Here is a 144,179-nt window from a genome sequence, read left to right as displayed (position 1 = left end):
GGAAACGGCAGGCGGGAGCAGCAGGCTAGAGCGGCAGGCTAGAGCGTCAGGGACGAACGCAAATCCCGGGTGGCAGGCGAGATGTATCCAGATGGGAGAACCCCACAGATGCCCAGGCAGGCAGGGTGAGCAGGGCTACAGCGTAGCGAAAACTCGAAGCAGCAGCAGTGGGGCAGGGCAGCCACAGCTCGGCCTCCAGCAGGGCAGGGAAAGCGGCTCTTGGGGTCTCGGCGCCGTCTCCAGCAGGAAGAGAAGAACGGCCAAAAAGAAAGAAACAGCAGCTCCTTTCTCTGCAGCTTCTCTCTCCGGACGCTCAGAGCGAACTGAACTCACACCCAGGTGTAGACAAAAGGAGTAGCCAGGCCTGCCCCACTCCTTTTTTTTGTCTTTCTTAAGTACAGCTATTTGTCCCCTAGCAACATGCATATGGGAGAAAATTCCTTTAACAGAAAAAAAACCCTAAGACTAAACTAAAACCCCAACACTCCCACAGAAACATAGTTCAAAGCTGGGTGCCTGACCCCGAGCCCTGAGCTCCAGTTGGGCTTCAAAGGGAAGCCTGCTAAGAAGGTGGATCTGGAGACACAAGGTGCTCCCTACCCCTGGGAGACAGGGTCCCTGTGCTTCAGCTGGGGACCAACCCCTCAGCCTTTGCTCAAAGCTGGATGTTGTGATGACTCAAATGAGCATTTCTGCCTGCGGTCTAGCAGGAGCTGCACACTGTGCTCTCTGTGTGTCCTAGCTGAGGAAGCGTTTTCCATAACATACGGAGCTCCAATCTATGTTTATAACAGGGCATGTCACTTCAGAGTACAGCACTTCCCCCCATGTCAAAGAGAAAACAACCACCCAGAAGATACAGTGCTTCTCAGAGCTATCTCAGAACCAAATGGTTTTCTTCCCAGTGAAATGAAAATGCAGTATGATTAGGACTGCCAGCCTGAACACAGAGCTCCATGCAAAATTCATACAATTTGGGTTTCCTGGGTCCCTTTCTTCCTTCTCACCTAGGCACCTTGTACGAAAGCATTAAAGCACAGTCAGCAGCAGCCAGGTGGTCCAGTCCCTTCACCAGGAATATCCCTTCATCCTGCAGAGCTTGGAAAGTGATGGATGGCCCTCTCTGGAGGCAGCAGGACACTCTGCAAGCAGGCATTTGCTCTGAGCTCTGCCTGGCCAGATATTTGCAGTTCTCTGGTACCCTCAAAAAGACACTGGCTCCCCTCTCACACCACTGCTCACATTCGTGGTGTCTCTGCAGGCACTTATCAAGCTGTGCTATCCCTCCATGGGCTCAGCCTGGGAAGAGTTTCCATCTATACTGGCAGGAGTCCTTGGGAGTTCTGCTTTCTGCTGTCCCTCCTCTGCACCTCCCTGAGGTTATGCTGGCAGTTCCACATGGCCCTGAGAGCACCCACTCCCCCAAATCACCTTTTCCTGGCTGAAAAGAACACCCTCCTGCCCTTGGAGGGGTGCCAGTAGCTTCCCATCTCCAGCCACAGCCTGGGATCACCTCCATCTGCAGCAGCTTTGGTGTGAATCCAAACCGGGTAAAGTGCTCTTGCTTTTATCAGGAGAAAGCTCTGGTGCTTCCCTCTGACATAAAAGATGATGGTTGGGGCTCTTCTGGAGTCACAGATGATCCTAACTACAGTTACAGCTCCTATTTTAGTGAACTGAACTTTGGTTCTCCACATAAATTCTCCTCAGGTTCAACCTTGATGTTCATATTCTGTGAGGAAACATCACTTGTCTCTGTCCTACCTAAAAATAGATGTAAAGGGGTAAGGATTGGAGCAGGATCCTCTCAGTGCTGCAAGGACAAGAGGCAACAGGCACAAAGTGAAATGTATGAAATTACACCTAAACATAATAATAACTTGTTTGTTGTGCAAGTGGATGGACAAGGCAGCAGGCTGTCACGAGAGGCTGTGAACTATCCAACCCTGGAGAAATTCAAGCACCGCCTGGACAGTCTTGGGCAAGCTGCTCCAGCTGGTCCAGCTTTGTGGAGGGCTGGATTAGACACCTCCAGAAACAACTGAAGAGATCCCCAGCCTCAACTGTCCTGTGATCTATTCACCTCAGCCAAAAGCATAATTGTAAGTTTATTGACAGGAGTTGCCAACACCTTTCTGTAGCATGTGGACATGCTTCCCCAGCCTTTTGGGAAAAAGCTTGGCTCTCCAAGGAGGCACCATAACTGTGCCCCTTTCCCTGACCCTTAAGCAAAGTCTTCCCTAAACAGAAATTGAGGTCATAGTTTAATTTTTTTTCTTTTTTTTTTCATAAAGTAATATCCCAATCATTTTTTTATTTCCTGCATGTGACAGAAGGCAGAAATCAGGGAGGATGAAAGCCAAACATGGGAGAACTGGGAAGCAGTGTCAGAGCCACTGAGTTACCTCGGGGTTGCTGTCAAATCCATTATTATTCGTTACAGTAATCTCTTGCAGACTAATGGACATGTGTCCTATTAGTCCTGCAGTCACCATGGGTAAAATAAAAAACTTTGGACAGTTCTAGGAAGGGTCTCAGTTTCAAGCCAATTTTATATCACAGCATATTTTTGGTCACTGCTGCTCACTTGGGTCCTCCTCAGAGCTGCTGTTATGGGAACAGAATTTCTTCCTTAAAGATGACCATCTCTTGTTGACTACAGCTCATGCTCTGGGTGATAAAACTGCAGGGCGTTGTATCAGAGTCAGGGTGGAATCCAGACCTGAGCCCTGGTAAATTGAATGGGGCCAGAGCTTCCTAAGTAGCTGTTCAAACAAAAAAATATATTTGGGAAATTTTATTCACGACTACATTCAATCATGTTGCAATATTGGACACTATTTGCTGGTGCTAACTTTTTTTTTTTCTTAGAAAATAATATTTTAGAAAAAACCATGTCATTGTTCTGCAAAGCTTGCTGACCTTGTGCTAATTAGCCACACTTTTAGGCACACAGCATAACCTCATGCTAAGCTAAACAATGAGCAGCCTATAAATAAAAAAGAGCTACTGCTAAATTTCACATGTTTGGCTTTAAACTCAAAGACTTCCATGGGGGTAGGAGGTTGCTTCACTCTATATTTATCTCTTTAAAATTAACAGAAAGGAAAAAATAGGCCCTTTTGGCCTCGGACTGAAACATAAGGTCAGGATGACAAGTGGCACGGGCAGGGCTGGGGGAGTCTGGCAGCTTGACCATCACCATGGATGTGCTGGCAGTGCCCTGGGCTCGACACGCTGCATCCAGCAGGAAATTATATTCCCCTCGTGTCCTGAGTCACTCCCCTGTAAATCCTGAGATTTTACACCCATGACATGTTAAAAAAAAAAAAATTAAAAATAGTATGTCAGTCTTTCCTGCCAGTTCCTACACGCAATTGCTAATAACATCAGGGGAAAAATACTTGCCATTTGTTTCCAGAAGCCCTGGGGAACGGAGACGTGAAACCTGGGAGTGGCTCAGAGGCTTTCCTAGAAAATGGCCCTTGTCACACAGCCAGATATTCCGTGGATCCCAGGAGCTGCTGCTGGTGAAGGGATGAGGCATCCCCTCAGCCCTGAGCTGTGTCAGGGTGTCTGTTCTGGCCTCTCTCTGCAGGCACCACTGCTGTACTTGGCCACGATGAAGGCTGTCTTTGGGCTGAAGGGAACAGAGACCCTTAGGCTCTCTTGGTGTCTCTGCTCTCTTCTGCTCTTCCTGTGGCCCTGCTTGGCTCTAGCCAGGCTGAGGATGAACCATCTCCATAGGGAAGCTGGCACAGAACCTGCCAAAACATAGGGCTGCTGAGCTGAGCCTACCCTGAGCTGGAGGACAGGTGGTGGCTCAGATGCCATCCCAAGGCAATGCTTTATCCTGGATTTCTAAGTTATGAACCTAGACCTCCACAAATGGCTATTTTTGTCTCTCTAATGGGGTGGGGAGGCCCTGGCACAGGTTGCCCAGGGAAGCTGTGGCTGCCCCATCCCTGGAAGTGTCCGCAGCCAGGCTGGACGGGGCTTGGAGAAACCTGGGATAGTGGAAGGTGTCCCTGCTCATGGCAGGGGTGGGATGGGCTTTAAGGTCTCTTCCAACCCAAACCATTCCATGATTTTATGACTTTTGGACACTGAAGTGTCCCAAATTCTAGAGCAACTGACAGAAATTATTAGAAAGTAGATTCTGTTTTGATAAACCTGATTTTGGTGTTAAAATAATTCTTCACGTGTAAACTTTGACTCAACCTCAGTTGCAAATCCAAGGTGGCAGGCCATAAGGGTCACTGGTAAAACAGGGAAAGAGAGGATGGACATGGAGGAATCTTTGACACTAGTTACAAACACAAGTGAAGGCAAACATAGAAGACAATGACTTCGACAATCTCATCCCTGAGAGGAGCCAGGGAGCAGCAGGGACCCTGAACACGTCTCACATCCCTTGATGGAAAGTTGCATGATGGGATTTTTCCAGAAGCATCCCAGGTATTCCTGCCTGCAGGAACCTGTGGTCATCCTGCTCTGCCTGCAGCCATGTGAGGGCCATGAGAGCTCGGCCATGAGCCATTGGTCAGGTCCTCTCACCTGCTGAGCTCAGCAGCACCACAGCAAGGGGGAAGCTCAGAACACTGAGGATTAACTGACAAACAAGAAGCATCAACTGCATTCTTTGATCACCCATGGCAAATTTTAATTGCTGAAGATACAGTCACACAACTCGCATCTGTCCCAAGGACTGAGAAACTTGAGGACACTGCTTTTTTGTCCCTTTCTGTTGCTCATCAAGGAGTGCTTGCTACACTGGGCAGATATACAACACCATTGCAGTGCCTCAGGCACCCAGCTCCAGTGGAAAAACCCAAGAAATTCATACCCGTGTCATGCCAAGCTCCATCAGCCTGTAAATAGCAGTGATGGCCCTGAAGCGCTGGGGGGAATGGGGAATAAATATTCCTTCCCCTGGGTACTACTGGGCTGAAATGCATCATCCAAAGGCCCTGCTGCAGGGCGAGATTCCCCCATGGGGCTGCAGATGAGGATGCTTATTGGCATTTGGAAGGAATTTGTTCCACCACTGGAAACTTTTGTGGCCAAAGCAGTTAGAGGGGGAAAAGCCAGTTAAACTTTGGCCTTTTTCTATGGAGGGTAAACTTAGAAACATGACTTAGATGCATAATTTAGAAAACCAAGATAAAAGTCAAGCCAGCTGCTTACCCTACAGCTTTTTTAAAGATTATTGCTTACCAGGCTTAGCCACAGGGACTAAGTGCATGTTTGGAGTGCAGACTTTTCTGGCTGAGCCATGAAACCCACCAAGTATAATTTTTGACCATGTAATTCATCCTCCCTGAACAGACTCAAAACCTAGTGAAGCAGGAAGGAATAGGATGTGAATTGCAAAGCATCTTTGTGCACACAGGCTTTGGTGACCAGTGATACCCGTGTTATGGTGTGATGAGATTTGCCAAGGGGTTTTCTGATGAGAGAATATCAGAGGATGATAAAGTTGAAAGCCTTGACACACCAGAGGAGCTGTGTTTGTGTATGGACAGCGAAAATAAGTTTGCCATTTATTTTGTCTTGGTCTAAACTAAACCAAAATTAATGCCATGGTCTCATCTCACCCTTGATTGGCTTCTAGTTAACAGCTCTGAATAATTCAGGAGAAAGCCCCTCTCCTGCCAATTACTGCTGAAGCCAGCACCTCCAGCCTTTTCAGTGTGCACAGCCCCAGCTCTTCGCTCCTCTGGCAGACACTGCCTATCCTGTGCAGGGGGACACTGCTGTGTAAAAATGAGATTTCTGTCTGCTGCATTGGTTAGACACTTCCATGTGATAAAGGAAAAAGGGAAAATCCCGCTATTCTTCATCATGCTAGGAATAAACTGTTGGTTAGTGCTATGTGTAGCTTTAATAAATTCATTGCTGCAGTTAAAAATCTCTCCTACTGAATGAGGTTGTGGTTAACAAGACAAATTATAAAAATCTGTGCATTTCCACAGATGCAAATCACTAATAGGACACTCTCCTGCTCCATGCTGCTCCTTGAGCACTTCTTGTGACAAAGAAGTTTTCTGCAAACAGAGTTGCAAGACCATATTGAGATGTACTGAAATATCCTCAGTCACATTTTGTACTGGTGCCTCACAACAGTCAGGTTTTTCAGCCATTTCACCCTGCTCTCACACACTGTCCCAGCTTCCAATAAGAAAATTTTGGATCACGGGCTTTTTTCAGACTTCTGTAGGCATTGAGAAATTTATCTCCCCAGGGTTCTGGTCACTGTAAATTATTTGTTCTCTTTCTAATGTTAAAAACTTTGTTGTGATTTCACTGTCCCAGACAGACATCATGGAAAAAATGGTGCGTGTCCCTGATGCCATCTCTTAATGGATTAAAACAGACTTGGAGGTACAAGGTAAGAGCAGAAGGTGGTGAATTGGATCATGCACCAGTTCTGTTGGTTTCCATTTGTACCCCTTGAGCAGAAGCCTGTGTCCCTTTCACAGCACAAGAAACTTGAAATGCCAAGATCTTGAAATGACTGTTTTAACATCTCTCCACAGTGATCTGCACAAATCCAGGCAGTCAGAGCTGCTGGCAGGCAGGTACCACCTGCTTCCCTCACTGGGACTCAAGGGCACCCCAGCTGGGATATGGGGAAGCCAGGGAAGGATTTCTGCCAAGCCGTTTGCCAACTGGTTGGCCCCTAGCACCTTCTTGTGCCTGGAGTTGTTGCTGCAGAGGGGCAGGACCTTGCACTTCTTGTTGAAGTTTGTGTGGCTCCTGCCAACCCATTTCTCCAGGCTGTTGAGGTGCCCATGGATGGCAGCACATCCATTTGGGTCCATGAGCCATTCCTCCCAGTTTTGTGTCACCTGCAAACTTGCTGAGGGCTCTCTGCCCCATCATACATCACTCAGGTCATTAAGGCAGAGGTCTGGGCAGCAAAATTAAGGATTTCAGCCTTCTTGGTGGTCCAGCTTGGTTCTGATGAGCTCAGGGTGGGATTTCTGGATACAGGCAGGAGCTCAGCTTCCTTTTCAAAAGCCTGAACACTTGCAAACATCAGTGTTAAACTGGGGCTATTAGATTTGCAAGTACAAGCACTTCAGAAGTGCCAGCATTAAAGTTTCATATCCAACTTAAATCAGTTCTCTCAGCTGTTTTTCACTGGCTCACAGACACTTTTCCCCGGAGCAGACAGAGCTCAGGAATGTGTGGTTAATGCGTGGTTTGACATGACACTGCCTTGCACTGCAGAAGTGGGTAATGGGCCCAAAAGCTCCTATCACCATCTAGTCAAGGACTTCCTCTGGACCATAGTTTCTTGTCCCCAAGTGGTGCCAGGATGACTCTTTGTGGGGCCAGGCTGTTAGATCAGTTGTGGACATTACGTGGTTTAAAAACGCCTAACAAGGAAGAAACAGCTTACTGTGTTGACTTGGCATTAAGTGCTCCTCTAAAGATTAAAGCAAGGATTCCACTCAAAAACTGGATGAACTTGCAAGGGAACTGAAGCTGAAATAAAGTTGTGATAAGCCATGCCCTTGTCTAACTTTTGAGTGACTTTTTTTGGAGCTACTAATGAAAATAAGTCCAATGGCCTGTGACTCACTCTCAGTGGCTCCTCTTCATTTAGGGACTAGTTAGTAACAGACCGACGTAAGGAGCAGCCAGCATGTGTCATTCCCAGACACTTCATCTCCATGGAGATCTCCTGCTGATACCTTGTTTGCAGTGGGATCAATGACCTGGCAGTTCACCTTTAGGCTCCATGGGAAAGTAATAGCAGGAGGAAGCGTGAGGAGGTCTGCTTTTGTCAGGGAGGCTCTGGCAGATTGTCAAACTGGCAGCTTCCATGGGCAGGTGAGGAGAAGGCGCTTAGCCTGGTTTCCTGTGGAAATGAGGCTGTAACCATCAGACAGTGATCAGCTTAACCCAAGGGAGTGAGCAGGCTGCAGTAAAGAGCTTAAAAAAAAATAAAGTCCGCTAAACCTCGTAAGAATAGGGAAGCACATAGAGAAAAGTGATGTTATTGGTGCTGGCACAGAGGGAAAGACAGGGAGAACTTTCCTTCTAGACATTGCCTTCAGCAGATGCTGCTGGCCATGGATGTACTTACCAGCTAATCCACGGGAATGAAGCTCCAGGGAACGGCTTGTGCAGTCCTCTGGCTGGGTGACACTGAAGGAAGAGAAGAGAGACATATTTTCTGTGGTTGTCATGGGTGACATGAGAGAGGAACTGATGGAAGGAAAGATCCAGGAGAGGAGGAGAGCAGAACTGAAGCTGTTTTGAAGAGAGCAGAGCTCTATGATTGTGTGTTGTAGGAGGTTTGCTGGAGCTGGGGCTATAGCAGTGCAAGAGGTACAGCAATGTGTGACTGTCTGCAAGAAACCAGGCTACATGAATTCTTTTTTATCATTTTGATAGTTCCCACAGTAACTTTTGTGCCATGGATTAATGTTTTTGCAGAGAAAAGGATCAGAAAGCTGGGCGAGTTGTTCATGGGTCTTCCTGCATCAGCAGAAATACATCTCACATTCAGCCATACTTGGCAAACCAAGATGTGTTTAGCCTGTAGCTAAAAATGTTTATAATTTGTTTTAATATTTGTAATTTGTCCCTGAAAACTGCACTGAGTATGTCATCATGCTGGAAAGTGTTCAGCTGGTGTCAGCTGAAGTAAGGGAGGTGGGCAATTATCTCGCAAGGAGTCTGTGCATTCAGGTATTAAAACACCCACCACTGCTGCAGTCTGGTCCATGTGAAAGGCTCAGCTGGTTTGCGGTCTATTTTTACAACTCCTTGGGGTCAAGTCATCTCTGCAAAAGAGGATTTAATGAGAAGGACTGACCCGTCCTGCTCCTCCTGCTATTTGACAATGACATTTTACACAGCTTGTCTTCTGCTCGGAAGAAAAACCATTCATCAGGCCCACTTTGTATAATGGGTATTTCCATGAGATGGCCATGGCACTCCTGGGGGTTTCAAAGGCCTCCCACGGAGAAGGATTTGCCTGGCACTTGTGTTCCCTGACTAACCAGCCCTGTCCCATAAGGTCACGGCATCAGTGCAACCAAGCCATTAGCCACCCTTCTCCACCTCAGGAGCCTGTGGCAGGAGGGGAGAGCAGAAACATTTCTCCCAGCAAAACATGTCCAACCCAGCAAGTTCACCAGGGAACGGTTTGCCAGCAGCTGGGTTTGTGGCAGCTCCTCAGGATCCCCACCAGACAACTCTCTCTGAAACCCAGTTATCCAAAATCCTGGGAGAAATGAGAACATGCAGGTACTGTGAGTCTGACTTCACCAGTGCACTAAGCCTTGGTCTGAGGGCTCCGTGGCTCCTCTTGTGGCCTAGCACTTTGCAGCCATCACAGAAAAATGATGGGGAGAAACAGGTTGTAATTCCAGCAAGTCCATGAACTTCTCCAGTCAACTACAGGTAGGAGTGTCTTTGACTCAAAGCTCCAAGCATTTGCAGGTGTCGCTCCTTCTTCTACCAGGAGGAAGAAATGTTCTTGCTAAAAATGGGGGCTGGGGTGGGGTACGTAGAATCACAAAAATCTTAGAGTCATTTAGGTTGGAAAAGACCTCTGGGCCCATCGAATCTGGCAGCTGCCCCAGCACTACCACGGCCACAACTAAAACATGTCCACAAGTGCCACATCCACATGGCTTTGAAATCTTTCCGGGGATGGGGACTCAATCACTGCCCTGGGCAGACGGTACCAGTGCTTGACAACCTTTTGGACGAAGAAAATTTTCCAATATCCACCCTAAAACTTCCCTGGTGTAACATGAAGCTATTTTCTCTTGTCCTATTGCCTATTACTTGGGAGAAGAGACCAACACCCCCAAATCTGCCCCTAATCACCTTCTAGCCTCTCAGGACATTTGCATTTGTACCTCAGATTCATCTTGAGTTAAAAGGAGAATGCCCAGCACAAACCTTCAAACAGCTTGGCCTGGGGGTATGTGTTCTTCTTGCATCAAACACTGAGCTGCATTTTCCTGCAGCTGTGACTGGTGCCATCAGATTGTGGTGGCAGCTCTCCATTTCTAATAGTTAATTTTTCTTTATGAGATCAATCCCTTTATGCCATTACTGCAGAGAGCAATGATCAGAATATTTAAAATATTAGACTGCAGCTTTTCCGTAATGGCCAAGAAAAAGTAAATCTGGAATACCAGAAGATAATGGCAAGGTGGTTGGATGTTAGGATCTTTTTGTGGTAGGCAGAGTTCATATTCCTGGCCATGATTTGGTTTATATTAGGCAGAGAATTTGAAGTTTTATTATAAAATTTGAAGGACTTTTGGTTCTGAAAGATGAAAAGTTTCTTCTAATTACTACTAACTCAAGTTTCTACTAACTACCCTGAGAAAAGATATTCTCCCCATTTTGTGTTCCCTGCCCAAGCAGACAAATCTGAAGTTACCTCTGTGACTGCTTGTGGCAGCAGATTGCAGCTCAAAAGCAACACTCATCCAGGGAGATGCACCTGAATGTTTTCATTCTCTTTGGTACTATGTTTGCATTGCAAAATCATCCAGTCTCATCTATTTATGGTTTATGGCTTAATATGGCCCAGGTTTATATTGTCTGAGCAATTACCAGGATTTGCTCTGTGAAGCAGAGTAGTTCTGGGCAGACATTTTAGTTTCCATCAGCTGTCATATCCTGGGAAGATAATTAAACACTCTTCATTTTCCATTTTAAATGGTATACAAAAGCTGGACATTAAACCCAGAGAGCTTTCCAAAAGGGAACATGTGGGTAGCTTCAAACTTTCCTTTGGCACCCAGCCACCAGCGAAGGTCAGCCCAAGTTCACCATTTCCCATTGTGTAAGGCTATTTGTTTAGCATTTCTTTTGTCTGAAGTGGCCTTGTCAAATGAGATCTCCACATAATTTTCATTTGGCCCTTCACTCACATCTGAGCTGTCACTCCCATGGAAGCAGTTTGACTTCGAGCTTAACAGAAATGTAGGCATAAGTAGACAAAGCTTGAAGAAATTGACATAATTTTCCAGCTTAATCCCTGAAAAAAGGGAGTAGGCAGCCTCAGAATCTCATGGTGTAAAAATTCAAAGATACTTTCAAGGACCAAGGTTCAATAACTTGGTTCACTCTGCCACTGTAGACAGGCTGGCCCCCAAATTTCATTCTCTGTATTTTGACTAGATTAAGAAAATAACCCTCACATTGTTTTGAGTGAGGGACACATCCTTCTTCACATCCTGTCCTGCATGGCATTGCAGAGCAGGCCTGAAAGCTTCCCCTCCTCCAGCGTGAGGCCACCCCACGTTGTAGGTGCACGTCATCCCTGGTGCCCTTAGGGTCCCTCTGACACGGTGCCTCCATGTGTTTGCTCTCTGTGATGCAAGGACATTCCCCCTAAAAAATTAATGTAATCTCCTGGCAGGTCTGTGTTCCAGGATTTATCTGGTGACTGGAACTGCAGTCGCTGTTGCCATTCTAATTAATCCTCCTCGGCTGCAGTTGCATTCCAAGATTTCCAGCTGGGCATGTACCTGCTCGTGTACCTGCTCACCCAGCTGATATTGAGCCAGAATGGTGGCATTTTCTCTTATTTTAAATCTAAATTAAACACAATATGGAAAGGGATGTTGCTGAGCACTTTTAAACTTCTAATTACAGGTGATATCACTGAACACTGTACAGATCCACCTCTACTGGTATTTGATATGCAAATGAAAAAGACCATGTTGCTGTTGGCACAGAACCACATGGGCTGGGAAGGGCCTCCAGAGGACCTCTACTCACTCCCTCCTCCTCATCAGTGCAGGTACAGTGAGTTGTTTAGAACTGTGTCCAGTTAAATTTTGGATATCTCCAAAGATGGAGCTTTTAGAGCCTCTCTGGGCAACTGATGCCAGTTTTTCTCTACCCTCATGGCAGAAAATTCTTTTCTTCTATAGAGCTGGAATTTTAATCTGATGTGTACAACAAAAGGAAAAAGCATCATCTCTAGCTGAATATAGATGCTACACTCATTTCTTGTGTGGTTTGTGAACCCCTCAAAATTTCTGCTTCCTCCTTAGCATTTTCCCACTGCTAACAAAATTACATTTCTCTAATCATCTCCATTGTCCCTATGCCCCATTTGTGTCCTGGACACTGCCAAGATTGTGTCTCATTTCAATTTCTTGATGGCCTTGCTCAAAGGCCAGTTGCCATTGTATGGAAGTCCAGTATATTTAAAATAATCAATTACGGAAAATGATACAGTTCCAGCTGCCTTCCAGAAGGCTCCTTTGGCAGGAGTTAAACACTGCAGCAGGAGCACACACAGGGCTGTCTTCTCACAGCTCAATGCATAGAACATAAATTGATGCATGGGATGTAAACACGCCCAGTGGGATCCCCTGCCAGCCCTACACTACACCCTGAAAGCTCTGCCCTCCCAGGGCCATGTCCTGCTGCTGGCCCTGGCTAGTCACTGCCATTCCCATTTGCTCATGTCCCTGGAAAGGAGGGGGACATGACTTCAGTGGGTGCCGTGTGAGCTGGGAGTGACAGAGCACACTCTGCACATCACGGCACATCCCATCACCCGTGTGTCTGTCACCTGGAGACACAGAGCTCCTCCTTAGAGGGACCGTGCTGGTCCAGCACACATCCCATCACCTGTGTATGCATCACCTGTAGACACTGAGCTCCTCCTTTGAGGGACCATGCAGGTCCAACACCCTAGCTCTGGACTGCAGGATGAAAGGGAGCTCTGGATCGGAGCGATGCCTTCCCTTTGTGTCTCCCTGTGCTCCCAAGGCTTTGATTTTTCCTGACTGTGATCACCAGAGTGGCACTCGCTGTCTCACATGGCACTGCAGGAACACCTTCCTGATGCCCCATCTAATCTGCTGCCCACTTCCAGCAGAGCACATGTCCCGTGTCAGCAGAGATGGGTGTGCCCCAAAGGAAAGCCATCTGAACTGATAGGAGATGAGTAACTCAATGTGATCATAAGAATTAACAACACTAAACACATCTTCGAGAGGCTCTGGGCAAGGTCCTGATCATCACAGACATTCCATGAGCTGCTCTTTGCCACAATATTGCTGTCTTTGATATCCTTAGAGAACAGAAAGTAATGCAAGTTAGTCATATTTTTGCTTTACAACAAGGATACTTCAGCCTCTTGCCTCTTCTCATATCACTCTCTGGGTGATACATATCTAGCTATACAGTATAAATCAGAAAATTACTATCTTTGGCACCTATAATTGGAAAGGTTCTTCCTCTAACAAAATGAGACAATTCTGAAATGGTGCTCCATGAGGTTAAAGAGCTGCTGTTTCTACTTTTCTGCAGTGGGAGACACTGGGAAATTTTTAAATGAACAGATATTTCAAATTTGAGATTTAAATCAGGAATACATGTTATTTCAATGAGATTTTCAAAAGACTTTGTTTTAGTTACTCATGATGTTGTGGAAGAGCTTTGAACAATCCCTTCCCCACTCCAAATCCCAATGGCACCTTCCAAAAATGATGCGGAGCAACAAGCAGGATTCAGACTTCAAAAATATGAAAATATCTGAAATTGTCATTGAAAATGAAAGGTTTTATTCTTCACTTTTAAAATGGGGAAAATAAAATATGATGCTAAAGCAAATCTTTAACATAGCACATTTTTCATTTAACAAGAAAAAACAGGCAATAATTTCCATCCCAGTGGAAGAAGTGCAGCTCTTCGCATGGTGTTCTCAAGCAGACTCCCTCTGTGTTAACATGCACCACAAGCTGTAGCTATTTTAATGCTTTTTAGCTTCAGCATTCCTACATGTCATTGAAAGCATCCGGCTTTCCACGAAACAAATCTGTACTTTAATGAGGTAGCTGTCTAGAATACATATTCCTTCCCATGCTATCAGATAGGAAGTTTGGAACTGGAACAATAAAATACACATAAACTGGACCAAAGATGAACATCCTGTGTCCATGGTACAAGGCTCTACTGCCTATGTCCAACGCGGCAAACTGTTCCTTCTATTTCCACAGTTGTTTTATTGTTCTTTGCTTTTTTTTCAGGGCTGAGCATAAAATCCAGTCACTTCCCTGGTTTTCTATCTATGTGACTTTGCCTCTTAAGAAGAGATGTTAATGAATATGATTAAGCTGGCATACCCTTAAGTAACATTAAGCTACTTTAAATATATTCCCCCTAATATACCAGCTGTTTTCTGTGAAGAAAAGATTCCCTTCAAGAGATTTCCTTCTAGAGAAGAAATATCCTCTCATTTGCCCCAAAGGAGTTTACTCCTTTACCTTTATAGTTAGACTATGTGTATTTTGAATTTGTCTACTGTTCTCCTGCTCTGAACCTTCACCACACTTCCTTCTCAGATCAGAGTTGATGGCTGGGTCTTCTTTCACTCAACTTCCCACAAGGTCATAACTCTGGTGTGGTTTTGCTCTCAGAAAGCAAAAATCCCACCTAGAGTTTCAGGGAGGTGCCATTGCCATTGCAGACTACCAGTTGTATTTTCCCTTCAAACCTCAGATGATCTTTCTGTGCATAAGCTGAGCTTCAGAACATGAAATTACTAACAAATGGGAATTTTGCACACCCAACTGGGCATTTTCTTATCTTCCTGGTAAGGAATTGCTGCAGCATTGGATGAAAAAGCAATAGCTGGTGGGTCCCTTGGGAGCCCACCTCTCCACGTGTGTGATTCTGTAGAGGTTTCCCCAGACTGTCACCAGAGAAACTCCTGGTTCTGTATGGAAATGCAGTAGGACAACCAGTGAGGGCTGAGGACTGAATCCACAGGGTTTTTATTTTGAAAACTAATGGCTTTCCAGTTATTAAGCTAATTCTCATCTCCCTTACTTCATTCCTGGCCATGCAGCAGCTGAAACATCTTCCTCAGTTTTCACTGACTTCTCATTCCTTCCGTGGCTCACTCCTGTGGGATTGTGCCTGTCTGGAGAGCAGAGCTCCTGCCCTATCCTCACAGGGAGGCTGCTGCCTTCAGCTTTTCTCCTGATGCAAAGTGACTGTGTCCTTCTGGGGGGTCATCCATGCTTATGCTTCCATGCATCCAGCTCCAGGGCCTTAGGAGATGCTAAAAAAACCCTTTCCCCAGACAGCACAGCTTGGCTGGGCTGGGCCAAACACGAGTTGGGCTCCACTGACTGCAAGCAGAGCCAAGGCAAAGCTTTCTAGTGTGGCTGTTAAAATTAGGCAATGAGATCACTGCCTGCACTGTCCCTCTGACTGTCCATCACATGCCCAGCACTCATCCCAGGGTGGCTGTTCAGCTTTGGTCACTGCAAAGAGGTGGGAATTACACCTCAGCTCACTGCAGGAAAGGACAGGATTTTGTCATGATCTGGTCAAAAATGTATTTTAACTGCCTGTAAACCTAGGGCAGGGTGCTTCTAGCAATGACTCAGGATAAAAGTGGCATTGTGGCCCTAAGAACTAAAGGAACTTAATTGTATTAAAATATTCAATTTTGGTGACAGACTTCACATCAACCCAACAGGTGGTTTAGTAATAGAATCATTGAATATCCCCAGCTGGAAGGGACCCATAGGGATCAGAGACTCCAACCCCTGGCCCTGCACAGACACCCCAACAATCCCACCCTGTGCATCCCTGGGAGCATTGTCCAAATGCTCCTGGAATTCTGGCAGCCTTGGGGCCGTGCCCATTCCCTGGGGAGCCTGGTCAGTGCCCGACCAGTGAGAGACTGCAAACACACCAGGACATTAACAATATCATTCAAGCCATTGAACGCTGCAGCAATAAAGCCAGTTCAATGTGTAATTTTATGAAGAGATTCTCTCTTCAGGTCTCAAAATGTGCATGTCTCTGCCAGTTCTTCTCTTCTTTGCAAATGAAATTTTTATCTTCGCATCAATTTCTCCCACCATCAGATTTCAAAGAAGGATGTTCAGTTATCTAAACACTGAAGCTGGTTTGGGCGATTGCCAGCTTCGAAGGCATCGTGTTCACTATCCACTGAACTGCTTTGAAGGATGCCTTTCCTCTAAAATACTACATCCTTTAGAGGTACATTTTATTTATATTTTATCGGGTCTTTATTTCTAGAAGTTTCTTTAACCTCCCAGTGGCATCCAGAGGAAATGTCACGGCAGGGATGAGGTAAGTGAAAACCAACTATTAGAAGGGAAGGGTTATTTTTGCTAGTGAAATCAGCAAATGCTTCTGTCAGGAAGCTGTGGATTCCAGGAAGGATAGTTGCTTCACAGCAAACAGGAATACTGTTTCCTCAGACAGCACGTTTTAATCCCTGGGCAGTGGTCACCAGAGATGCCAGGGGACAATAACGGGTAGTGCTCAGGACACTTCTGGTCTGGCCCAGAGGAGATGCAGCATCCTGGGGACATGGGAGGCAAGACTTCCTCATTTTCCCTTTTAGCTGAAGATAAAGAAGCAACAGCACATTGCAGCACCAAGGTGTGCACAAACAGGAGCTCCAGAAACACAGGCAGCCACCTCACAACACGGACACAACCAGAAGTACATCTATTGCAAGGTTGGCAAGGGAACTCTTCAAGCCAATCTACCAACCTTCCCTGCAAACCTCGCCCTGCAAATGAGCCATAGCTGCTTTCCAGACTCAGCTGCCTGAGGTGCCCTGTCTCGAGGATGTACATTTGCCTCACGTTCTGCCCTCTGAGACTCAGAAGAGCTGCTGTGAAAGTATCTCTGCTCACATTCTGTAGCCCACGTGGAAACAGGAGCTGTCAGAACTGTCTGCAGGGAAAACATGCCTGCTCACATTTCACCGGGCTTTACTCATTCCTGTTGAGTCACTGCTCCTTTGGGAACTGCTCTGCACCAACGTGTTTGCTCTGTCAGCAGCTGAAAGGAAGGCACAGGTAGGTTCCTCTGGCGCTGGGTGATCCAAGCCTGGAGTTTTACTCACACAGCACAATATTTCTTCATTAAGAGCACTGTGAAATCCTGATGCCAGTGAGATAACAGTTGCTGAACTAACTCACTGCTGACAGGGAATTTTCATCCTTTCCCTAAGACACATTTTTTTCCTTATTTTAGGCATACTTTTTTCACTATGTTGTTCATTATGATGTCTTTCATGACATCAGTGTGGATATTATCTAAAGAACTGAGTAGGAACATCAGATGATGCAGAGGTCAAAGTGTGTTTTGGTGGTTCAATACGAAGTTTGGAGTTAATAGTTGAAATCACCTTCTTGGGAACTGTTTGCCTGGGAAATATTTGACAAGTGAAAAACTACCACAGATGATTTATAGACTTGGTCCAGTGTAGATTAACTTTATGAAATTCATATGAATAATTTGTTTCTGTAATTTTAGATTTCACCTAAATCTCTGCCACTATGCAAAATACCTGAATGATAAAAATGCTCAGGAGCATGACAGAGGACTATTTTGCCATCACTTTTAAAGATAAAAAATATTAAAATATGTGAAGTAACATGATCTTAAGCCCAGTAACATACAACAGAAAATGGCAATGGTTACTAGCTAGAAGCAGAGAATTTTCAGTAGTAAAATAACAACTTTTTTCTTGTGAGTCTGTCTAGCAACCTCTGCTGTGAACAGAACTATTGATCCAGGGAGGTGTTTTGCTCAGAGGCTGGAATTCAGCCTCCCTGTGTGCAGGCAGCTCTGCTCCAAGCCTGCTGCCCAGCAGGGCTCCAGCCAAGTGGAGATGACCTTGCAGTTCATGGTCTCTGTGTTTTCTGACAGATAAACCCAGGCCCAGCCCAGGCACTGATTTCCCTTTCAGCTGCACATGTACAGGGGCTTTCTTCTGTATCATTTCAAAAATCCAGTTCCTCTCTCTCACATTGATCCAGATTTCAGGCCAGCTTTCACTTGCCTTTCAACCTTCTTATCATCTGCTGCTGAGTCATCTCCCGTGTTTCCTGTAGTCTGGATTAATTCCTTCTTTGGCAGATGGGATTTCCACTCCCACTCTTCCTTCACAGACTCCTCAAGAAAGTCATCTTGCTTTTCTGCCTCAGCTTTTCCATCTCTAACATGGGAATCAGGACACTTGCCTTCCTTGGACCAATTTTGAGAACAAATCCACTTCTGTCTACAGAATACTGTGATGACTGCCACTGAAAACTGCATAATCAGTGTAATCCATAGTGTGCTTTCACAAGGGTATCCATGAATAAAGAAATGCATTGTATCCCTCTTCCCAGCTAACTGCACCCTAGGAATGGAGAATTACAGTCACATCAAAATTATAGGACAGATGCTGAAGGACAAGTATCAACTGTACCACAGACAGAGGCAGTGTGGCAGGAAAAGGGTAAAAATTGAGGTCTCCACATGGAGCTGAGAATTTGTGAAGCTCAACCTGAGCCCATAGAGAAGGAAGAGGACGAGAAGATGCTAAATGGACCAAGCACAGACAGCTGGTTTCTGAGACAGAAGCAACAGTGATGGAGAATAAAGCTTGGAAGCGCTTTTAGCACCTCATTCAGGAACCAACCTGAGATTTTAGTAGACAGCCCTGTAAGTGCCCTTCCTCCACAGCCCTGGTCACACTATGGTGGCAGAAAACAATCTCCTGAGGAAATCTACAGAGCTGTAGAGTGCTGAAGTTAATGAAAACATCATCCAGCTCTCCATCTGGTACTTGGACTGTGCCAATATTGACCAAATCACTGATGGTGTTAAATAGACTCCCTTTCATTTGAAATGCAAACAGGTAAATATTAGTGCTACCTCTAATAAGACTTGGAGAATGCACACACCAACCCCTGCTCATTACCCTTAGGCATGGCCTGGAGGGTACAGAGCAATGGAGAGGATGCGCTCTGTCCCAGCTAACTTAGACCCAACTGGAAGAAAGCTAAAAGCAGAAAGAGCTCCCAGCTTATGCTGGACACAAGCTTGTGCATTGGAAATGATACCAGAATGTCCTGTATTCATGTTTCATCTGTATTTTCTGAGCTCAGAGTGAGTTCTGAACAGCTCTCCCTGCAGTGATGGGTATTGCAGGATGGATGTGCCTGAGGAACCTCCCCTTCCCTCCCTGTGGTGAATGGGACCAAAGGACACCTGAACTCCTTTGGCTTCCAGGGATGCTTTAATTTATTTTCACCAAACCAAAGAGGGCACAGCCCTGCACACTCTCTGTATACATTCTTTGCTATAGTATGGACTCCTTCTTTGGAGAGTAAATAAAATATTTACAGTCTATAAATCAAGGAAAATTTTTTCTCTTTCAGCAGCAGATTGACTTCCCTGGCCTGCTGCAGGGCAAATTGAGTGCCAGTCTCCAGCTCATCTCGTAGCCTACAATACTTATATATTTTTAGAGAATCTTGGAAAAGATTTTGTGATTTACATACAATCATACGATTTTTTTTGCCAGAGAGGATACTGAGGGCTTCTCCTACAATACAAATTATATTCTGTAGCTATTGTTATGAGAGTCTTTTGTAAAACAGCTTTGTAGGTTGCAGACTTTCTTTTGTTTGCTTCCTTTACATCTGCTGTGTTTTATGGGCTCTGCACCACTCACATTTCTGAATCATTTGCATTATTCCTCGTACCCTTTTGGCTGAGAGGAGCGCTGGGTTTTACACAGCACTCTACTAGCAGGACATGCATGTTGAAACAAATCATAATGCTTGGGATTTGTATCATCAAAGTGCTCTTCAAATACAGCCAAATACAGCTTTGCACCATTGGGGTGAGGAACCAAGAAGAGTTTACTCCTGTTTCACTGGAACACGAGTGAGTGAAGTGACGTTGTGTCCCCATGAACCCAGAACATGCCCAGGTGGGACATCAGTGCTGGCCCCCACCAGGCCGAAGGAAGAGCAGGTTCCTTTTATTTTGGAAATGGTTAGTCACAATCAAAGGAGCCCTAATGCTATTTTAAACCATAGAAACACTACCTTTGGTGTGTTTCCATGCAGTCTCAGAAGTTATTGGGCTGATTTTCTCCCTGTCCAACACCACGGAGTTGGGCGAGGCTGAACTTCCTCCAGTGCTTCTTTGGTTGTACACACAAATGCATAACGAGATTATGTGTAGTGTGCAGACTCCTGTCTGGTCAAGTATAGAAAATATAGATAACACTTAGATTTGGAATAAGATTAATGGGGGCAACTGTTTTCCAAAAGGAAGTATAGGAGCGCAGGTGGTTGCAGAGATGAGTCGAGTAGTCTCGTTCCCCAGTTACAGGGATGTGTGTTAGGACATTTAGGAGCCTGATTTGGTCCTCATTGAAAGGAAAGCAGAAAAACAGTCACCCTCTGCTTTTTGATAACTAGGATGTGCTCAATCTCTTAGTTACTCTGTTTTTTCCTTCATTTAACTGCTTCGCCACCAGCTAAAGTCACAAGCGTGGGCATCTGCTAAAGAGTACAAATAGGTAAGGCTTTTTCCTCCACCTTCTGCCCATGAAGTGAACTAAGGAAATGTGAGATCCTGCTCACCCAGACACCTCAAAGCCTGACATGGAGTAGACCAGCCTAGGGAAGGTGTTTGAGGACAGACCGACATCCACTGAGACACCAAATGCTGCAGCAACTGCTGACAGATGCCTTCAGACCCCCCGTTTTCACCCAGTCCTTACATTTCAGATTTAATCAGGCTTTTCACACCGTTCAAACACATCTGAGGAAAGGAGTTGCAGAGATGCACAAGGAACCCCCATGAGAGGTTTTGAACAAAGCTGATGGGAGAGTGTTCTTCCATTTGTGAAAGGCTTTGCTGGATGGACATTGGGTACTGAGAACTGCCTTCCCCTTTTTGGTCGCGAGCAGAAGTCACAAATAGCACGAGCTGTAGGTTCAGGTTTGCCCCACACCTTTGCAGTGCCAACAGCAGGTCACAGGGGCGAGCACAGCCCCAAGGCCACCTAGGGAGGAAATAACACTTTGCGTTTCCTTACCATAGTTGTGCAAAGGTGGGAAATCTTCCTTTACCATTGCATAAATGATGAAAATCAAGGGTTTTTAGAAGCCAGATGAAGTGTTCCACCTCTGAACATTAACAGAGGCTTGTTTAAGGATCTTTAAAGTGTTTTCTTCCAATCTGGTTCAATCCAACTTTTTTTTAGCATCGCACCTGGGCCTCTGAGTCACAGCGAGCTCCAGAGACTGGCAGTTCTTTCCCTATCCAAAAAGCACAAACACAGACAGAGATGCAAAAGAAACAACAAACCAGTAACAGATGTTTGCATGGTCTCAGGCGTAGCATACCATAAAAAATGGCACTGCCACTGGTCCTTGGAGGTAGGTTAATATCTAGTTTGGCTAACAGTTTCGTCAGACTTCCAGGGCAAGAGTAACCTTAGGGGGTATGTCTCCATATTTGTTGAAGCCTGGAGCACCCCATCCCACCAGCAGCAGCCTGCAGATGCCATTGGAGCTGACGCAGAAAGGTTGCAGCTTTCCTTTCTTCTCCTGTAGCGCTGTCAGTAAGACTTTCAACTCTTACCCCACCCAAAAAAAGCTGCATTATCTGTATGTTTAGCTGGATCACCTGGGTGGGTATTAATACACAGTCATGTGCCCAACTCCTGCCTCTGCTGTGGCTCAGCGATTTAGGGAAGATGTTAGTGACCCTCAGCTGGTTTTGTAAAAACTGTGATGGTCTATCACAGGCTCAGACCGTGGAGGAAATGTCTCTCTCTTTTTTTCCTAAGGTCAGATTCTCTTCCAGCCCCCATGGTCACTGGTGACAGACATTCTTCTGGATATCCATTGTCTTTTTGCCATGAAAAGCACTATTTGACCCACAGGCAGACTCACATCTCTCCTCCTTGCAGAGGTTTGTTTTCTGATGGAGGTGACAGGAGACAGCCATCCTACTCAATCCATTTGGGACCCTGCACAGGGATAAGGAACACCAGTAGATTTTCTGTGTGGTTCTTCAGAGACAGGTTGTACCAAAGCAGACTCAGGGAGAGTTGGGCAAGACGTTCAACCTTCTCCACATCATCCTGTGGACCTGTTCTGGTTTCCCCTCACCTCTCCTTGTTGTTCAGCAACTGAAGAAGCTAGTGAGAAGGCCCCACTTCACAGAGGTCTTTGGACTTTAAAAAAAGAAATATAGTTGAATTTTGCAATAACAAATAACACAGAACTGCATTTTGCTACTGCCCTTCACTTGTTTGAGAGTGGCCAGAATGTTTTCATACCATTTTTATCCATCAGCCTCTCCACAGCCTCTCACTGGGATGTATAAATTTTTGAACAGGACATTGAATCTGAATTTCTAGGTCCATAATAGTCTCCATCGTCCAGACATTATGATGGAAAGTGCATTTTTTCATTCTGCTTAAACATGCATGAATAATACCCAAACAATGTGTGGTATTTTAACACGTTTCAATGGAAACACTAATTCTGACTTGTCCCCAAACCAACTTAACTTACCTGGAGTGAACTCCTAAGTGATTTACAACTTGTAATCACCTTGAGTGTTTACTATGACTTTGTGGAAGACTTGCCTTTTAATGCCTCCTATTGCCATCTCTCTCTGTGTCTAATCTACAGAGATGATTAAGATGAAACTGCTGGCAATACCTTCCCTGCCTTTTTGCAAGGAACATCCTTCTTTCTACTAACATTTTGCTTCTTCCTTCCAGAAAGAACCTTTTAAGCAGCCTAGGGAGCAAGGGGGTTTGTTCTGATAATGAACTGAAACCCCTTTTTTCAGTAGTTACTGCTGAAGTGGGAGCATTTCCACAGATGTGCAAGTTGAAAATGACAAGGAGGAAGGACAGATAGACACTAAAAACATAGGAGAGCAAGAAAGGCAATATTCTTGACATGTTTATTGAGAGGAAGCTCCCAAAAATGATGAGGAAATTATTGTCCTCCTCAACACCATCAATTGCCCCCAAGGGTGGATTCACCTTACATGGCTTAGACAACAGGATGTAGGTGCCTGTGCTCGTTCCAGCTATCCCAGCAAAACACAAGCCTCTGGAAGGTCATTCACTTCATTTCAACACAAACCGACCTTTGGAGGTCCTTATTTCCCTTCTCTGACTCTAAAGGTATCCATGGAGTACTTGCTGTAGCACAGACATCTATCTGACTCTGAGATGTCAGGAGAAGGCAGGCAAATCCTAACCCATGGCTCTGCATCATCAGCTATATGTAAAAGCTACAATGAAAATGCATTTGTGATTAATCACGTATCCTTACAAGTTGTGAAATTCCATGTAATAGTTCCCTTATGAATGATAACACACACTTCCTGTCAGCTTAATGTTTTCTGTAAAGGTGCACAGCAACAATTGCTCCAGAAGAGCTCAGTGTTTTGGACCAAGTTACAGTTTCTAAGGGAATTATAACTTTGCCTTGATTTGAATGCAATTAAATTCTCTGCCATAATAGCAGCATAATGACAAGAATACTTTTTCTTTATTTCCTTGGCTTGGAAGTTAAAGGGAATAACACACATTGGTGCAGAAGGAAAGAGACCTTCAATTCCATACAGACAGCAGTATTCCCAAGTCAGTGTGTTCTCCTTTCTGGTATGAAAAGGGATGCAGGAAAACCCAATTATATATTTCTTTTTAATGCCCACTTCCAGTGCATGAAAAGCAGGAAGTTGTGCCAGCAGTTAGATCATGGATGCCTAGCCATGGCTTCTAGCTTTTCTTCTCAGCCCACTCTGGGCTTCAGGCTACTTATTGAATCCCTGTTCGCCTGCCTGAGTTGTTGAGACCTGAGACTTGATCTGATAAAAGCTGTGTACAGGTTTAAGTTTGCACAGTCCCTTGCTGTGATGTTGATAAATGCCCTGGGTAGAGCACAAATGATGACTTCACCCATGCCAGTTCTACTGCTCGAAGCCATCCTTCAACTATGAATTTAGAATGTTGTTTGTTGTTTGTTTGTTTGTGGGGTTTTTTTTGTGCATAAAATACATGAAAAAAATCCCCAAATTCTTCATTACTGTTATAGTCACCAGTTTTTGCTTTATGTTCTTGCAAGCAGTGTTTTTATGGGCTCCTGAAAGACTGATTTGCATAAAATTTAACAGTGTTTATCTCCGAATGTAGGAGATACAAGTGAGATCTTATCACAACAAGTAAACTGCTGGCCCCCTGCCAAGGAACCATTACATGGCCACTCTTATCTCCTATCACACCAACCCAACCCTTCCCCAAATCCCTGTGTGAAGGATGGCTGCCCAGTAACCCTTCCCATTGGAGCCAAGGCCTTAGCAGGTTCCCTTGAGGCATTTGCCACAGGAGCACATCCCCATGGATGTACTCTGTGATCACCAGCAGCCTGTAGGGGTTGGTAGTGCAGAGCCAAAAGTAGTGCTGCACAGAGGGTTTCTGGGTGGGACAGGTTCTCTTTTGTCACTTAAAACTCGAACTTAAAACTAGGCTTTAACTTAAAACTGTGTGTATTCTGAGGGAGGTGAGGAGTGGGAGTGGTTCTGTGCTTCACAAACACCTGTGCCAGAGAAGAAATCACCAGTGAGCAGCGTCCCTCCCAAAAGGAGATGCCCACCTTTCCCCAGGAGGAGGTAGAACTGCTCACACAAGTGTTCTCTGTATAATTTAGTGTCAGAATGACTGTGTTAAAGCATAAGAGGCTCAAAGAGAAAGTCGTGCAACCCTACCTGGTACTGAGAAACAAATGTGCAGCCTAGAAGAAAATGTTCTTGGCTTTTTTGGTGCTAACTAAGTAACGAGCGTAACTCAGCCTGCGCTTTGGATCCAATTCTGCACCTTGAAAGCCAGAGGAACCTGCTGCTGATGACCTGAACAGGACCACAGTACCCAATCGTCATTTGCCACTCCTTCCCTGGGTTTTCAGACCATATATTGCCTGTTTAGAGAAGAGGCAGAATAAAGGGGGGAGGGGTTCTGGTGAACTGGACCTTCAGGCACACAATAAAAGTCAATCTTGGGAGTTGGATTTGATGATCCTTGTGGGCCCCTTCCAACTCAGGGTATTGTATGATTCTGTGATTCCGTGATCTTCACTGATTTATCTTATCATAGCACAGGCATACGGCCTATGATTCCAGTCCCAGCACGAAGCATACTTCAGGCTAAAACCCCACTGTACTAACTTTGACAGTACCTGTTCTGCATCCAAATGTTGAACAGCTGACAATTGAAGTTCCTGCTTATTCTTTCCTCTCTCAGACCTTGCCTGAAATTAACAGACAGTTTTGCTAAACTGTTAATCTGGAATTAGGATTGGATGCTCTGCCACGGATCTTTTCTTCTTGTTTATACAGCTTCCCAAATGCGGGTGGCTTAATGGAGGGCTTATCTAACTATTTTGTCTTATCTTCCCTAACTGCAAGCTCAGGTATAAAGAGAATAATTGAATAATAATTGAATCTGCAGAGTAAATAAACCAACACTGCACAAAGAACTGGGATCAGTAAAGATTGCCTGAAAATTCCCAGGTGTATCTGTAGGTTTCTCCTGCAGCTGGGCTTGCTATGTGTCCTGGGGTTTTAATGTAGGCCCTGTTCTATGATGATGAAGTTGTGAAACAGAGAACTCAGGAGAATTATGCAGCATTAAGTGACACAGAATAATCTTTGACTCTTTCTAAATATTTCATTCTCCTTTTCGCCCTCTGAACAGGTGTAGTGCAGGGTGAGGTGAATGGGAGCAGTTCATACTTCTGAGGGCATTATTTATTCCGAGATAATTATTTATTGGTTAAAATGCATTCTCTCTTATATGCCCAGAATTTGCAATCCATGTTTTTCTTTATTGCAGATTAACATCCATTTCCATTTTAATAATGATGGTGAATGCAATGAGCAGGGCCAGATGTGCAAAACAAACATTCACTAATTTGTAGTCGTTTAAACATGTAAAGCTAGTCTTTGATGTTAAAACACCATTAAAAAGGAACTGGGAAGTTCACACGTCTGTTCCTGTGTTGCTTGTCAAGCAGCAGAACAGCTCAAAGAGCAGCTTGTTGGTTTGCAGCATCAAACCCACCTCAACAATTTTGGCATCCTGTAAAAAACGTTGGTACCTGACATCTTCAAATTTTATAGGACATGGAAAATCCATGGGAAGAAACTGCATCTGCAGGGCTCGTGCCTTTCTGTGCCCTCTCTTCTTTCTCCAGCAGCATCAGCAATGTGGTCCATGCGAGCCTGACTTCAATTCTCCAGCAGTCCTTGGGGATGGAAGAATGGCTTCATCACCCTGGCAGTCAGAGTCCACGCACAGCGACCATATTTTCCAGCCCTGGGGATTATGTTTACAAAAATCTTTGAATATCAGCACAGTTAGGAAATCATTCAGTGTTTTGGGATAACAATCCTTAAAGGGAAAATGAATTTGTCATTGTGGTGTTTACTTTAGCCAGGATCAAGGTGATAGCAATTAATCAAAATCCTTAAACTGGCAGCAGCTTGTGCAGCATTTTAGTTCTCCTTCTGAACTCCTGTTAATTGAGAAAAATGTGCAGCAATTTCACTTATTTTTCTATAAGGCAAGCCATGACTGTTCTCATTTCTCCCATTTCTGAAGTGAAGAGCTTCATTAAAATATCAGGAAATCATCAGTGCCTTTCAGAAAATAAAACAGGGTAACTTAGGCATTTGAAACAGTCTTCAGCCTGAAACACAGTTGTGCTGAGAGCAGCTACCTGATTCAAGTAATGGTCTATTTTTTACCCATAACAAGTAGGACACAGGTACAATACAAATACTTTTGGCATTGACAAGCGAATTGCATTTCCATTTTTAGGGGAAGACAGACAGATCCTCATTAGCACTGCTGTATTGATATAACTCAGGCAACATGCGAGGCATGCACACACTGATTACACTACAGTACTGTGATGAAAGCCAATTTTTTTTCCCCATAAATAGGCCAAATTGGTGTTTCTACACCAGTGGTTTACCTGCTATCTTAAGAGGCTTGTTCTTTTCTTTTGGCACAGAGGTGGAGCTGCTTTCAAAAGAAAACAACCAGGTACAAGCCACTGACTTTCCATATTCAATTATATCATCTTTCCTCTTTCCAAGAATTTTGAGGGGCTTATTATTATAAAAATAATGATAGTATTGTCTTTGCAAATATTTGTCTCTGGCTACTTTTAGTCCATGACTCTCCCAGATCCAAGTCAATTCATTCCCGCAGCAGGAGGAGAACTGAAGCAGGAAAGCCAATTTCTGTTCTCATGTACAAAAAAGTCAGGATGAAATTTGTCCTCTTCTTGCAGGAACAACCCCCAGTACTTGGTTTTGATATTAAACCCATAATTTATTCTTGGGTAATGAACTAATACCTGCTTTAAGCATCACTAGGCAGGGACAGAGCACCAGGCACAGCTGATGGGCGCTACTCTTAGTACCAAATATGTCCTAGATATCAGAAATTGTTTACACTGTTTATAATTTCTCAGCTTCTAAAAATAACTCTCCAGTATGCACTGTCTCATCACAGAAATGAGAAAAACAAACACCAGAAATCAGGGAAATAGCTATTTTCTGCTTTTAGACATATCGTTGACTACATGAGAGTGGCAGACAAAGACTCCATCAACAAATTTATGCATAAGGAAATAGATTTTCATGTAAATAATTATTATGAATGTTAACTAGCTGCACACATCACAAGGAAAACATTAGGGAGGTTTGTTTGGGGAGGCTAAACAAAATATGTTTGCTTCGTGCTGTTCTTTTATGGTCATTTTTATTGGAAGCACAGTTTATAGAGGCATAGCAATCATATGTGTTTCACTGTAAAAGCACCACATTTCTCTGGAAACAGTAGCAGGCTCTCTGCAGAAAAAACAAAGTTGGCCAAACTTCATCGTTATCAACCTAGAGTTGAAAATATTCCCTCTTTTGGAATGTCTCTTGATGTTGTTTATGTGCACCTTTATGACAGTGATTTCCAGTGCAGCGAAAAATAATTAATTGCTAGAAAGTTGAAGGTAGAAATGACTTCAAATGGGATATTGCCAAAGATTTGGCAAACAAACTGTTAGCTATTTCAACATTTTCATCATGGTGAAGGAAAAATGTCCTCAGATGAAAACTTATCTGCCTGGATTTTTGGATGATACTAAAACTCTAAGTGATGAAAAGGATGTAAGCTTGCTGGAGTCTTTCTAGTTCACATGGTAGCATTTCCTGGCAGGAACAGTCTGAGACAGCTTTTATAACCCAATCTTCAAAGAGGCCTCACCTCTATCTCCAGTTTTTCAGTTGTTTTCATTAAAAACTCTGCCTCTGTAAACAGAAAAACATGGGTTTCTAGCGAAAATTTGGGCGCATGGTGCCATAGAGCTGATAGGCATTTCATTTGTGGGAAAACAACTTCCATGCTAAGGAGGAGAAGCACTCTGCTGTCCCCCTGCTGAGTAGGACAAGGACACCTAAGTCAGAAGGGCCTGTGTTTGAGATCCACAGAAATATCTCAAAGGCAGGTGCCAAGAGGTTGGCACCAGACTATTTTCGGTGGTGCCCAGTGACAGGACAAGGAGCAATGGACAAAAACTGAAACACGAGAAGTTTAACAACAGGGAACCATGGAATAGCCAGAGTTGGAAGGACCCACATGGTCATCAAGTCCAGCTCCTGGTCCCGCACAGACACCCCAACAATCCCACCCTGTGCATCTCTGGGACCGGTGTTCAAACGCTCCTGGAGCTCTGGCAGCCTCGGGGCCGTGCCCATTCCCTGGAGAGCCTGGGCAGTGCCCAGCACCCTCTTGGGGAAGAACCTTTCCCTGATTTCCAGCCTGACCCTCCCTGACACAGTTCCAGCCATTCCCTGGGTCCTGTCCCTGGTCACAGAGAGCAGAGATTAGAGCTGCTCCTCCACTTCCATGGGGAATAACTTCTTTCTGTGGGGGGAGGCAGAGCTCTGGAACAGCTGCCCAGGGAGGGTGTGGAGTCTCCAACGCTGAAATATCCCAAACTCACCTGCAAGTGTCCCTGTGTCACCTGCTCCGGGTGACCCTGCCTTGGTGAGGGGTTGGACTGGATCATCTCCAGAAGTCCCCCTTAACCCCATCGATTCCATGAGTCTGTATTTGTGCATCTGTGACCTCACCGGGAGCCTGCTGCTTTCCCGCTCATGGCCTCTGGCCTACGGCGCCGGGCTCCGTGTGCGGGATGAGAGGTGCCCGTACCCCCGCACCCCGGCTCCTCCCCCGCGGTGACGGCCCCGCGCCCGCCCCGCCCCGCCCCGCCCGCCCGCTCCCCGAGAGGCCGCTCGGCTCCGCTCTCCTTTGCTCAGCTGCGCTCTCCTTTGCTCAGCTCCGCTCCCCGCCGCCGCACACCGCCCGGGAGCCGCCGTTGCCTGCGCCCGCCGCCTGCTCCGGCCCGGGGGAGCCGCTCCGAGCAGGGCTGCCGAGGTGAGCGCCCGGGGCCGGGGCAGCGTAGGCCGGGGACCGGGGCAAGCTCCCCCATCCTCCGCGGGGCCGCTCCCGCCGCCGCTTCCTCGCTCCCCTCTCCATTCCCTTATTTCTCGTATTCCGACCCCCCCCCCCCCCCCCCCCCCCCGCCTCCCGCCCTCCGCCGCCGCCTCCGGCCGATGTTTTATTCATGGCCCGGCGGGCTTTGTGCGGAGCGGGCTCGCCGGGAGCGCCAGACCCGCGGCGGCGGCGGGGAAATGGCTGCGGGTGGGCGGCTCGGAACCCCCCCGGCCCGGCAGCGCCGGGGCCATCGCGCCCGGGGGGCTCGGCTGCGGCTCCGCGGCCGGGGCGGGAACGAACCCTGCGAGCGGCTCTCCGCAGGTTTTTATATGTATAGCTGTATGTCGATATCTGTATCTATTTATCTATGTTCTTTTTTGATGTTCGGCAGCAGCGTATTGCAACACCGACCGCCCGTGCGCCGGGCGGCACTTACACCATCACCGAGTTAACTGTAGATGTCAGACTGTGCATACTCTGGGGTGATGTCAGATTGGTAATAACGCGCAGAAATGGGAATTCGGTGTGGGCAGACCGTGATGGAGACGGCACAGAGACCCAGCTGGCGCGGACAGACCCGGCGGAGCTGCTCTTTTCCCCGGTGCAGGGCCTGCTGTGGGGGCAGTGCCCCGGCGCGGGCGGAGCGTGGGGGCACTGCGATAATTAGCATTATTTGTGGGTAGCTGCGGACTCGGAGGAGCAGATATTTGTGCCTGGAGCAGAGATACTTGGCTGGTTTTGCCTTACAAAGGTATTCAGGCGTGTGTTGGTTAGAGAGTCGGCTGATGCCTGTCTTGTCTGCAAGTTGTGCCATAAGGCAGCCTCCTCCGGTATCATCAGTCCAGAGGAGGAATTCTGTTGTGTGCTGTGGAAAGCTGGCTGTGATCAATAGGCAGTGTCATGTTAGCTCCCGATACTGCCTCTTGATTTCTCCCAAGCTGATCATGGACCAGTGAACTAAAGCTGAGAGATGCTGAAACATGTCCCTCAACTTACTCAGTTCCCCCTTCGCCTGCCCTTCACTTTCCCTATCACCTGGTTCATTGGATTTCAGTGGAAAAATTCTGGTTCTGAGCCTGTTCAGAGAAATCCGTGTGTTTTGGTTTTCCTTGTCTAACTTGCGTGTTTGATAATAGCTGAAAGGCTGAAGATCCCCGTGCACAGGGTCTGGGGGTATTTGCCCTTCTGTACAAGTGAAGTGAACCGATACTGTTTGATGTTGTTTAACCTTGTATTATCTTAGGCATCATATGATGAGGCAGCTTGATTTGTTTAAGGCTTCATGATGATGCAATGCAGTAATAATTATAAATCTTCTCATTGTCTGAAGAATCTTTAAATACTACTCTGTCTTGGGAGGTACTTCATGCATGTTTATTCCCAAGAGGCGCAGGCATGGATGAGCAGGGTTTGATATTAATCATCTTCATTTTGGGGTGGGAGGGTGGGAGCAGTTTGGCACAGGTGCTTTAAGTTGTAATTTACGGGTGTGATGTCATGTGCTAGATAAGCTTTCATAGGATCTGCCATGTAAATTATGGCCTTTGTTTATATACGTGCAATTACTTGTTTTGAAAATCCGTGCTGTATAGTTTGCTCGCTAGCCTGCGCCAGAGATGTGAATAAGATCCAGCAGAATGTGCTTCAGTTGCGCAATGGAGCTCAGTGGTTGAAAACATTTTGCTTTGCTTTGTGCTTGCAGCCTGCTCCAGGTGCGAAGGTGCTCCGTGGCATCTGCACACTGCGATGTGTGTGGTGGTTGGCTGTGAAAGCAGTGGCCAGGTGCTTTGTTTATTTTCTTCTTTCTCCATGATCTAGTATGTTCTGTTTTTCAGAAGAAGCAGGGTGCTGAAATGACTGATTTCAACTAATGTGTGCCGGAGAGACCAGCTTGGTTATTTCAGAATGCTGTGGTTTGTTATGCAATCAGATTAACAAAGATTAAAATGATCATTCAGCTTTGGGTAAATATGATCGATAGGACAGCGTGGATTAGGGTGGCTGTTTACATTGGGCAGATCTGCTGCAGTTGGTGTGTTGCAAATATTGGATGGAAACAGAATGAGTGGACACAGTAATGCACTAAATAAATTTTTAGTAATCTCTTTGGGATTATGATGTACTTACTATCGATTGTCTGTGCTCCAAGAGCTTCTGCAGTGCCTTAGGTGCTGCCTGCATGCATGGGCAAATTTACTTTCAGCTTCATTTAGTTGACAGTCCAAGGCCTCGTCGAACTTCTTTGTGTACAGCTGGTGTACACCTGGGGTGCGGTGCGGGCTCTGGGCTACTGCAGTCCAGGGGTTGGGTCAAGTGAGATGACCAATGCTCAACCGGAATCTTCCTAAATTAAACAAAAAGTACAATTCCAGCCACATTTGCTGAAGCTGGCAGCTCCTCAACTGGTCCATTATTAGTTGGCCATTTCCTGTTGTCTTGGAGGCAGCGTTGCTGCAGGAGATGTTTTCAAGGCTTGTCTCCCTGAATCTGCTCAGCGAGGAGGTGATGACGAGCAGGCCGCACCTCAAAGATTGTCGCAGGCATCGCTGTGCTGGAGGTGAGACCCTGCCAGGAGAGACAGCAGCTGAGAGGGGAAGGGGCAAGCTGGGATGCGGAGGAAGTATCCAGAGCGTGGGGAGGAGAGGGAGGTGTTGGTCAGCATGGACTTCTCTGTGTGTTTTCAGTGCCTTGCTGGGACCCCCGTCTGCAGCTGCACTGTGGTGGGCTCATCTGGGCTCTGCTGCTATAGTAGTGCATCTGAAAATACAGGATGTGATGGCATCCAGGGTTTGGGGGAAAGGAGGAATAACCAACTCCTGCAGTCAGTTTTCCAGAGGCCTTCGCATTGGTGTGGAGCCTGAGCCCTTCCAATCATCTTCTCATTTAGGGAAAGGTAAGGGACCCTCAAGGATGCTGCTTTTCCATCCTCTCGCAGGGAATGGAACAGGACTACATTTTGAATACGTGTTCAAAAATACTCTGGAAAGAGCTTATTATTATTGTTATTTATTTTCTTGATGGCTGTGTTTAATTCTCTATAAGCAGACATGTGATTGCAAAGGGATTTCACAGGCACTTGCAAATGTCTGTCACTGTGCTACTGGCTGCTCTCTGTGCTGTGTAACATCTGTGATAAATGTGTACATAAGCACATTTTGGGTACACTGGAATCTAAAGAGGTACTTTGGGGAATAGGTAATCTTATTAAGGCTGTGTTGTTGTAGGATGTTCAGAAGAGACAGTGTGGAATCAGTAATGTTAAGACTATTTCTTTTACTGTTGCAAGTTTACTTCAGCTCTGATTTATTAACAGGTTGGTTTCTTGTCATCTTCAATCTTGTGAATGAAGTAAGAGCAGTTATTCTGTGTCAGACTAGAGGTCTGTCTAGCTCGGTAGCTCTTCTGATGGGACCACTTCCAGGTGCATGGGAAAACTGGAACAGCGACGTTCTCCTCCTTATAAACCCTTGTAGCAGTCACTGCTCTAGGAGACCTTTGGGCTGGCAGTTCCAGGGAGGCTTATGTGTTTAATAGCTTCTGATGGATTGTCTTCTCTAAAAAAAGTCTTAATTAGTTTTTCAAAACTTCATGTTGTTAGCGTTCACAACCTCCTGTCCTGGTGAACTTCTGGTATAATTGTCCAGTCTGAAAAGGATTCTTTTTTTTTCATTTTACAGTTTGCCATTTGAAGTGCTTGTGATTTTATCTGAATTCTGGAAGAATATATTTCTTTCTAGATTTTCACACAGAAATTAACGATATGTGGGGATGCTTAGAAGGTATGTCAAGAAAACTGCTTTATATTTGCAGTGAGGTATAATCCCAGCCCCGTTTACAGTCACCTTTCATGCATAGGTACCATTATGGCTGTCATATTTAGGTGACTGCATGCAAAAAAATGTTCAAATAGAAGAAGTGATTTCTGCAGCTGTACATCCTGGACCTAGACTGGGGTAAGTCTTGATTCAGAACCACTCAGATGACAAAAGAGTTGCTGCAAGCCAAGGAATAACTTCAGCAATGCTGCTGGAAGATTTACCAAAGTAAATCTTTCAAGGCATCTGGTGTAACATTTTAGGGGATGTGGAAGGATGCGGAGAACGGAATTTAAAAGTTGTATTAAAGAGCCTGAAGTTAAGTAATACAGATTCCAATAAGTGCAGCATGATGCAGAAAAAGCGGTGACTCAGTCCCTGAACTGTTCTATAGGTTGGCTTCTACCATGCCATCCTTGACCATTTCAGGAATAGATGGGTGGTAATGAAGTTGTGGTTGAAATTCCACTTTTCTTTTTGTGGCAGGGGAGCAGGATCCTTTGGCTGTGAATTGACCTACAGTATTTGCTTTTGTGCTGGTGGTTCAGGAGTCTGGGTTGCAGGAGCCCTCTGGGTCACAGAGTTCTGGATGCTGGTGGTAAAGTTGTGTTTGGTTTATTAAAAGAAGCTCTTCAAAGGTTGGCAATTTATTATTAGAATCATACAATCAAAGAGTATCCTGAGCTGGAAGGGACCTGTCAGGATCCCCTGGCCCTGCAAAGGACACTGCAACAATCCCAGCCTGTGCATCCCTGAGAGCGTTGTCCAAATGCTCCTGGAGCTCTGGCAGCCTTGGGAATGTGCTCATTCCACGGGGAACCTGGTCAGTGCCCTTACTGTGGCAGCCTCCTATATCCTGTTGATAAAAAAGGGTGGAATTTTCATGTTTTTAAAGCAAATAGAAATTCTTTGTCTTGTCATTTCTACTGTTATTTCACCCTTAAGCTTGTAAATTTATGATTAAACTGGGTGGGATTTCAGCCTGATTGCTTACGGGTGGAATAATAGTAGAGACTGACCAGACAAAGATTTTCTTTTTGTTTTAAAAATAGAGAGGCTTACATAACGATGCTGTACAGAACAACAGTATATGTGTATGGATAAAGATCTCTGTAACAGTGTTAATCCGACAGCATCCCTTGCCTGCGTGTCTGCTGTTGCTTGTTTCAAAGGAAGGTAATTCTGGAGTGAAAAGATGGCAGTGCCAAGTGATTTAACTGGAGTATTGATCCAGTCCTGAGCAGATTTTAGGCAGCGCTCTGGGTTAGAAATTTGGAGAAACACATTTTCAAACCATTGTAAGCTCCTAATTTGTTATCTGAATAAGAGAAAGCTATTCTTTCTCTTTTTTTGTGGAGCACTGTCTGTCTCCTGGTGTTTTGAGTTGTTTGCTGAGATTCATGTCTTAATGTGTGGCATGTGCTTAGGAAACCTGAGGCCCATTTTTGGAGAATAAAAAAAACCAAACTAGTGAACATGTCCGAAAGCATCACGATGGGATCCGAGGCTTTCCTCTTGCTATGAAAGTGGCCTCCGTTTGTTCTCCTTCTGTCTCTGTATCTCTAACAGAAAAGCATAGACTTTTTCCGTCAAGTTTGGGAAAAGATAAAGAGCAAGTTCACTTGAAATATATATTTAATAGGGAAAATTTTCCAGGATCTATATATACAGGTGGGCATTTTCCCAAAAGTATGCTAGGTGTTGAGGCCGTAAAAATATTGCTGCTAACCAAAATTCCAGCCCTGAATGTATCTATAAATACCCTAGCCTCACCCTTTTGGCTCTGTGAAATGATAAGTAGCTGGAATCATTTCATACATCAGGACATAAAAGGACCTTGGTGAACTTGTGCTTTTATAATAAACAAGGAAAAGTTTGTCCAGGTTGCCCAGTTTATCCACACAAAGACAGCTCTTTGCTTGGGGAGGGGGAGGGCCTTACCTCTTAGACTTTCCTCCTTAGGATTTTTATCTCATCTTGTCCCAAGATTTTATTCATAAAAGCAAAACAAATTTAATGTTTATGTGTGTTAGGCTGACAGAGCTCTGCATTTTGGAGTCGTGGCTAATTAGATTTGTGGAGCCTGTGCAATTTTGGATATTGGGCAGGGAGATTGTTTTTGCAGGAAGACACAGAGGAAGGAACACAGTGCTCGTATTCCCTTTCTTACAGTGGCAGCAGCATTTTCCAGGCCCTGTGTGGGTTCGTGATGTTGGTGTGCTGTTCCTGGGGAAGCAGGCTTGTTGAAGTTCACCTTTGTGTTTGGAGAATTCCTTTTAAATTGCTATTCAGTAAAGCCCTGAGTATCAGATATTTGCACATCTCCAGTGGAAAACAGTCTGAGGGAAGAATTGGCTCGTAAACCAAAACAAATGCTGTCTTTCTAAGGGCTGGTAATGGGCTGTAAGCCCATTTCTGCTTCAGCTTTGAGGGATGACTAAGATGTTTCTCTGTTCTGGCAATACCCACTTTGGATCCTGCTGCTTAATTTTGTCTGCATGCCTGCTCACCCCAGCTGCATCTTGAAGGGAGCACAGCTGATGTGCAGTAAGTGCACCGACAGAGTGTGCAGGAGCTGGTCTTTTGTTGCCGATGGATGTGCCCAGCTCCAGGGCGTTCTCTGAGCTGGGGTGTTTCAGGCTGTGGTTCGGCTGCTGAGCATGGCCAGCCATGTGATGCTGAAGGACAGGCTGCTGCTCCTCTCCTCCCAGCACAGCCGTGCCTCTTACGTGCATGCAGTAGGCTGTGGTGTGGTGGATGCCCAGAGGCTCAGCTTTCCCTTCCGAGCCTTTATTTTTGCAGGAATCTGAAATAGCAGAGCTGAAGCTGCTGAATAAGCCTGACTGAATCCAGGGGAGCAGATCTGGCTCTCCCCTTTGCCTGCCACAGAAACGTGGAGAGGAGAAATTCCTGCGAGTACTTCAGGGAATTGTTTGATTAGTGGGTGAAAGGAAAGCCAGACAGGGTTTTCTAATCCCGTCTCTATTTTACCACTCAAAGGTCTAAAGGATATAATTGTTTTTTCTTATGATTTATGTTTTTGAATTACTCCCTAGTTTTCAGGTGTGGGAGTCTATCAGCCAGTGCTACGGAAATGAAAATCAAAACCTCGCGATGAACAAGTTCCTGAGATGATCTCCGTTTAAGAAAATAGTAAGAGGGAGCTGTATTCGTTCTGCTTTGGTCATGTTGGATAAGGTGTATCTTTGAGATTAAAAAGTCCTGATGCTCATGGGAGGAGGGGAATGCTTCTTTCTTTTGTCTCCAGTGTTGCAGCAGAGATGCGAATTAACCACCAAACAAATTGGATTTGGGCAAGTTTGCCTTTGCTAGGGCAGTGAAAATGTTTTGTTTGGGAGAGCTGCACAAATTACACCTGCAGGCATTCATACAGAGATAAATCGCCCCCTGGCTGCCCCAAATCTTCCTGCTCAGTCCACAGAAATATGCCAGGGAAGCTTTGGGAATGGCAAGAGTCAGTGAGCATGTTCTGGAGCAGGTTGTGTACAGGCACAGCCCTGAGCAAAGATGTCACAGCAAGGAATGACTGTGATCCCAGCACAGAGAGGCTCCGCCAGTGGGACGGGCATGTCAGGGTGAGCAGCTCGGAATGTGGGGCTGCTCTGCTGTTCTTCCCCAGTGAGCTGGATTTTCTTGTAACTACCATTCTGCATCTTCGGCATTTTGGCAAGAGAAAGACTGTTTTCTGAAAAATCAAACATTAAAACATGGAATAAGAGGCCTCAGGTTTAGTAACAGCGTTTAGGAGAATAATAAATGCTCAGCCTTGTGAAGCTGCATTTAGTTGTACATTTATTTGGGGATTTTTTACAAGCATAATGGAAAATTATGCACTCGACTGTTCTCAGGGTTGCCGTGGGATTCAGGGGACCTAATTTCCCTAAGACTATGAAAATCCCAGGCTTTACCGTGTAATTTTTGTTGCCTTTACACTCCTGTGCTAGTCTCTGAGCCTTCTTTCATCCACAGCAAATGCTTGGGTGCTGCAACAGGAATAGTTTAAAAGCCAATGATTTGAGAGAAAAAGAGCTGGAGCTTCTTAGATGTCTGGGGACTGGATGAAGTAGGATTAATCTGGCATTAAGTCAGAAATTTGAGAGAAGCTCGGTCAAGTGACTGGCTGGAGAGAGGGGGGATTCATGAAGTCAAAGTCATTTCTTCAGCCAAAGGGGGATCAGGCTGACATATTTCTGACGGGGTGTTTTGCCTGGCCTCTCCCACAGACTCTGGGTAGCTGTCACATACTTTCTCTGCAATTGCTTGGCATTCTGAGAGCTCATGCCTTAAAAAAAAGACTAGGAGTGAGCAGCTTTCCAGAAGGTCATTGGAAATTTAATGCTACAGTGTAATGAGGTTTGTGAGTTACCTGTAACGCAAATAACAGTGCTGACGAGTTGCTTTTCAATTATTAATTCTTGTACAGTAAGTTGTTGGCCATTAAGATCGGTTGTCTATGCAAAGTGGTTCCATAAAATGCAAATTATTAGTTTCTATGTGGGTCAGAAAACATTGCATACTTGGTGCAACTCTTCTAGTTAAATAGACTCCTTTGCTAAGCAAATAATTTAAGCACTGGTTACCCTCAGCATTGTCAAAAACATACATGAGTTCTTGCTGAGTGTAAATAAAAGGGTTTCAGCTTTGAATGATGACTGCAGGATTTGGCTTAAAAGCTATTTTTGGGCCACAGGCACAGCCCAAAGCCGGGGGATGTACGTGGCTCCGCTCCTGGAATGGCGTCAGGATGGAGGATGACTAAGTCACTCCTGCAACTTCCTCATTGCTCCAGAAAGGTGGTGATTTATTGCAGCTCTGTGTCAGCAGTAAATCGCCGTCCACTCGCGCTGATTCAGCCACCCAATGTAGCTGGGAGTTAGGGATGTGCCCCAGGTCCCTCCCAGCTCCTTCCCACCCAGCAGCTGCCGAGGGTGGAAACAGGGCCATCGCCCTTCCTGCCCCGTGTCTGAGCGCCAGCCAGCCCACGGATCCTGTCCTTATGGATACATGGGATCGGGATGGCGTTCCTGCCGAGTCAGGGAAGATTGGCAAAGCCTCAGGGCTCTGGGCTTCTGAAGGTGCTGAGGTTGAAGCAATAGCAAATGTGGCAGAATCAGCACAGTGATGTTGCTGCTCGGTGAAAAATTGGTCCAAACCGTTCCAGGCCCTGCCCTGGCGTTCCTTTGTAGGCAGAACAGGTTAGGCAGCAGGACAGGACTGGAGAGACTACACGAAACAAGGGGGAGTTCACTGAAGGTGTTCATTAAGTGTGATGAGTCGAGGGTTCTTGTTTCTCTGGGGTTTACAGTGCCTTCTGTGCACGAGGACGGATTTCTTTGCTCCCATTTTGATGAGTAAGGCTCGCAGTTGTTTTACTGCTGCCTTTTGCCTCCTGCCCACCCTCCAAAAGAAAGCCCAAGGTGCAAACCCCCACCAGTCTATAAAGACCTGATTTTGAAATAAAACACTTCATTTCAGGTACGGGAATGATCTGGCTGTGATGGAGACTGATGGCAGTGCCTCCTCTCATCCACCCTGCTCTCCCAAGAGCCGGTGCTGTCCTGGGAAAGCACATGAAGAACCTGCTTGATCGCTCTTGTTGTCACAGCCCTTATCTCTTCAGTGGAGAGTAAATAACCAGGATAATTGTTGTGTTCCTGTATGTTTTGCACCCTAAGCCAAATGCAGGAGAAACAACTCTTTTTTAGGGCATTTTTGCATCATCCTGTGCTTTGAAAAGGCACAAAAAGGCTGTTGTTGGCCATAGTCAGCATCAGCTGCTTCCCAAGGTGTTATCTCACCAAGCAGGAGGCAAGTTTTTGATGCAGTCCTGGTCAGAGGCAGAGGTGGGAGTGAAGATCCCAGGTGAATTAACCATGCCATAAGGATAAGGAAATTATGCCTCATAATCTGTGGGCTCTTCTAGCATGTGGGGTCAGCTCCACTTTTGATCTTGGTTGTGACTGAATATCCTCAGGAATAAAATCGGCAAGTAGGAGTGGAGGCAGCCCTGAAGACTTCTGGATTTCTCTTTCATGGTTACTACCTGGTGAATGTCACTGTCTGGTTTGCTGATGGATTCTTTTGATGAGTAAATTGGTGAGCTCTCTATTTTTTTAAGTGTTCAATTTCCCATTCTTTTTTCCTTGTCTATAGTTTTCCATTCCTTACCTGCTGCCATCTCCCCTGACATGCTATGAACATGCCTGAATTTTTGCGTTGAAATGGTTTTATTGCTTTCAAAATACTGAGTGTGACTGGGTGTAAAAATGAAAATAGCATGTGAGCTTCAGCCTGCTGCTTCAGTGCCAGTGAAATCAAACTCCATGAGTTAGCATCCATATCCATAAGGTGTTTTCCAAGTGCAGACTAAGCTGAGGTGCTGACTGTGGGAACGCTGACCAGTGTTGAGGGGGAAAAACCCCAGCACTGGAGGAGTGCAGGGACCTTTCTGTATCATCAGACTGCAGGACTGGTTTTGGGCCTTAATTTAAATGTCAAAGGAGTGATGGAAAGCAGAAGGTAGGAATGACTGGCTCTTAAGGTGGTGTGTGCTTGTTGGTGGTAGGGGTTGGAAGCTGTCTCCAGTTCTTCATCCCTACCTGGTCATTAGCCACCAGGTTGAGTAGGTTGGAGGATCTGAGCTGCTCTAGGACTAAGTTTAAAACTGCTGGAAATTACAGCAGGCTCAGGGGCAACACCTTAGACCTTCAGTTGTTTGTACTTACCTGGAAACGTTGGAGTGCTGTGTTCATCTGTCTTTGGCAGTTCCCCTAGTTTCTGTCCTGTTTGCTGCTTTGTTTTAGGGAATATTGGGGAAAAAAGAGAACAAGCATGCACTGGTAAAATGGCTTCAAAGCCTGTGATAAGGAGGAGAAGGTGTACATGCTTCCAGATATTGCTGGAATAGGAGACAAATTACATGGGGTAGGGAATGGTGCACCGGGATGGGAGTTGGGAGATCACAGCTCCTTTTCCCAGGGGGCTGTGGAGCTGCTGTGATGGGAGTTGCCCATCCAGGCTCTCTGCAGCCACAACAATGTCTTTGTGATAAGACTTTGAGCTTGTTCTGTGCTTTGCTGTCACAAAAATAAAAACTGGCTCTTTTTCTCACCTTTGAAGTGAGGTTTTTTGGGTTTTGTTTTCTTTTTTTTTTTTAACAGAGTGAAATCTGGATTATTTTTCAAAATCCTTTGATTAACTTGAACTTCCTTAGCTTAATTCTGTTCTCATAACAGATTTGCTTGTCAAATACTATTTTTAAGTTCAGAATTACAATGGAGAGTATTTCCTCTTGCTGCCTATGACAAGTACTAATGCTCAGAGTACAGTCCTGGGACTGGGGTGTGCATCCCTATTTCCTGATGATTTTGAAGCTTCACCCACCTCTGCAGGGTAAAGTGCTGCTGGACTGCGGGGTTGTATTGCTAATAACTGTAAACAACAGTTCTGACTCATTAGTCATGGAAGACAGAAGTACAATCAAATATTGTGGCTATGTTAATTTGTTTACAAATAGGAAAATTTATGTAAATAGCAGTGCAGATGAGGTTTAGCACATGTCTTTTCTGGTTGCCCTCTTTAGAAGGTGTATGGCTCCCCTGCACGTCTGGCATTTGGTTGTCCCCCAACTTCAGCTCCCCATCACTTTTCTACAGTCCCTGCCTACCTTATACAGACTCTAGTCTTCAGGTACCTTGGGCTTAGCATGCGTTAAAAGTTAACATCTAGGAAGAAGTTCTGAGTAATGGTTGGCCTCCATGAAGCCCAACAAAGGAGGTATTCACAGATGTTTATAACTATGGCCTGGGTTGGAAGGCCATGCTATATCATTCCAACCCCTGGAATAGCAGGGACACCTTCCACTATGCCAGGTTGCTCCAAGCCTCATCCAGCCTGGCCTTGGGTATTTTATGTTGGCTGACTTCATTTTGGGGTAAAGGCAGCGCCTGAGCATGTTGTGTCTGCATTGTCACCATCCAGAGCTGGTGTCAATAACCAGAAAAATGACGTGGAGGGTGGGAATATAATGTTTGTAAATGTAATAAACAAGGAGGTGGCAAGGTGGAGGGCTGAGATGGGATGTGAAGAGCTAAAGAGCTGATGGCATGGGTCTGGAAACGTGAGCAAGAGAAACTGAGGCACAGCCCAGCAAAACCAAAAGGAGGCACTTGCTGTTGGAAAGGAAATTGTGTAAGGGCACACATACGCTTTGCATTGCTGTCTCAAGGCATGTGGTCGGGAGCAGAAATGATCAAATGTTTCTTTCCCCTGTCCTTCATACAGTGTGTGCTATGAATAAAAGCTTTCTGAGTGAGTGCTCAGGGCCAGAGCTGCTTTTTGTAGGTTGCCATGGCTTGTGTTGCTTTTCCTTTTTGTTCACCCTTCTCTCCTAATGGGTGACATGCAGTTGGGCTGGATCCAGACAGAAAATTTGTCACTTGAATCATGCTGAACAGCACCACTAGGTATGGGCAAGGCAGAAGAGGAAAGATTCAGTCAGGGTTTTTCTTCAATTCTGAAATACTAAAGATCAGCCAAAAAGCTTGTAAATATTCCAGTTGTGAGCTGCAGTGATTCTGCTTAATGTGCTTTACTGATCTTCCTGTCATCTCTTCCGGGGGGAAATGTTAATATTCCACTTAGAAGCAGTATTTCTTTTGATCTTTGACTGCACCCCTTGTTTGTTCCCTAAACCTTCTCTCTTTCTACCACAAACCACTTAGATAACTGGTGTTACAGGAAAATAATCACCACTTGTGTTAGTTCCCTGATTCTCAGTGGTGCTGATTTGTATTCTGGGATTTGATTGCAAGACAGACAAGTAGATAAGTATGTAAAAGGCAAAGCAACAGCAACAAGAAAGAAATTGTATTTGATTGAAATCCATTTCTCTATAGCGCCTTAACTATAGCTGATTGGGTGTGTGGTTCTGGGGGAGAACTGATGGTATGCGTGAAATTTAATGGATGAGCCTTCACTTGTTAAACTTGGGATGGGGCTTCATGGAAGCAATCAGTCTCATCATGGCATGGACACATTGTTGGGAAAGAGGGAGCACTGGCTGTGGTAATACAGTGATCTGTAATTCCAGTAGCTTTGGCTGGTTAAAGACCCTGCTCTGTAAATGGAGGCTTGTTGGTATTTCTGTTTTATGTCCCCACCCGAGCTGTGTGGTGTTGCAGTGACCTGCAAAAGCCAGAGCAGCACGAATTTCTGTGCAGTTTCGTGTTGCCACTTGTGCTGGCGCATGGGATGTTTGACAGGAGAGGTCCTGGCAGGACACCAAGGAGCAGGAGCTGGCTTGTCAGCAGAGGTAATGGAGGGAAGGCACGAAGCCAATGCAGCAGGGCTTCGTGTCCAGGACAAAAAGTTCCAGTGCTGGTTTTGGGCAGGGAAGGTCATTTGTATCTGCAAAGTCTTAGGCAACATAAAGTTGTTCCATGGGGGTCTTCTTTGTTGGCTTAAAATTTTAAGGTGTTTCTAAAAAGCTCCTAAGAAATTCCTTGGTTAACTTTGCTTCAGAGTCAAAAGGATGTTGTTATGGAGTTTCTTCTCACCAGCACTAGCGCCGTTTCCCATTTCCTCTTCTTATATTTGCCCTCACCACATTCATTACCTGTTGTGTTGTGTTGTGTTGGTGCAGTGAAACCCCAGATGAGATCAAATGTTGTTCTGGGAAGTGCAGTCATGCCTTTCAGCAAGGGGATTGGCTTCCCAAAGCTCACAAGGTGGGCAAGAGGGAAGGAGCAGGGAGATGGACAGGAGAGCCCAACAAGTTATGCCATAATGATCAGTCCATGCTGACTTGCTGTGTTGCAATTCTGCAACTTCAGTGACTCTTTGAAGAGAAAAGAGTTGCCCCTGTACTTGGGTTGGGGTAGGAGGGAGTGTTACTACCTGGTGGTTTCTGTATTCCTACACTGTTTTCCTTGTATCTGCTTTTGGTTTCTCTTGGGTGCAGGATGAAATGAATTTAATGGACCTGGTGTAGGGAATAACTGTGTTTTCAGTTAATCTTTAAAGTCTTGGGTGGGCTTATGAGGTCTGTGTAGGATGGCTGGGGGGATTGAGGGATTCCACTGAACGCTTCCTGAAGAGGGAGTTGCTTCTTTCTTTGTTTCTGTACATCCCCAGCAGAGCTTTTTGGATAACAACAGTTTGGGAAAGCAGAGGAATATAATGAAAGTTTGCCATCAAATTTAAAAAAGGCCTGTTTCTTCGTATGGATATAAGAGCAGAGGGATGGAAAGGTGGAGCTTTCATTTGCCTCTGCTGTGCTACATGTCCTTCGCTTTCCTGTCTGTGAAATGATGTAAAAATGCCAACCACCTCCGCTTAGCACTGGGGAATGAAGGAGTAAAAGCTCAGTGAAATTGCAAAGTGTTTCCACATTCATAAAAAGAAGCAACTGTTCTGTTGGGGTGGGGGAGGGGTTTACTTGTCTTTCATTTCTTTTACATTGTTTTCTCATCTTGCTCTCTGATGTGTGCTGAAGGAAGTGCTGGTATTCCTGCAGTCTCTGAGGAATGATGGATTATCCTCTGTTAAGGGACTGACAGTCTAATTGAAATGGTGAATTTTGAGCATGCTGTGAGTGCACTTGTTCCTTGTGTGCTCAGTGCACAGACTCAGTGTCTATGTTGTATGAATGTTTGCTAGTGACAAAACTCATTTTCATGTTTATACACTTAATGATTTGTTTTGGTAAAACCCCCTTATTTTTAGCCTTTTTGAATCCAGTAGAAAAATTAATTTACTTTTAGAGTTGGTCGCCTTTTTTAAGATTACACTTTTTTCCTCCAAAACCTGCAGGTAGCATTTTTCCTCATGTTTTCTGCCTACTCAACTATGCAGAGCCAATCAGAATATTATTTTTTTTAGTCCTACTCTAACTTGTATGGTAAATAAACAATTTATTCTGTTCTGCATCAGATTCCTGCCTTAGCTGAGGACAGCATAAAATGACTGAAGTGATTAGGCAGCGACTCTAAGAACAAAGGGTTTGCCATGTCCAGTCTCCTGAAATGCCTCTGTGCAGATGTGGGAGCAGGGATGGTAGGAATGCACCTGTTCCTCCAAAGGAACTGTAATCAAAGGTGCAAGTGCCCATAACTGAAGGTACATTTGTAGCATTGATAATAATAATCTTTATCGTAGCTTTTAAGTACAATCATAGAGTCATTAAAGTTTGAAAAGATCTAAGATCGAGTCCTGCTGTTCCCCCTTTGCATTGCCAAACCCCCCACTAACCCGTGTCCCCAGGTGCCACATCTGCATTGCTTGTAAATCCCCTCAGGGATGGTGACTCCAACCCTGCCCTGGGCAGCCTGTTCCAGTGTCTGACCACCCTTTGAATGAAGAAATTTTCTCTAATATTCAATCCAGTATTCCCAATCTAAACTTTCCCTGGCCCAGCTTGAGGCCGTTTCCTCTCCTGTCCCTGTTTCCTGCGAGCAGAGCCTGACCCCTTCGACCGCCCCCTCCTGTCAGGAAGCTGTGCAGAGCCAGAAGGTAATAAGGATAAATGAGAAAGTAATAAGGGTAAATAAGAAGGTAATAGGGATAAATAAGTAGCAGGATGAATGCAGAGACAATAGGGCAGATTGCAGCATAGGACAGCTGTCCAGGTAAGCACCCAGTGTCCCCTGATGACCCTGAGATTAGCACTGGTGACAGACAGGGACACTACCTGCAATTCCAGGTTTGGTACCTTCTGCATGTTCTGAGTTAATCAGTGATTTGTGTGCAGATTAAATTGGATGGCAGTAATTACTGCGGTGCCTGTGCCGAAGGAGACATGTACAGGTCCATCAGGATTTCGGGAGGGCGTGTGGGTGTCGTGCAGACAGACCATGGCAGCAAGAAGCACTGGGTTTAGGTTGGGTTTTCTGCCGACTGCTTGGCACCAAAGCCCCACTTGCCCCTACCTTTCACTCTCCCCCGATTTTACATGTGTTAATTGGCTGCAGCCAAAAGATGTTGCTGCTGAACTTGTTAGAAGTGGAAGCCAGTCTAAACCACGTTGTAGCAATGTACATATTCAGGCACTTTGTCTGAGGTGATCTTCAGAAGCGCAACACAACAACAGCAGCGAATGTGCTTTGTCTGGAGCTGTGGAAACCTGTCCTGGCTGTGAGTTTGGTGTCAGCAGTCACCCTGCTCTTGGTGGCTTTCCATTCTCCTTTGTCAGTTTTGTGAGGAAGCAAACTTGAAGCAGGAGGAGAAGATAAGTGGAGACTGAAATTAATATTAAGCGCTTCTAGATTAATTTCACTGACAAAATCTCTGCTTGATTTCTGTGGGTGGAGCGTTTGCCAGACCCATGCCAGATTTTCCAAAAAGAAGCTGGAGAATGTTAAGCACAAACCCCACAGCGTTTCACAGGAGTTTATTCTGTTGTTTCAGTAGTGACTCACCTCCAGAATGATCCATCCTCTTCACTATGTGTATGTGGGGAAGAAAAACCACTGACAAAGGTCTCAGAGCCATCTTGGAGCCATACAGAATGCAGCGTCCTGTTCAATTATTAGTTAAAGCATCCGAGTGTCTCAAGCCCTTAGGCAATTTTGAGACTAATCCTGGCAAAAGATGTTTGCAGTCAAACCTGATTCACTTTTTGTTAAACATCCTGAATTTTTTAAAGAGTGTGGAATGAGACAAAAGTGGTAGGTATAGACAGAGAAGTGCTAGGTATGATTCTCTGAATGGACAGAATTATTGTTTTTGAAACCTCAGGGGCTGTTAGAACATAATTTTTTTCCTTTCTGTACATCACATCTTTGGCTAAATGACCTGAAGATTGAAGATCAGCATTCCAATGTGTTTGTTAAATACTTTGCTTCCTGAGGTGGCTGTTCAGAAAGCCGAGGGCTCTCGCCTTGATTTTCCTCATGCCCCTACTCAGCATCCTCAAAAGGCAGTAGTGAGTACAAAAACAGGAAAGGGGAATGATAAAGTGTGGGAATCAAGGGAGTGCTGAGTTAGCAGTGCCAGGAGGAAACAGCTCTAACAACAGCCTTGCTGCTGGTGAAAAATAAACTGGAGGTCAACTGACGTAAAGTACTTCTGAAAATGGAGTTCTCTTTCTTGTCAAATTTTTCTGTGACTTCTTCTAACTATTTTTTAATGCAATAAAGTAGAAAGCACACCCGTTGTAGTGACTGGATGCTGGCATTAGTGTTTTAGCAAACACCTACACAGCATATATATGGACTAAATTATCTAAAGGGCTTGTTAGCATATCATCTGCATGCAGAAGAAAGTGATGGTGGTGATGGATGCTGCTTAGAAATTGTGTGAAGGACTCTGGCTCCTTTTTGCTTTCCTTTTTCTTTTCATTGTTTTCTCCACAGTAAGAATGTCCACTGTTTTTGAGGAGGTCTTTTTCTCTGTCATAATTTTTTGTTGTTCTTTTGAAGGACTTAAGACATTTTTCCCTATTTTATCATAGGAAAATTTTGTAAGATATCCAGCCAGTGCCTTTGTGAAGTTCATAGAGCACGTGAAATAGTGGAGAACAAAACCATCCACCAGTGAGAGTATTTGATCTACAGAACAAGTTGTTCCTGAGAAAAGTTGGGGAATGCTTGACTTGATTTTGTTTTGTTTTGCTTCGGTTTCTCGGCTTCCAAATCAGTGTTGAAAAATACCTGCCAACTGTAGTTGTTTTACTGGAAGTTTAATGCAAGATCTAATTTTACTGGAAGCCTGGAGGACAGGAGGAGTCAGAGCTGGAGAATAGCATCTGATGTGGAACAATGGTGATGTCAGGCATATTTAAGGTAAGTGAGCTTGCTGTTAATAAAATAAACACACGATGCTGCTTTTGGCCCACCATGGGCCATGGAAGTACTTGTGGCAAGCTGGTCACTTCACTGCTGGACCAAAAGTCTTGGCTGGTAGTTTTGGTTGTCTTTCACCAGACCCTCTTTGCATGTGTGTAACTTTGAGCCCTCAAGCTTGTTGCTTGATAATTTGAAGTATGTGTGTGTTTGATGTGCTTTGGCTGAAAAGAAAATCAGTACTATTCTGATAAGGAGATGAGAAGTATTACATTGCTTAAAATACTATCTTTTCTCACGGGATTCAGATTTTCTGTTAAGAACTCACTATTGTGCTGGTATTTCTCCATTAGGGAACCTTTGAAGCAATTTCAGCATTTTGAGATGGGTTTGCTAAAACCTTCCTTGTCCAGCCTTCCTCTTAAGAAGGACAGAAAGTAAAGCGAAGAGAGAAAAATGTAGATTTTCAGAGGGAATCAACACAAAGAGCAGGCTGTCTGGGGAAGATCCAATTTCTTCCACGTTATGTGATGCTGTGTGGTGGAGATTCCCAGATGTGCAGGCACAGAGATGTAGCTGGTGTGAGACAGGCGAGTTACACCTGATGGCTTTGCATCCAGCAGAAACCCAGTGATATATCTTTGTTCCCAACAGGAATGGTTTGAGAGGAAATATCTGTTGCTCTTTGAACTTGAGGTTTTTTGATACAATCCTGGTCATTCCTCTGGAGTTCTCCTCCCTGTGTTCAGGGTGAGCTGCATTCATTTTGTGGGTCACTTATTTATTTATTTATTGAGTGAAAGATCAAACCCCCGTTTCTGATCCCCCAAATCTTTCATTGAACTTTATTCAGCATGTTATGTAGTGTACCACTGACTTCTGGTTTTGCTACCCATCACAAAAGGACATGAGGAGTTTTAACTGCAGGACTGATATATTTCTGAAATTGGAGAGATGATAAAGGATTGGTGGTTCAGATGTGCTTTGTGGGAAGCGTTTACAGAGCACAAGGGTTGTGGCAGGAGCAGTTAACGTTGCCTTTTAATAATTTAGGCAAAAGTCTTTGGGAAGAATGCAGTGGGAAACTATTACCATGTTGTTCTCAGAGGGAAAATAGAATCCATCCTGTGAGCATTGGGCAGGGCAGTGACAGTGCTGGGCACAATGCAGTTTTGTAGCTTGCTGTGAAATGAAGGAGAATGAAGGGGAAGGATGAAGGGAAAGGGGACTCCCTTCCCTCACCCACTTTTTCTTCAGGGAAAAAACCCCAGACCCCTGGGTTTTCTCAATTTACTCATTGAGAATAAACTTGTGAAGGTGTTTATAAACCGCAGGGTTTATGTGATTTGTCTGGTTAAGCAAATCAGCAGAATCTGCTTAGGCAAGGAGCCAGGGAGGGTATTGCTGCCTTTCTTTTAAATTTCAGGTAGAACCTTAAAATTAGAGGTTGCTACAAGTCCCTCCAGCGTGTTTCATATAATTTGATATTTACACACTGAAAGCCTGTCTAGACTCTTCCCAGTTGTGTTTATTATGTACAGCATCAATCACTGCATGTCTCTCCTTGTCAGTTTGTATATATAACATTCATCCTGGTCTATCTGCATCTCCCTTTTCCCCATAAAATTCCCCCCAAAAGGCTTGCTCCCCTTTTCCCATAAAACTGCTCCTGTCAGGAGCCCAGCAGTATCCTGAGCATTGGTTTTGTCTATGAGCATGGAACATTTTAGCTGATGCTCCAGGCTTGCTGCAGAGACCTCAGCTGACTGGATCTGCTTCTGGAAACCATCTGTCATGGTTTAATAGATGTTGGGGGAATGGGAGGAGAATCAGAAAAAGGTAAAACCTGTGGGTTGAGATAAGAGCAGCTTAATACTTGAATTAAGCAATAATGATATTATTAGTGTTATTAGTATACTGGAAAGTGAAGCCGTTAAACAGGGGAGTACAAGCCAGACAGATGAGTGATCCCAGTGCAGTCCCTCACCATTCACCCACTGATGCCCAGCCCGTCCCCCAGCAGCCATCGGCCCTCCCGGCCAACTGCCCCAGTTCACACTGGGCATGACATCCCATGGTGTGGAATATCCCTCTGCCCAGGGGGATCAGCTGTCCTGGCCATGCTCCATCCCAGCTTCTGGTGCAGCTCCTCAGTGGCAGAGCCTGGGACACTGCAAAGTCCTTGGCTGGGGGTAAGCTCTGCTCAGCAACAGCTGAAACATCAACGTTATTCTCAGGCTGAATCCAAAGCTCAGCACTGTACAAGCTACTAGGGAGAAAATTAACTCTCTCCCAGCCTAAAGCAGGACACCATCTTTTAAGCTGAGGATGATTCATTGTGTTCACAGGCTGAGGGCTGATCTATTTTAATCTGGAACCCACTGCAATTATGTTTAGATGTCTCTTTGCACCTATGTAAGATAGGCATTGTGGTATCCTCCATCTTCTGTGTGGTACCCACCATGTTCTGAAAACTCATTCTGATGGCTGGAACAAGCAGCATTTTATAAGGACTGGATGATAGTAGTTACAGTGTTTATTGTTAAATCTGGTTGGAGTTTTTTGTGTGTTGTATAGAAGTAAAATTAGTTTGAGTAGGAATTGCAAATTGTCTTCTGTGTGACCTTGTGCTAGTGATTGTTTATCTTCTGTTTTATGCTTTAATCATAGGCTTTTTGGGGAGCCTCCTCTTGCTCCACATTTACAGTGTCCAGCACAGCGGGATTCTTTCTCATGCTGCTCCTATGTACTACAGAAATTGGAGTAATAATGAAATTGCATGCAGCTCTCTTTCCTCTACTCCGCAAGCTGTTTTAAATTGTTCAACTCCTCCTTTCTTATCTGCAGCCCTGTGAATTGTGCCTAGAATTGTTCTGAGCTTGTCAGAGCTCTCTGCTGCCTGTTTGGTAACAAGGGACACTGTTTACTTACATACTGGTAAACCCTTTATGTTAAACAGGAGCAGAAGGTGTTTGCTGTGTTCTGAGGAATTCAAGAAATCTTGAACAACAAACAGTTTTTCTTGTTTCTTTTCTAAATGCTGAAATATTTACTTCTTGTCTTAATCTTTCGGAGACATCCTTCACAGAGCATGTGTTTAAAAAAGAAGCAAATCTGAAGTCTGTAGACAAGGGATTAGAAAGTCAAATCCCAGTTTGGAAGGTAGATGTATTTATTCTCTTTGTTCACACTTGATTACAGTAGATACAGCATTTGGTTTTATTTTGTTTTTTTTTCTATCCCTTGCTGCTTCTGGAAGTATTTTGCATATTTAATTAACAGTTTCACATTTGAATTATTCCCCACCAAATTTTTGCTTCCCATTATCGGTCTCTTCTCTTCTGCTGTCATCTGAAACACTTCAAGTACAAGAATTAAGGGAACACTGGAGCTCCTGTTTCTGCAGAGGTTCGTGGATGCAGCCTTGAGAGCATTAAAAGGCAGAAGAACTGTGCAGAGTTCCTTGTGAATAACTGTGCGAGTGTTGGTCCTCCTGGGGCCAGAGCGTCTTGTCCTGCACATCTGCAGAGAGCCTTGGGAAGGAAGGAGCTCCTTCCATTCCATGTCTCACTGACCTGCCTGGCAGGGCTTCTCTGATCCCTGTCTGTAGGACTGCAGTGAAGTCCCTTATTGCCGGTGCATTCCAGTTGTACAGTATACAAGAATTTGCTTTTTGTGAGTGGCTGAAAAGGAAGCCTGATATTGAGAACTATATCAATTTATTTTCTTCTTTAATGGAATTGTCTTCCTTCTTTTGCTTATAAAAAAACACATGCACATGAAAGGGGAAGATTTTATTGGCTTTTTGGGGCTGGAATCCTACCAAAGCAGTGATAATTTGCAATACTGACTTCTTTCCAATTGATTAGAAGCAACATGATTTTTTTTTTCCCCCCCTCTATGTTCATATTGTGCTCTGTGAACATTACATGGCCTTTCTCTTGCTGACCCGTGGTAGAGCAGATCTCTCTGTTGTTGGATGCTTTCCCCAGTCTGTCCTGCCTTGCTGTCACAGCCTTGGGTGCAGTTTCCCCTGTCCTTGGTGCTTTTGAGGGTCCTGGTTCCAGCTGTGCAGTACAGGTAGTTCGTGGTAACCATTCTTGTTTATACCAGGGTCAGGATGCTTGGAGTGTGGATCCACGTTCCCAGCTATTCTGGTATTAAGACTTCCCAGTGCAGAGTGATAAACGTGTCATTGTGACCTGGATGTGCATCTCTGCATCTTCACCTGGAGTCACAGCTCATGAAACGGAACTCATTTGTTTAAAAAAAAAAATATATATATATATGGAGTGAGGACTTGGTAAGGGATCCAACAAGATATTTCCCACCTCTCTGCAGGGAAGGCATCTCCACAGTTGTGGAAATGGTCTTGGTCAAAGCTGTCTTGTGTTTCTAGAGAAAAATTCCTGCTGAGGATGCAGAAAGCTTCCTCTAATCCAGATCATTAGGATTATCTGGATTATTATTGTTATTTATCAACAGGAATACCCTGCAATAAAATCCTTTTGTAGATTTTAAGTTCATAAAAGGCAGACCACAGAGTTAAGACTGGTGGGGTTTTCTTCTCTCTTGGATTTTAATGTTGCTGAATGATAATGGTACCCATTTTTAAACCTGCTTTTGCAGCCTGCAGCCAATTTTCTTCACTGAATTTCACGCAGGTAGACTACATATGAATGCAATATTGTCATTAATGATATAAGTGGTGTCCTAAATATCTTCATACACTGTGTTTGCATGTCAAAAATGGTTAACCTTCATTTCAGAGGTCTGATGTTTCTTTAGCAAGAAAATAATTGAATAGTACAGGAACATGCTCCCGATAAATAGTGAAGGATGCCCTGTTGTAAGAGAAACTCAAGAGCATGTTAAACAACTGCAGGCAGATCTATTTTGTAATTTAATAGAGGAGCTCATTTGAATGTTTTCCTGAGGGAATGCCACTTCAGCGTGTTGGTTGACTCGTAAGAGCTAAACCACTTGTATCAGAAGGGAAGCCCTGTGGGATGTCGTGTTGAGAGGGGATGTTGGACAGGGTGTGTGGGTATTTGAATTTTTTGGATATGGATTCACTGTCACAATAAAGTTTTGGATGAGGCAGAAAATGAAGGTAATCCTTGGTAAGGCCCAAAGCCCCTCTCCAGCTCTCTTGGAGCCCCTTTAGGCACTGGAAGCACCTTTTCCAGTGAACCTGAGGCTTGTATTTCTCTGAGCATTTGGGATACAGGAAATACTGAACACCAAAGTGTTGGTTTATTCTTTTTTTAAAGCAAGTTAGAAAGTAGCATTTTGCCCCTATGCTTTGTTCACCAAACCCTGTTCTGCTGGCATCGAACACCTCTGGGCTTGTGCCTGGAATCCAAATGCTGCCATGGCAGATCCTGAATGGGCTCCTGCCCCAGATTTGGAGGTGGCTTCAGGAATTTTAGAAGGTATTAAATTTGCAATTTCAATTTATCATTGTCTGCACAGAGCTTTTATTCTCTAGTCTGCCTTCCTGTTACATGCTTGCTTTTTACAGCTTGAGTGCCTTTGGCTCTGTAGTTGAAGTTAAGGCTGCTTGGTAAAGGAGGGGGGAGTTGGTTTTGTTTTGGCTTTTTTCCTGAAATATAAATTATTTTTAAAAGTGGATAAATGTGCTGAAAAATGCTTGTATGCCTCATATGCAATTGTATCTGTATATAGGGCAGGTTAGTAGTCTTTGCAGAATCACAGCTTACTACCTCAGCTCTGAAATCATTGTTATTTCCTGTAAAAGTGCTTTTCTATTGCAGTAAGAGGTTGTGCCCCTTACGTGTCAGCAGTGATCACCCTTTCAGTCATTACACTCGTGGCAAGTGTAGGCTACATAATCTCGTACCTTTTGGCTTATGAGAGATTATTCATGAAGCACAGTGAATGAACTGTGCTATCATGATGCCTGGCAGGTATAATTTTTTAAGATGCTATGTTAAAATGCATTTTACCGAGTCTGCTAAAATTTCTTTTTATTTTGGTTTACTGTTTGCATTGCAATAGCATTAAAACCTTTAACTGATGCTCCCCGACTCTTTGCTTGCCTTCAGGAATACTCACGATTTTACAAACTGAATAGGACATGATGCTTTTACCCTGGAAAATTCCTATTACAAGCTTTTTTCTTGGCAGATAGCCAGCTTTTTCTTAAAAATTATGCCTGCACTTAAACAGTGAAAAAAGCAACAAATTTTTCTTGATCTTTTTGTCCAAGTACTAATTATATGATTTATATAAAGCCCTCAGACTTCAAATGCCGCACCTCTCCATTTTGAAGGATAAACCTAGGGTACTATTTTTCCAAATGCCATTAAAAAAAGGCATAAGTGAAAGGGTCTAACATACATACAATTCTGTAACAACACCATTCCAAGGACAGCCAAATCCCTAAAGCTTTAAGCTTCTCTTTGATCCCAGGGATTAGTGGAGATTTCTGCTTTTGCATGGCAAATTTTTGGGCTGTTAGGGATGCCCAGAGGAACTGTGTTTTCCAGGGAGATGAGTCAGGTAGGGTCAATATTGCTCCCAGTCCTCCTCCAGTGGTTGGTAGAGAGCTCCAGATAAGTTCGAGCATTCCAAGGTTTGAACATTCCACCTGTACTTTGTTAATGCCAAGGATTTATGATGCAGCTGTTGATGGGCTCAGTGACAGTCAGACACATTCAGGTGGCATTGCCACACCAGCCTTGTGTCACAGGGTTGGAGCAGAGACTCTCTGGAGAAGACAAAGTTCTTCACCTGGGGTGAAACATTTGCGGTCTTCTTGGGTAATGTAACACAACACAAGGGGAATGTTTAAGTCCTGGTGGAATGATCCTCTTGCCCATGCAATAATAACCACATAATAACTCATGCTGGGATAGGTGTAGTTGGTTTCACCTGTGAGGATGTTTCTAGAACAGGCTGATCGTGAGGAAAGCTACGGTGAGAAAGGCTGCAGAGACACCAGAAGGGGATTTTCAGGTGCAAGGAGAAAGCTCAAAGGTGAAACAATAAGAGATAGTTATGGTATTTAGTAGATAGATGTTCTGTACTCCAGCAACATCTGTATGTAAGAGAAGGACTGATTTGTATCAGCCATTTACAGTCTAAAATTAGTATTTACAGTATAAGTACTGTAATGTGCTTGTAGCATCTCTTCTGGTGACAGTCCTGAGCAATGCAGGAATCCTGTTTAGTGGAGTCAGGGTTCAGCTGTCTGGGTGAGCTGTGGCTTCTCTCAGGCCAGAATGATTACAAAATTAAACCTTGACAATAAAATAGCATCAGGCTAAAGAAATGCTCAAAGAATGGGAACTGTCTCAAAGGATTATCAAAAATACCATGTGGGGTTGTCATAAGTCCTTCAAGAGCTTCAGAAGCAGTGTGGATGTGGTCAGTTGGGGCAGGGGTGTGATCCCAGGCTGACTCCCTTCTCCTGGGGTGACTGTGCGGGGGATAAGCCAGGTAGCTTTGGTTGCACAGCAGTTTTAATTTGGTCTCATTCAATGGTACAGTCACTCTTTATCTTCACTGCTCACCCCCAAATCAGCGTCCTTTGTCAGGCATTCACTGGTGCTGTACCTGGTGAAACGAGACAAGTTCCTTTGACAGCTGTGGTTGCTAAAACCCAATTTTGTAAATAATTCCCCTCCACCAAGGCCTTACAGCCTGAGCAGCTGCAGGTATGAATGGAGGAGGCCCTTGGTGAATATGTCATCATCTTTCGGAAGGACTGTTTTTGGCAGGGACTAAAGCAAAGGAATTCAAGGTAGTAAAATATGTGCACTCAGAGACAAGTATTTTTGGGTGTAGAGAGATGTCATGTGAGAGCTTCCCATCAAACTCCCAAGTGTGCTTTTGTTACCTAAAGCAAGAAAAGAAGATTCTGCTCAGCAGATGAGAGCAAAATTTAAAGCAGGGGTAAAAACAAACAAGCAAGAGACTTTTAATACTTTTTAAAAATGACTCAAAGTTGTACTATTCTCCTGCTATTTTGATAGAATTATCTGTTTCTTACTTTATCTTCTGCAGGGGATAGGATAGATCATGCTTATAAATGGCATGAGCAGTTTTTAAAATCTATCTTATTTTTCCTGTGTGTTGTTTCCCACGACCATAGTGTGAAGCTCTAACAATAGAAGCCTACAATTAAGAAAGGATATTATTAGTATCTGAAGGTTTCTGACACTGTTCTTTACTGTAGGTTTGTCAGCATTTATACTTTGTCCTTGCCTCCTGCTTTAAAGTTTTTAGTAGTGTACAGCATGAAAAGTTCTCTTTTGCATAATAAGAATATTGTCAGTGTATGACAAATCCTTTGTTTTTAGTGAAAAACCCCAAACAAAACAATTTCCAAGTGATGCACTTTCATAGTGGATACCAAGCTGATGCTCCTGGAGAGCTGTGTTTTAATTAACACCTGAATTATTATTTGTTGCACCCAAAGCTGTTTGTTCTGTTGCAAGACACCTCTCTTTGACACGTGAATCTGCTGCTCAGCCAGACATTGAACAATCCTTTATATTTGTCATCTCATGTTTGGAAGCACATGGAGAGCAGAACCCCAGTAGGGTGCAGCCATTTCTTTGCTTGGCATCTGGAATTATGCTGTGATTTCATGGCTTATTCTTAACCTGAACCATCAGAACACAACTCAGCAGAGGCTGCTGGCTGTTGCTTGGCATTGAGGAGAAATTACATAAATCTGAAGGCTGGGGCTGTTTCTGTCAGAAATGAAGTTTCCCAGGATTACTGAAATCTCATCTGGAGTTGTTGCGAGTGCCTGGGCTTGGGGAGCTTGATGTGCGTGTGTCACCAAGGGTTATGGGCCCTTCCTCCTCTACCCCATCCTTCCTCTCCTGCAGGCAGTTCTTCCCAGCTCCTTGGAGGAGAGTATAATGCTTTAATTTAGACGTTCCATACAGTGTTGTTATTTAGATGGGGAGATCTCATTTGGATTAATATTAATCAAGACCACTTGAGGTTTAGGTTAAAGGCAATAAATAAATGCAGCTTTTACAATCATGGAAAGTATTTGCAACAGTTCTGGAAATTATTTTAAAAAACAGTGTTGGGATAATTAACAGGAAAGCAGTTCTAAAGCTTGCCTTGCAGCCCCACTGGAAAGCAATTTTGATGTTTAAGAGGATGAGAGATGTTTTCTGTCCTGGAAACCAGCTGACAGAAGCTCTAGCACAGAGTGCTGTTGAATCTATTTGAGCTGAGAGAGCCTGGCACCATGGGAGGAGGAGGTAATGACTGGCATTTTTAGGAATCCTGGTTTTGAAAAGCAAAAATATGTGTATTGGTGCCTTCTAGATGCTTTGCTTGGCTTTATAGGATATACATACATATCATTTTATTTATATGTGTGTGTGTACACATATTTTTATGTATCTGTGTACACATATTTTTTTGTATGTATCTGTATGGGCAGATACATCTTTGTGACATTTTCATGCCAGAGGGGAAGGTGTAGAGGAGAACAGGAACACATATTCAGAGGTACCCGCAACTTCTGCTCTCTTTCTCATTCATGACTTGTCCTAGATTTGCCTCATTTACCTTGGGGAGTTGGAAGATACAAATTTTACTCTCTGAACCAAGAGCAGGGGTATCTACAGGAGATGAAGGTGGCTGGGCTTTTCCCTCTAGCCAGCAGTAGTTTGTTTGAAACATCTAATGAACTTTCATAAAGTGTCTAAGGAGAGGAAAAAAAAAACTCATGTAGGGTTTTGATCCAGAGGTTTTCTAAGCTAAAAAAGCAATCCGAAATACTCCTTGAAAAAAGGAAATTCGAGTAACTCTTACTGTGAGATGAGTAAAAATGTACGGACTCGGTGTGTGGGACCAACAGGAAATGATCCAAGTGGGAAGAGTGCATTGCCCTCAGTCTGGGGAAGTGGGAGGAAATGTGCCAGTCAGGATTGTTTTTCAGCTCTCCTTGCTCTGCTATTTTGATTGAGCCTCCTCGTACAAAATACGATGCTTCTTTACAGGGGAAACATCCATTGACAGGGCAGCTCATGGAATGGGAAGCTTAGGGTTGAGTTGAAGACTTAATGAAGGGCTGTTGGCAAGGAGCTGTCTGGAAGCATAAGCTGACTGTGATGCTGCTCAGGAATACAAATTCTTCCCTCTTAGGGAAGGCATTGGGGGGTGCATATGGAATCTCTCATGCTGAGCATGAAAATTTAATCTGGGTAAACGACGTCCCCCAGTCGGTAGAAATAAGGGAAGAGGAGCTGCAGCTCATGGGTCTGCTAATAGTGCCCAGCAGTGAGGGGCTCATGGGGCTTTCACCAGAGATTGTATGAGACAGGCATATTCTGCAAGAACTGCCTGGCATGTTATGATGTTACATCATGACACCTCTCCAGAGTGTTTTCTGTGACTAGAACTTGCTGTGAAATGGTGCTGTGCCTTCGAGAGGGCTTTTTAGAATTTGTGAGAGATCTACTGAATTACAGTCTATCAGGGTGAAGCCTTCTGCTGGTGAGACGAGTTGACTGTTGATGTGCATAAACAAAGTGTGTGTGAAGATGATTGTGAGATACATTTTATTCTGGTGATCAGGATTGTATCTGTTACAGCTCATCTTGCTATACAAATTAGTACAAATGTTTTGATGTAGTTTTTTTAAAGTATTTTAACTCGGTATTCCGAATATCATGGTGAACAATGAAATGAAGGCAAGAAATAAAATATCACAGTGCTGATCTAGCTTTATGTGTTACTTTTTGTCAGGGTTTCACTGAGTTTTCTGAATCCCAATGAAACATTGTCATTGAGTTGTCTCTGGTAAAGCCTGTGTCACAGCTGTACATTATTCCTTCTAATCTGTGTTACCTTGTGCTTGTCAAGATAAGTTTATTTCAAGTTCAGGCAGCTTAATTGTCTGGCTGTTCTCCGGCCCCTTGGGCTTTTGCCATTTTCTCTAGTCTTGATGAATTTGCAGTTTAGTGCCACCCATCACGTATAGCTCTTCCTTGGCCACTCATTGCAGGAAACGTGGTTTAGCCCATCTCTGTATTCAAGGATGAATGCTGGTGTGGGGTTTTGGGGCACTTTTTTGTCACTGAAGTTGATTACTGTGTGATTGGAGCGGGATTAATGAGGACGAAACAGAGGCAGGGACCACTCCAATCGCAGGTTGGTCTCTGTCTCTGGAATGTTCCTGGAGGAGTTCTTCACTTATGATGACATTCAGTGAAGCCTCTTGAGGGTGAATTTGCTCTTGTGAGGATTTCCCTCTTCCTTTCCCCCTGGCAGGCCAGGTGACATTCTGAGGTTCCTTCCAAGCCACTTCCCAGACTTCTCCAATAAAGCTCCTTCAAGTCACTGTCCCTGGCTTTTGAACATTCAAGTAACATGACATTTTCTTTATCACAAAAACCAAGCACACTGATTTCCCTGACTGAAGCTTTAAATTTCTTGTTTTAATGTCTTCCTCTAGTTGCTTTCAAACACTATCGTTAATTCTGATTTCAAACAACTTGCAAGGCCGATCAGTCTGTAATTTTCAAGATCTTTCCAGAGTGTTTCCCACTCTAGCTGGCTTGGATGGAAAATGGAATCTTTTTCCCTGGTAAATTGTGAGTCAATCATTTATGGCTTTATATCAATCAATCAATCATGTTCTTGCTAAGTGGAGAGCAGGGAAGTGTCAGGGGCACGCCATGTATCTCAAGCTCTGCCTGTAATACACCCATTAATTCCTCCTCACTGTGCAGTGGGTGAGAAGTGACCAGGGCAATGTATTTACCTCATGTCTTTAGTTTGATTTGCTAAAATAAACAGAATTTGCTGCTGCATTGTGCTGGCCTATTCTGAGCCCCTTGGTTTGGTTCCCAGTTGTGCCATCCCATGTCATTGGTATTCCGTGAGGGTGCGTGGCCACTCACAGGGAGAGAAAGAAGTCCTGGGGGCTCAGGGGGAAATTGCCAGCCTGGGCTGGCTTTTCACTCTCAAACCATTGAGGGAAACTAAGTGCCATGCTGAAAATACAAAAGTTTTGGATTTTATCAGTTTGGGATGTAAAATTGGATTACCTCCTCCTCTCCTTATGAGTAAGTCTGTTATGCTCAGAAGTACCAGTCATGGTTTTTTTACACTGACAAAAAATCTCTTAATGTCCCTCTCTGAGGCTGTACTTTGGCTTATATAAAATCAGATCCTGCCCACCCCCCTTCCCCATAAGGTACTTAAACAACCCTAAGTGAAGATTAATGTTCCATTACACTTTTATCAGTTATGTTATGGACTGAAATGCACTGGTCACATGCAGATTGATCTTCTGTGTCAAATAATAGCAAAAATCAATACTTTTATTTTTAAGCCACTGTACCTACAGAAACACTCATTTGCATCAAGTCCCTTGGTTTATTGGATCTCAGCTGGGGGGATCTGTGTGTTGCCCAAGCTGAACCTGCTGGAAAGCCCAGCTTTAAGCCGTGGGATCTGTGAGCACCCACCCCATTTCTCCTGTCACATTTTAACTTAATGTTACCGTCGGCTCTTTGAGTTCAGAGGCCTGTACAAGATCTTATTGCCTAAAAAGAGAGGAGTAGCTGGGCTGTTGGGGTTACAGCCTCCGTTCCAACTGGTGCTGGCTGCCAAACGCCCCAGGGATTGCTGGTCCTGGTTTGACATCTTGGGTGTATTTAAAGTTTGATCCCTGGTGCTTCCTCAGAAACTCACTTTTTGGGCTGCTTGGGGGGAAGTTGTTGGCATTTGGATATGGAAATCCAAGTGGCTGCTTTGTGTAGATCCTGAAGGTGATCAAGGCTGCCTTCCCAAGGTTGCTGCTGCTTTATTTCTTCATTGGGTAGCTGCTCATTCCTGTTACTTTTGTCCTGCATCCGTAGCTGGCACAGGCTGATTTAGCCCATCAAAAACCGTCCGGGTAATGTGACTCAGGTCAGCTGAGGACCTTGGAGAATACAAAGTTTCTATGTTTAATTCTTTTAACCTTTATCCTTTCAACTTCTTTCACCCACCTGGCCATCAGAATAAGAGTTGCTAGGCAACTTCTTCCCTTCTTCCCATGGCATTTCTCTCCTTCCCTGGTGTTTCGGTGGACTTTAGAGGGTCTCTTCCATCCCAATAAGCAGTCACTACTTCACATAATCTCACTGCGAGGAGGTGGGATGGTATTGGTGCAACACAAAGCTGACTTCACCTAATTCCTTATCAAAACTGCTTCTTGTGCTGCTTGGATTCCATGTGAGTTCCTAAGCCAAGCACTGGGTCTGGCTGTGTTGAAAAAGCCCTTCTGGAGTGGTGATGGTGGTGTCATAAATAGGAAGGACTCGGGTGTTACCACACAGCAAAGTAAGGAGATGAGGGGGTGTTGCATTACAGAAAGCTGCCTATCAGAAAGGAAAGTAAAATGATTTCCAGGCAGAATGTCCTGAGTTTTTTTCTTCCTGGTTTTAAACTTAACAGCATTTTTGGTAAACCTGAGCGCTTAGATTTTGCTTCCCTTTTAGCCAAGGGCAAGTGAGGAAAAAAAAATAAGGAAAACATAAGATCTTTAGTTTTTATTTCAGCATCTTTTAAAACCTGTAATAGAATCCTGGAATGGTTTGGGTCGGGAGGGACCCCATCTCATTCCACCCCCTGCCATGGGAGGGACATCTTCCACTGGCCCAGGTTGCTCCGAACCCTGTCCAGCCTGGCCTTGAAAAGAAACTGGTCGCTCTTGATGAACCAGACAGTGTTTCTGTCCTTGCTGTTTTTTAACATCAAGCTCTCACATTGATGTTCTGGATTTAGCCTTTGGAGTTTTGAGGTTGTCAACTTCACCTGGATGCAGTAAGGGTTTTTTATGAGTGCTGACATATGTATTAAATGATTCACTGTAGATGAGAAAATAGTGGCTCTCCGTCATGTAATTGTTAATTATAAAAAATACAACTGAAGAGAAACAAAGTGAAGAGAGAAGATAATTTCTGGGGTGGATGCTTCTCTGCTGTTTCTGTCCTGAGGATGTTTTTTGCAGTGGGATAAAGGCACCTTTAAATAGTCCGTTTAAAGTATAATTGGCAAGTGCTCAGCTACAGTATTGTAATTCAGTTGCACAGAATTTGCATGTAATATGGGGATGGAAAAATACAGTAATCGTGACTGAAGGATTTATGGCGTTTTGGTGCATATTGCTCTGGATGCTGATTTTCCTGAGCCTGGGTTTATCAGTTGTCTGGCAGTGGATGATTTACAGGTGCTATAAATGACACCAGCATTTACAGTTGTGTTGTTTTGAGTTAAATGCTGCTCTAGGAAACTGGGCTCAATTGAATGTTTTTTCTTACAAATAACATTGAATCAGCTTCCAGCTATGGGCTCCGTGCACAGCCGTGACCATCGCAGGCATGGGTTTGGGAGGGAGGTTCACAGTCTGCAGGACCTTGCACAGCACTGGTTTATACCTGGGGCCCAGTAGCTGCACTGTTTCAAAGCTGGGTTTGTGTGGCGCAATCACATTGCACAATTGGTTCTCCCCTTTTCCTTTTTTTCCCCCCTTCTTCTTCTTTTTAATATCTAATTCAATGTTTTTTGAATTTAGTCTCAGTATTGCTTTCCTAACAGAATAAAAGTGTATCTAAGAGAGCCAGCCTGGTTTAGCCTTCATAAACTTATTTCTTTTTCTAATTTTGAAAAGAAATCCTCCTCACACTTGATCCTTAAAGGGGGAGAGGAAGCCTATAAAGATACTGCACAATTGACTCTCAGGAAAGCAGCTGTGATTTTCATGTGCAGAAAGCTGAATGTGAGAGTGAAGGGGCCTGTGAGCTTGACAGTTCCAGCTGCTGGGGCTGCCTTTTAATATGGGATGCAGCTGTGTCCAAGCATCTCTGTCACAGGGAATCACAGACCCTGGGCAGTGGAATGGTCCTGCTGGGCTGGCAGAGCTGGACATGGAGACCTCGAGTTACTGCAGTTAGTCCTTGCTGGACTCAAGGAGGGAAATAACAACAAAACAAAAGAAGGAACAAAGATATAAATGGAATTTAAGCAACACTGTATCACTTCCCAAAGTAATAAATGTGCCAGGGTTAAAAAGTCTTTTGAGACAAGTGCCTGGGGAGGTCATAAAACCTTGACAACCTTTTAGAGAGGCTATCAAAACCCCCAAATTGATGCTGTGCTGTTGAATCAGTGAATCCCAGAATGGTTTGTGTTGGAAGGGACCTTAAAGCTCATTTCATTCCACGCCCTGCCATGGACAGGGACACCTTCCACTAGACCAGGTTGCTCAGAAGCCCATCCAGCCTGGCCTTGGACACTTGAGTATAAACACCTTTGAAATGTGATGGTTTTCATGTAGTTTCTGCCCAAATTACCAGCAGGCCAAAGTACGTAAAGTTTGAAGGCTGTTGAGATGGCGTTAGCGATTCTTTGTGGCTGTGTGGGTAGTTCATAGAGGTACATGTTGTTCCTTGGCCCCTTACCTAGTGACACTATATAATAACTAAGGCCCTGATGTGTGGACACTGAATTGGAAAAGGAGCATTGTTTGAACATTTGAATAATAAAGTAATTGTAAGGAGAATCCTTGTGGGCAGGAGAAGGACTCAAAATAACTCCTAGAGGGTCAGTTCAGTTGGTCCCCATGAGAAAGGAGTTCTGCTTGGAGTACAGTGGAAGACCTTGGAAAATACTTACGAGACAGTGTTGTCCTCAAGATGATGAAAACGGTATGGTAGGTGAAATTTTCACTTGCCTGTGGATGTTGTCCTCTGCCCTCGGGTGTGAGTGAGGGTCCCAGTGTGGGCCAGCCTGGGTGATGCATTTATACTCTTGGAGCCAGTCCCTGCTCAGTCCTTCCTCAAGGCCAGCCAAACAGACTGGGCACTCACGTCCTCCTTGCTTTTTGAATCGTCTCAGTCTTTGCAATCTGTATTTCTAATTTCTTCAGGGGCCTTGTATTATTTTGTCCCACTCTCACAAATTGAACAGTGTTGCATTAACTCTTCTCCCCATCAGTTCTCTCTTCATGAGAAAACTGCACAAGCATCTACAGAGCTTTAGCGTGTTTGGATGTCTGCTCTGGCCTATTTTGACCTGGGTTTAAATCCATATGAATCCTGTAGCCATTTGTATTGTTCTGACAGTACAATTCTTAAATAAAATCCTATTACATTTCAATTCCTACTGATTGTACTCAATGGTCTTTGGAAGCCTTTTCAATTATTTATAATACATTTTTTCTCTGCTCCTACAGCTGAGCAGAATGTGTATTTTTTCCCTGCTCTGTATGGCTTTTCTCCTTGCTTTGACTGCTGTGAGGCTGTTTTCAACTGGGCTTTTCCCCCCCTTCTATTCACGTGTTGCTTTGGCAGAAAAATGCCAGTGTGGGCTCAGCAGCGTGGCTGGGCAGCGGTGGGAGGGCATGGGAGAATGCTCCATTTGCCCTGTGCTTTCAGGATTATTTCCTCCAGCCTGCCCCTGCTCAGTGATAAACCTTTCACAACTGCAGGACCATGAGCCAGCAGTTCACCTCCCTGCATCCAGAAGCTTCCCAGTCCCACAGCTGGACTGATGTGTGACCCCCTGCTCCTTCTTCGATGGGTTACATTCCGTGTGCTGCCTAAAGGGAGTTGGAAGCAGGACTTAAAATAGTTTTGGGTGGTTCCTGGTTGCCAGGTCAGCTCCAGTTTCAGTTTTTGGTGGTGAACAGCACAGATTAGTTTATACCCTCTGCTGTTCCTGCAGAGATGTGCAGGCACACACACTCTTTGTGAGGATAACTTGTATTATTTAATGCTTTCAGCAGTCCCTGCGTCCATGCTGTGCATGCAGGAAGCACTGGCTTGGTATTTGCATGCACTGGGGCTGAATCTAACCCAATATTTAACCCAGTATCTAACAGGCCTTTCCAAAAGGATGCTGTGTCCCTTTGCTTCAGGTCTGCAGAGGTTTTGCTGAGCTGGGGTTTGTGGGTGAGGTATAAATGCTCTCTCTTAAACCTCTTTATGTACCAAAAATTGCTTCATTACCATTATTCTGCATGCTATTTGGTTTAAATAAATTTAAGTGGTATCCAGGAAAAGTTTACACCATGAAACAGAAAGTTGTGCTTTATACACAATCAGTTTTAAATGGTGGTTTTTGAGTTTAAACAGGTCCCTAAACTGTGGCTCAAAGCTGAAGAGCACTGTACAGGTCTATGAAATGTAGAATAGGACCCAGCTCCCTGTACACAGAAAATTATCGGGGTCACTTTTGGGAAATGTAACCTTAAGTCAGAATACAGAGACAGGATGCTACCAGCTAGAATAAGATGTAGGTAGCTGAAAGAAGACAGAACCTGGTTTCTGTGTTTTAAATCCTAGTGAGGTCTGTTGCTGACTTGGCTGCTCATTGTCATCAGTGGGAGGAGAGATCTGCAGCCCTTGCTGCTCCTGTGCCACTGATCCAGCTCTGCCCTGGCTGGTTGTGTTTGAGTTACGACTGTGTTAACATGAACTGAAAATATTGCAATTGGTTTTGGCTAGTCTGCTGCTCATTTATTTATATCATAGGCTGAAACATGGTTTAGATCTTATTTTGTGAATATCTAGGCTTGGTTATGGATGTATGCATTCAACATCTCAGCATGGAACTGTAACTGATGATGTTCTAAGACTTTTTTTTTAATTAAAAAAAAAGGGAAAAAGCCCCTGCCCAAAGCTGGGACTGGAGTAAGCTCCTAAATCTGTGTTGAAGGAGTGGAGTAAGGAAATGTTTTTGCCTCCATCAGGGATGTCCAGACGCTCCCCTGCGTGAGTGCTGGATGGGGAGGTGGGATCAAAGTAGGGAATGGATCACAACTGGTTTTACAGGAGAAGAACCCAGTTCCTCTCTCACCTGTGTTTTTCCAGATGCCTGTTCTGGGCTTGAGGTTTCTGAAGCTCTGCTGCTCAGATCACAGCCTGCTTTCTCAGGCCCCCTCCCAGCTGGGGATTCCCAGGGATAACCTGTGGGATAGGGTATGAGATTGGATAGGATATGGCATAGGGCTCTTGGATCAAGCCATAGCAGCACAAACATTCCAGTAGCGTGGCCTTCAGCACCAAAAATCCTGTCTGTGTTCTCCTCCTTGATGCTGAGGAGTTACCTTGCAAAGCAGGAGGGAGCAATCAGCAGTGTCATTTTGGGAACGCAGATTGCAGTGTGCTTCCCTTTCATCCCTGCTTGTTCCATTTCCATGGGACTACAGTTAGGAAATCATAAAAGAAAAACCGAGTAGAAATGCTGAACCCTGTGCAGTTGTTCAGAAGAGCTAAGAGTGAAGTGAGCTGCTTTGTTAGCTCTTATCCTGAATTTTATCTGCTGATTTTTAGCAAGATTGCAGCTGTTGGTTCAGCCATGGAGGAGGCAGACGTGCATGGAATGGGTGCCTGTGCTGGGATCACTCCTCAGCAGCCTGGATGAGTCACCTCCTGTGGATTTGAGCAGCATCTCTTATTTTGTCATTTAAGTGTTATCAGGTTAGGGAAGAAAGATTTCTTATTTCTCTAGCTCATCTGCAAAAAAAGGAGGCCCCTTGAAACTGCTCCATCTCCTAATTGGACAGCAGCAGCAGATGTGCATATAGCAAATGTTTCCTTGCTGACACATTCACAGCAGGTCCCCTGCATCTCAGCCCCTTGGCTTCTGCATAGCTCAGTTATTCTGTGTTAAGTTTATCCTCAGTGGCACATAAAGTAGCTCCTGCTGCAGCTCTTTGGATGAAAAATGCCTTGGAAGCAAGGTGGGGGGAGGGTCGTGGGCGCTGTGTGGATGCAGAGGCATCCAGGGACATCCAGCCCCCCCTCTCCAGGTTGCAGCTGCTTCTGTCTTCCTCTGTGGGCAGGAATTTGGCCCAAACATGCTGCTTGGCCAAGCTTACCAGGGTACAAGGACAGGTCTCTGGGTGGAAGCTGGAAGCTCACAGCATAACTGGGGAGTGTGTATTCAAGGCAGAGTTAAAGCAGTTTCCCGAGGAGAGGCGGGGTAATTCTGTGCTGGGTTTTTGAGCAGAGGTGAATTGCTGCTGTGTATGTGTTCATCATTCACTGATGGAGCTGGAGACGGAAGGACATGCTGGGGTCTGTCATCTCATTTGTGGATATTTTTAAGGATTTTCTAGGGAATAACTAGTCAGCACTGTGGGGCTTTCTGTTGTAGAGCTGTTAAGATAGATCAGTGGGTCTAAAGGGAGGTGAGTCCCTGCAAACATGCAATTACAGATAATTGCATTAGGACCCATCTCGCTGTGGTTATTTCTACCTTCATGGTGGCACACAGGAAAGATTAAGAAGTAGTTTGGGAAAAAAATCTAAGTTGTGAAAGAATGAAGAATGAAGATCAGACATTCAAGTCCTAAAATTCCAGGTCTTCACTACTGCACTAGTGGGTGGTATTAGACCACTGATGCTTTTCCTGTTAAAATAAAGAAGTATGTGCTTCACATTTTTAGGGGAGACTTGTTAAACCACTGCTTTTTCTGGGAGAGGGGCAGTCCTAAAAAGAGCTCAGCTCCAGGCCAGAGTCAGTGTTGACATTTGGAGATGCATCCCCAGCCCTGGTGGGAAGAAGAGGAATTCAGGAGAACAAGGCTGTTTTTTCAGTGTGATAATTATCCCTCAAGGTTTTCCTCCAAAGTAGTGGGTCTTGTTGATGATGTGGTGGCAGCTTCTACATCATTTATTTTAGTCTGATTTGACATGATGGTGGGTACTGCTTAGGTGTAATGGTTGCATCTTTAAACTATTTTATTAAGGCAGAGATGGGAATGAGTCTTCAAAAGGGAGATGATGCTCAGACCTGTGCTTAGATGTGTACAAAATACTGTATAAATCACTGTTCCTCTACCTCAGGGCCTTTTACTCTGTCCTGCTCAGTAAAGCACATCTTGCTCTTAAACCATGAAGACAGAAATAAAGTTAAATAGGAGAGCTTATTGCTGGCTTTTTTTATACTTTACAGGTGCTTGCTACCTTCCCATTACAGTAAGTGCTGGAGATTATTCTTAGATACACAAGAAAGTCATGTACTGGGAATTGAACCTGACTTTTCCATAGTCCTGTTTAGTGTCTCACATCAGCCTGGGCTGCCACAACCAGCACTGCATTTTCACATAAATCACAAAACAATCTTTGTTCCCTGAAACTGGAGGTTTAGGAAGTGACCTCAAGCCACCTAAAGTCAGTGGAAAGGTCTTGTTGCTTTTAATCAGATCCCTCATGGTACTTGCTGATGGGTTTTCAATTATCTGGTGTTGACTGTAGTCTTTTTTAGTATGGGGCAAGGGTAATGGCTTCAAACTGCCAGACGGCAATGTTAGATGGAATATTGGGAAGAAATTCCTCCCTCTGAGGGTGGCGAGGCCCTGGCACAGGTTGCCCAGAGAAGCTGTGGCTGCCCCTGGATCCCTGGAAGTGTCCAAGGCCAGGTTGGATGGGGCTTGGAGCCACCTGGGCTAGGGGAAGGTGTCCCTGCCCATGGCAGGGGTGGGATGGGATGGGCTCTCTAAGGTCCCTTCCCACTCAAACCATTCTGGGATTCTGTGAACATCTCTCGGTCATGTCTTCCTAACAACCACAGCCATCTCTGCTGCAGAAGCACTTTGTCATATAATCTTATTTTTTATGAAAAGTGCTTGTTTTTTCTGCAAAGTATTGAGGATAAATGTCCTGAATCTTTGGAAATCTGGTTGAGTAGCACCAGCTTCTATGTTAAAGACAAGCTTTGGTACTGCTACTGGTTTGGAAAAGGTGGTGCAGATGAAATATGTTTGAAAAGTTTTAGTTCTCACCTGAAACAGGCCATCTCTGTGTGCAAACAGAAACAAATACTCTACAGTGTTGCCAGCCAATTAAATCTCATTTATCTTTAATATTTTGTCTATTAATTCTCATAGAAAGGGGGAAAAAATTGTTAAATATTAGAAATGCATTCTGTAATGATGGTGGCAATCTTTGTATCACTACTCTTAAAGTATCTAAGAGTTAAAAAATTCAGAATGTAATTTTCTTTGGAAACAGCAGAAATGGTAAGTTGTATGACTGAGATCTCTTGTGCTGCTGGGCTTTTCACACTGATTTTACTTTAATTTCACCCTGTGTGAATGAAGAGGATGATTGCAATGCCATTCACATTCCCTTCCATATTTCTATTTTACTCTGTGATGTTTGTGAAATCTTCCTTGGATTTACTGGTGGTATTTCTCCTTAAAAATCTGAGGAAGCAGAAGATGCTCCTGGGAAGTATCATGTTGTTGAGAGCTTTTCTATTTGGAAATCACTTGTTGCTTTAATATATCAAACCCCTATGTATTGGATCAGCAAAATGCTGATTGCAAACAAAGGAAAAGAAAATCAGCTAATATTGCTGATGAAAAAGGTAATCTAAGACTCAGCTTAAGCTGAGGAGCAAAGGTTGTCCTGTATTAAGCTGACGATATGAATCAGTAGAATTAATTCAAATCAGGCACTCCCTGTTTTGAAAAACTAGGTAGATGAGCTTCTCTGTAGTGCTGGGGTTTTTTGGCTGTCTAGTTGCAGAATCCCTGTTTTCTCTTGGAAAAGGGGTTTGTGCTGAGTGCAGCTTCCCAGGAGAGGACATGTGGCAGCTCTCCCGTGGGACTGGGCAGCTGGGCTGGTGCAGCGTCAGTGCTGGTTTAGTGTAAAGCCTTGGTGTGTTTCCCTGTGCTCCTGGTTTTACAGCATGGAGCTGATTCCCTCCCCTTCCAGGCAGTCACTGCTGTACTCACCTGGCTCTCTGGGACAGCCTCCTTTCCAGTAGGAGGCTGAAGTGTGTATTAAACACAGGACTTGTGCATCACAGGGACAAACAATTCATAGAATGGTAGAAAATGCTTCATTTTATGGCTGTTTGTACCAGTGGGTGAGGGGAGTGTGTTCTGTCCATGGCTCCCAAAGAACAGAAATCACCACTCACTTTGACTTTTCTTCTTCCCCTTATGTCACTGGAAGATGTTGCTCCAGAGTGTTTGCACCTCTCATTCTGCTGTTCATTTAGCCCTGCTCATTTAGCAAGTCAGCGGGTTAATTTTCAATATAACTGCACTATTCATGCCAATTTGAATAATTTGAAGGAGGAGAAAGAGACCTTATATGACACTTTTTTTAAAATAATTTTTTCCTTCCCTCCTTAGGCCATTGGTGAGCTTCAAAGGCAAAAAGTGTGATATCTTTTTGGCTCTAAAAATGTCTCTTTTGGCTGTTGAATAAAACCCAAAAAACTGTCTTTTGTGGTGGAGGGTAGCTGAGAAAGAGGGATGTCGCAATGGAGAAGTTCCAGGTGCTAACTACCAGCAGCCCTTGTGCAGGACAAATTCAGAATTCATTTCTGCTTTCTTCTTTTTAGGAAAAAAATTGAAATGGAGATCAAACAGGCCTATTTCTTATAGGAAATAAATTTAATTAACAGCAGTAAGTTAAATCCTTGAGTTCTGCCTGGAACAGGTTGTTTCATAGGAAAAGTCAGTGTGGTGTTTCTTTGTAGCTTAGGGTTTTTTTTATGGTTGCATGAAACTCATTGCTTTGATCTCTTGAGCACTGTGAAATTTTAACCTGATTTCCTGTATGGTCAACACGGGAAGAAACTTTTAGATTTGTATTGTAGATTGTATTTGTAGCCTGAAGATAATGAAAGATTGGTTATCTCAATGTAATAAAGACGAAAACAAATACACCTGTGGTAATAGAAGAATTAACATGCACTTGTAAAACACTGGAGGTCTTCCATTTGTATGAAGTGTTTGTGGAAGCAAAATGTGTTTTGTCAAGGATGCAGCCTTTGACCATCAGAAATGAGAGGTGAGGGCATAATGAGTGGATTAACAAAGTGTTGAAAGAGTTGGTAAAAGAAAAAACACATCACAGACATTGCTCAGAAGAAAGAAAAAAGGAATTCCTTAAGGTTTCTGAAGGTAATTTCTATTCTAAGAGTTGAGTTCCCCTGTTTTTAGCTCAGAAGAAACCTGAGGGACAAAGTACAACATTTGAGAGTGTCTCTAGTCTTCTCCTGACCCGCATGTAAGATGTTAATCCTCAACCTGCTGCATTTCATTTGGGGGTGGTGTAGACACTTTTGATCTGCCCAAGAGATTTTTCTCACTAGCATTTTTCAGATTGGAGCCTGCAAATTGCCTCTCAAATCTTGATAATTAGTGATGGTGGGTGGTGAACGTGAACTGCAAATGGTTGAGGTTTTCTTCTTCTTTTTATTTTTGGCTTCTGAAAATCTGTGTGCCCCCAAAATGCTGTGGAAGACAAAAGGAAAAAATTACATTGGTGCAGAAGTGGGGGAGGAGGAACGGATGTGTTGTTCTGCTGCTGTGTCAAGTGCTGTGTTTCACATCCCCAAAGCTTTGCCAGGCATTCCACTGAGTGAGGACCAGCACCTCACTTCTGAGTGATTCCCAAACCTCATCCCTGAGGGATCCGGTCCTCAGGTAGGTGAGGTTTCCCAAGGCTGGAGTGCATGGTGCTGCCCTATACCTCAAATTTCATCCCCTGTAAAATTAATGCTGCTTTTCTCCTACTCTGGTCTTTGTATTAAATTCTCTGCCATCCCTGGGTTGTGTTTAGGTATCCATGTCGAAGTGTCTCACAGCACTAAGTTAACAGCAGTCCAAGGAACATGCCTGGAAATGTGTGTTAGACTCACCTTGGAGGTCATTGTGCAGTAGCTTTCTCAGCCCAGTTTATTGGTACTAGGAGAAGTTGCCTCCATAACCCAACTATTAATTGTATGGCTTTTTCAGGTGCTGCTGTGATTGCTGTTCTTTAATATAAAAGGTGAAACTTCCAGTTCTTGTATTCCCATCTGTTTCCTTTAATCAGAGTGTGCTTTCAAACATGACCGTATTTTTAGAGGTTGATATGTGCTACCAAAATGCTACAGGCGAGATTTGACTGTGGATATTTTTTCCTTTTCTTCCCCAAAGAGCTTTATCCTTCTGTATTCCTGTTCTGTGTCTTGTTGCTCCTGATTGTTCCTGCACGTCAGTGGTCCTGGGACCATCACTGTCCTGGGCACTAATCAGTAATTAAATATTTTGCAATTTGTTGTGCTGCACGTTGGCTGTATAAGGCTTCACAAAAAAATCTCCTCCCAAAACCTGACCCACTGCTCCTTTGTGAAATACATTTGGGTTTTATTACTAAGCAGCTGTTTTCCCTTTTGTAAATGGTCCCTGCTAAGAGACAGAAAAAGAAACAGGAAAAATAATTGAATAAGGCAGGAGCATAATTCATTGAACAGGTACTTCTGTGCTTGCAGTTCTGCTGCTCAGAGGTGCTGAGCTGTGGTGGGCAATGATTCCCCCACGGACAGCCTCCTACCTAGGTCTCACCCAAACACCTTCGTGTCCTTTCCAGGGTTACATCAAGCCTTCCCTTGCTCCTTTTCCCATAGTTGGCCACACCCTTTTCCCTGGAATAATACTAATGGTTGTATTTTAACTCAGAAGTCAGTGTTTTCAGTCCCTGTCTACCTGGAGGCTCCTGCTTTTCGCTGAAATCTGAAGCAAGGACTCTGTTGGTCATGTCTTCCCCCTCATTTGTTTCAGCTGGTCCATTAAAAGCTCTTGTCTTTAACCAAATTTGTGTCCTCTGGGAAGGTAAGTCCCCATTTCATTTCCAGCCCAGGTAGCAGTTCCCTTTCCCAGTCTCCTGTTTCTCCTCCATCTCCCACACCCCTGTGTGTCTTTACCTGTCTCCAAGCACAGCATGGCTGTTGCTTTAAATCCCTTTAGATCCTTGTTTAGATCTCAACAGTGAGATGAAGATCTTAGTGTAGGCTGCCACTTGGACACGAGAGGATGACCTGTCAGCTGTGACCCTCCCTGAATTGTGAAAACTGAGGAACTTCCCTGGCTTTATACTGACTTTTGCTGTAAAATCTAGGTTTTCCTGGGGGGAAAGAAAAAAGTTACATGATCATGTAGGGTTAAAAAAAATAGCTCCAGAGGGGTGTGCTCACTCCCTTCCACTAGCAGCATCAATGCCTGGTCTAAGTTCCCAAAACACTGGCTGCCCCATCCCTGGAAGTGTCCAAGGCCAGGTTGGATGGGGCTTGGAGCAAGCTGGGATAGTGGAAGGTGTCCCTGCCCATGGCAGAGGTTGCAATGAGATGAGCTTAAAGTCCCTCCCAACCCAAGCTTTTCTATGATCCTATAAAATCCTGTGGTTTGGGCTACATAATTAGCTGTAGGTAATGGGGAAGAGAAGAATGGAGCAATGAGAAGTTCAGGCTCAGGTGTACATATATGGGAGAAGGAAAAAAGGAGTAGAGCATGTTGGGGGATGTACTGAACATAAAACTGTACAGGGGTGACAGGGAGAGGTGGCTGCTGTGAACAGGGATTAGCAGATATACATTGTATGTTCTAGAACGCCCTCGCCAAGTGGGGAGAAGCACTGCTCTGTGCAAAGAAGGGGGAAGCTGGCTGTGAGTAGGAGTTAGAGGTGGTTCTGCATCCAGAGTCCTTCCCCTTGCTTGGTGAAAGCTACGGGTTGCAGTAGCAGAAACGGAATCACTCTGAGCCTGGGTGCCACATCCTCATGTCCGTGGCTTTGGGGCTGGGCAGGGAAATCCTCTGGAGGCAGAAGCAGAGGCCTCCTAGACCATGTCCTCATGTGTCACTGAGCTGCCTGGGCATGGGGCAGGTGTGCTGCCGGTGCTGAGTGCTCAGGGAAAGGAACCTCACGATTTCCCTTGGGATTATACATTTCTGCTGGGATGGATACTGCTGTGTCATAGAATGCTTTGGGATGGAAGGGACCTTAAAGACCATCTTGCTCCAGCTCTCCCTATCCTAGGTAAGAGTGCTTGTCTTGTGTTACACATAAAATTCTTGTGGTCAGCATGGAGCAAAAAGTACATGTTCAGAAGTAATGAATTAAGAAATGTGTGTATATGATCTTATGCTATAGCTGAACTAAAAAACTTGGCAAAAAGGGGAGTTTCTCGCTTTTCTCTCTTCTGAAAAGTTTGGCTGGTGCAAAGGCAAACCAAGTCAGCTCACCAAACTTTGAGGTAGTTTTTCCAGCGCAGTTCCAGCGCAGAACAAACAGTGCAGAACAGTGTTTCCCTTTTGTTTTATGTGACATCTGGACTATTCAGGGAGTTCCATCTTAAAATGGGGATAGTTGTCTCTTTGAGTGGTGGAGGTTTTATGGATTGAGTAGAATAATGAACATGTAGAGAAAAGATAATACAGCTGGCTATCACCTTTCACATCTGGGAACGTAAGATCTTTAATTGATTGAGAGGGGTTATTCTGTCTGAACACTTGGAATTAGCAGCTCTTAATCAGTAAAATGCTTTGTAAGAAATCTGGCTTGATGGGTAGATTGGTAAAAGGAGCAGGAGGAGCAGATATTGACGGTTTCTTATCTCCTCTCCCAAAACCCTCTGTGTTCTGTGGGAATAGCTGGCTGGGTGGGAAACAGATCTATGTGTTGCTTTCTTCAAGCCGTGGATTAAAGAATCAGGCTGGAAGAGGCTTTGAGTTCAACTGCTATGCTCTGTCCCAGGGCAGAGTGGAGGTACCTTTATCGTGACCTGCCTGTACCAGATGTTATGGAATATGCTTTTAGCAGCCTCAGGCCATGGAGTCTGTGCCCTTGTGCTCCTCCTCACAAACCCCACTTTTTATCTCCTTGAAGCTCCTCACGTAGAGGGTACCTTGTGTCAATGTTTTCCTCTCTCTTTGTCCATGTTTAGGTGAAAGGGACGTGAGAGCCGAGCAGGAAGGTGGATTATTTCTGCAAGGATGAGTGGACGTCACTAGAGATGATCTGTGGTTCGGTCCAGCTGGAGCTGTCTGAATGAAGCTATGGGCTGTGCCTCCGCCAAGCATGTGTCTACTGTTCAAAACGAAGAGGAAACTCAGAAAGGCAAGAACTACCAGAACGGAGATGTGTTTGGGGGTGAGTGTCACAGGATTGTCTTTCTCCCAGCACCATGAATGTTCTGGAAGGTGTATGTGGGAGTCTTAACCTTGCATGAAATAGAAAGTAAAATACATGTTAAAATATATCACAGTGGTAGAGCAGTTGGCCCATCCAGGGGAGGGTACCACGACACTTGAAACAGAGGTGAAATCCTTAGTGAAAAAATAACATTTTAAGTGATGTACAGTACTGCACTGTCTTTACCGCCACAAATCCTGGAATAGTTCAAGGACTACGAGTTGCACGACCCCCTCATGTATTTATATATGTGTCTTTATGTTTGTCACTGGGTACCAGCACAGTTGACTCATTTCCTAAAAATAAAAATCTGTTCAGTAAGAAAAGTGATTCCTCACTTCTGTTGTCCTGTAAAGCAATAAAAAATTAGTTCTGAAGTCCTGTAGAAAACAGGGTTTGAAGGTACAATGAAACTAGAAACTGAGGGGTTTAGTGGTACTAGGAAGCTGGGAACATGGGATGAAAACATCTGTTTCACTGTGATCCAGGTCTTGTCCGTCTGGAGAGGTAAAGTGATAGGAGATAAAACCGTAGTCAGCTTCACATTTTTTCTGCTCCAGATTCTGTTAGTATACACAAAGTGGTTTTTAGATAAAGTTGTAAATCTTTAAATACAGTTTTTAAAAGTGTCAGGAATTATCTGAAAGACTGTTCAGAAATGAAATTTCTGGATCTGCCCAGATACCTGTCTGAAAGTTAAGTCAGCTGTGAATAAGCTGCCTTGGTACTGTTATTCTTAAAACAGGTGCCTTGGTACTGAGTCCACCAAACCCCCATGGTGTTTTTCCCAGCCTTTCTGAGGGCTAGCTTGCTCTCCCAGTGGATCTCAGAGTAAGAATTCCCAAAGGTGTTACCTGAAGACAAAGTAGTTGTTCAACAAACTTCAGGACAGTTCAGTGCTCCTTCTCTTCCCTGGGAGATGCTGGGTTTGGAACTGTGAGCTCAGTACACTGCTTTTGTGTAAAATAGGCTTTAAGTGCTGTCATGAGCAGAAAATTGTATCAGCTGCTCGAAGGAATTTGAGTGTAGATTTTAGCTGATACTTAGTGCGGAGAAATTTTTGGCAAAATGTGTGTCTCAGTCTTTTTTATGTGTGGTAGTTTAACCACATGCTGTGGGCCAAAGACCATAACTTTAACACAGGAAACTTAAAGTAGCTTCTGGAGTCAGAGGATCAAGAAGACAGAAGGGATTTTGAAAGGCTCCCATTTATAGAGCTGAACTGGTGTCAGCAGTATCATTTAGCTGTTCTGGGATCCATCCGATGGCTGTTAATCGTTCCCTGCTTTACTGTCAGAGGTTCTACCTGCTGTTAACCATCTTCTGGCCCATGCTTTAGTCTAGGTACAGGATTTGTCATTCCTAAAGATCTGAGTCCATGACTGATTCTTTCTTAGCAGAGTTGGAGTCTGACTTGAATAACTTATTGAATGGTAACCATAGAAGTCACATTTTTTCCTTGCTAGTGAAAGACAGCTTCTAGGTCAGGAATTGGGTGCATGAGGAGGTTGAGCTGGAGTTCTGCAGGGACACCTTCCCCTAGCCCAGCTTGCTCCAAGCCCCATCCAGCCTGGCCTTGGACACTTCCAGGGATCCAGGGGCAGCCACAGCTTCTCTGGGCAACCTGTACCACGGCCACCCCACCCTGATGCTTTCTTTCTTATTTCTGGGAAGGGACAGAAGTGTCTTACCCAGCCAGTGGCCATGAACAGAGTATCTGTGCTGCCTGTAGGGATTAAAAGTTCCCTGCAGGATGTTTAGGCAGAGCTAAACCAAGGTGGGTGGCAGGGAAATGAGGAGCCAAGAGGTGATGGAAAAGGAATTAGAGGTTAGTTTTTGGGGAGGAGGCTGCAAAGTAAAGGAAACAGAAGTCAAGTGGGGTTGGAAGGTGGCTGATGTGTCAGTAACACCCTGAGAATATCAGTGAGCATAAACCATGCTGTGCATGGACAGTGAACATGGGCAGTGTTGGCAGCTGGGGACTAACGTGACATCAAGTGCCTGTGCAGAACTAGCAGGGATGACCTTCATGGCTGTGGTAGCCACACTGCCTCAGATGTTTCGCAAGGGGAGGAAGTCCTGAGGGATTTGGTACAGCAATGAGAGGATTAAAGGAAAAGAGCAGAGTGCTGGTGCTGCCTTCCCTGGGCAGGTGGTGGGGTCTGAAGGATGTGGCTGACAGGAATTGTCCCTCGCTGTGTGATAACACCCAACTGGAAACAATTCTCCTTCCTTCCTCCAGCACCTTCCCCAGACAAGCTGCAGGCAGAGTCAATAGTAAGGACTGTACTTTCCAGTTAAGCAGTGTTTGGATTTTTTTTCCCCATCAGTAGTTTTTACTCGACTCCGGATGTCACTGAGCTTCTCAGAGTGGTGCAGTGGTCTTCCTCAGAGCCTCTGGATCTTTTTTTCTTTTTGCCTGGTGGAATTGGTTGCAGCCAAGTGTATTGACTATTGGAGAGATCATGGCTTCTGAGAGATTTTTTTTTTTAAACTTTTAAAAGTCATTGCAGGTTAAGATTGATCTCCAGTACCCTATTTCTTCCCCAGCTTTTAACCTTTTATTTTAGCTGAGCAGACACATTGAGCCAGGTGCTCACTGTGAATTTGAAACCCTGGTGTTTAAAACTGAGAAACCCATCATGAAACCCATGAATTCTGTAAGGACAAATCCTGATAAATGAAACCAAAACGTAGAAATTTCCACCCTATCCCAAGCTGTAGAAGTCATGCTGCATTTTGCTGTAATATATATTTAAATAATTGAGTTAGCAGGCCTATCAAAGGAGATGTTCTAGAGAAGATTGAATATAATGTGATTATTATGTCTGTTGGTCTCTAATGACTTTAAAATCCCTCTAATAAGGATAGTAATAATAAATCTTCATTTATTCATCATTCCACTTCAAAGCTGATTTCCAGGGCAATACATAAGAACCATAATATGTAAATACCAATGAAGAAAAAAATGCCATGGTAGACCCTTGAGCATTGTTTATTTCAGCTTATGTTTTAATAATATAGCATCTCTTGTATATTAATTTTATTTGTGACTTTATAAAAATTATGGGATGTTTATTTGGGCAGGAGGTTATTGAAGTAATTCTTTCTGTAAGAAAGTAAGTGGTAATGTGATTTGGGAAAAAAATATTCTAGAATCTGTTCATTAATCTGAGAGGCTTAATGCAGACGTTTCCATGGAGCTCCTGGGTGCTTTGCTAAAGGAGGAGTGAACATGTCAGGTAGGAATCTTCTGACAAAATGGGAATATCTGGGTGGGGTTTCTGTTGTTAAGAGCAGTTCCAGTTGCTAAACCTGTCTAAATAAAGCTGAACGCAAAGTAGTTTATAAACTGTTATCTCAGAACAGCAGGGAGAAGGCTGGGAAATGAAATCTTCAGCAGTAAGGTATTGTAATGAGATTGAAAAACTGATTAATGCACAAGGGCAGGCTGGACAGGGCTTGAAGCAATCTGGGTTAGTGGAAGGTGTCTGTGCCCGTGGCAGCGGCTTCGATGAGATGGGCTCTAAGGTCCCTCCCAACCCAAACCATTCTGGGATTCTGTGGTAGTATCTGACTGCTTCACAAGCTCTAGGGCAGTTTTCTTTCCCATGTTGATGTTTTCTTTCTTCCTATGTCTTTTATGGGGTTGTCTCCCTTCTGTTCATCCCTGTCTTGTGACAGGTATTTCCTTCCTTGTCTCTGCCATATCTCATCCATGTGATGCCGTAGTCCACTGTCAAAGACAGCAGAACCCTGACTTAGTTTGAAATAAATGCCAAATTGCTAAAATAATTGAAACCTTTAAAACATGCACATTGTGTGCAGAAGAAGCATAATAAGGGGAAATTGGGACTATGATTTACCTTTCCTAAATACGCATTGTCATCTCCAAATACAGTGTGTTCAAACCTTTGTGGAGATTAGTTTGCTTTGAAGGCTCTTTCCTTAACAGGCTAGAAGTATCATCTTGCTGAAAACTTCAGTCTTGGGATGTTGCTCAGGACAATTCAAAATATCTCTGGGCCTGGCAAGACTGTTCAGATGTCCTTAATTAATATGAGGTAACTCCCTAAACCCATCTTGTTCCAGTACACAGAATTCTGGGGATCATCTGACCTTTGAAGTGGGGAAGTTTCCAGTTAAAATTTTCAGCGAGAAAAGTATCTGAGAAGTGTTTTCAGTGAGTAACACCTTCCTGTTGTTACACCATTATAACCCCTCTCCCTTCCCCTAACTGTCAGGGAAAAAAAAAGCTAAAATTGAAAATGAGAAGTTCCTTATTCTGGAAGACAGCGTGGCCATCCTCAGTGAACTGAAGCTGTCTGGAATGCTGTAGCTTAAGCAACAGAACTTGTGTCATGTCAAGTGTGGATGTGTGTTGGGGTCAGAAGGTCTCACTGCACCCAAACACGCAGCTCCCTTTGCCTGGAAGCCTTTATTTGATGGACCGTGGTGGTCAGCTGGTGAACACTCCATGAGAAACTGCTCCAGCTCATGGGGCTGTACTGACATATTCTGCAGTGTCATCTCTTACTCATTCTGGGGACATATACATAAGGGGACCAGCCCCATGCTGTATCCTAATTCCATACTTTGAGACTATAACTTCTTTTAAAGACATTTTCAAACGTGAAAAATATTTCTGGTGTAATCACAGGCACTTGTTCTTAATCCAAGCTCCATGGAATTGAGTGGCCTGTAGGCACCCACTCTCTGAAAATTCAATCTCAGGGGTCTAAAACCAAATATCACAGTGAGTTTCAAAGGAGGAGATTTTCATTGCTTAAATTCAGACTGGCTGAGCTCCTGAAAGGGAACGTTGTTCATGGTTTCAGCAGCTCCTGTGGTAAAATAGGTCTAGCTGCAGTGCTTGAAAGCTTAAGAAAAGCAGATGAGTGAGTGTGTGCATTGCAGCAGAGGGCTGAAATGCATGAGCATCTTCCAGAATTGTACTGGACTCTGTGTTTTTGACTGCCAGAGGGCAGGTTTAGATTAGGGATTGTGAAGAAATTCTTCCCTGTGAGGGTGGAGAGGCCCTGGCACAGGTTGCCCAGAGAAGCTGTGTCTGCCCCTGGATCCCTGGAAGTGTCCAAGGCCGGGTTGGATGGGGCTTGGAGCCACCTGGGCTAGGGGAAGGTGTCCCTGCCCTTGACAGGGGGTGGAATGAGATAATCTTTAAGGTTCCTTTCAACCCAAACCATTCTGATTGTGTGATTCTCTCTTTCCTTGCCTGGTTTAGCAATTTGTTGATAGCCTGCTTCTTATCTAAGTAAACAGGGGGCAGTCCTAAACAAGTGCTTCAGGAAGTGAGAGAAACGAATAGAACCAAACCCTACCTACTTTGGTTATGTTCATGTGGGAAATGTAACAAAATTGCATGTGTTATCTAGGTTTATGATGTATTTGTGTAACTCTGAGAACACCCTTGCTAAGTCAATAATTTACTTTTTATTACCATAAGGAAGCAACAGAGTTTAAAGAAAATCAAAACAAAACCAAACTGCACCCTTAGGTTTTGTCTAGTTATGTATTCATGATCAATATGTGGAAAGAGAGTGTTTTCCATATGAACTAAAACTGTATTTTCACCTTTTATGTATAGAAGGGGCTCATCTTTATAGCTCTTGGAAAAGGTGCTGCTTTTACAAAAGAGGGAAGAGGCTGCTCTGGTCTATGGGTTGGCTCTGAGGAGTAGCAAAACAAGGTCCTCCTCCCTCTCCAGCAAGGAAATACAGATATATAGATATATAAAGAATACAAAAAGAGCAGTCCCAGGCATGCAATGAGCCAGATCCAGGGAATGCAGTGAGGAGCACCAGGAGACGAGGCTTGAGACAGGGAGAGGAGAGATGGGAGAGAAGACACCTACAACAAGGGGCTGAGGTCCCTCCAGGAGATGGGACCAGAGGCAGGACTAGAGACAGGCATACCTGCTCTGGCAGGGACTGGAGGCCCAAGTGTCAGCAGAAACAGACCTCCTGGATGCACAGGCAGGAGATGCAGGTGGGGTCTCAAGGGGCTGGTTGTGGCCTCTTAGTGCACTCAGGACTCTGACAACAGCTATCCATTAATTGTGGCATGTATGTAATGATGGTGATTGAAATAGTTCTCCCTTCTCCTACTCTTTTCCCCATTTTTTTTCCCCTGGGAAGTACGAAAACTCTGATCTGGTGATCCTTAGGGGTGGGGTTCAGGTCTGTGGAAAGGTTCCTGCAGGCTCCAAGAAGGTACCTTGCCTCTTTTGGCAAGATTGGTTTTCAGTGTCTATTTTCACCCATCCAGCAGAGAAGAAAACCAGTTCAGAAGTGATGGGAGAGTAGCTTTTTAGATACCTAGGTGCTGGAAAATTGCTTAATTGTAAATGGTCCAAGCAGTAGAGCAACAGTGTTTGAAGATATTTCTCTGTGCCTATTTGAAGTTCTGTTTCAGTTCTTTCCTTTGAAAAAAATAATCAGAAAGACCCTAAAAGAGATGACTTTCCTGAAAGGATAGAAGATCTTTGCCATGGAAAGGTTGCTGAGGTTTTCCTACCTGAAAGAGAGTTGGACTTGGAACGGGTATCCATAAATTAGTTAGACAGCCCTCACACTCTATAATGAGCTTCTTCTGGTGGTTAATCTTCTTGCACTGTTGTTACAACCCCTTGGCATGGTATTAGATGAGGGAATTATTCTGCAGAGTCATTCTCCTTAGTGGAAGGGAGCTGTTTTTATCCAGATCTTTGCAGTGCTGGGTTTGGAATGATACACACACAGTTGGACTCGGCACTTCAAGTGGGGATTTACAGTACAGAGACAGAACGTGAGCCAAGGTGGAGAAACAGTTGATATCCCTGGTTTAGGAGCAGAAATTAATCACAGGCAGGTAATCACTTCCCTGCGTCTTATTTTCACGTGAGCTTTCCCCTTTTGCAAGCTCCCCGTTGGCATCAGAGCACCCAGAGAGCAACCAGAGGGCGGGGGGCTCCGAGGGACCCCAAGTATCTACAGGCTCTGGAATGTGGACAGAGAGACATGGTGTTATTCTTGGGAGTGACCTTTCCTTCAAGCTGCCTAGATCCATGGAGAGTCCAATCCCAGCCCATACAGATGAAGTGCAAGGGGTGTGCATTTCACAATTGCATTAGTGGGCTATAAATAGGGCCATACATCCGCCTTTGGCGCTGGCTAGAAAGGAGCCAGGATGTGTTTTCTGGCAGCCTTGGTGCTCAAGGAAATCCGTTTATTTTATGGTACAGACACACTTAGTTTTTCACTTAACCTTTTAAAGACAGAATCTTGGCATTCATTGCCTACCTGTAGGTGCAAACGAGGAAAAATCATGGTAAAAATGCCAATACTTTCAGTTACTGCAGTGTTCCTTTAGTCATTTTCCAGGTGTTTTATTACTGGACCACAAATTTGGAGGGAAAAAAAAAAACCAAGAGAAAACGCCAAAGCCTGAAATTTGGCCAGAAAAGACTCACTCTAGGGAATAATTCCCAATTCCCCAGGTAAGCCTTATGTAGCTGCATGGGTGTGTATTCATTTCAGCAACACAAGGCTGAAATTTTTGAGGCTGTAATTTTATAGAAAATATCTACTGGTAGAAATAGCTGTTAAATACAAAGAAAATGTACCTGACCAAGAAGTATTTGTGTACCTTTGGCATGCACAGCCAAAGGTGCCTTTATAGGATAGAAGAAGTGAATGTAGAAGGCATTCTTCCAGTAGGTAATTCTCCAAAACACTGTGCCATCATGGTATTTTAAATAAATATTACAACCAAATGCTCTCATATTCTCCTTGGTGAGAGGCCCAAGACTGACAGTGCTTTGTCTTGAGCTAGCACCAGAAAAAAATGGGAAAAATTGGAAAATATTAAGGTTTCTGCCTCATGTGCTTGTGAAAAACAAAGCCTGGCTTCTGCTGAGCGGGTGTGATTATGCCCTGCCATGCACCTTTTCTTCTTACCTGTACGAGTGGGGGCTCTGGCAAAAAGGGTCGCGTTTAGGGTGCTTTTAAATTCTATATTTCCTTTCTGCTCTTGTCATGGGAGCACTGCAGGGGCTGTTTGGGCAACTGGGGCGCGGAGCTTTTCATGTTCTGTGGTACTGGGCAAGAGCATGGAGTCACTTTTGTTTCAGGAGTTATGGATTCAGGAATGATCTTGAGCTATTCAGAGGGGAAAAAGGGGGTGTAGTGGTTTGGTTTTTTCCACTGAAGTCTCCTAAATTGTGTTAAAGCTTGTATTTGTTATAATTACATGCATTTTATCCCCTGTATTTTGTTGTCAAGTGGTTGCAGCCCCCAAGGCTGCCAGAGCTCCAGGAGCATTTGGACAATGCTATCAGGGATGCACAGGGTGGAGTTGCTGGGGTGCAGGGCCAGGGGTGGGACTGATGATCCTGGTGGATCCTTTCCATCTCAGCAGATTCTAAGATCCTCTGATTCCATTATATACTGTATTTCTAAGTGTAGGAACTGCGTGCATCTTGAGATCTTTTTAGGGTGAAAGTACCCATCTAATACAAGTGCTCTAAGCATGTATTTCTTACTTTGATTTTTTTTTTTAGCTATTACTAAACTCCTTCTTTTCAGACATCAGTATTTTGCTTTCTTTTAAAAAGTGTTGCCCAAAGGGAAGAGGAGAAGGCATGGAAAATCTGGAGCCAGAGTAAAATATTAATCTTTCCAACAGGTTACTTTTGGAGCTGCTAGATGGTCTGTAAGGAAAATAATGTAATTAACTTCTGTACCTTTTGCATCTGGAAATGTGTGCTGTATTTTATAAATTAAGTTTTGGTTAGACCTCCCCTCTTGGTTTAAAGAAATACTGACAGTGGGGAGATATTACTAGTTCTGGGTATTTATTCAGTCCCTTCTGTATTGGAATTAATAAAAATGAAATAGCTGCTGATTTAAAAATACTCTTTGAGGTCCATGAGCAGGGAAAATTTGATAGCCTAATATTAATAGAAAAAAGTTACTGTGCCAGAAAGGGTATGAAAATCCATTTCAAGTCATATGTTGCGGGGCAACAATCTCATTTAATAGTTGACTGATTGAGAATGGCATTGCTTGGTAAGGAAAGAGGAATTGGCTTTTTTATTGACAAGGAAACTGAAGGCACCTTATCCTGTATTTGCAATAATAGGAGATGTGTAATTTTGAGGGTGTGGAGTGGTAATGACTTATTTTCCAGGGAACCCTTGGGGTGATTCTGTTCAGGAAAGGTTTTGGGTGGATGGATACCTTAGGAGGTCTGTAAGGGGCAGGGCCTCCAGTGCTGCATGAGGGATGCTCACAGAAATGGTCAGTTAGGTATTTTTCCTGGAATTGAATAGTCCCTGACAGGTTCTGTGCCAAAGTGAGGAATGTTCAATGGAGTACATAGGCAGATGGCAGCTGGGAGAGGGTCAGCAGAGACTGGGAGTTTCATTAATGACCTTGACAAACCTGAAAAGAATTAAATATTTTGTTCTTGGTGGGTTTTTTAACTTTCTGAGGGAGAATTTCAAACCAGAGCAGTGAAATGGAGTTGAAGGAGCCATTCTGAGCTGGCCGTGCTGTGCTGTGTTCAAGGCAGCCTGGATCCAGACACCCACCTGGGGGCTTCATATGAACAGTCATGTTTTCAAGGCACAGACCCTTTGTTTTCCTCCTGTTCATTCCTTTAATTAATCTCTCTGCTGCTTGTTTCCTCTCCTGCTTTCATTTCTCAATTTGATCTTTTTAGTGGGCTAGATAATTGCATTAGTTACTGAGTATCCTTCCTGCCAAGCGCCATGGCTGTAATCTCCTCCACCTGAGAAATGGTTTCCTTTGAACAATTTGGCGTCTGCCTCAAAGTTATGTGTTAATTAAATGAAAACAAAAAGGTAAAAAAAAGTGTCTCTGTGTGTATATATATATATTTTTATATATGTATATATATATGAATTATATAGTTTCAGCAAGCAGAAATCTGGGTAGCTGAAAGCTAGGTATGAGTGCACACCACCAGCACTGTTCTTTGGCTTTGTAATTACAGAGGAGTGCACAAAAGTCTTTAATTATATGATCACATGGCAGGTTTTTTCAATACCATCTCACATATAGTGTTTCCTCTGATCTTGAACACAAAGACAGTATGAGCAAGGCAGAAATTGTGTGTTTAACAATAACTGGATTTGGGGATGTTGAAGTTTTATTTTAAAATCTTTTCTGAGATAACGAAATGGCCTCTGAGGCCATGGTTCCACTGACCTACCTACAACTAAGGTAGACCTGGCAGATAAAGAGCAGTGGGCCTGTGCCCCTGGTGTAAGGTTAGTTAAAACAATCCTTAATTTGTAATGTGATAGAAAATTGTATGTACAGCTCCAGTTTTCACAGGACTTGGATTGTATGACAGCCCAAAATGTAGAGCAGCCTTGGGGACTTTTTGACCAAGAAGAAACCAAGTACTGGAAGGAACGAAGAAGCAAAAACAAGGAGAGGGGAAGTAAGAAGAAACCAAGTGAAGGGAGGAACAGAGTAACTCCCTCCTTGAGTAGGCTGCACATCTCCTGCTGTGTCAGCTGGTGTACAGTGGTTTGTTTCTGCAAGTCACATGCCAAATTTGAAAATTAAACCTATAGAAACAAGGGAGCTAAATTATGGCTTCATCATCACCCGCCACCTTTACTGGGGTGAAGGGAACCAGAAAACCTAGGATACACAAACTGAGGCACCTGAGGAGCAGCAGCAGCGCAGGGGCTGGGACGGTGCCTTCTGCCACAGGCAGACATCAGGCTGGGAGAGGACAGAGGTACCCAAGGGATGGGGAGCTGTGAGTGGTTTGCAGCTCTGGAAACTGCTGACAGCACTGGTGAGGGGTGGGTTAATGGGGCAGCTTGAGGGTTTGTGCTTCTCCAGCAGCAAAGATCAAGATCATGTCCAGGACAGTTAATGGAGCTGTGTTCTGTCAGACCTGTCAGCCTCAGGGATTGCTGCTGAAAGATGTCGGTTTGGGCCTGCAGAAGGGAGGTTTGATAAAGTAGAATGGAAGTTGCTAAATTTTTTCAGGTAGGCATCACCCTTGAGGGAGTTAATGTTTCATGAAGCACTGGGTATGCCAGGGGGCTGCTGGATAGCTTAGAAAAGAGCTACCCCAGTCTTGCTCAATGTCCTTCCAATTCTGCAGGAATTCTCCATTTAGGGGCTGGTTTTTGTTACACTGAATGTCTCAATCCCTTTTTTTCCTCCAAAAAACCCGTCCTAGCGGTCACATCTGCCTTGTGCAGAAGCAGTCGTTGGCGTTCCTTGGGTACATGTTAGGGTTGTGTAGGAAGAAGAAAAAATGCTTGAGGGTGGTCTTTGCAGATGTGCTGCAATCTGTGTGGTGTGTTGATTTTTAAAGAGCTGTTCTGTCAGAGGATTTAGATTTAGTTGGCAGAATTGATGTGTTGCTCATGCACCTGTTCTCTGTTTAGTATCTGGTGGTGTCTACTGCCTCAACTCCCAGCAGTGGCTGTATTTTTACATTGGATTAAGGTAAGGTAAATTAATTTGGGAAATCTGAATGAGCATTTTCAGATAATCCTTTGAGAAAAATGAGTTGGCTCATTTCCTAAGCTATTTTTATTATTTTATTCATGTTAGTAAAACCATGACCACTTGGATCAAAAATTGCTTGTGAATTGATAGCTTTGAGGGCTGGTAACAGAGGAAGACAACAGGCTGCTCACCCAGTGCTGGTTGATCTCCAATGAAATTTCACTCCCAGCCCACATTCAAGTGGATCAGAAACCCACGCCCACAGCTGAACAAATGCTTCAACTTTGTAGAATCAAATGAACCACGGAGCTGCTACTTTCTGTGAGTGCTTGAAGCTGGACTTAAGAAGATAACTCAAATATCCTCCATTTCTTGATATTTAGTTCAAGAAACATGAATTTGCAGGATTTTTGGAACTGCTTTCTCTGACTGTTGCCTTTTTTTGGGATTTTTGACATAACTTCTCTGGTATCCAGGCAGTTGATACTCACATACATAACAGAGATGGAATAACCTAAGCAGCTCATCTCACCTTTCCAGTGCTCCAAACCAGATGGACATGAACCAGTGGCACTCAAGGCTGATGATTCAGGTGATGGAAACTGCAGCCACCCAAGCAATCTAATTCTGCTCTTTGACTGTCCTGGTGGTCTGTGATTTTGTTTTTTCCCCTGTAGCCTGGCTCTTTCTAGAGGTGAGCCCACCACTGCTCGTATCCTCCCAGTGCAGCTGTGGATCTTGGCGTGTTCCTACTTCCCAGTGGCACTGGAGATGGGCTCTGGGAGAGCTGCATCCAGCTCCAGCATCCCAGCACAGGCAAGACATGGAGCTGTTGGAGTCAGTCCAGAGGAGGCCATCAAGATGATCAGAGGGATGGAGCAGCTGTGCTATGAGGGAAGGCTGAGAGAACTGGGATTGTTCAGCCTGGAGAAGGGAAGCTTCAGAGTGATCCAATTGTGGCCTTCCAGTGCCTGAAGGGAGACAAAAAAGATCGACAGAGACTGTTTACAAGGGATGGAGGGACAGGACAAGGGGGAATGGCTTCCCACTCTCAGAGGGCAATGTTAGATGGGATATTGGGAAGGAAGTTTTCCCTGTGAGGGTGAAGAGGCCCTGGCACAGGTTGCCCAGAGAAGCTGTGTCTGCCCCTGGATCCCTGGAAGTGTCCAAGGCCAGGCTGGATGGGGCTTGGAGCAACCTGGTCTGGTGGAAGGTGTCCCTGCCCATGGCAGGGGTTTGGAATTGGATGATTTTTAAGGTCCCTTCCCACCCAAACCATTCTGGGATGTTTGGCATGTTCTGTTCTCAGCATTTAAGTGGCTCACCTGCTGTTCTATGTTTCAGTAGAATTGCATCAAAATCTCTTATGGTTCTTAACAAATATTTTTAGAAAAAGCAGTTCAGTCCTTTATCTAAATATAGCTTTGAGCTTTCAAGCCTTTGGGAGAGGGGAGCACGCGAAGCTTTGATCTGTGGCATTCACAGCAGTAGGAGCACTTTCTGCACCTGGCAGAAGTAAGTACAGTGCAGAAGAATTTGTTAGACAGAAGGCTCCTGTTTTACAGAACAAATGTGTGGTTTAGTCTGGATGAAGGATACATCTTGGCATGTTGTGCAATAGGCAAGGGAGACTGAAGAAAAACATGTGGCACAGGAAAATGAAGGTGTGTTTAGAAACTTCCCTCTGGGTGGTATGACTGAAGTACCACTCACCTCCTGCCTGATACTTGATATCTCTCTAAAAATAGAGGAGATGCTCACCCATCATCCCTCTTGATGACAGTGGAACCAAATCTGTTCGTCCTTAGATGTCTGAAGTGGTAGTGCAGTGTAAATCAGCATTCTATTTATTTATTTATTTATTTAAAGGCTTGCTGTTTAACCAGATATTTCTCTGAAAGCCACAGTGACTCCAGATATATTTGACAAAGTTACGCTTTTTTCTGGTGTTTTTCGTTTCTTTAAACTGAGCCAGAATTAGTGTCATTGCCCATATTCCTGTGGTAAAGGCACTTACAGCCATGTCTGGAAGTGCTGAAGACATTTTTCTCATAGGAACCACCACAGTTTTGTGTCCCCCACCCAGTAATTGTTTCAATATTCTAAGTTGATATGCTCATTTATCACTGAAATCGTTATTAATGAGTGCTGTTTTTCTTTGTCACATTGCCATGGCAACTGGGTGACATGTTTGAGTGGAATTATCTGTTTCCAGATGGAGATCTTCATTCATAAGATTTTCCTGCTGAGAATTTTTGCAGCATATTCAAGTTCAAAATTCTTCTTCCCCATGCTTTTCCACAGTTTGGATCTAGAGGCGTTCCTGCTTTCTGGTTTATATCCTGTGATTTTGTGGTGGGTGTTATGCTAGCAGTATTTCTGTCTTTTATTTGTGGTTCATTTATGTTGTTTTTCTTTTGATTTAATTGAGTTGCTTTTCTTCAACTCAGGATTTGCTGTGACAGTCCTGTAGAGCCATTCCTCCCCCATGTGAGTTACGGGAAATTTTCTCTATTTGTATAATACACCACACAATAGAAGATGATACTTGATTTTGTTTTTACTCCTGAAAGGAGCATAAGGATGTATTCATCTTTATATATGACATATCACATTCTGAGTGATAGAGTCCCAATTTTTTTTATCACTAGTTGATTTTTAGTTCTATACAAGAAAGAAACATGAATATGTTTCACTTTTCTTTTTGATATAAAACTGTATTTAGGAAAAAGACCAAGGTAAATATGCATAGAGTACAGATTTCTTTTATCCTGAACTTCTTACAGTTTTAAAGGTCTTGTTGGCTGCCAGACTTAATGAGATCCTACTGGATCTCAATCAACATTTCAGGATTTCTCTGGATTTGTTTCTGATCACTCAGACCAAAATACCTCAAAATGCTGTGTTTACTTCTGTAGAAATCAGAAAGTAAAACTCAAAAGGTGATTTTTATCATCCTTTACTTCTTCAGCTGCAGGTCACTCTTATGTTATTGAACAAAACCAGGTTAGCAGTTTTTTGCACCTACCTACAGGAAAGGGCCCATTCATCCAACCTGTCTTTAATGTAATTTTCATATTCACCTAAAACTATTAATGACCATACACCTGATGATGTGCTTCGAGGTCTGTCTGTTGCTTGAACATCCCTTCTTTTGCACTTGCAGTGCTTTCATGCTGCCAGTAACTTTAGAACAAGAACAATCTCATAAATAGCTCAGAATCTGTAGTTTCTGGACACCTTACCTTATGTGTAATGTATTTATATTTTGTCTTCACCTAGTAAAAAAAAAATCTATATATCGTTGTGTCCTCTCAAAAATAGCATAATGCAGTGCAAGACTCATCTTCTGCAAATAATGATTTGATTTTAATGACTATATTTAGCATATTTGAAATAAAGGATGTTGTCTTACCTGTGATTAAGGTGTTACTTCTCTGTTACACCAGCAAACAGTGTCCTCCCTAGCTGTATAATTCTTATATTTATGTAAGTATATTTACTTAGCTGTTCCTTTCCCTTTGGAAGTGGAATCATACCTATTTATACCTCCTCCCAGCAAGAGACTACTCAATACTAACAGATGTTACCAATGTATTATATCAGTGCTCCTTGTTTTAAGGAAAGTGTTTTGCCTGTGATAGGGAACTAGGAGAGCTTACGAGTAATGATGTTGCTTCAAACCTAATGAATCTCGTATCTGCTCCCTTCGTCTCGGTGTGTAGCTGATAAAAGAGTTGTTGATGGCTCAGTTATTAACCAAAATGAGGTTGATCCCTGGCTTTCCACAGGCCAGTGCTACATTTGCCTTTTAGTCTGATCTTGGTGTGTGCACAGCTTGCTCAGAGCCCCTGGGATTGCTGGAGCTGGGAACTGCCAGGCACTCTGGGCTGTTCATCACTCTTGAGGCACTGGAGCCTGAGTGCCGGCCACTCAACCCCTTCCCCAGTGTGCCTCATCCCAGGAGATAATCTCTTGGCCTTAAAGGCAGATTCTCAGCTTTAGATTGTGTCAAAGCTTTATTGCTTTTTGAGATACAAGCAGAGATTTCTTCTGCTCAAGCACATACCATCTATTAGAGCCAGGACATTTGTATTAATTTTGTAGGACACTTTCTATTACAAGGCTGATCTGCCAACATCTGCAGGGGCTTCTGCTTTGACTTCCTGATTTTTTAAAATCTGTATCCACAGAATCACAGAATGGTTTGGGTTGGAAGGGATCTTAAAGCACCGCCAGTGCCACCCCCTGCCAAGGGCAGGGACACCTTCCACTGTTCCAGGCTGCTCCAAGCCTCGTCCAAGCCAGCCTTGGACACTTCCAGGGATCCAGGGGCAGCCACAGCTTCTCTGGGCACCCTGTGCCAGGGCCTCTTCACCCTCACAGGGAAGAATTTTTTTCCCAGTATTCCATCTAACATTGCCTTCTGGCAGTGGGAAGCCATTCTCCTAAGGAGAAGGTGGATTTCTCCAAAGTAAGACTTGCTGTTTGCTGTGGTGGATTCACATTGTCCAAAAAATGCTATGAAAAATGACTGGTTTATTTTTGGAAACTTTCTTGCTGCTGCATACCTTGGGCATAAATTACCCAGGTGTCTGCACTTCTGCAGTTGGTAGGATGGAGGGGAGACTAACACCAGCTGTGCCAGAGATAATTGAATACTTACTGTATTATCAGGAAAGTATTGAAGTTTACTAACACTGATGGAAATATCTCTGGAAATATCATAAGAAATCTGTGCAAAGTTCTTTGCCACCAGTTCAGAGCTACTTGATGTATCTGGCAGACAATGCAGCATTTGAAGGATCTGTGCCTGTGTCCACTGTGAATTTAAAATTTCATTTTTGACCTCTAGAAGACTCCATCCTATCCAGGTGTATCATAATTTCGCGTGTCAGCCTGATTATCCTGGCTATCCGTCAGGGACTCCTCGGTGCCCTGGTTGACTTTCTCCAAGAGATGATGCCTTCCAAGGAAGCATCCCTCCTATACCATCCCCACAGGATCAGCTGCTGCCTGGCTGTGGTGTTTGATCACAATTATTCTCTTGGAATAAGCAGCAGACACATTTCAGGGTTATTTTTGCGATGGAACGTCAGCCCCTCCATACCTTCCTGGTTTTCCACAGGGCTGGGCTGAACATACTCTCTCCTCCAGTGCACATTGACTGATTGGCTGTGGGTTGGGAAACGTCCTTTGTGCTGCTTTCTCTTGCTCATCTGTTTCCCCATTCAGATCCCTGCGTGCCTCTGTGGGAGTTTGATGCTTTTTCTGTGTGTGGGTTTTATTGCTCTCACAACAGAGAGCACTGAGGCAGGGAGGAAAATGTAAGTTAGATAATTGCGGTCAATCAAATACTTCTAATTCCCAGGCTTTATTGTGTTCAACCTTTTTGGGTTTATGAATTGTCACCTCCAAACTAGCTGAATTACACTGGAAAAAAAGAAAAAAACCTCAGAGTTGTTCACATTTACCAATCTAATTGTATTGTCTTAAATTCTTCCATCTGATTTGAGGCTCTGCATCTGAGATGCTTCTATGTGATAGATTCAGTTTATTTGAACTCTGTGATAAAGAAAACATATAGACTATGGGCTAGACCATACGCAAACCCATGATATATTTTTTAAAATAAGACTGTTTTTTGAAACAATTTTATTTTAAAAATAAGCCTTACTTTCCAAAGCAAGGCTTATTTAACTTCTAGAATGTGGTTAACAGCTTCCTGAAAATAACTTTGTCTAAATAACAAACACAGTAACCCAGAAAAACCTATGTGTGCTCTGTTTTTCCCTTAGTAAGTGAGAGAAATTGCTTGAAAACCCCCCCAAAAATGAGGAAAGTTTGTGCAGTGTCTTCTAATTTGCCAAGGTTTTGCTCTTTATTCCAAGTGTATTGTGTCTCATTTCACTTTGTATTAATATTTTCCATTTTTGTGGGATGAAGTTTCTCTTTTGCATTGTTTATCCTGACTGGAGGAGGATGGATGTACCACTCCAGGTGTTTTTTCCAATAGATTCACATGCTACAAAGATAATCAGAGCAAAATGCAACTGAGCAAAGGCAGTGTTGGTCCTGCGAGAACTGGATTCACAGGCTGCAGGGATGAATCAATTTTTCTGAAATCCCATCTTGTCCTACCAAGGAAAAAAAAATCCCTTTACTGGAACTTTGGGTTTACTGTGGTATAGCACCTGTATGTTAGATAACGTTTCCATGCTGGCATTAGAGCTGGGAATTTCTAGTATTTGAAGAGCTGATAAATATTATGGACAAACCAAGAATCTTACTTTTCTTACTTATTTTCTGGCTGAATTTCTATCTGGGTAACGTTCATGTGCAGGAAAAATGGTGATTGGTGGGGGAAGTTGGAAGACGAAGATGGTCAGCATGGGCCTTTTCTCCAGAAATCATTCTATGACTGTGCATTGTGTCATTAGGAAAACCAAAAAAAAAGTGAAGTGGTTATGGTGTGGGTTGGCTTTTTTCAGCTTTTAACCTAGGTTTTCAATAGCCTCCATCAGCTTTGCTGTACAAGGAACACCCATGAGCAGACTCCTCTCTGGAGTACCACTGTACGTGACTTGTACATGTACTGGTCCACTGAGAGTTAAAATCCAGGGAGGGTGCAGGAGCAAAGAATTTGTTTATATTGAACATACTAAACAGAAAACTAGGGATCTGGGGGAAAGTACACACCAAACATCCCTGTTTCCTGGTGCCGTGGCTATACTAGACCAGAGAGCTGCTGAAATTCTTGTTGAAGCTTCAGGCAGGAGAAACTTCCTTTATATTAGTCACATGTAAGCCTTTGAAAAGATATACATGTAATTTTTAGTTGCTTTGCTTAACTAGGGTCTATTCTAGTCAGCTGTTTTGGTTTTAGTTTGGTTTTTATCCCAGCTGCTGAACTACACTGGTTCAAAATTTTTTTTTTTCTTTTTTTTTTTCTTGGTGCTCAGATGAGTATAGGATCAAACCAGTGGAAGAGGTCAAATACATGAAAAATGGGGGAGAAGATGATCAGAAAATAGCAGCCAGGAACCAAGAAAACTTGGTAAGGATTGAACTTATCACTTCTCTAATGAACTAACGTGGCTCTGCTTTTGTGACGGAATATGCGGCGTGCAGCACCCTCCAGCTCCGGCTTATGCGCAGCGAGAGGATTTTCTCCAAAATGTCACAACTCCCTGCAAAGCTCTCATGGAAGGTGCAAAATACGACTTTTTCCTGCTTGTCTTTCTGAATTAGGCTCTACTTGATCTTGGAGTGAGTGCCTCCATGATTATAAGTCACTCCCCTCCCTTGCAGATCCAGAAATATGCTTTATTTGGAAATGTGCGTGTCTGTGTTACAAACGAGCTGGAGTAAAACAGCACTTCCCTGCCATTAAGAAAATGACCTACTTACGTAGATATTATTTGCTCTACACTTGCTTGTTTTCTGTGTTTTAAAATTCCCAGGAAAGGCAGTTTGGAACAGAAAAATCCAATATATTCATAACACAGCAGTCACAAAAATCATGTGTGTTTCTTTTGCCTGGATCTGAGCACTTTGCCAGCTCGTAGTTCCACTTAAGGGAAGGCAATTACAGGTAAACTCTTAGGACTACCTGAAATAACTAAGATGCTGTTGAAGCAGCTTAAAAATCACGGTTGAGTCACTTCTGGCATTTCTGAGAAGTTATTTCTTCCCTTCTAAAGCTGAAGGACTGTAGGTTTTGTTATTGGCTGCCTGGGGCTTTGCCCAGTTGAAGTTTTCAAAGACATCCCACAATTCTTGTAGTTAGGTGCAAGTTTTCACATCTGGTTCCACTCATGCAGTGCAGCTTTTCTTCACGTAGAATGGTTGGGTTTTCCCCCCTCCATGTGTAGGTCCAGAGGGGAAACATTAGCAGCAGATTCCAGTGGAACCATAGCCATTATCACTAGTTGAGGATTTGCCTTTTGCCATTATTGGGTGGCTGTAGAAAAAGCCACTGTTTGGGATTTTTAAATTTTCATGAAGATGTGAGCTTCTGCAACCTGGCTACTTTATATTCCCTCTCCTAGACACGCATATCACACAACTGCAGGTGCACTCCTGTAGCAAATGGAGTTTATTTTGCTGTCCTATCCTGTGGCTGAGCAGCAGGCAACACGTTTTCTTCTTCAACCTCCAGATCAGCTGTTTGCTACCTGCAGTTTTGCATTGCTGATGCTCCAGTGAGTTGTGCAACTTCAGCTTCGAGTGGGATTTAGAGGGTTTCTTAGAGGTTTTTAAGAGATTCTTGGGGTGTCCTGTGCGGGACCAGGAGTTGGAGTCGGTGATCCCTGAGAGTCCCTTCCAACTCTGGATATTCTGTGATTCTACATTAGATTTTCAACTGGCCTTCAGCTGTAGTTAAATGAGAGTATTTGCAGAAGGTACAGTGTCACTGGAATGACAGAAAGGAAGAGCTCGGGAAAGCTCAGGTCTGCTGGGGTTACACAGTTGCTGCAGCTCTATTCAAAACTAGCTCCAGCTATTTTGCACTTTGATTGGTGCCTGCTGTCTTGTAGCACCCAAGTGTTCACCTTATTAAATGTAGGAAGAGCACAGTGCTTCTTATTTTATTACTGGTGGGTCATGTTAGAAGGGAGCAGTGAGTTTGTTGGAAAATGTAATAATAAGGATTTGGAAGGCTGATGTAGCTCTTCTCTGTCATGTTTATCAGGAGGGAAAAAAAAAAGGCAATAACACAAGAACGTCTTCAGCCAGACAGGATGGATATGCTTTAAAACAAAAACTGTCTTGACCACCAAAAAGGCTTTATTTTCCTTTTCCTCATCGTACTATAAGGGGATTACCTTGTCTGTAATATATGCAGCTTTTTAATCCTGGGAATCGTCAAGTCCTCATCACTCCTGGGTTTTTTTAAAGGGGTTTCACTGTTCAAGTTCTCCTTAGTAAACATGTTTTAGTTCAATGCTTAGAAGATGGGTTAAGCTACCCATCACTCAGGCTTTAATTTCCTTAACATGTGAGAAGTTGGCAAGGACTTACATAATCCTGTCTTCTCATCAGCCATTTCCAGGCAACTGAAATTTTAGGAACAAGAAAAGGCGGTGGGAGAATGAGCTGGCCCTTTTTCCTCCTCTCTTGTTTCTTAATCCCACATTTCTTTATTGTCACGGGGCTGCAAATTCACATCCCCTTCAGAAACACAGCCCAGATGAGATGTGTAACCTCAGTGTCTGGGAACTGCTCTGGGTGGGTTATCTTATCCCCTGATAATGATGCTTGAATTACGTTTTTCAGATGCCATTGAATTTTTTGATCCCATTATCATCTCTGTTACTTTTTTAAGATATTTTGATGTCTTGCTTAAAAAAAAAAAAAAATCTCAGCTCAAGTGAAAATAAACCTGCTTCCCTTGTAGCTTAGGCTCTTTGATGTGCTGCCATCTCTGCCTTTGGTGCTGCAGTATTTCTGAGTCAGGGGAAAGAAGGTCACACATAGATAAAGAGAGTGGGAGGACATGGCAGTCACCAGGGGAACTGTCATTTCACACTGGGGTGCTGTGGTCCAGAGTCCCAGGCTTTGATTCTGCTTGAGGAAGAGCCAGAGAAGGGCTGGTGCAAATGTGGGTATCTCTGGGAGAGATGAGGCTCTGCCAGTGAATCACCACCTTCTCAGCTTCAACGTGAGGCTTAAGCAGGGCTCAAAACTTGAGTAGGTCTGGCACAGTAAAGCAGAAATGCTCCTAAGATGCAGTGCCAATGGGAATGGCTGTGCTAGGACTGTCTGCCAGGGGAAACACAGGATGCTCCATGGGAAGACATTTTCTGGTGGAATCAAAGTCCCCCTTGGATTAAAATGTAGGGGGGAAAAAAGAAAGTAAGAGAAGATAAACTAAGCTTGTTTTCCTGCCATTCCTTTGTATCCATAGGCCTCATTCACTTCTTTAGTCAGGTTGTTTCTCCAGTTCTCCACCTACCACTGTGATCTCTGCTCCTGGTTTCATTCCAGTACCTCTGACACCTTCCTGAGCATCTCCACTCTCAAAACGAAGCCAGAGTCATTGTGCTTGAGCTGACAGTCCCACATCCTTGTAGCCTGCAGGATGGGAATGGGATGTAGCAGGATTAGGTGCTGGAGAGCTGGGGCTATGCTGGATGCTGTCACTGCAGCACGTGCTTTGGTGGCTGCTCAGTGACACCAGGGATGTTTGGTGTCAGATCAATGAAGAACTAGTAGGTAGGTGAAAGAAGGAAATAATTTGTACTACGTATTATATGTGTTTTTAAATCACAAGTGTTGGTTTGTGCATATATATATATATATGCGCACACATGTGAGGAAACGCGGAAGCTGTGCTAATTTTCATGTGACGTGGTGCGTAGAAGGTCACGTGTGTGCTATTATTCCTGGAGGTAAATGAGTAGCTGGGATGGTTATTTGTGAGTTCAGAAGCAGAAGGGCTGGCTGGGATGGTTTATTGGGATCCTGGGCTTTGTCTCCATGCCCAGCTTGGTGCCAACGTGCCACATGCGGTGCTGAACTCCACCATGTGTTAAAATTGAATTTCAGCTCCCTATGACTCCACAGTGGCTCTACAAAACCTCTCCTGCCTTTCCTCACCTTCTTGGGGGAAGGTTTTAAAATAAGCCTTCTCCATAACAAAGGGAGTTTTGCCAATGTTGAGTTTGCCACTCAGCAGATCTGGATGGGGTTTTTTTGGCCCTAGGTATTAGCAAAAGGTAATGGTGGCTAATCACATGGATTTGTCACTTTGGAAAGCTAAAATGCCAAAACTCAGGCAGTATTAATATTTTACAAGCAGGTATGACTAAAATAAATAATGCATTAATAAACATCTATTAAATTTTTGTTTGGAAAGGACTGTTAGGCTGTACACCATCATGTTAAATATACAGAATACTATTATATAACAGCCTTTTTAATACTCTTAATAGGGCAAATTTAATTGTCCTCATTCCATACTCTTGCAGCACTCCTGGCTTTCCCTTATAAAATATTACTGCCAGAAAAGGTAAAATGAGAAGGTGTGTGATATTCCTGCAGCTTAGCATTGCTTTGGCAAACTTCAGGAGCTGGATCAATTTTCCTCTGAATTGGGCTGTTATAATACAGATATCCCTGAAAATACCAAGTCCCTAAAGCTGCATTTCTTTTGTGTTGGGTGGTTATCTTGATATTTATTGCAGTTCAGGTTTTGGATGTTCTTATAGCTTTCATTCATTCTTTTCTGGGCTGCACTGGCACAAAAGGCCACTTACTGGGATTTTTATAGTTTGTTATCCAAATCCCCAAAACAATTAGGTATAATCCTGTGTTTCATCCTGGAGCTCTGTAGTGAAATTGCATATTAGAGCTTGAGATGAATTCCTGCTGGAGCTGGGAGAAAATTGCCTCTCTGTTGCTCTTGCTATCTCTCACTCCACCTTTAATAACTATGTTTTGCTTTTTGTTTTACCCAATTTCCACAAATTTCCACTCCACTTACCTGCAAATGTAATTTTTGTCTCTCTTGAGCTTCTCAGCCCAGCTGCTGTTCTCCATTTATCACCCAGCTCCACATAACTTGGAACTGCAAACCCCCACCTCTGTGACTCTGTATTCAACACCAGTTATCATTTTCTGCAGTGATATGTTTAAAGTAGACAGTAATATCTGATAGATGAAGTGTGTGAAATTAAAAGCCTGTCAGAAAATACAGAAAGAAACATCTTAATAACTATATAATATGTAATATGTGAAAGGGAAGACCCCTATTTAAATGTATATATTATACACAAGATGTAAAGTGTGTGTTATAGATACATAAATCATAAATATTTGTGATGTGCAGTGCAAAGGTGCCGAATTCCACATCGATTTAGGAAAATACATTTAAATTCTATTACCAACCTGCTCAATCTAGGTGCTAAAAAAACTAAATAAAAAATAAATAAGCCACCAGTAAGTTTATTGGGGATATTTGTGGTGTTTTCCTTTCTGCAGATGTAAAATACCACAAGGGCAAATTTAAGCACGGAAATATAATTAATTTGGTACTTTAAAATACTTAAAGCCAGTGCTGCTTATTATTGCTAGGTAAGCTTTGAATTGCAGTGTTTTAAATGCATAACTGCATATTTATCTCAGCACTGGTGCAGTACATTGGTGAAAAGCTTTGTAAAAACTGAAGTTAGCATGTATTAATGCATATTCTAGTGTGAAGATATCTGGCTCTAATGTCCTAATTATTTATTTTAAACCATTGTGCTGTGGCAGTGTTTCAGAACACACAATGTCAGGATTGAACTTGCTCATGCTCTGCTTGTAAGGGGAAAGAAACCAGAAATGCCCAAGAGCCTTCAAGCCCTTAGAAAGAAGAGGTTTTTCTGGGTTTTGTCTATCCTGAAGAGTTTGGTTGTGTTAAATCCTGTGCTGGCCCTTCGTTTGCTTTCCTTGCTGTGTGTGACGTTCTCCAGGAGCCCCATTCCACCAGCACAGGGTCAGCTCCAGTACAAGTGTTGGGAAAACTTCACCCTGTTGGTTTATTATCCACTGTAAAGGACAGATATCTATATCTATAGATAGATAGATAGATATTCTTTATATAAAGAAGAGGCTATTAATTTCTCTGCCTCTTGCCCCCCCCCCCCCCCCCCCCCCCCCCCCCCTTTTTCCTTCTGCTTTCAGATCACAGAATCCCAGGTTGGTTTAGGTTGAAATGACCTTAAAGCTCATCCAGTGCCACCCCCTGCCATGGGCAGGGACACCTTCCACTATCCCAGCTTGCTCCAAGCCCTGTCCAAGCTGGCCTTGGGCACTTCCAGAGATGGGGCAGCCAGGGCCTCACCACCCTCCCGGGGAGGAGATTCTGCTCAGTATCTCACCCAACCCTGCCCTCTGTGAGTTTGAAGCCATTCCCCCTTGTCCTGTCACTCCAGGCCCTTGTCCAAATTCCCTCTCCATCTCTCTTGTAGCCTGTTTAGGTACAGGATACCAGTACATTTAGTAGCATATATGTACTGGTGTAAAGCCTCAGCTTTATGAAATACTTGGAGATGTTGTTGGTTCTTGTGCTGGAATCCAGGCAGGACGAAACCTACAAATACACACAGCAAAATGCAGCTTGGGTCATTGTGGGAGGGGAAAAAGAAATTGAGATGCCCTTTTTCTCCTGAGCCATAGGAGTGCTAAAAGGACAAAGTGAGCATCTCTTTGCATGTGCATGGAGATGAGATAATGTGCTGTTCATCCATACAGCTCCTGTGCTGCTGGGAGCGAGAGCAGGGAACGGAGGGCTCCAAGGCCAGCCTGCTCTCCCACAGGTTTTCCCACGGGGACAGGCATCCACTTTGCCCAGATGCTGTGTCAGCCAAACCCCAGGGCCCGCGGCAGCTCTGTGGGAACAGGTCCCACAAGTTCCTCTCAGCCCAGCATGGAGCTGCTCCACATCTGGACTCTCCTCCCTCCACTTGAAGAAACAAACCACAAACAAAAGCTGCTGCTACAAAAATGCAGCTACAAAATCAGTGAGTAAAGGGAAGCCAGGGATTAAAATTCAAAAGTAGGTGAAGGAGGGAGGGGTATAATACCAAGCTCCTTCTGCCCGAGGTGGCAGGGTTCACGCTGGGATAAAGGAGGTGGGTGGGCTGGGAACCCCTGGCCCCCTGCCCCAGGCACCTGCAAGGGCAAAGGTGGGGCTTCCTCCAGGCAGAGCCTCTCTGAGCAGCACCGGGACAGAGGGCAAAGCAGGGGCTGGGCACCACTTGGGGAAAGTGCATTCCAGATCCATGGAGGAAAATACCTTTATCGTTCTGGATGCCTGGTATCCCATCCCTGGAAGTGTCCAAGGCCAGGTTGGATGGGGCTTGGAGCAAGCTGGGATAGTGGAAGGTGTCCCTGCCCATGGCAGGGAGTGGCACTGGATGGGCTTTAAGGCCTGTCCAACCCAAACTTTTGTAGGATACTAAGAGGAATTTTGCACTCTACTTGTATAAGATGATACCTAGAAAATCCCCTGGGAATAGATATTATTTTCCTCGAGTCTTTGTTGACAGGGCCTGGGTTGGCACATTTTACATGGCATGCCATCCGAGGTTCCCTTTCTCAGAGAAATGAGAATTACACAATCATCCTCTGGATTTTTTTTCTCCTCCAAAGTCTGAGATCCTAAATGAATGGTGCCCTATCACTATCAGTACTAAGTAACTACAGCATTTCAATTTTCATAACCCAGCCTCTCCAGTGTTTTTTCAGCTGAAATAGAAGTGCACAGAAATGACATTATTACTGGAGCCAGTTATTTTAAATGCTGTGCAATTAGCTCATTTCCATATTGCCCATTTAGTTTCAAATTTGCATTGATATTCTTCAAAGAATGGTTTCTCGTAATGAATTTATGGCAGTTTTAGCTCATTCCACTTACGGGTCAGTGCGTATTATATAGACATCAAAGTAAATGATTGCACTGGGTATTAATATTCTTTTTCTTCTGGATTCCATTAAAGTGGTTCTGGTGAAGAAGTATTCATTTTTCCTCCAATATTTAATTTTTAAAATTTAGAAGATAAGTGAATACTATTAATAAATATTTTTAGCAAGTCAGAAAATCATATAAAAATTATTGTGCTCCAGGTGCATTTCTTCAGACCAGACCTTATTTCCTTCTTTCCCCTTTGTTGAATAAATCTGCACAGTGCCCTATGGAGAGGTGGAATGATATGAGTTTTCAAGCTCTTGGTGAAAGTGATTTTAAAGTAGAAAGCTTAAAAAAATATAATTATATTTCTTTCAAAGTGTATTAAAATAACGGTGTCCAGAAGCAACATGTAATTGCAGGCTTGATGTGGAGAAAATGTAGCAGTGATGGGCAGCTCTCAGGAACACGGTTCAGGACCAGCCCACATTGTTCGTGGAAACAATTCTTGCAAATCCTGCAGAGGTGTTCCCACTGTCACTTGTGGAAGCAGGTGATTTTCCATACAGGTTATGTTGTTTCCATGCCTGTATAATTTGAACAGGTGAGTTTCTGCCTGGGATTTCCACACACCCCCCCAGGAAAGCTGATGCTGCTGAGGAGGATGGACACAGAGCTGTTGGTGAAACAGAGGAGTCAGCAGTCATGGCAAGGTGGCACGTTCTTGATTTAAGAGTTTCTTCCATCATTGTGAGGACTGGGAACCTTCAGATTCTTTTTTATTCTTCTTATTTTTTTTAAAGAACTTGAGTGTCTCCACACTTGCAGAACTGAAGCTTTAAGAAAGATGAGCTGTAGGATTTTGCAAGTTGTCATCGAGAGAAACTCTCTGTATCTTCTGTTTTGGTCATTGCTATTCAGCAATTGCCTATTAGGTGTTAATTATTAACTCTGCTGTTTTGGAACAGAGGATAAGGCAAGATACAGGCGGAATGGAACACGTAGAAATACCTAAAATCATCAGAAGTCACTGATAGAGACTAAAGCTGTAAATCCAGGCAGCTGCTATGGCCTGAGAGTTCCAGTTTGGAGTACTCCTGACCACAGGTGAGCTGTGATCTCCTGACCTCCTTGTGATAGTGGCAAAGTAATTCAGCCTTTCATCTGTTCACGTTTAATTATAGATATTATGTGGGTCTGCTCACACTTTCTTTTCAGAGACTCCTTGAGTCAAGGTGGTTGTGGAGGAAATGTAGGGCCCAGGATTTCCATATCTGGTGAGGTGCTAATTTCAGACTGTTGTAGAATATGGAGATAACAACAAATTCATCCATAGGTACTTCATTAGATGTTTATCCGTGCAGCCTTTGTGATCTCTCAGTTTTAGTCTGAATACAGTACTGCATCTGGTAAAGAGGGGGGAGGGATGTGCCATTTTAGACCCCAGACCAATACCTGGGGAGGTGGTTAGTGGCAGCCTTGGCAGTGCTGGGTCAATGGCTGGACTAGTGATCTTAGAAGGATTTTCCAACCTTTGTGATTCTATGAATTTATTAATTTTGATGTATTGGAGCTGAGGTGAAGCCCTTGGAGGGGTGTGACCTTTAGGGCTGGTTTCAGGCAGATCCTTTGTACAATCAATGTGTTTTGGCTGAAGCTTGTTTATACTGCAGGGATTTTTTTCAATAGAAAGTGTTTTCTTCTCAAAACTTTCCTAACCAATGTCTTTGAAGAGCAGTTAAAGGAGGTGAACTTGAAGCTGGTCAGATGAAAAATGTGAAGATCTCCAGCATCCAGTTTTGGAGATTTAACCATAAAATCTCAGAAGATTTGGGTTGGAAGGCACCTTAAAGCAGTCCAGAGCCCAAGGAGGAATGTGCGTTAGTGGGAGTTAAGTGACCATCCCAGGAAGAGGTTGGAGGGGTAAAGGAGGAAGGGAAAAACATGACAGGAAAGGGAAAAAGGAGCAGAAGCACCACAAGGAGAGGTGAGAAGAGACTCAAAGGGCTCTCTGCAGCCCTGAACTTCTCTTCTTGCCATGAACAGCACATGAGAGCAGCGTGTTGTGTAATCCAGAGTTGTCATTATTTGACAAACGATTTTCTAACTTATTTTTTCAAACCAACGTTTTCAGCTTTGAATTTTTTAAAAGCCCTGTTGCTCTTCTGTTCTGGGATTAGAAAATCAGAAGCTCCCAGTCCACTTCGTACCATTCTTGTTTTGAAATAACTTGGATTTTTTTACACCAAAAATGCCATTTTTGTCCAGAATCCAGTCCACATGAGGCTTTCTTCATCACCTAAATTATTTTTAGCTTGGTGTTTTCCCCCATTCATCCTGGTTATTTAGTAAGAAATGTAAAAAAATACCTTTGCAGGCAACATAAACTAGAAGATCCAAGAGTGAGGAGTAGTCCCAGGAGCACAAGTGGTAGCAGAGAGCACTGGTTATTTAACGAAGCTTCAAGTAGACAATGTCTGTTGTACTGAATGAGCCTGAAATGTTACTTTCCTGTTTCAGTAGTCACTACTTTGGTTAGGTTTCCACCTGTTAGGCAATTCTGTGCTCACATCATCCTTGAGCAGGAACATTCCCACCACTGCAGCCAGAGTTTTGTGTTTGCTTGCTCCATATTTTGGTTGTGCTTCACCGCTAGATGTGAGCAAAGGTGGGAAATGTTTCACATTTGTTGTGGAGAAAATGGTGTTTTGCTCAAAATTACTTGAAACTATGGTGAACATTTTTGAGTGGATTTCTTTTCTTCTTAATTCTTCCAGGGAAATGCAGGGGCTGGGCTACCCAGGCCTAGGCTTTTTGGGATGTGAGGGCACACGTGGGCAGGAAAGATCTTGATTTAATGGTGTCTTCTCCAGAGAAAGGGAAAGAGAGCTGGAGACGGCTGCTGGGGAGGCTCATTAGCTGCATTAATGGGTCCTTTAGCTCTTTAGCCTTAATTGCTGTGTGCTCAGGGTAACAGAATTGGCAAATCCAGGTTTCCCAAGGAGCTGGCCTCCCTCACCTGTGTGCACGTCCTGGGAGTGCTGGGAAGGGCACAGCACCCTCACCTGTGCCCTGCCCAAGGGGCTCTGTGCTGCTGGGGTGCTGTGCAGCCATGGGGTGACCCTCAGGGAGCAGGTGAGTGAACCAAGAGGGGGGGATTTATCCCTGGTGGTGGATTAAAGCAGGATGGGTGTAACCTCCGCTCATGGGTGCGGAGACTGATGGCATTCCTGGTGTTCTTGGGGTGTTGCTGGTGCCCTGTACAGTGCCCCCACCCCCCCACCCCCATCCCCCAGGACAAAGGAGCTGGGCTGCTTCCAGCTGAACTAGAAGTGCTTCAGCCACCTCCAGGAATAAAACAGTGAATGTATTCATCCATCTGCATTGTGTATTCCTACACCAGGACTGGAAGGGACTCAGACTCATCTGTTTTTCACTGTAATTTAGCTTTTGGACTTTGGTTGTTTCCCTTTGATTTTGTGGCTAGCCAAGACCAGCTGCTCTGCAGGCAGCTGGGAGACTCAAATGTGTGTTGGAAGGGATTTCTGCATTTCAGCTGGTGGAAAGAAGAGTAAGAAATTGGACTGGGAGAAGGGAAAACAATGTAAGATTATAACCTTCAAGAGTTCAGGATTTTTTTAAGCAAGAAAAAGTCGAGGACAGAAAGAAAACCCCTATGGAAATGAAGTATTTGCCTTTACTGGCATAAACTTGATATTCTGAACAAGCTGAGCCTGTAATTCAGACTCTTGTGCATATTGAGTTTGGAATTACATGTAGGTATGTTAAAAAATCTCCTGAATAATTAATGAATAATTTCTAATGGAAAGCAGTGGTTTATACAGATACTAAAGTAATACTGACCTAAATTAATATGCAGCTTCATATTTGTTCTGACTGGGAAGAAAACCCTTTTTTTTTGCTTTAGATTGTTTGTTCCTTGCTCCTGGAAGAAGCAGCGTTGTAGCTCAGACAGAGCTCTCAGTGCTCTGCTTTCATCTCCCACACTTGGTCTGTGTGGACCATGTGCTTCTCTATCTAATATGTAATCTTTCCATGGGATACCATCAAAGACAGGCAGCTTTAAAAAAAAGATTCAAGCCAACAGATAATCTCTGCATGGGAACACAAAGCCAGTGCTTCTTAATAAGGTGATCATATTATAATTGTGTGTGTGTGTGTGTGTGTGTATTTAAATGTAGTTTGTATTGCAGCAGCACCTGAAGGCAAGTGTTGGGAATCAGAAGCAGCTGCTCTACCTGCAAAAACAGCAAGAATGGGCTCACATATTACCAATTCTTCTCCAAAATTTCATCCAAACGAGTACTTTTATTCTGAAATCCTTGTACTTCCAGGAGAGTGACCTGGGGGGGGAATGTCCAAAACCCAGTGTGTTAAAAAAGGCCCAACCTGGTGAGGGAAAGTTATGTGACAGAGGGGTCAATGCTGTCCTCTTCCCCTGCTGTGGGCTTACAAGAGAGAGGGACCTGAGACAAGGGTCTGGAGTGAGAAAACTGTGGGGGAATGGCCTTTAACTGCAAGAGGGCAGCATCAGATTGGATATTGGGAAGAAATTCTTCCCTGGCACAGGTTGTCCAGAGAAGCTGTGGCTGCCCCATCCCTGGAAGTGTCCAAGGCAAGGCTGGATGGGCCTTGGAGCAACCTGGGCTAGGGGAAGGTGTCCCTGCCCATGGCAGGAGGTGGAACGAGGTGGATTTTAAGGTGCCTTCCAACCCAAACTCTTTGATTCTGTGGATATTTGGATGTTGGGCTCTGTGGTGTGGAGGGGCAGTTTGGGTGGAGGTGGGAGGGAGTGCCATCAGCCTGCCTGTTTTCCCTTGGTTTTCTCTGTTTCTTTAGCCTTTCAAAGAACAAAGCTGCTGTGAGAGAGAGGAGGGACAGATTTGGCTGTCAGGTATGACGGAACCCAGAGGATGATTTGGTTGGAGCAATGCTGGTAGTGTGGCACTTCTGCTGAAATGCTGTGCATTTGCCAGATCACCCTTTCCTTTTTATGGAATCATGGAATCACAGACTGGTTCAGGTGAGAAGGTACCTTAAAGATTGTAGAGTTCTACCCCCTGCCATGGGCAGGAACACCTTCCACTATCCCAGGTTGCTCCAAGTCCCGTCCAGCCTGGACACTTCCAGGGATGGGGTGTCAGGCAGCTTCTCTGGCATCAGCAACTTCTTTGTAGACTTGGAGAGCACACCCTTAGCCAAGCAAACACCTGAGCTAGGCATGGGAAGTCTCAGCCCTTTCAGGTGACTGCTGGGGCTCTGAAATAACCAGCTTCAAGTTGCTTCATAGTGTCTTAAGAGTGAGTCAAGGTCAAAATGTGCCTTATTTTTTTTCATAAGGGCTTGGCTGCATGCACAAGTTTAGCAGCTTGTATATTTGTGGGACTTGTTGCTTCTGGAGATCTCCTGGCTCTCTAAGTCACTGCATCCTGTCCAGCTTTTCCAAAGATTAACATCCATATGAGAACGCTCTGAAGTGTTTATGCTCATTTCCTTCCTGGGAAAACATTCAGCACTGAAACAGGGCTTGGGTGATGGCAGATGCGAGGAGAAGGTGGCACATCTTTCCAGAGTACAGCTCGTTCTTAGCTGGTTGTGTATGGACTTTTCTGCATCTTCTTTTCCTTTTCTTCATTAAAAAAGCAAGCAGAAATCTCTTCCTGAGCTGAAGGCATCTCTCAGCCTCGCAGCAAACCCATCCCGGGGCTGGCCACTGGCCAAGCCATCGCTCGCCGCAACCTGCACACCATGTAACTCCTCTAAGAATAGCCCTGGTGCTCTAAGAAAAAAAACCGACATCAAAAAAAGACTATTTTAGCAATGTATTATCTTCATCCCTTCTGTAAAGCAGCGGAGTTTGGAGGGGGTTTTTCCCCCCCACACCCATGTCCGTTGTTCCTCCTGCAATGAGCTATTGCTAATGCTGAGAAATGTTTTTGGACTTAATGCAGTGAGTCAGGGCTTAGCCGTAAATTGGTCATGGGATGGAAGGGATTCAGATTGTCTGTTACCCAGGGTCTGGTTTCAGCCATTTCAGAAGCATGAGCAATTTCTCAACTGACAGTAATTAGACTCATAACTCTCTCTGAGATGATCTAAGGCAAGGATTAATTATAAAAGTTTCTCGGTGTTAGAACATGTTTCTTTAGTTAAAGTTTGGCATGCTTTCATTTTATGATGAGCATGAAAGAATGTTCTTCTGCTTAAAATCTCTAAATACACCATTCTGTCATGCTATGTAAATACCCATATTTGTGAATGTATCTAGACAAATCTGTTAAATGGGAAAAACACATAAAAGGCCTGTGCGCCAAGAGGCGATTCAAGGGCTCATGGAGTGGACTTGCATATTCCTTGTGGGCCTGGTTGGGTTTTGGAAGCTGTTCTGGCTCTACTTGATTTCTCAAGTAAACAAACTATAGTGGTTTTTTCTATCTTCATTAAAAAATAAGTAACCTAGGTGCCCTGATGTGCTTGTCCTTTTGTCTCCATAGACAGGGGCTTTGCCAGGGCCAGCTCACTGGGTTCTTGATGGAGCTGGGGATCCAGTAGTCCCATGTTAAACCACCTCCTTTGGCTGTATTGCCTTAAAAAAGTCTCTAAAATTGTGAGGTGTGAAAAGAGCCAGTTCACATCAGCCTCATCAGGTTTGCCTTTTAGAAAACCTACATAAAAGTGGTTGGGTGGGATTATGGAAGGCTTGGCTTGACTTGATGGCATAGATTCACAAAAGGCTAGATGAGATAACACGTCTTCTCTATGTTCCTTATTTTCCTGGGGATAAATTCCAGCCGATTCTCACAGCATAACAGCAGAGTATTCCCAGTTAATGTTTGAAAAACTTGTCCAGGTTTTCATTTTGTTCACTTTTTTACTTCATAAACCTATTTTCTTACGATTAAGTCACATAGCCAAATAGTGATGTCATTTTTTCACTATCCTACTTCTGTGAGTACTTTAAAAGAGAAGAGATCCAAATCTGGCTTCTTGGCTGCTGTGTTTGAAGTCTTTTTTTCTAGAAAAACATTGCATTAGCCTGTCCTTAAGCTCCGGGAACAGAAAATTGTTGGGGGGTTTTTGCTTGTAATAAATTTAGACTTAGATTCATATCATAGGTTAATGTTTTTAATAACCTGACACTCCAGATCTCCCTCTCTTTATGGCCTGCACTTACGACTCCTGCATTATGGATGCTGATGATTACTATGAGAATATAAGTTATTGAATTGATTTTATGATGGTGGCATAGAGCATGAAACTGAGTTCACTTAAGGAAATAAAATGAGGCAAACAGACTAAAATATTAACAAAGTGTTTTGTGTCATGGTGGGTGATTTGTAATTCATTGAAATTCTTTTGTGAAGTGGTGCTCCAGCATCACACACCCTCCAGTCCTCAGTGTCCCCAATCACAGCCCAATTACCTTACAGATGAAATGTATTGGATCCACTTTGAGTTTACAAGTGGTGACAGATTAATTTGGAAAGACAGATTGCAAACATGCATCATGGTCCCAGTCTGAGTCCTAGTAAAGTGATGTATGGCTGGTGCAGAATGATAAAAATTCATATCAGGGGAACAGCTTAATTAACTACTCTTGATTAAAGTAGTACAGTATGTGAATTTAATAGCTTGTCTTCAGAAGCAGAATGTGGAATCACTTATTACTTTGGTGTATCTTGCTGGCAAATAGGGAGCTGCCAGCGGTTCTTCGTGATTAATTGAGTTTAGAGGAACTTAACACTGGGGTGGGAGATACCAAATAATTATTCTGCTCTTGCCTCAAGCTCATTGCCTTACATGAATGAAGAAGTTGTCAGGAACAAAGTTGTGGGAGTGGACTAGGAAAAGGATCAAGAGCTGAAATAGGATTGATAGCCGGGAGTAGGATTAGTAGAGAAGGGAAGGCATGTTGGGATTGTGAAGGATACAGTGCAAGGACTGGAGTGCTGCCATCAAACTGTTAGTTAAACACATTGCCATCCAGATCCCCGCATTACTGGTCCACTTGCGTGTCCTCGTGGTCCTTGGGATGGTTGTAGGTATGGAGAGCAGGAGAACATTGTGTCTCACTGCTGTCACCTTGGAGGCTGAGGAGCTCTAGTTCATGGAGTATTTTCTCTCCTTCATGTGGCGTTGTCATCATTCTTGTTCTTTGAGACCTTCCTGGTGCCTGTAGCCAAGTCACGTATTCCGCAGCCATCCCAGCTTCTAAATGCATCAGGACGAGGCCTGGCTTGGTTGCAGGAGGAGGATACTGATGGCTGGTGTCCAGTATGCTTCTAGATCCTGTCCAGCAGAGCTGCTGCATAGGCTAGTGCTTCCATGTTGATTGTTTTATTACTGATATATCAATATATTATTGTATCCTGTTGGTTATTCCTGCCAGTGCACTACCTAGGACACTGTTGGAATGATTTCCTGACTTTTTCAGGACATCTCTCCCAAATTGTCAAGATAACTTTGAATCCTGCAAAACCGAGTCTTTCCTGGCTTGGTGCTCTCTGTGGTTTTGGAAAGCAGTTGTAGTCTCCAATTCATTACTATTCATCATCCCAGTCCTTAGTGAAAATCCAGCTCCAGGACAGATACCAGCAAAATCCTACTTGATGTATTCCTCCACTTGAACAATGTTGTATTGTGAAGTGCCTTCTTCTCAGCCGGCTTTGCACTTTGGTATTAGTCAAAGCTTAGATTCAGCCACTCTGATCAATTAGCGCAGATATGTAAGTAGTGAACTTTTGACATCATTATATTATGTCAAAATGAGCTTGGAGAAGGGTTTTCTCATCCTCTTTAAAACAGTACACAAATCCTGCTTTACATTTCTTTCAGAGTCAGTATCTTCAATATATTTACACGTGAACTCATCTGAAGAACTTTCCTGATTCCAATCATTGACACTTTTCAGGGCATTTTTTCACTTTAAATAGGTGGTAAATATTCTAGTTGGACAGCTGAGCATTGCTGCTGCTTTACAGTAGGGTGGGTGAAAACAGGATCTTAGAGCAGCCATCCTGGCTTGGAGGCTGGGCATCTGCACACATGTGACTGAGCCAAGATGCATTTGGGTTTGCTCCTAATTTTTTCCTGATGAAAGATGAAGAAATAGGGTTCCTAATGTTTTCCTAATTTGTTAGGTTTGTACATGGGATTTACCTTGGCTAGTGTTACTGAATGTCTGGGTTCTGAAATACACGGCAAAGAGGTTTCCTTGAGAGAAACTTATTCCCGCTGGTGTCCTTCTCCTGGGAGCAGGGCTTACTGCAACAGGTGGGCTGGCTGAAATGAGTAGGACAGCCTGTGGCTGAAGATATTGTACTCTACAGTAAAGAAATATAAACCCCAAACTTCTTAAGGGCATGTCTGTGTCAACACATTTCGCTTGGAGATACACGTGTTGCAGAAGCTGCTGCTGCAATTACACCTCATTATAAGACACCTTGTTTTGTATTTTATGAGTGCTTTGAAAAAATTAGCTAAGTCCATTAATAATGTGGCCAGTGAACTCAAATTGCCTGACAATGCTGTTCTATGCACACAGTGGAAAAATCGATCAATTTAATCCAAGGTAAAGCCGTCTGGTTCTCCAGAGGAGGAGGCTGCCTTGGTTGCTGAGGGCTGGAAATCATTGCCTCACACTAATTGAGTAACATCCAGCAGTTGTGAGGCTGAATCTTCCAGACTGGTTTGACTCACAGGGGCTGAGTATCTAAATGAAGTGTATTTGTCATGCTGCAGTCCTACAGGATTAAGAGTGCTTGGATTCATTTGATCTGATGCATTCCAACAATATTAAATAAGTTCATTTTTTATTGTCCTTTGCGCCTTGTATTTTTCTGGCTGTAGAAGTCCAGCATCTTACTTTTTGGAAACTGAGCTGTGATATGACAAATATTTCTGGCCAGTATTTGTAGCTCTGGCAGGGCTTGAAGAATTCTTGGCTGGTTTTTCCAGTAGGCTGATAGCTGAGACCAAATATAACAAGAAGCAGAATGCTGCATGTAGAATTAAATCATATTACTAGTTATTATATTATTTTTCTTGTCTCAAAATTATTCACTGTACTCTGGTTTTTGTGATAAATAGCAAGTCTACAGTGTTTAAATCAATTCTTCGATGTTAAAGAATTTTAAACAACACTTTGAGAGATCTTTTCGTCTTTCAGCAAGATAATTATGCTGCAAAATTTGCTTTCCTAATTAATTTGGGAAGTCCAGTTTATTGAATGTTTGGGATGAAAGACTTACTCCTGATATATCTGTGGTTTCTCCTCTGCAGTCTTCTTTGTTTAGTGTCAGACCTGAATCAAATGGCTATGAACTGTGGCTGTCCCACCCCTGGAAGTGTCCAAGTTGGATGGGGCATGGAGCAGCCTGGGCTAGTGGAAGGTGTCCCTGCCCATGGCAGGGGGTGGGATGGAATGGGCTTTAAGGTCCCTTCTGACCCAAACGACTCCATGATTCCAAATTGACTGTGAAGTTGCGGTCTTAATGAGAGAAGGACCTGCTGAAAGGAAAATACCTTTAGATCTTGAAAAATATTCTCAGAACATGTATTGTGTTATTAATGTTGGCCAGAGTTTCTGGTCAGTTCAGGAGAGCATGTGCTGAGTGTCTGTGGTTATGGCTGTGCAGTTCCCCCGGGGCCCAACATGCCTAATATTAATATTAATTGAAAGCAATTTTAAGCCCCAGGAATTTGGGGCTTAAACAAACTCTGAATTTGAGGATTATGAACAGACTACCTGATCATCTAAGCGTTTGTCTTTCCGAATAAGCCTTGACAACATCCTGAGTGTTCCCCACACCCCAGATGCAGAGTAAGCTGCTTGATGTGCCCTTTCAGAAGTGAGGGGATGGGGGAGAGAGCTGAGAACCGTCCCAGCTGGGGCTGGGTGATCACAGATCGCTCACTTGGTGCTGCCAAGCAGCAGGAAAGTCCATGGGAGGGCTGGAGGAGAGAGTCCATGGGTACAAGAGCTCAGGTTTGAGGCAGGAACTCGGGTGAGCAGTGCATGGCAAGGCCTTCCAGTGGCTGAGGCAAAGCAGCAAGCCCTGTGCATAGTAACAGAAAGGCTTTAATGATCGTAGAACTTAATTAGGACGGTGTGGTGTTACCACCTGCTTATTTATAGCTATAAGTTTAGGCCATGTGTGACTCTTCATTTAGAAGAAAGGAGTACAGGAGCCTTGGCTGAAAGAACACATTTCCTTCTGCTCATTACACTCAGATGATTGCTGTTGTTTAAGTGAAGTTTAAACATCATAAAATGTGCGTGCCCTCATCTTGTGATCTGCTCTTTGCCCTTCCTTCCTCTGCTGAAGGTCATTTCACCAATTTTGCCAATAGCACAGGACGCTGTTCCTGTGGTGGGTTGTTCGCCCATCTTCCCCCTTGGCTTTCCCTCCCCACAGGCCTTACCCAGCTGTTCTAAACAGAATCCTTCCAGCATGGAGTAATTCCTGTTATCATCATGTTTAATAGCTGCAAGATAAGTCTTCAGCTCATGCTGGAAGAGTTGTGCAGGCCGTGATTCAGGAGAGCAGTGAATGGGCCTGTGCACCATTGACCTGCAGGGGATTTAGGCACCTCTGTGACACGAAATGGGTCCTTGAAGGGGATTTAGGCACCTCCATGACATGAAATGGGCCTTTAAGTGATTTGCAGATCCAGGAGCAAAGTGTCCCCAGGTTGAAGTTTACATCAGGACAACTGTTACCAGTGAATTTAGGCACATGTCTTGTTATGGGCATACTCCATCGCATCCTGAAGCCTCGGTGATGTGAAGGCTGTGCTCTTCATGAGGAGTCAGGGAATTAGAGCAGTTCTCTATTTCACTGGTGAGGGAAACACATGATCCTGACACACATTTCGTGCCTCAGTTTGTTTCAAAACTGCTTTTGCAATCCTTCAGGTTGGGAAGTTTGGGTTTATCAGATTGTTAGATTTGGCTGCTAAGTGACAAGCGTGATGTTTCCAGTTTTCTTTGTAAAGTTATATGATCTGTTTGTTGGTGTTTCTGATAGAGTTGAAGAACCTGCTGGAAGGTCAAGTATGCTCCTTGCTGGGTCTTGATGTTCTGGGTTTGGTAGGTCGCTAGTCTGGTTTTAAGAGTTTATGAAGTGTGAGACACAGGCCAAGTGAGGGATTCACATCATGGGTCTCTGCTGTGGGTTGTTCAAAAGGTGAAAGTTTTGTCAGAATGAATGATCTAACCTATGTTCTGTGCTTGAACATAGGTACAGGATCTCCAGAGAGCCTCGATCACTATCTCTGCTGCTCTTCAATTTGCAGAGAGATGAACAATTGAGAACTATTAATCACAGCCAACTGATTTTTATTTCAAAATAGATTGTATTTGTTAATGTTTTTAATGGCAATCAGGGAAGATTCTTGTCCTGATGCAGCTGCTGCACTTATATGGCTCACAGTGTTATAAAAAGGCAGAGGGATTATGGGGCTCGGGTGACTTAAATAAAATCTATTTTTGCTGTTAGGATCATAGCATTGACATGGTATATGGTTTGAATTAAAGTTCTCACTATCACATTAAGATTCAACAGGAGTTAATTGGTGTAGGGAAGTAATTGAATGCTAATAGTACAACACTGCAGTGAAAAATGAGGCCGTATCTTCATACTAAGCTCTAGTTTTCTCCTTGTTGTAAGTACTGTGCCTATTACCATGCACTGGAGTGCACTTCTGACTCAGGCAGAGAGCTTTCGTGTTTGGGACATTCTAGTTCATCATTTTTGAACATTCCTGTGGTGGGACAACCCTGTTAAATTTTAGAGGTGCTTATCTTTCCACTCACCTCACTTGAAAAGAAAATAGAGCTTGTGTTAAAACTTGGTGTCTGCAAATGGCTAGAAATCAACTTAGGGACTTGGAAGCCAGTTTTGATTAGATAGCAAAATTGAAATGATTTAAGAACACCCGTTTTGCTTATTGCATGTGATTTTTGTTAATTTTAAGAAGACCTGATGGACTGTGAGTCCATGAGAACATGTAGATTTTTTACTTTTTGATATTTCTGTTTGCACCAAATTGTTTTGTTTAATATTTCAAGCATTGAGGCAGGAAGACAGACCATCCCCACCAACTTTTTTGGCTTGAGTGAGATCTCGAGCACTGTACCACAAATGTTTTGTAGCCAGTAGAGAAGGTGAGCTCAGCTAATTTCTCCTTCAATATTCTTTTACCTCATGTTTTTTTGAGTATGAATGCATAGTTTACAGATTCACCCTGTATCTGTGGTAGGTCAACCTCGCTTGTTTGAGGGAAGGAGTTAAAAACAGGAATAAAAAAAATTGTATATGGCACGTGATCCATCCTGACTTCAGAGGGGCTTTAAATACTGTGGCCATAATTGGAAATGTGCTCGGTAGGAAAGATGTGGGCAGATGGGGAAGAGCCAGAGGGGAGTGACAAGAATAGGACGCTTAGCAAACGTAAGCTGTAATGGAAGATGGAAGGAATTGATTTGTTTAGCCTAAAAATACAGAAGGAAATGAGTCACCCAATATAGAAATGGTTGCTTTAAAAGGCACAGCAATCATTTTTTTCTCCATGACTCCTGAGAGAGGCAGGAGGGCATCAGGCAAGGATTAAAGCTGGGTAGTCGGATAAATGTTTGAACTTTCAGGGAAGTGGCAAAATGAAAGGCTTTTGGGAAAAACTGCGGGGTAGGAGTTTGGAGAACAGGTTAGATGGAAATCTGTCAAAGTGGTTTGGGTACATGCCCTGGGGTGGTGCAATTGGGTGGTATTTTGAAATATCTTCCTTTTATGATGGTTGATACCAGGTGTAGATCTCAAGAGACTGATCTTGTAGGGATTCACAACACTATTTCATGTTCTGATGAAGGAGACATTGAAATTTTGTGGGTGAATGACGGATCCATCCCTGCTTGCCTGATCTTGCACAGCGTGGTATCTCCTTTTCCGTGGTCGGTCGCTCCCAAGGGAGCTGATACCGTATCCCCACCCTGGCTGGGCTCATGGCCGTGCACTGCTGGGACTGATGCACACAGCCATCCCAGCCTGGTTCAACCCTTTCCTGGAGGAAAGATTTGCTGCCTTCTGGAAAAGGAGGGCAGACCTCATTTTGAGTCTTTTCCATGTCCTCTCCCACCTACTAGAAGTGTTTTTTTGGGAAGAGGAGATTCAGAAGATGAGAGGATGGAAAATCAGAGTGGATATGAAAGGCCATAACAGGCATACAGTCATTTTGGGACTCTGAAATATTGGTCATCTTAGGTTGATAGAATCGTAGAATTATTAAGGTTGGAAAAGACCTCTAAGATCATTGAATCCAACCGTTAATGTCCTAAATGCTGGACTTGAGTATTTCCAGGCCTGTAATTGAATTTTAGGCTAGTTCTTCTCCCAGTATTGGTTTGGATATCTTCTAATCTGCAGTACCCTGAGCATCAGAGCTGTATTTGTACCTCCTCATTGGAATATATTGGTGCCTCATTTTGCCAGCACTTAGGAGTTAAATTTATTTATCTGCTCTTCTTCCAAGGAAACTTAGGGGAGATAAACACTTAAAACCCAGCCTCCATTACTGATTTAAATGGCTTATAAAATTTTTAAACTGTTTATGATTGTTTTTCATTCTTATGTGTATGGTTTCTCTTCTCAGTATTACTCTCAGATAAATGTGTTGGGAGAATCCAGACAAAATCCATGCTTATACAGCTGAGGATTGGAAACTCAGTAAGCAAGCAGGCCACTATAGTCTGTGTGAAACAATAATCATTCTTTTTGCTATTCAAAAGTAACTGCTAACCAAAACAAGGAGAAGATGGTACAAAATACACAGATCAGATACAAGGCTTCTCCTGCAGCCCAAATGCTTCTTGTGTGTGTCATAGTACATATGTGATACTTATATAATATTCCAACTATTATGTCCTTTAAAATGCACATTTTACCCACGTGTGCTGAAATTTGCCATGTAGCAAGAGCTGTTACTTCTTTCTCTTGGATCTTAAATCTTATGCCTGGTGCAGATTTGAGAATTAATGCAAATAAAACAGACGTTGAGAGGAGCAAAATACAGACATTGAAAATACGTTCCATCAGTGGCATTTACATAATTGCAATTACTGAAAATCTCAAAATTAGAGCCTTGGACAGTGCTGGGAGAATGTGAGCTTATTATAGGGAACTCTTGCTGGTTTGGAACACACACATCCATCGTTCCTGAAGCGAATGTGTTTGTATTGCTGAACAATACTCTTGGTTTTCTGTTATCCCACTTCTCAGGGTTACCTCATTCATAATTTCTTGCTACCTTTTCACTCTGCTTACATATGGCTTAACTGTATCTTTTCATTTGCACCTCAACTTCTAATTAGTTCGGGCTTTCCTCTTGACTGGAAGCAGCAAACTGAGGAGGACTTTGTCTTTCACTGTTCTTCCTTGTTCCATCCTTTGTAAATCCCAGGCTGGAACAAGAGGGGAAAAATTATTTTCATAGAATCATAGAGTGGTTTGGGTTGAAGGAACCTTAAAGCTCCCACCCCCTGCAGTGGGCAGGGACACCTTCCACTAGCCCAGCTTGCTCCAAGCCCCATCCAACCTGGCCTTGGATGCTTCCAGGGATCCAGGGGCAGCCACAGCTTCTCTGGGCAACCTGTGCCAGGGCCTCCCCACCCTCCCAGGGAACAATTCCTTCCCAATATCCCATCTATCCCTGCCCTCTGGCAGTGGGAAGCCATTCCCCCTCAGTCCTGTTGCTCCATCCCTTGTAAAAAGTCTGTTTCCTGTAGGTTCCCTTCAGGCACTGGAAGGCCACAATTAGGTCACCCTGAAGCTTCTCTTCTCCAGGAACAATCCCAATTCTCTCAGCCTTTCCTCACAACAGAGCTGCTCCATCTTACATGTATCCTGCTAAATTCCCTGTTAAGACCTGGATAATGGGACACTGTCATTATCCTGACATCTAGGAGGATGTTGGTGCACTTTATGGAACTGCTTGGACGTAATAAGAAAAATGTAACAAGCATGGTCTGCCCAAAGTTGCAGTTGACAGATCAAAGCCAGTGATCAGCTTAACTCCAGACTCTGCAAGAGGAAGCACCATCACTGTGGTGTTGTTTGCAGGTGGGGGGAACCAACTGCTATTTTTAGCACCTCCTCAAAGTGCCTGTTTGGTGGTTCCCATCATTTCCATGAGCCCGTCCTAGAATGTAACCCTAGATGTTGTATTAAGGCAGCAAAGGAGGATCTGTGCACATGGGGAGCATCAGTCTTGGTTGGTTTTGACAGCACAGGAAAATCTCAGGAGGCTTTGCTTGCATGTGAGGGCAGTTCTCAGTGAACTGATTTTACAAAGAGTTAAAGTAGAGCATGTTCCAAAAATAGGCTGGAAAAGGCCAATTTTGGGACTAGAAAAGCAGTTTAAGGAATCACTACAGCTGATGAAAATGAAAATGTTGAAGATGTAGGCCCAACTATTTAAACAGGGCATACCTCCTTCTCTATGTTCTCTCATATATGTTTGAAGGGCGTAAAACTCTTCAAAACCATCCCAGTAAAAAGCTCTGCAAAACTGTGGTGGCTATAACCCTCCTACCATTCCAGCAAGGTGGCTTTGTGGAGCAGGAACACCATAACACCCCGACTCCCTCTCACACCGTTTGTCCCTGGCTGTAAATGTTTCACAGACTTCACCCAGTCCTGTTTTTTCATGCTTAATGCCAGCTCTTTCTGTGTTACTGCACTTGGTGGAAAACTGCCTTCAGGAGACACGCATGAAGAATTGGGAGTGTGAGTAGTATCTATATTTACTATAAATAACTACTTTTGTAAAAGCTGGATGAGTGAGAGAGACAGAATAGTTGATGACACAGGCTTAATAAGCAGAAAATTATTTTTTGAGACAGGTTTTGTTATCTAGGGTGGCTCTGCAAAAGTGTAAGGTTAGTTGTGTTTTTTGTTGCCAAGTGCCCTCTGAAGTTTCCTCAAGAGTCAGCCTAGTCTTCCAAGTCATCAGTAATGGAGTTTTTAACTTTTTTCCATCTATTTTTTATTTGCTAGATAAAAGTTTCAACCACTTTGATGTACCAAAGCCCACTGAAGATTGGCCGTATTAATGAGAGCTGGAGAGCAGGTCGCCTTTCTGCCCATAGCATTTTATTTGCAGTATTTTGGATATCTTTTGATGTAAGCAACTGTTCTTCATGCTCTAAGGCACCTTGCCACCTGGATTTCTGGGGCATACAGCTGTGAGGGACAGTTTTCAGCCTCCTGCCAAGTTGTTTATAGAGGGGATGTTCCTCATCTTCATTTTGCAACTCCCTTCCTGCTGGCCCTCCTGCAGACATGTCCCTTCCTCTGCTCCCTGCCCTTGTTCTCTGGGTTTATTACACGGATGGGCAGGACTCCTGCTGCAGGAGCAAGGTAATTTCCCATTTGACCTGAAACTTCATGCACCTTTGGAGACAGGTGTTCTGGCTTTATTTATCTCTGCTGTGCTCATTTTCTTATCCTGGCTGACCTTTTGGAGTGCCATGGAGGCTGAAGGAACAAGAAAACCCTGATTGTCAGGGCAGCGTAATCCTCATATTTCACAACAGAGGCATTTCACCAGTGATCACACCTCTTGTTATCTGTAGGGGACACCTTGAAAAACCTTGAGGTTTATCAGTCTGTCTGCAGAAAGGAACTTTGAGATAGAAATTCAAGGAAAAGGGTCCCAAGCTATAAAGAAGCACAAGGATTCACACATGTGGGGTGATAAAAGCTCAGAGCTCTGAAAGGAAGCAGGATGGCAAGGTGCAGGGAAGAGTTTCCCTGCAGGATTTATTGGTAGTACTTACTTATCATTTATATGCCTTATTTGTAATTTCATCTGTTTGCTTGCCTTAATTTCCTGTCGTCAGGCCAGCTGCTCCTATGTCTGCTTTTCACACAAAACCCTGGTGTTTGGCTACTCAACAAAATTAATTGGAATTACTGTAAATAATTAGTCCAGGCTTTCTAAAATTGACTGGGAGAAAGGATGATGAGGACGTTTAGGAAGTTGTGGCCATTAGACTTAGTAAATACATGCTCTGTGAAAACCCTTCAGTGGTGGGAATTGCCCTCTTTTTTTTTTTTTCCCCTGCTCTTCAATGATGTCCTCCATCAAAGCTCAAAGGCCACTGACGTGGGCTGAGGGTGAGCTATATTTAGGTACTGCAGGAGAAATCCTGCAACTCACTCCAGAGGGAGCTTTTTTCTTCCTCTTCCTTTATTTTTTCTTCTTTTTTTTTTTCACTGGCTCTATACTTTCAGCTGGATTTTTCTGATTTTTGAGCTCCTGCAGCTTGAGTTGAGTGTAAAGGGCATGTTAGATGTTCTTCTGAAAATAATCCCTTCATAGTTTTTAGCATCTCAAAAGCATTTAAAAAGAACTACAAATGTGTTACTGCACCACTGTGTGTGCCCCTATGCGTGACTGGTAAATGAACACTGAAAGCAGCATTCCCTAATTTCTCAGGTTATAGCAATGGAGGTTTTTTGGTGGGCTGCAGAAAGCTGCTCAGGAGTTACACATTTCTCTTTTTCTTAACCTATTTTTATCCCATTGTGAGTAAATTTTGTGTGTGTGTGTGTGCACTCTATGAATCCTGCTCTTCCATATTGCATTCCAGGAGCTGGAGTTGCTACAGCTGAATTTCCCAGTAATTTCCCTGGGAAGGAGGAGCTCCATTATGTGGCTGGTTTCAGGATGAGGTCTGCCCTCTGGAACACATTTTGGATCCCTGATGAAAGCACAGGATTTTTCCCTGCCAAGCCTGGGTTACACTCCCTGCATCAGTGCAGACTTCACTGCATGATGCTGGCTGGGTTTGCAGAATCAGGTTTTTTTCCAAAATAAATGCCAGGCACTGTGTCTGCTGCTGCCTCCCCTTTGCATGCCTGAATGGCTTCAGTCTCTCCCACTGCTGCTTGGGGATAAAACTCAACAAACCTACTCAAAAGTGTTTTTTTTCCAGGGTCTGATTATACTTTATCACAGAACTAAAGGCTGGATGAGGTTGGAAGAGACCTCTGGATGTCATCTGGTCCAGCCCCTGATCAAGCAGGGCTGTCTAGAACCTCCTGCCCAGGATCAAGTCCAGACACCTTTTAGACATCTCCAAGGATGGAGATAGTGACAGGCGTGGGGCATCATGGGCAACTCCTTCATGCTGGGCTGAGGAGATACAGACCTGAGACAGCAAGAGGATTTATTAAAACATTCCGTTTAAGACAAGGTTTTTGTTACGAAGTGTGACCTCAAGCTTCACCCAAATGCACAAACAACAGCCATGTTTTCAAGTCCTCCCAAGTGAGGACCAAGGTGCTCCGGGCAGCAGGACAGCCAAAGGACTGTGGTGACAGTGTCTTTCTTAGGTGTCTTCTCACCACAGGAATCCATTCCTGCCTGTGTGTGTGAAGGTTCAATTCACTGCTGGGCCCTGGCTCACCTGTCCGCTGTGTACTGTGGGGGTGATGCGCATCTGGAGCGCTCAGGCTCGTTACATGGTTCTGGGGGTGTCGTGTGCAGGACTAGGAGTTGGTCCTTGTGGGTCCATTCCAAGTCGGGATATTCTGTGATCCTGTGAGGCACTGCCTGGTGCTTGGTGTGTGCACATTGAGTTCCTCCCCAGCCTGGCTTCCAAAGCCCATGGTCAGATGGATCCATGGTTTTCATCATCCCTCATTCCCTGTGTGGATACTGAGAGGAGGAGAACCACCCAACGTACACGATCCATGCTGTGCCCAGGACACCCTTCTGGACTGGATGCCTGTACACATTCTGGCAGGGGTAATGTGATTCCTCTGATGAAATTACATCCAAGAATAATCTCCTTTGACTAGTATCTGAGATCTTTCCATGCTTGATTTGCCCCTTTGTTATAAAGTTACCCTAAATAACATGTTCAGGTGATTTTGCTTCCAGGTAGATAGAGGAAAAAAAGAGAGGTTCTCTTCCTGCCAAAAGATAGCACAAAAAAATGAGCCCTTATGTACACATAAAGCAAGGAAACTCAAGTAGAATCTCATAGGTCAGTGCTTCTCCCTTGTTCATCCTGATGGATCCAGACAGCCCATGTGAGATATTATTACCTGAGGCTGGTGCTCATGACTGAGCGAGGTTAAAAAGCGCTGGGCTGGCATATTGAAATTTTACATCTCATCGTTCAGTCCATTTCTAACTCATGTATTTGGTTCCTCCTTTTCAAATACAGTTATTTTTAAGAACAGTTTATGGTATAAAAAGAAAACAAATACTTCATTTTTCCCCTAAGTGCTTTTAATGATGAATTGCATGGGTCTGGAAAACAGTTTAAAGGTGCTATTGGCTCCTTTGAAGAAAAGTGTCATCTTGATATAAATCAGGAATATTATTTTATAAGGGACTGTTAGCAGCTTACCTGAGTCCATCTGTGGCAGCCTTATGAAGAAAAGCAACATACTTCAAATGAAGTTCACATGTCTCTAGAAATAGGTTCGTCAGAGGGGAGGCATCAAGGGAAATGTTGACAGATATTTAATTATAATGGCAGTAGTGGCTGTTGCTGTGTTAATAGCATCTGGCAGCAGAGTCACTGCCATCTGTTAGTGCCCTGAAATCCTGGAGATAGTGCATCCTTTATGGAGGAATTAACAATAATTAACAAATTTATCACATGAAATCACCTTGATTGGATGACAGCCTTACATTGATAATGATTAATTGCAAAATAATGTGGAGTAAAATGTCCACTATTCTCCTTTTTTGCTACTGCTGCTCTACAAATGCAGCATCCTGGGGGATTTCCTTTCAAGCCTGTGGTGTGAGGCAGCATTTACTGCATTTATTTTAAATAATCCTTATAAGCAGAGCTAAATTAAAACCAAACTTCTGCATATTCATTTTGATTTGCAACAGATTAGGTCTCTAAAATCAGTTGTGGTTCTGTTGGTGCGTGGTAACTTATTTAATGTTAAATAAGGGAGAAAATGAGGTTGGACTGCAAGAAGTGACCCTTAAGCCAAAGTCAAGTCAGTCTGGAAGAACAATCTGACTGCATTAAAGCATTTCAAGGTGGTTTTTTTAGCTTAGTATTAGAAGACAAACCATTAATTTCTGATGAGTCAGTTTGTCTTCGAAGTGATGAGGAAAAAATATTCTATTTGTTTGCATTTGGAAGAATTATTTTTGAATACCTATTTTTATCCAAGCCAATATTTCGATCAGTGCAATGAAATATCGCTGCCATAAGTAAGAGTTATAAACAAAGCAATGAGCCAATTTGAGACCTGGTTGGGTTTTATTTTTCTCTTAACTCTTCCTTTTCTGTCTGTTCCTGCTGAGCAACAGATGGAAAAGGTAACATACTCTTTGCTTAAATAGGAGAGCTGTAATAGATAATTGAGGTGTGGTAATTATCAGGAGCAATAGGAGAGAAAGAGTAAACTCTGGAATCTTGAAGTCAACTAAACAGGAATTTTATTTCTCTTTTCACATTTTCTTTCCCATGCGTGTCAGTTAATATTCTGAATATTGCTCTGGGACCCACAGTGAGAAGGCAACATACACTTTTCTTGTGTCTATTTGTTCCTAAGTGCCAGAAATTCTTTAGGCTGGGATTTGGGCTAATTCCAGCTCCTGATAGAGCTGCACTGACACCAAACCACGAGCAGAGGTGTGGAAAGCTGAGTTTATACTGCCTTGATTTATCACAGCTTCTGACACAGGAGCTGTAGATCAGTCTTCCCTTCCCATCCCATGGAGTAGATCTGAGGGTAAAGGCTCACATGGTGCAGGAGGCTAGGGTTTAGCTGATTTATGGCTTCGGTGTCTTCTCCATGAATATCTTCTCCATGAGACCCATCCCTCTCTTTTTGTTTTGCTTTGACAGCCATGTGAGTCAGACATGAGCTCATTGGTTGTGTGTCTGTGTACACACGTGTTCATCACACGCAACATGTACATGTCACACCCTCCTAGCACTGTTAAAATTAGAGCATGCTTTGAAAAAAGTGATTTTGCCTTTTGTTCTGCTGCTCTGGCTTGATATCACGGGATCCTGGGCAGGCAGGCAGTGGCTGGTGGGATGTAGCAAACACAGACATCCTTGGTAAGGCTTGGAAGAAGGGTTTGTTTCTCTCTCACTGCTATTTTCATGCAAGGCACTGTTCCCTGGTTAGGAGGATTAAAAGATATGCATTAAACAGTGTTAAATATGCTGAGGCAGTTGATGTTTACAGCCCTTGTAGAATTATTCATTAAAATATTAACTGCTAGACAGCCTCCTTTTTTTTTTATTCAGTGATTTAGTAGCCCTCTCCAAAATCTTGTGTGATTCAGACATTCAAAGACTAAATAAGGCTAAATAAAACCACCAAAATTACCCACTAAAACACTGATTCTTGGGTTTATGTTTCTTAAATTGCCATGGATGTGACATGCCTAAGAAATACAGAGGGATTTGTGGAGCGGGTGAGCTCTAAGATTTGACTCAGACCTCTCCCATCTGCACCAGCAGCTTTCCCTAACACATGGCACTGGGAAGATCTGGAAGGGGCCATATCTGTCTGAAGGATTTTGGAAATAATAGATATGTGTGTGCACCAAGTTTTGGGTTACAGAAGCTTGTGACGTGATGACGAGGTGTTAACCAAGCAGTGCTGGCTCTCAGTGGCTCTCAACTCTCTCTTTCCCCTCCCAGGCCTTTCTAAAGGTGTTTTTAATGGTTCTGGTCCTCTGCAAAGGACAGGGTTGTATTCTTGTCTATAAACACTGACTGGTTTGTCTTGGAATGAACCTTAAAGCCCATCCAGTCCCACCCCCTGCCATGGGCAGGGACACCTTCCACTATCCCAGGCTGCTCCAAGCCACATCCAGCCTGGCCTTGGACGCTTCCAGGGATCCAGGGGCAGCCACAGCTTCTCTGGGCAACCTGTGCCAGGGCCTCACCACCCTCACAGGGAAGAGTTCCTTCCCAATATCCCATCTATCCCTGCCCTCTGGCAGTGGGAAGCCATTCCATGTGTCCTGTCCCTCCATCCCTTGTCCCAAATCCCTCTCCAGCTCTCCTGGAGCCCCTTTAGGCCCTGGAAGGGGCTCTGAGGTCTCTCTGGAGCCCTCTCTTCTCCAGGTGAACACTCCCAGCTCTCCCAGCCTGGCTCCAGAGCAGGGAGCCTGTGGAGCATCTCTGTGGTCTTCTCTGGACTCTCTCCAGCAGCCCCACATCCTTCTTTTTGGGATCTCCAGAGATGATTTGCTTCCTTGGGTCTCTTGTGCCCAATTTTGTCGCTGAGCAGGTCACATCTGCCGTTGCTGCTCTTCACCAGCACGTTTGACATATGCTTCCTCCTGCAGACAGATCCTCAATGCTGATGTTTCCCCCTCTGTTCTGAGCCAGCCTGTGGGTGCTGGGTGACACTGGGACTGCCTTCCCAGTGCTTTGCCTTGCTCTGGTGAAGGTGGAGGCTGGTGTTGTTATATGAGCACCCCGCATTTCCCATGGACCTCTGGAGAGTTACAGGCCAGCACAGAGTTTGATCCCTGGATTTCACCCAGTGACTCAGAGGCAATTCCGCATGCCAGTGAGCCCAGGGCATTTAAAAATTGCCCACCTGGGGTCATTTCATCTCTTGTGTTACCTTTAATTTCATTTTTGCTGAGCTTCTCTCATTCGGTTGTGCAGGTAGAAGAGCTTGGACCCAGCCGAGTGTGACACCCTGATGACAAATGCCTGTCACCCTTTGTGTGCTTAATAACTACTGATTAAATACTCTGATAAATATTCTGTTGTGTGCTTTTTGTGTGTTTCAGGAAAAAAGTGCCAGTTCAAATGCAAGACTTAAATCTAATAAAGAGATCCCAGGATTAGTACATCAACCCAGAGCAAAGTAAGTTCAATTTCTGTTGTTTAAATCATAATAAAAATAAACACGGGGTTAAGCAGTGTCTGTGAGGTTCACAGTTACTGCCTAGCAAAGACCAAGTAATGACTCCAGCAGCCCTAAAGTCATGCTGAGTTAAGTACAAGAGGTAAGATCACCTGTGTCCCAAGACTGGGAAGCATCCTCTCCTTTGCACAGCAAAGATGCAGGACTTGGAAACAGGTGAAACGCATCCTATTGTGCCTGACAGAAGACCCTGTGCTATTTTTCAGCTTTCTATACAAGTTACACAGAACAAACTTCTCTATATCCACTAGTGTTCCTAAATATGACTGGATCAGTCCCAGGGAGGTTTTTGCTAGCTCCTGGTTTAGATTAGCAGCTGCTCTGCCTGAGTCTGGGAATGGTCAGGTTGTTAAAATGAGGGTTGTTCTGTAGCTATGAGTTCTTCCCTGCTTGTTTGGCTGTTCTGTGCCCATACTCTGCCTGGGGTCAGTCAGTGTTACATGAAATATTTGCCTCTTGTGGCAGAGCTGGTTATTGATAGTAGTAACTCATTTCTTATCTAACTCAGTGTTACATTTTAATCACTAATTGGCTGGGAAAGAACAGATTATGTGGAGCCACATACCGGGTTTGTGAAGAACAAGTGATGAAGGTTGGTGATTTGGATTTTGAACACCAGTGGAAATGCTGTTCCTTGTGCCCTGCCCTCAGGGCACTTAATAACTTAAACTTGCTGCCTGTCAAGTGCCTTGAACACGATTTAAAGTCTGGAAACTTCAGTTATTTCCTAATCAACTGACAGTGTAATTCAGCCTCTTTTAAAAGGGAAAAGCTGAGTGCTTTGGATGTAATTGAAAAGAAAGTCATGGTAGGATGGTGGAGGTAAAATCACTCTTCAGCAATGCTGTACTTCATTACTGTGATTCAGTCCTTCCTAGCAGGGTCAGAGATGTATTTAAGATGCTCTAACATGAGGCTAATTACTCTGGGATAAAAAAGAGCTGTTCTTTTGGTGGGTCATCTCTTGGTACATCCACAGCAGAGGAACTGCATGGGGGCAGGGCTTCCGTTCCTTCATAAAACTCTAATTTGAAAAGTCCCTGCAGAAATCAGAACTGACCAAAAAGCCTATTTTTTACATTGCATTGACAGAGATAAATATTTCTGTCACAGGCCTGCAAAAATAAAGAGACTTCCCAGAGAGGTGCGGAACGTAACATGAGGTTGTTGGGTAGATCCTCCAGTGTTTGCCCAAGGCTCTGCTGTTTGCCCAACCTACCACTGCATTTCTGTTTATAAAGTGGCTACCTGTGTTTGAGTTGCTAATTGCCAAGTCAGCAAATAGCTGTTATCATGTACAGTTTTTTTTCCAAGGTTTGTTATCTAAAAGCCATGACAATTCTGACTGCAGGGTGGGGTGGCATTGGGTGGAAAAGGGCTACTCGGCTGGAAGAGCAGAAATGAATAGATAAATCATTAGATGCATCTTAGAATACTGTTCTGGTAGAATGGATGTTACTTCTAAACAAAACATGGACTAAGTACCAAATTATAAGTTCTTTTACAATATTTTGATGTCAGATGAAAAGTAAGATTGTGAGGGCCTTCCCCCTGCAGGAGGATTTAGATTTTTCTATCCAGAGCCCTGGACTCTAAAACAAGGGGATGTAGGGAGCCAGCAGTAGCTTTATGGGGGTCTTTGACTGAGGGAGAGGGGTTGGTCCTTCCTCTTTACACCCAGTCCTGGTACCTGCCACACCTTCAGGGCTTACCCCTGCACCTTGCCCTGATCTCACAGGCACTTGCTCTGTCTGTTCGTCACCAAACTCACCCCACTGACACCATTAATGATCACTAAGTACCCTGGGACAAGTTCATAACTCAGGGAGTGACAGCAGCCTGAAGCATAAAATGAAAGTGGTTATTTCAGACCACTTTTACCCTGCCAAATCAGACTCTCAGAATGGTTTGGGTTAGCACATGAAAAACCAGCTAACCCAACCCCCCTGCCATGGGCAAAGGCACCTTCCACTAGACCAGATCTGTAGGATTATCCTGTGGGAATTTTCAGGGATATGACTACACAATACACCTTTTTTTCCCCTGCCTTCTTTTAATTTTCTTACGAATTATGGTTCAGTCACTACAGTATCATCTAATTTTATTAGAAACTGGATTTATGATGTTGCAAAGGCAAGACTATTTTTCAAGCACTTGCCTACCCATAAAGGGCTACACTGCCCTAAAATCCCTCTCCAAGGCACCTGAATATGTGGGTGATGGGGTCAGCTGTCCCAAATAAGCATCTCTTCCCCATCTGAGGTGGAGGTGGGAACCTGAGGAACAGGCAGACAGCTGGGGACAAGAACTCCCTCAACCACTGAAAGGTGAATTGTTCCTGCTCCTGAATGCCCAGCTTTAGGTTTTAATGTCATTTCTGAGCCCTTCTCCTGTGAACTGAGCTTCACTTATGTCCCACATAAGCAAATCTTTGTATAAGTTCAGCCGATAGCAGGGAGGGCTCAATGCTGAGCTTTGTGGGGAAGTGCGGCCCGTTGTTGGGCACTTAGGGCATTAACTCATCACAGATGAAAGGATCACTCTGAGGAAGAGGGGATGGGTGGGAATCCAGCAAGCCAAGCCAGCTTTCTGTGCTGGGGAAAATCTCCAAGAGCTGTGTGTCCTTCTGACTGTTTGGCATCACTGTTGCCACTGGCACCAGTCCCCATCCTCCCTTTTTTGCATTTTTTTTTGTGTTGCACGTGGAGTCCCTGGCACGTTTCCCCAGCCCCCTGTGAGCCCAGGTGCTCCTCCCTACTGCGGGTCCAGAGGATGCTCCAGCCTCACCTTCCTGGAGGGGTGTTACTCGTGCAGGAAGGAGGCTCTCACCATCCGCTAACATAAATAAACACCCCATATACCACCTGCCATCCGTCCTCACCCTTGTGTCCTTGTCCTTTCTGTGTTTTTAGCTTGCAAGTTCCCCATGGGGAAGGACCTGTGGTCTTGTGTGACCATTAGCATTTTACAGACACTGGAAAAAGTATTTTCCAGCCCTCTTTTACTAATGCAAAATCATATCACTTAGCCTCTTGGTGCTGCAGAATTAGTTGAAGTGAAGGGTCTGGAGCACCAGGAGTGGCTGAGGGAGCTCTAGGGGCTCAGCCTGTAGAAAAGGAGGCTCAGAGGGGACCTTCTGGCTCTGCACAACTCCCTGACAGGAGGTTGTAGCAGTTGTCAGTCTCTTCTCCCCTGTAACAAGTGGCAGGATAAGAGGACACAGCCTTTAACCTCATGTTGTGGGTGTCTCATTCTGTGGTGGTGAGGTTGGCAGTCCTGGAAAACCTCCTGTCCTGACAGAGAGGGGACTCTCACTGGCCCAGGGAGAGGTACTTCCTGCAGTCAGCCTGGAAAAGGGAACAGTCTCCTCTGGATGCATGTGGGTCCCAGTTAACACCCTGAGTGTTATGCATGTACACAGAATTAAATGCAGTAATTTTTTGTGGACAAACCAAAAATAGGGGGAAAAAAGATTAAAAAGTGACATTTTAGATGAAAGCATAAAGTGATTTATTTTTCACAGTGGTGGAAGCTGATAGCTGGGCCCCCTCAACAACCCTGGGCTGTTTTATAATGGAAGAAATCTGTTGGTATTGATACTGTTCCTTTGCTTTCCAGCATGCACATCTCTGAAAGCCAACAAGAATTCTTCAGAATGCTTGATGAAAAAATTGAAAAGGTAAGGCACAGTAATGTAAATATCTATTCTCCCTCGGGGGTGGACACAGCTTTCCCAGATCTGTGGGAGGACAGTGACCTGCCTGCTGCAGCTCCGTGTTCTTTGTGATTCGGAGGGGTCTGGCCCAAGATCTCTCTTCCTGCTCCTTGGTTAGATAGTTCAAGTGCAATGACCAGGAAGGCAAAGAGTTCGCAGGAGGTGCTGAGAGAATCCTTTGTTTTGTGGGAATGTCACCAGTCTGGGATTAATGGCAGATTAACTCAGATGTTCAGGGTATACCTCCTGGATAAAGGTGAAGAGCAAAGTGGGGTTTTATGTCATTGCTGATTTGATCTTTCATCTCATCTCTGTGGGAGACAACTGGAATGTTAATGCTGATAGTATCTGGGATACCCCGGGAATTTCATGCTGAATCTCCTCAAAGTAGCCACTGGCTCCAAGGGATGGTGTGGCTGTTAAGTGTGGATAACCCTGCTCCAGGGCTGTGCCAGTGAGATAGAGGTGTTGGAGATGTTTCGAAGAAGAGGATGAGTAATTCTTTGCATATCTCAGCTGTCCTGAGAGCAGCTTTTGTGTGTTTCAGAAACCTTTTAAATTAATACTCTCGGCTTTTTTGTGGGACACAGCTCATGCCAGGAGTAGCTGAGGGAGCTGGGGGGGTTGATGTTCACACACTCATTTACTCTTTACACAGCCTATTTTGGAGTCATGTATCTTGTTTAATACTTCATATTAAATATTGGCTTCCTCAGTTGTAGTACACTAATTTTTACTCCCAGTTTCAGACTGGATATGAGGAAACATTCCTTTATGGAGAGGGAAGTCAGACACTGGAACAGGCTTCCCAGAGAGCTGGTGGATGCCCCAGGCCTGTTGGTGTTCAGGAGACATGTGGACAATGCCCTTAACAACACACAGTAATTTCTGCTCAGCCCTGAAGTGCTCAGGGCTGTTGATCATTGTAGGTCTCCCCAGCTGAAAACTAGACTATTCTAGTCTAGTCTATTCTGTTCTAGTCTGTTATTCTATTCTGTTCTGTTGTCATGTTGGATTGCAGAGTAGAAGGGAAAGTTTTACTCGCATGACTCTGAATTTCTGCTGGTTTTGCCAGCAGTCCTGGTCTTAGGTGTCACATTGCTACAGTGGGTGCATCTCTTACTTGTCCCAAGTAACACTACTTTTGTTACTTTCCTCTTAAAAAAAATTAAAAATTAGGAAAGCAAAAAAAGACATAAAGGGGAAAAGTGAGGAGGAGTTCATAGATTCCTGAGAAGAATATTTCTGTACCCAGTATTTCACAGGGGTAAGATTTTATGTAACCAAACGCATTTAAAAGTAGACTTTCTAAATATCCATAATACTGCTACATCTCCTTTGAATAAATGCATTCACCCTATGAATATTCAGATGCTTTTCCTGGACATCATCACCTTCCACAACGTTGAGCACAGAATCTCCAGTGAAATGGATTTTCCAGAGATGTATCTTATCTACAGACCAGACATCGCCATCAGGCTGTATCTAATTATGAATTTTGGTTAATTTTTGTTCCCGAGGTTTGTGGCAGGGCACTAACACCCCTCATTCCCCAGCTGCCATGCTGAGGTGCAGCTGACCCTGTCTCCTCTGTTTGGAGCTGTTTGGATCAGCTTGGAGATGTTCCCAGGTGATCTCCAGGGCTAATTTATCTTGGGGATAATTTATCTTTGGGATCAGGAGATTGTCTGTTTAGAGGAAATCCACTGTTTATCTGTCAAAGAGACCAAGCTGCTGACAGCTGATGGGATTGGCAGGAGTTAATGTGCAGCTGAACATGGGATTTGTGTTCCCTGAGGATCTCCTGTGCCTGAGGAAATAGTCTTCATAAAAGAAGTTTCGGGCTTTTAAATTCATCTTTGCCCGCAACACTTTTTTTTGTCTAGGTGTTGCCACCAATGCCAAAAAGATTGGAAAATATGAGGGGTTTTGTCTGATCCCTAAATAGCATTTTCAGTTGGTTCTCCAGAGAGATGGAGGACAGCAGTCGAACATTTCGAGGAATCGTATCAGTGAGCGGCTCACCTGTGGCAGCTGGAAAAGTCTGCGGACGTGTGGGGGGTGTTGCCTGTGGCTGGTGAGGTCCCAAACGTTGTGGTGCTCCTGTGTAACCGCGGCTGTTGGATTTGTGATGGAGATGCTGCTCCATGGGCTGTGCTGCAGGAACTGCAGTCAGGAGCAAAACATCCTCAGCTCCACTGAGATCCCCAGGGGTGCTGGGTCACCAACCCCAAGTGAGTAACAACAGCTCTGACGTGTGAGCATTAGGCAGGAACATTACATGGGTGCTTGGACCTGGCACAGCCATCACATGGACAGGGAGGGGAGCTGAAATAAAACTCCTGCAGCCAAAGTGTGAAATGGAAAGAACACGGGCTGGTGTTTCATCAGCTGCAAACAGGAAGTATTCATGAGTCCTGGAGATCAAAAAAGGCCTTACTGGAACAGTCTGGAGAGTTTCTCTGGAAGTCCTGCCCCCAGCAGTGCGTTCCTGGCTGCTCCTACAAAGCTCCCACTGCCTCCTGCAAATGTCACCCAAAAGGTAAAAACCAGAATGTCATGAAGCATGGAGCTTCTGTCTACCAAAATTCAGTGTCAAAACACTGTGAGTCGTTCAGAGGGGGACATCTGCTCTGTCTCTGAGTGAGTCTGTCTGTCCCTGCTCTGAGAGCTGGAGCTGAACTGGCGTGTACAGAACTGCCTGTGATGGTGGTAGTGCCATTCATAGGGTTTTCTGGAAGGCAGAAACACTGGGATGAGGGCTGGGGTAGGACTGACTGAGAATGTGAAAGTTAGCCTTGAACATGGGCTTAGATATTGGTTCTGCTGGAGTCAACCCAGTCCTTTAAGAAACACCAGAATTTGAGGTAAAAATACTCCCAGACCTGATGAGAAGCCAGAGTTACAGGTTAGATGGGATACTGGGAGCAGCTGGAGAGAGCTGAGCAGTTGACAGCACAAGAAGCTGTAGTTATTTGTAATATCATAGAATATCCTGAGCTGGCAGAGACCCACAAGGACCATGGAGTCCAACTCACAGGACAGCCCCGAGAATCCCACCACATGCCTAAAAGTGTTGTCCAAACACTTTCTGACCTGTGGCAGACCATGGAGAGAGAGCAAAGGGGGAGACCAAGGACCTGTGAGCAGCACGAGGCCCTGAGCGGTGGCAGAGCAGGCTCAGAAAAGTGCCCAACATCTGCCAGTGGCTGCAGTGAGTCCTCTTGGGGCTTCCTGCTGGCTGAGGTTATTGTGAGTGGAGTCACGGGCTTTGCTTTGGGAGACAAAAAGCACGTGTGTTCCAGAGTTCAGGGGGAAATGAAGCAGAGACTGGCAGTGGGAAGGAGGCAGCTCATCTGCTGTCAGCCTTATCATCATTTATTGAAAATTAGCCTGAAATTACAGAAACTTATTCCAGTGGAGGATGAGCAACAGGTAATAGCAGCAATTAAGCTCGAGGAGAGCATTCCCTGGAGTAAATTAGAAAGATGTGGGTCAGGAGTACAAGTAATTTTCTTGACCTGAGAGATGAAGGCAGAAAAAGACAGAAATATGTCTTTGGAAACCAGAGAAGGAATCAGAGAGTGACTGAACGGTCCTCCTAAAGGAAACCCTGCAGCTGCTGGATAAATCTGAGATCTGCTGTGCCCAGCAGAGGAGAAGTAGGCTCTACTGGCTGCAGCCAGGATTGGGACAGTCACTGCACTCCCATGGTGGGATAAATCTGGTTTTGAACTATTGGCTCTGATTAAGAAGATAGAAACATGTCCTGGTACCAGGCCATTTGTGTTGGTATTCAGGCAAGTAAATGAATGACCTGGGTTCTCTCCAGTCTAATAGATCAAGGACTAATTTAGTCAGTTGTTGCATTTGGACTCAAAAAGATTTGCTGTGAAACACACAGTGAAGAATTAACATGTCTCTCCTGAGGTTTCTCAAGCCTTTGGTTGTTTTTATCTTCTTTCTGCATCACAGATTTATTTGGACCGTGATTCCACAGGGCTCCATGCAAATTGTATGTTACTCCCTGAAAAGAAATCCCAGCACAGGAAGGACATAGACCTGTTGCTGGAGAGGGACTTGGGACAAGAGCCTGGAGTACCATTTGACAAGGGGGAATGGCTTCCCACTGCCAGAGGGTTGGATGGGATATTGGGAAGAAATTCATGACTGTGAGGGTGGGGAGGCCCTGGCACAGGGTGCCCAGAGAAGCTGTGGCTGCCCCTGGATCCCTGGCAGTGTCCAAGGCCAGGTTGGATGGGGCTTGGAGCAAGCTGGGCTAGTGGAAGGGGGTGGAACGGGATGGGCTTTAAGGTTTCTTCCCACCCAAACTGTTGTGGGATTCCATGAATTGCACGGGATGGCTCAGAGCAGAGTTGATCCTGGGCACAGCCCTGCAGGCTCAAGTCCATTGCCTTGAAGGGGCCCTGTCCCACCAGGGCTTGCATGAAATAAATAGAAATAAAATCTATAACATATGAAGCATTGAATGTGGAAAATTTACCCATTTAGTGCTTGCTAGCACAAACATCTTGATGGTGGCTGTCCTGGAAAATGATGGGAAAAATGTCTCTGAATCCTCCACAGAGGAGTACAATGATCTGGAGGAATTATCTCCTTGAAGTGTATGTTATTACTGGGGGCTGTGCCAGAGTGTATAGGCAGCTGTCTCTCTGTAGGAAAAAGGCTGAGGGGTAATGGAACAATTGACAAGCAATTCCTGGGATTATATTTGGGGATTGTAACCCCACAAGAGAAGCACCTCTGGCTTTGTGGTTCAAAAGGGACAATGGTAAAACAATCCTGGGCAGCTGTACCAGAGGAGAACTGTCACCAGTCTGTAGTGGTTTTGGTTCAAAATATTCATTACTTTCTTATTTTCCTTCTGTGAGATAAGAATTAGGAGAAAAGCAAAGCAGGCACAAATCTTAAACAGTTGCAGTACAATGAAAGAGTTTTATTACTAATAGAATTAAAAGTAAAGAGACAATAACAAAACAAAAACAAATCCCCCCCCCCCCCTCCAGCCAGCACTTCTCTCCTTTTACCTAGCTCACACAAGGGATAACAGAACATGGGATGTTAGTCAGTGTTCCAGTTCTTGAAAAGTCTCTCTCTTATGCTTAAGGGAAAAAAGGGTTTTTCCTTCAGTTGCACGTGGTTCCCAAACTGCCACCAACAGCAGATCCGCCCGGAAACAATCAATCTGCTGTGTGTAGAACATCTCTCCCATGAAAAATCTCACAGTTCCTTCACACTGCAAAACATGGGCCATCACATGGGGTTATTCATCTTTTTAAGGATAAGTTATTTGGGCCTGCACACAAAGGCTCTTCTTCGCCACAAGTCTCTAGCAGCCTCTTACTACTATATAGCCTGGCATAGGCATTCTTCACAATCTTCACAGGCACACGAAGATACTCCATCCCCCCATGTTCTTCAAATGGATTAAAGAGACAAACAGTTTGTGGTATTACAGTTTCTTACCACGGCATGCAAGAAGGTTTCTTTTAAGCTGCCCGCCAGAATCGCGGCCCCGCCCTCTTTTCTCCCGCCGCCATTTCCAGCTCCGTCCCACGGGACTCACTTCTCTTTCTCTCTGACTGACACCGCCATGCTGAAGGGTGTTCTTGTTCAGCTTTACGGTGGGGAAAGCCTCGCTCCCTTTGTGCTGCTGGCTGCGTGGTGTCTTCTTCAGTTCAGCACGAAGTGTGCTGGCTGCAGACAGGAGGCTCTGCCGGCTCCCGTTGGCTCCGCCAGCTCCGCATGGAGAGGAGAGGGACCCGCCGGTCCCCAGAAGCCGCGCTGGATGGGTTTAGCCGTGAGCAGTCCATGGCTGGTTTTAGCTGCCTGCGGCTCTGAGGCAGTTCCCCCCCAGCCACCCAGGGTCCGTGCTGCGGTGTTGGGAAAGGGGGAAAGGGGCAGTGGCCCCGGCCCGGCCCGGCGGGGCCGGGAGGCTCCGGAGCCCCCACCTCCCAGCAAGCGAGCTCCGACCAAAAGGGGAAGTCCCGCCTTTCTGTGCGGTTTAAATATGTAAATTGTGAGAAGCGTAATTGGTCTTAAAGACTGTCCATCAACTCAGGGTCAACCCAATACACAGTCCCATCATCAAAAACTGTCTCCTACATGGCTACAATGGTTTGTAAAAAACAATCACAATGCAAACATGCTCATGGACAAAAATGAGATTAAAAATTGTGAAGATGTGGGGCTGGTGGGTACCCCGAGCCTGGGACATGGTGTTGCCACCCCCATGGGGGATGTCACTGTGGGTCAGCAGATCACTTGGTCTTGAGCACCAGCGCTGTGTCGGGTGGGTGTGCAGGGATTTCTCCACCCGTCCACTCACCTAGTCCCGGGGAGCTGGTGGGAGAATACCCAACCCATGGGAAAGATGCAACTGGCAGCAACTCACTGCATCCCTCGTTAGTAACGCTGGGCATGGAAGCGGGGAGTGGACACAAAGCAGCTCCTTGTATGGGATGGAGGGAGTGCCCTTGGGAATGGGCTGCCAACCCAACGTATGCGAGGGCACAGTGATTAGGCTGAAACTCATTAGCAAAGTGGATTGCTCTTAATGACTCCATTGATTTTTCCCTAACAAAATGAGAAACGGACAAAAATAAGCACAGTATACAATGATTTAGTGCCGCCTCCCGGCATTTTCTTCCCGTCCTTTCTGCGAGGGCTGTAAACAAAACCTGATGAAAAGGGTTCCCAGCGCGGGGCCGGGCGGGGGCTGCCCAGCCGGGCCCCTCAAAGGGGCCACTGTGTCCCCAGCCCGCAGGAGAAAGGGCTGCTTGCTCCTTCCTCTGCCTCCCCTGCCTCCTCTTCCTCCCCTCCCACCTCTCCCTCCCCTTCCTTCTCTCCCTCCCCTGCTTCCTCTCCGTCTTCGTCCTCTGCCCCTCCTGTCCCTCCCCTGCCTGGCCCAGTCCTCCGGCACAAGGGGCCATTGAGCCGGGCAGTGTTGTTTATTGGCCTGTCACCCATACAATGGGGAAAAAGCCTTTCCCTGCGATTTTTTTCTTTCTCTTTTTATTCCCTAAAAGGATATCATGAGCCATGATGCATCCCCTGGAGGGACATCAGGAAGGGAGCACTTGGGAGGTGCAGCAAGGGGAGAGATGCCCTTCTGGTTTGAGTGCAGGCAGCAGGAAAAGAACATCAGGCTGCTTTTTAATTTACCTTAAATTCACACGCTCGTTAAGAAACACTCAGAGTGTTCTGTGGACATCTACAAAAGCTGACAGTTGGATTTTGAACTGCAGAGGTGGGAAATGGGATTCCTCAGGAATTACAGGACTTGGAGGCATGTATTACAGTTCTCATCTTCCTCAACATAATTCATTCACACTTTCAATCATTAAATCATTAATCTCAGAAATCATAGAATTGGAAGGGACCCACAAGAATCATTGAGTCCAACTCATGTGAATGGCTTATGCAGGGATTGAGCCCACAATTTACTTAGCCCATGCATTCCTGTTAGTAGCCACTTGCTCTGTACCTCTGGCTCCTCTGGATGCAGGAGCCTGCTCCCCTGGACGGGATTTGACTGGAAATCATGGAATCGTAGAATCAGAGAGTGGTTTGGGTTGGAAGGGACCTTTAAAGGTCACCTGGTCCAACCCCTGCAGTGAGCAGGGACACTTCCACTAGAGCAATGTGGTTTCTGCAGGCTCTTAGCTGACCATTTCCCATGAGGTTTTCCCAGGCCTACCAGGATAACTGCCCATCTCAAGCACAGCAGCCTCTCAGTGATCAAGAGATCATCTCCTCCAGCATTTGTCAAGCATCCTCTGAAACAACCAACAGGTCAAAAATGGACATTTTAAAGTATTTTACTGGACTGGGGCCAAAGTTGCCTTTCTTCTGCCAGCAGGGAGTGGCAGCCGTCTGCCCAAGGAGCACTGAGGGCAGAACCCTTGTTTTGGATTTCTGATGCAGCGGGAAAGGCTGTGACAGCAGGGCACTTTATTCCTTCTCTGATCTTCCTGAGCAATGCTGGCCTTGTTAGTACGGACAAAAATGCATTTGAGGAGTAACCTTTAGACCAAAGCTCTGTCGGGCACCATGAGGATTCACCGCAGTCTGGGCATCACCTGAGCTCGTTGGGTCACCCAAAGGATGACACAGATGTGTCCCCATCCCCAGCAGTGTGCAGATGGAAATGACGTGTCTGGAAGGCTCAGCCCAGCTCGTGGTGGCCTTCAGGCCTTTGGTGGGAGGTAGTGTGTCTGTGCTATTGCCAGACCTTGCTCAGCACGTTGGTTTGAAGCAGTTCCTTGGCATCCATTTGAGAACTGATGCACTTGGCAGCCATGGAGCAAACCCAAAAGCAGAAGAACGGTAGGAGGAGTAGGAGGGAAAAAGTGCAGGATGACTTTTCTTCTCTCAGATTTGGGTCTGCTTGAGGCTTTAATAGTAGCGATGGCCACCAGTGGGGAGTGCTCCCTCTTGAGCAGGTAAATGGATGCCCTGGAAATGTCCTGAGCTCAGCCCTCAGTCACTGCTGCTGCCTTTCACAGCTCTGAAGCATTTTGGGCAAAGCCTTCGTCACCACCAGGTCAGTCTCCTGGATTTGTCCAGATGTGGTCCCTGGCCTGGAGAAAACCAACAGATTGGTGCTTCACTGCAAAGAATTTCAATGTTCCTTCTTTTTGAGTCACAGCTCAAAAAATGGTTTGGTTTTTTTTTCCTTTCTTTCTGGGTCAGTGATTTCTGAGTCAGAATTTGGGCTGATAAGTCTCTTGGGGGTTATTTTAATGTACTTAGAAAACCCTTCTGCTCTCAGTGCTGGGCCCCAGGGAGTTGTCAGAGCACTGCACATTCCTGGGTGTGGACTCCAGCAAAGCCAGGCTCTGCAGTCCCACCATTGGTGCTGGGATTTTCACTGCAGAGACATTTTGGAGCCTTTGTTCCTGGTGTGCAGCCCAGCTGTGTGTCCCAGATAAACTGATCGCTGTTAAGAACACCGATCTCTCAGTTTTTTTAAACTTTTGTCTTTCCTGCTCTCCTTCTCCAGGTGCTCAGGTGATACACCCAGCACACGGGAACAATGGGAATTAGTCCAGAGGTTGAGATTTTGTGTCCTGCATTTGAGGCACTTGTTTGATGCAAGATACCCTGGGTGCCTTGTACCGAACAGCTGAGCTCCAGCTGGTTTTGTGCAGGGGAACAAGGACAGTGGCTCCCAGCGGGTCCTTTCTTGCTGCTCTGCAAGAACGGGTAGGGAGGGACAGGATGTGCCTTCTCCAGACCATCCCAAGGGGAATACCCAGAGAGATGCTGCTCCACACCTGTGTTTGGGATGGGATAAAAGGTGTAACACGACTGGTCTGATAAGAAATCCATGTTTTGTGAAGCTTAGGCTGAATCCCCCGTAGTACAAGCATAATTTCAATACGAATGGTATCTTTTGCTCTGTGGTTAAACTCTTGCTGGGGTTATCAGATGAGTGATTCTTGTTCACAGCAGCTGCCTTGTGTTGCTCATAGGATTACGTGCTTTGTTGCTTTTGCCTCAGAGATTATCCTTTCACAACAAATCTCGGGGCTGTGTCCATCAAAGTGGATCTTTACATAAAAGCAGGTTTGTAAATCAGTTTGTTGGACCTCCCCTGGAATTCAGTATATGGGGGATGTTTATGAGATTAATAGTGACAGAAAGAGAAGTGTCTTCTATCCTGGTTTCCTGCAAATTCCCTGTGTCTAAGGTTCCTACCCAGCTCTGAACTTAAACCCCCCAGGTTTAGAGAACTGCTCTCAGTAAGCATTCCCTGGATTTATTCCTATGTGCTGTCTCCATGTACCAACTGCCTGGCCTTTGTCCCTCCAGGGTCGTGACTACTGTTCAGAGGAGGAGGATGTCACATAGTGCCAGCTCTGCGCTCGCCCCAGGAGCACCTCCAGTGTAAATAGATCCAACCCAGCCTTCTGGATACAACCTTCGGGATGTCTGCTCGAGCGAACAGCACTCCATAACAGAAGACCATTTCCACATTATATGCTCCATTCAGTTACAGTGTTTCCTAATGAACACATGAGGAATATTGCTAAGAACTCGTAAGGAACTGTTTTTGTTGCTGCTAGTTAAAACTTGTTGCAACTTCTCACTTTTTTCTGTGTCCAGATACGCAGCAAATCCTTAAAAGTTAATCCAAAAGACATTGTTGATTTTCTTGAGGCTTCTGGCCTGTTTTCTATCAGATGAGGTAGTGTTATACCAAGCTTCCATAAGTGAACATCCAAGCATCTAAGAAACACCCCTAAGCTGTGTGTCCGTCTGCGTCGGGGCCGGAGTGCTTGTTAGTGCTGGTGATTCCAAGCTTTGGAGATGGGATGTTTTTGCCATGGCAGGCCTTGTTTCTCAGCTGAGAAGAAGCTGAGAAACTATTATCCATTAAAAGTGTGTTATCACTGAAATACTGGAAGTGATACAGGATCAGGAATTTGTATTTTAAGAGGAAAAAAGTTTCATTTAACAGGTATCTTAATCAAGGACTAAGCTTGCAGTATTGGCTTTGCTGAGCACGAATGGGAGTGTGATCACAATCATTTTGAATCTCTTTTTTTCTAAGAAAATAAACATTTTACTGTTTTTATGTATTCTTGTCTTTTACCATTCCTACAACATGATGTTTTAAGAGTTTGGGGACAAGGAAGACCAAACCTCTCCTCCACCTTGATGTGTCCCGTGCATCTAATCTCTTAAAGCAGCTCTGTGCCAACTGGGGGGATCTGTTGGGTGTCCTGTAGAGTTTATTTTTCCATATTAAATGGAGAGGATATTACCTTCTCAAAAGCAGATGTAATATTTTTAACAAATGCTGTTGTGAGTTAAAAAAAAAAAAAAAAAGGAAAAAAATACAGCTTTTGTATTTATTATTTCAAAGAAGATTGTTACCTCTGCAGATATTTCTTCCAGCTTTGGTGCCATATGAGGGCAGGGTTTGCACTGCATCCTGTGAAGAAGCTTTGTCAGTGTAGTTTGCTGTCCTTGTGTTGATTTCATTTGTGGGATGGGTGTGGACCTGACTGAGGTTGCATTAACAGCATCTCTTAGGATGTGGCTGACACTTGAGTGGGGTACTCCACGCAAATATTGGCCATTTTTCACTGGGCTTTCTGAAAATCACATCCCATTAAAGAATCTAAGTCCCTCAAAGATCACCTGTGACCTCTGCAAATCTGTAAGTTGCTGCTGAATATCTTGACTAAAGAGGTTTCCCTCAATGTTCGCTCTGATTGGGCTGGACAGTCCACATCAGAAGATTTCATTCCCCATCACTGCTGTGCTGTACCTGGAATATGTCCAGAAACCCCCAGCTCCCTCCTGCTGCCATCCCTGCACTGGATTTACCTTTGGCTTTTGGGCAGGGGATGAGGCAGTGGGGACAGACCTGGGAGTTGCTCATATTCCTGCAGGGTTGGGTGTGAGCCCATCCAGCAGGAGCAGCTTTCCAAGCAGCAGCTGTGAGAAATCAACTTCTTTCCTGAAGGCAGAAGCTATCTCTGGGCTCCACAGGTCCCTGGTCCCCTGGCAGCCTCAGTCTGAGCCCAGTGGTTGCTGTATCCCAGGATTCAGACAACTCCAGAGCTTCAGCAGCTTCCCCTATAAAAGCTCCGTGTCAGGCTCCTTTATGGCATGTTCAGCTTTATCCTATTAATGGTCAAAAACCACCAGCCAGCTCTGATTTCCCTAAATCCTCATTCATTTGAGCAGCTGCATTGGGCAGGCAGCCCTTCTCAAGTATCCTGACCTCCCTGGAGATGAAGTTTCTCTGCCTCCCTTCCATCACATCACCCTTCCTGGAGCTGTGGCATCTCTCAGTGCTATGGAGCCGTTGTGTTTGTGATGAATTCTTCAAGGTGATGTCTCTCTGCTCCTGGATACGATTTTTTCCATAATTTATGCCAGTTCTCGAGCAGGTAACTACGCTTGGGAGAGGGAGAGTCGAGAGACTGCACATTTCAATTATTTAAAATACTTTAATTAATAAAGAGTCCTGGGGCTTGATCCCGCAAACCCTTCTCTGCAAAGTGCTTTGGAAAGCTCTCACAGTAGTGCAGAAGTGCTGGGGTTGGGTCTGTTCTTCTGAAACATTTCCTTGTCCATGTGTAAATGTGTGTAAATGTCCCCACACAAACACTGTTAGACACATCATGGTCTTTCTTTCAGCCTTCTCTTAGTTTTAATAATTCTTTTATTTCATGTTTTCCTTGCTGCTGCTGATGGCACTAGAGACCTGCGCTTCTGTGGACGTTTTTGTGAGCGAGGAAAAGCAATTCCCATCTTATCTGTGGTCGTATTCCAACCAGCAGCAGGTGCTTTAGACTTCTGGATGAATTACAGCCTCCTGCTGGACCTGTAGATAGCAATATTTGTGTCAGCCTGCGTCGGCTGTTGTGCTGCTGGCTGGGAGGCACCAGGGTGTGCAGGAGGTTTGGAACCTGCTGTAGTTCTTCCACCTTTGCAAAATCCTGGGAGATTTTGTTAAAAGTCTGAACATATGTGGCAGATCAGGGCCTGTAATAATATAAGCAGATTACTCTGGCTGAAATGCATCTCTCCTTGGAGCCTACCTCCCCATTGCTTTGCTCAGCTCAAATGCATTCAGTGGCGTGGAAAGGAGGAAGGTGGGAAGAGGAGGAAAACTGCTCCTATCTGGTACACTGTGCTTGGCTGTAAATGGGATTTCATGGTTCCTCTCAAAAGAAGTGCCAGGGAAGTTATTTGAGGCCCAAACTTCTCTTGAGGAGGCTGATGCAGTATTTCCCAAACTCCACATCATATTCTGGGATCTTGGAGAAAATTGTGGTGAAGAGGTTTTGCAGTCAACCTTCTTCCATTGAAGTGCTTTCTCCGTTGTCCAGAGCCCTTTGAGTGGTGCTGGTTTTCCTCCTCGGAGCCTACCTCAAGCATTTGGAGGGGTACTGGGGAGCTGCTGCCCACCCCAGGCCCAGCATTGGGCCATGTTGTATCTCATGTTTAATTACTGGGAGTTCCACTTCACCTGTGCCCCCTCCCAGCCCCTTCCATCCCCCAATTAACATTAGTTTCCTCCTTTGCATTCAGTGAGAGGTTTGGTTCTTTTGAATTAGGTCTCCCTGCCAGGATCCAGCAAAGCCATCTCTGTGTCCTCCCCTGCCACAAGCCCTTTGTGGCCATGGATGGGCCACACAGCTCCAGACTGCCTCACTGACCTCTCCCTGCCCTTGTGCGCAACAGGAGCAGCAGTGCTTTAACAAGAGGGGAGATCTCCATCCCAGGAATGCCCTCATCCCATCGTCCCTGTGTGCATTCGGGTGGGTTCTGACCTCAGCAGCTGGATGGTGCCCAGTGCTGCCACGGCTGTAGGGGAGAGATCAGCAGCATCCCAGGATTTCTTGCAGTGTTCCTCTTTGTTGCTGTAAGAACACCCAGGCTGATGACTGGCCCCAGAGCACAACAGGTATTTAAACTCTGGATGATAAGGCAGGAGCAAAGGGGTCGATGAAGCACCAGGGAGACGTGTTTGAACTCCAAAGACATCGCTGTCATCACACGAGAATCGGCCTGGAGACAAATATTCTGTTCCCAGCTATTTCGGTTTTACCAGGTCTGTAAAACAGTAATTTTCTGACACTTCCATTTTGGAGTTGGCAATGACTCAACTCCAGATCAGCCTGGCTGACACACCAGACCTTCAGGATAGGAAGGGGTGGGTGATGTATGTGTGTGTCAAAGAGCAAATGTCATACAGGCTTTGCACAAAAAGGGTGGTTTCCAGTTCCACTGTGGTGGTGGGACACTGCCACAGGGTGCCCAGAGAAGCTGTGGCTGCCCCTGGATCCCTGGAAGTGTCCAAGGCCAGGCTGGACAGGGCTTGGAGCAACTTGGGATAGTGGAAGGTGTCCCTGTCCAAGGCAGGAGGGGTGGAACAAGATGATTTTTAAGGTCCCTTCCCAACCAAACCGTTCTGGGATTCCATGACTATAAAACCAGTGCCCTGACTCAGATCCTTTGTGGGGTGTTGGGGAATCTGAGCAACATCCCCTGTGCCAAAGAAGCTTTTACCTATCTGGGGCAGCTCCAGCCCAGGGGGGAAGTAACAGCACTTGCACTCTGGAAAATCAAAAGCTTTGACCTCAGCCAAGGTCACTGTGTGGTACAGGCAATTTTTAGGGTGTTCACTGAGAAAGCACAGATTTATGGCACTTCCTGCCAATGTGGCTTTATGGAAGATGCTTTTGGGAGAGTTGAACACTGGAAGACACTGCTTTGGGTCCTGGTACTGCTGGGCAACTCTCCTTTTTCAGGCTGAAATCCCTCTCTGTTTAATTTAACTCTGTAGGTGTTTGGGGAAGAGGAGATAGGAAATGCAGGGATGGCTTTGGAGAGGCACCTTCTTTGCTTTGTTGTTGCAGGGATCTGACATCCAAAAAGTTGGGTAAGCACTGAGTGAAATTCCTGTTATTGTTACTGTGCTGTTGTGGCAAAGGGAAAGCAGCCCCAGCTAAGGGGACTGCAAGATGTGAAAGTTGGTAGAACTCAAAGATGTTCATGTCTTTGCTTTTCAAAAAAAAAAAAACCATATTATTTTCTTTCAGTTTAGCCGCACACATCTAGCCATGACATCCAGGGAAATGCTTACTTTGAGTCTGAAGATGGGAGAGTCACCATCATCATCCTCTTCAGGATCATCATCTTCATCATCAACACATGTGGGACTGTGAACCTCCTTCATAAAAACCAACTCAAACACCAGCCTCACAGACACCCATGGCAGCAAAAAGAGCAGTCTATGATTCTTCCCTCTTGGAATGGCTCCCTTTCTTGTCCCTGCTGCTCTGCCATCCCAGATGGAGCCTGGTAGCAACCATCCTTCATCCTTGCCGAACGTCCCCCCTAAAGCCTTCGAGGTGTGAGTTCAACAGAAAATTTATATATTTAATTCTTTAAATATATATATATATATATATGTATATTTAAAAAATTAAAATTTGAGACAAGTTCTAAAGAGCAGTTTCTGTGAGAAGCTAGAAAGCTCCGTGTGGGAATGGAGCATATTCCCGGGGTTTTGGCATTCTGCTTTTGTGTCTATTAATAATCCCCTGGAGTGAGTCATATGGAGCTGCATTTATTCACTGACTCGGAGTGAGCTGCTACCCAAAATAGCAGCTCTGTAATTTTTTATGATGCTGTAATGCCAGTGCAGTGAAGATTGACATCATTTGAGGGAGATGCTCCAGCCTGGCACTCAGAGAACCCGTGTCCAGCCCCACAAGGAACGTGCAGAGCCACGTGCTCTGTTACATAAAAGCGCCAGAGAGCCAGCACGGGCGGAGATGCCTTTTCTGTCCTCACCTGTGCATCTTTTGCCTGGATTTTTCCCCCTTTAGGCCTTCTAAGCCTTCTTTGCTCATTTTCTTCAATCACAAGGAGCGCTGGGCCAGAGGATGATGAGGAAATGGCTTTTTGCTGCGGAGGGGAGCCTCAAGCACACCTCAAACCATCAGCCTGTCTGCCAGGAGAAGAGGTCCATACGGAAATCCTGAAATGCATCAAACTCAGCTCATCCTTTTTCTCACCCACGTTGCTGCTCCGTGTCCCTTCCTGAACCCCTGAGCATCCCCTGGGCCAAGGCCTGTGCCCAAAATCTGCAGGCTCCTTCCCAGCCCAGTGTTCCCGACCGGTGGCAGCCCCGGGCAAAGGGCAGAGAAACGCTGGGGTACGGTTTGGGTTGGGTTTTTTAAGGATGAATCTGGTTTTCTGGATTGCTTCTCATTCTCTGCCCTGCACTGCTGCCTTCAGGTCTGTCTTGGAGTGGCAGCCAGTGGGGCATCTGAGACATCCCAGGGTGGCCCCACTGCTCCCCAAAAACTGGTACCTCTGGGTACCAGTGAGTACCACACAGGCTTTGTGGAACAATTTTGGCTAAAATGCCTCTGCAGGGGTCCCAGCCCTGGTGCCCTGGCATCACACTGCACTCTCCACCAAAGGATTAGGAAAGATGAATTTGCCCGTGCTGGGGATTAACAGCCTGGGTGAACTTCCCCAGGTAAACAGTGTTTTATAGGCTCCATTCCAGCTGGAAACGTTTATTAACGTCATCTATTCATGGAGTGCTTTGGGAGAAAATGGAACTCCTGCCACAGCAGCTTTGGGCCGATGTGACTGATGGCATGAGCAGCAGCTGAGGCTGAATTTTGGTCAGAGCAGCTCAAGTCCTTCGGGTGACCTGCATGGAAAATGGAAATGTGACAAATGAGTAACAGGCCCTCAATACAACCACTGGCCTGAGTTAATAAATGGTTTTAATAGGAGGAGTGAGGACCTGATGCCACCATGCCTCCCTTGTCCTTCAGGCATCCATCCATGCAAGGAGCATCCCAGAGGAGTGGGAGTGTCAGGAACCTGTTCAGACCCAGAAATAAACACCTCAATTGTCCTGATTTCTTGTTATAAAAGAAATACACGGAGGGGCAGGGCCCACCCTGGCTGTCAATTCTGTTTTGTCTTTGCCTTTGAAGCAATCACATCCCTCTGCCCGTACAGGCAGCACCTCTCATGACCCCTGAACTAGGTGCAGGACACTTGCAGAGTGTTCTGCCTCGAAGGAGGCAGAAAGGGCCTTTGCTCCAAAATA

The 144,179-nt window shown here is 44.4% G+C and overlaps 1 protein-coding gene across 2 annotated transcripts; it reads left to right on the top strand.

Moving 5' to 3' along the window:
- The first annotated feature begins 29,176 nt into the window (after positions 1-29,176).
- Positions 29,177-138,156, top strand: LOC309575953 (uncharacterized protein C1orf21). 2 transcript variants are annotated; one of them, XM_082286847.1, is made up of 6 exons: positions 29,177-29,323; positions 73,725-73,930; positions 92,436-92,530; positions 123,698-123,774; positions 127,453-127,513; positions 137,387-138,156. In XM_082286847.1, the coding sequence occupies exons 2-6, from the start codon at positions 73,837-73,839 to the stop codon at positions 137,423-137,425; spliced, it is 366 nt and encodes a 121-aa protein (XP_082142973.1). In that variant the 5' UTR covers positions 29,177-29,323; positions 73,725-73,836; the 3' UTR covers positions 137,426-138,156. The 2 variants fall into 2 exon arrangements, with proteins under 2 accessions (XP_082142973.1, XP_082142974.1); XM_082286848.1 differs by lacking the exon at positions 29,177-29,323 and adding an exon at positions 29,593-29,722.
- The last annotated feature ends 6,023 nt before the right edge of the window (positions 138,157-144,179 follow it).

Source organism: Coloeus monedula (genome assembly GCF_965178545.1).
Source record: "Coloeus monedula genome assembly, chromosome: 9".
NCBI lineage: Eukaryota > Metazoa > Chordata > Aves > Passeriformes > Corvidae > Coloeus > Coloeus monedula.
Note: the sequence above shows the minus strand (reverse complement) of the source record. Positions and strands in the feature narration are given on the sequence as shown.

Coding starts and splice junctions, on each gene's coding strand:
- LOC309575953 (XM_082286847.1), top strand. CDS start 73,837: ATGGGCTGTGCCTCCGCCAAGCATGTGTCTACTGTTCAAAACGAAGAG. Junction 92,531..123,697: donor CCAGGAACCAAGAAAACTTG/GTAAGGATTGAA, acceptor TGTGTGTTTCAG/GAAAAAAGTGCCAGTTCAAA. Junction 123,775..127,452: donor GTACATCAACCCAGAGCAAA/GTAAGTTCAATT, acceptor TTTGCTTTCCAG/CATGCACATCTCTGAAAGCC.